The sequence below is a fragment of the Euleptes europaea genome, chromosome 3 (assembly GCF_029931775.1).
Source record: "Euleptes europaea isolate rEulEur1 chromosome 3, rEulEur1.hap1, whole genome shotgun sequence".
Lineage (NCBI taxonomy): Eukaryota > Metazoa > Chordata > Lepidosauria > Squamata > Sphaerodactylidae > Euleptes > Euleptes europaea.
In genome coordinates, this window is record NC_079314.1 from 17,374,988 (window position 1) to 17,517,989 (window position 143,002).

Sequence of the window (143,002 nt, forward strand, 5' to 3'; positions counted from 1 at the left end):
GTTGTAATAGCAGGAGATCTCCAGCTAGTACCTGGAAGTTGGAAACCCTACTCTGGAGTGTCTTTGAAGTTAGGGCGAGGACTGGTTGCAGATTCTGGGAATGACTGTAGACGTAGTTAGAGTTGGGAAACTGCAAGAATATTTTTTAAGTGGCACCGTGAATCGGGCTGGCCGTGATCGGTTGCGCGTGCTGTGAACTCGAACAGGCCTCTTCAATCCAACAGGCCTATTCTTATATTCTTATGAATGGGGCACTGTTTTCTCTGGGCGAGTTTTGTTTGCAGTAGGGTTGTCAACCTCCAGGTAATCGCAGAAGGTCTGCTATTGCAACTGATCTCCAGCCGATAGAGATCAGTTCACTTGGAGAAAACGGCCGCTTTGACAATTGGACTCTATGGCATTGAAGTCCCTCCTCTCCCCAAACCCTGCCCTCCTCAGGCTCCGCCCCAAAAACCTCCCGCCAATGGCGAAGAGGGACCTGGCAATCCTAGTCTGCAGGCATTAAAAATTGCTGTGTGGCTCATGAAACGCGCCGCTTTTTCTTCCGCTGGGGCACTCCGAAATAATAGCCTCTTGGTCGTGTAAAGATAAAGAAACCAGAACTTTCAGTCTTGGGTTTCCCTGTGGGGACGAAGGGGGCTTTCCAGTCTGCACTGTGGTCTGCCAGGACTATGAAGGATGCCTTTGGCAAAACTTGTGGGATTTTCTCATAATTTTCCCTCTTCGTCCTAGCATTTTACCATTCACACATCAGGAAGATATGTGCAAGTGCCACATTCTGGCCATTTCCTGTGTGCGAGTTTTCAGATCTCTCATAGGGAAGTTTAATATCTGTTCCTTGTTAGTGCAGCCTGTTTTTCCCCAAATGATGCTCCCTGAACCTTATACACACACAGTGTGCTGGGGGGGGGGGGCTGTACCCCTTCGGGTCAGGCCCCAGGATCCGGAAAAGCAGCATGGTTTGTTGGAGAAATTGGATTGGGCTTCCATGATGCCTCTCCAAAGACCTGCTTGAGACAGCTCTAGGGTTGCCAAGTCCCTCTTCGCCATTGGCGGGAGGTTTTGGGGGCAGAGCCTGAGGAGGGTGGGGTTTAGCGAGGGGAGGGACTTCAGTGCCATAGAGTCCAATTGCCAAAGCGGCCATTTTCTCCAGGTGAACTGATCTCTATCGGATGGAGATCAGTTGTAATAGCAGGAGACCTCCTGCTACTACCTGGAGGTTAACAGTACAGGATAATATATATATACACAAAGTGCAAATTTTATGAGCTACTGAGATGAAACAAGGACCATATACATAACACATACAAAGCACAAATATATACAATATATACAATCCGCATAAAGCAGAAATGATTCCAAAGGTCTCAACAGAGTACCAGGTAAGTATTACTATTGTAATCTTTGTGTATAAAGTCCATATAAAGCCACAATCATCAATGGATACGGCCGTTTCAGATCCACAGCAGTGGAAATCTTTCTTCATTCCTTCCTAAAATTAATATTATACAATCAGTATATAAATATATAAAGATTATGACTATTAAAATATAATTGGATTTAATACAATATACTCACAAGAAAGTGCTGTTATACATTCATAATTCCTTCCCACGCAGGGTAAGTACAATTTGTTTCAATCAGACGTCAGCAAAGTACATCACATAGTGCAGCAAGTAAAGTCAGGTTTATACACAAAGATTACAATACTAATACTTACCTGGTACTCTGCTGAGACCTTTGGAATCATTTCTGCTTTATGTGGATTGTATATATTGTATATATTTGTGCTTTGTATGTGTTATGTATATGGTCCTTGTTTCATCTCAGTAGCTCATAAAATTTGCACTTTGTATATATATATTATCCTGTACTGTTTTCCTAACCTCGTGGTATTAGTACAGAGGTGCCTTTTTTCTCCCCACTACCTGGAGGTTAGCAATCAAAAATCAACACCTCTGCACCATTACCTAAGGTTAGAAAATTAGTACAGAAAGAGGCTGATAACAATATGTAATGACAAAAGTATATTGAATGTAACAATGTGCTACCGAGCCAATTGCATATATACAACAAAATATTTCCCAGTTCTGGGTGTATAACAATATGCTAACAAGCCAATTGTATATGTACAACAAAGTATTTCTCAGTCCTGGTACAGTAACAATCAATCCGAGGTCGAGGTCTTCAAGTGAAGAAGGGTAGAAAGGGATACGATCGTTTCAATTCTTCCTCAGTCCCGTTTATATATTGATTTCAAAATGTGCTCATTTCAATATAAGCTTCTGTAGCTTCAAAATTCACATAGACTTTTAAGCATCACCCTTTTAGGGACAAAATAGCAACCATGTGTATTTTTTAGCTTATCTATTCCAACATCAGGATATCCATTGAAACAAGGTTGCACAGACAAATTTACAGTTTCCACGTTCCCTAAAAACAACCACCGCCATAAGAATTACTGATATTTGATGCTGTTTTTTTTTTTTACAACCTCGAGTCGAATACCTTTAGAAGATATCCATAAAACAGCCCTGTGGCTAAAAGACGCCATTAAAAAGGTGGAAGCCTTCCGTTAAAAACCCAGGGAAAGCAAAATGTTTCCTAAAGGACAGCAGGAACGGCATTCTGCAAGCAAGTGTTATATTGGTTGTAAGCCGCCTCAAGCCCAGCCTTGGTCTGGAAGGGGCAGGTAATAAATAAATAAGGTGCCACCACGGAGAAAGCCCTGTCTCTGTTCGCCAACACCTCACACCTGCACGTGGAAGCACAGGAAGCATGGTTTGGGAAGAGGGTCTTAGTTGGTGGCAGGGCCGGTATCAACATACCCGGACGTGGGGCAGCTGCCAGGGCCCAAGGCTTCTGGTGGGGCCCACCCCATATGCTTCCCCTTCCACCTCTGTGCCCATGCTCCCAACTGCCCAGAATCGAGGAAGCATTCCCTGTGGCAATGGCAGCAGCCAAAATGATCATGGGGCTGGAGCAACTGCCTTATGAGGAGCGGTTAAAACGGTTAGGGCTGTGTAGCTTGGAAAGACGGTGGTTAAGGGGAGACATGATAGAGGTCTATAACATTATGCATGGTGTGGAGAGAGTGGACAGGGAGAAGCTATTCTCCCTCGTAATACTAAAACGCGGGGTCATCTGCTGAAGCTGGAGGGTGAGAAATTCAAAACAGATAAAAGGAAGTATTTCTTCACACAATGCATGGTTACATTGTGGAACTCCCTGCCCCATGATGTGGTGATGGCTGCCAACTTGGAAGGCTTTAAGAGGGGAGTGGACATGTTCATGGGAGAGGGGGTATTCATGGCTACTAGTAAAAATGGATACTAGTCCTGATGCATACCTATTCTCTCCAGGATCAGAGGAGCATGCCCATTATATTAGGTGCCATGGAACACAGGCGGGACAGTGCTGCTGCAGCCATCCTGTTTGTGGGCTTCCTAGAGGCCCCTGGTTGCCCACTGTGTGAACAGACTGCTGGACCTGATGGACCTTGGTCTGATCCAGCATGGCCTTTTTTATGTATCCACTGGCTAGTGCGGTCTGGAAAGTGTATGTAGGCAAATGAGCATGAATGTTGGGAGGGCTTGCAAGTAGGAGAAGGATGCATGGGCAGATGGGAGGCATGCAGGTGTGGAGGTGGAAAGGCAGGTATGAGCGGGACCTGGTAGTGGACAGATGGGGGGCCCCTGGGCACTGTATGCCCAAGGCCCCCAAAACCTCGAACCAGCACTGATTGGTGGTCTGGATAGTACAGGGGGAGGTGGTGCTTCAAGCCCCCCTAGCCTTTTAGGGCCTTAAAGGGAAGCACCAGCCCTTTTTAATCGTGCCTGGTGGAAATAAACGGGCCGACCGTTCAGCACAGGGGTGACATGATCCGCGTAGCCAGTCCCTGACGCCATCGCGGCCGCCGTTTTAGACCAGGTGACGTTTCCGGGCTTGCTGCTGCATCACTTCCTCCAGACCGCCTGCCATGCCTTCCACTGTGGAAGCCGCAGAGCCGCCTAAAGCGCCCCGCCAATCATCCAGAGCTCCTGGGCACCCTGAGCTGGCAGTGCGCTGGAAAGGCCTGAGCAGAAAAGAAAAGCCCACAGCTTCTGGGTTTTGGACACCGCCTGCTCTGGAAAAGCATCTCATGTGGGCTGGAAAGGAAAGCCGCAGCTGACAGGTGGAAAGCCGGAGAGAGGGCAAAGAGTGACTCACCTCCGCCGGGTGGTTTCTGGCGAGGGGCCAGATTCCGAGTTGTGGTGTGCAAACCTTGGCACAGGATTAAGGGCTTGCGAATAGCTTCCTAGGTTCGGCCCCAGAATGTATTAAATGCGTCCATGGGGTTGCCAGCTCCGGGTTGAGAAATACCTGGAGATTTTGGGGGGCGGAGACTGAGGAGGAGGAGGAGGAGGGCGGGGTTTAGAGAGGGACTGCCATGAGGCATAATGCCATTGAGTTTGCCTTCCAGTGGCCGTTTTCTCCAGTTGAACTGATCTCTGTCGCCTGGTGATCAGTTGTGATCGCGGGAGATCTCCAGCTACTACCTGGAGGTTTGGTAGTCAAACAGAAATAACTAGTGCCCCAAAGAAGACTGTGAAATTAAAAAAAATGAGCACTGATGGCATTTAAAAACTGTTAAGCCTATTTCAGAATAATGCAACCTTTATCTAGATCCTTGACGCTTGTAAATTACAGTGTGTAGCCAGCTAGCAAGGGAGCGCCTTGCCGCTGTGCAATTGTTAACAAGTATCACAAGTTACAATTTTTTCACAATAAAGTGGCTTTTCAATAGTTGTGGTACACAACACAACAGAAATGTCCATAGATGCCACCGGCTGGTGATCAGTTGTGATTGTGGGAGATCTCCAGCTACCACCTGGAGGTTGGCAACCCTATGCATCTGTCTCTCCATAACGAGATATTACAATCTCCCATCTGCCGCTTCACACTGTTTTCTAATCATTCCTCCTCCTGCTTCACAGGCGTAGGATAATATATAGCAAGGAGAATAGAATTGGAGGGATGTGTGTTCTGTATTTGCAAAGTCCAGAAATTAGTGCTGGGGACATGACATGTTGAGGGCTTTGGCTTTCATTTGAAAGTGATTCCCAAGCATCTAGTCCTCAAGGCTGCCAAGATGGGCTTGGCCGCAGGGAGGTGAAACTTCTGCAACCACAATGGGTTGGAGCTAGGATTGCCAACCTCCAGGTAGTAGCTGGATAGCTCCTGCTATTACAACTGATTTCCAGCCGATAGAGATCAGGTCCCCTGGAGAAAATGGCCATTTGGCAATTGGACTCTATGACATTGAAATCCTCCAGAATTCTTCAGTAGGGTCCACATTAGGATTGCCAGGTCCCTCTTCGCCACTGGTAGGAGGTTTTTGGGGCAGAGCCTGAGGAGGGCATGGTTTGGGGAGGGACTTCAATGCCATAGAGTCCAACTGCCAAAGCTGCCCTTTTCTCCAGGTAAACGGATCTCTATTGGCTGGAGGTCAGTTGTCATAGCAAGAGATCTCCAGCTAGAACCTGGAGGTTGGCAGCCCTAGTCCACATCCACCCTGATGAAGAGTTGTAGAGGACCTTGGTAGGTCCAAATAAAAGCAGACTTTGGGTCTTGAACGGAACTTGTATAACCTCCCAGCTAGACTTCTGCAAGAAAAGCGTTCCTGTTGGTGAGAAGACATTGGCTGTCCCATCCTAAGCAGAGTTACACCCTTCGAAGTTCAGTGCCTTTAATGGCCTAAAAAAGGTGCAACTCTGACTAGGATTGCAGTAGAAAAGAGCAGGGGTCCAGCAGCACCTTAAAGACTAACAACATTTCTGGCAGGGTGTGAGCTTTCGTGAGTCACAGCTGACTTCTTCAGAGACCTTAGGATGGCAGTTAGTCTCTCCTTTCCCGAAAGTTACTAGCCTCCAGATGGGGCCTGGAGATCTCTTGGAATTACAGCTCCAGACAACAGGGATCAGTTCCCCCTGAGGAAAATGGCCGCTTTGGAGGATGGACTCTATGGCATTCTATTTCAATATATCTTGATGACTGGGCACTGTGAAAGGGATACTTCTATAGGAGCCTAAGATCATAAAGGCAAGATCTGGATGAAATATACATAAGCAAATTTTAGACTTTACAATTGACAAATGTCAGCTTGCTCAGTCTAAGGATTGCAATTTTCTTTTACATTCATGTGCTTTCGAAATGGCACAGAATTGTCCTATTCGGACCACTGAAGAAGGCTTCGCAGCCAAGACGCGTTTGGTCTGAGCTGTGATAGTGTTTGGGTATATGGTTATACTCTTGTGGTTTTTTTTTTTTTTAATTTGGCGTGTTCAGCACCGATACATAGAGGCTAGAACAGCGCTACATACAAGTGGTTTATATTTATACTAATTTTGTGTTTGTATTAAATTTACTGTATATTATTCGCAAAATCACCTGTATCAATATTAGCCCATGATTTCATGTTGATCCCTTACCTTTTGGGTACCTTACTCTAGGACATTCTACCCTGCTAAAGGTCCCTTCTTTGCCCAAACCCTGTCCTTTCCAGATTCTACCCCCCCAATATCTTCCCCTGAGCTGTTACCTTTCCATGGGCGGGGAGCTTGCGCTGGGGTTCCTTCCGGACAGGCAAACTCCTGTTCCGTGGGGGTAAATGTGCTATGGCGACTATCTCAGTTCTTTTTGCTGTTATTGTTTATTTATATCCCGCCTTTCTCCCCAATGGGGGCCCGAAGCTCCTTACATCATTCTCCTCTCCTCCATTTTATCCTCACAACAACCCTGTGAGGTAGGTTAGGTGGAGAGTATGTGGACTGGCCCAAGGTGACCCAGCGAGCTTCCATAGCAGAGAGGGGATTTGAACCTGGGTTTCCCAAAGGATCGGGTCCAGCTGCTCCTGGGCTCTTCTCCCCTTGACGTTTCCCTGCCTCCCCCTGCCATCCTGAGCACCCCGTTTACAAGTCTCTCTCTGTGTGTGTCTCTCCAAGCAGGTTGCAAAGTACAACGTACAAGTCTGGCTCCTCAGACAGTGCGGAAGCTCCTGGAAAAAAAACGGCAACAGCAGACCACGCTGGGCCACGGCACCGCCCCCCTGGTAAGCGCTCCCCAGACAGGGGTCATGACTGACCGCGCTCCAGCCCCTTTCCTTGATGCTTGCTACTTAGGGTTACCATGCAAGCAGTAAATATCCAGCACGATGGTCTATACCTAATTAACACTTTTCCTGCATTTCACTACAAAGAAAATTAAATCTCCCAATGTTTCATACAAAAACACTACTGGTTCAACTAGGACTTATAATTAATCAATGAAGTACTAACAAGCCATAAGAAAATACAATGTTTCTTTTTGCAGATATACTGAAATAATGCAAAATTATTAGTCCATTAATAGGAAGCCGGTCAGTTCAAAGGTGTCGGTAATGATATAGCTCATTGATCTTCATAGTAGCCAAGTGTCTATAGTGATTCATCAGTTCCCAAGGCTGCAGAAGACTACAGAAGAAATGAGATCTCAGGATGTCTCCTGGTTTCACTTTTCAGAAAAAGCTTCCTCAGTCTCACCGAATAATTGCTCACAAATCTTGTCTTTCAAAAAATGTTTACATAATTTCCGCATTATGCGTTGGGAGATTTAATTTTCTTTGTAGTGGGTTTCAGGAAAAGTGTTAATTAGGCTTACACCATCGTGCTGGATATTTACTACTTGCATGGGGATGCTGGTTATCAGCATAGGTTGTTTTATGTTTTGTATAGCTGCTACTTAGGGTTGCCAGGTTGGCTGGAGATCTCCTGGGATTAGAACTGATCTCCAGGCAACAAAGACTAGATCCCTGGAGAAAATGGCTCCTTTGGAAGGTGGACTCTGTGGCATTATAGCCCATGGAAATCCCTCCCCAAACCCCGCCCTCCTGAGGCTCCACCCCCAAAATCTCCAGGTATTTCCCAACATGGGAGAAGAAGAGTTGGTTTTTATATGCCGACTTTCTCTACCTTTTAAAAGGAGAATCAGACTGGCTTACAATCTCCTTCCCCTCCCCACCTTGTGACATAGGTGGGGCTGAGAGTGTGTGACTAGCCCAAGGTCACCCAGCTGGCCTCATGTGCAGGAGTGGCAAATCAAACCTGGTTGTCCAGATTAGAGTCCACCACGCTTAACCACTACACCATACTGGAAGGTGGACTTTATGGCATTAAACCCCATTGAAGGCCCGCCCTTCGCCAAACCTGGTCCTCCTCAGGTTCCACCCTCAAAATCTCCAGGTATTTCCCAACCTGGAGCTGGCAACCCTTCCTGTGTGCACAGGAAGCTGGATATCTGGATGGCCTGAACTTCTAAGCCCTACAGAAGTAGGATGTAGAAGTAGGGTGTAGAACCACTACACCATGCTGGCTCCCCTGGGGCTGGCAACCCTATTTCTGCTGAAGCCGATCAAGAGAGCCTCGGTCCACTCAGGGTGGCCAAAGCCCTCAGCCTCCGATTTAGTTAGATCGGCAGTTCCCAAACTGTGCAGGTGATTTCCGTACAGTGAAGATATCCCAGCGTTTTCTCTTTGCTGCTATGGCTGCTGACTCAGCATGGTCCCAGTAGGGTTTCCACACAGCTGATTCCCCTGTATTTTCCTGGCCTGCAGAAGCCGAGGAAGGGGTACGCTTTGGGTTTTCCTGCAATAATCGGTCACGGACAAATCACGTTAGTGCTATTATGCTGTAGTGATTTTGTCAGCGACCAGTGGTGTAGGGGGTGGCTGTCGTGGTGGGGCTAGCCAAGGAAAATGGCAGAGATGTGGGCCGTGCCATGAAAGGGCCGCGCTGTCCCAGCCCCACAGCCGCTCCCTTGGCTTTCCTGCAAATCTTTCTCGACGGGCCATTGTCAAGAATATTTAGGAAGGCTTGCAGACAACCCAGGGAAAATTTATTTACTTAATTTGTTGTAAATATATTGTGCCTTTCTCCCCAGTGGGGACAGGAAATGGCTCACTTACAACAGTGTCCTCTCTGTTTTACCCTCACAACAACCCTGTGAGGTAGGTTTGGCGGAGAGTGTGTGACTGGCCCAAGGTCGCCCAGCAAGCTTCACAGAAAAGCCGGGCGGTGCACAACCTCCATGATGATCTGTGGATGAGGAAGGGGAAAAACCTCACCCCACTGATTTGATTTGATTTATTGGATTTATAGGCCGCCCTTTCCTGGCCAAGCTAGGCTCAGGGCGGCTAACAACCTTTGAAAGCAACACTGGCCCAAATAACAGAATGACCACAGGGTTTTCTGTTGTGCCACTGGGGAGAAAATGCTAATTAGAAGGTTCCTACTATGCGCCTAGAGTATGTGCCGACAATGGAGGGCATCTGTTGTGACTCTGCATGAATCACTGAGTCGAAGAGGTGATTCCGCTGTCTTTCTGCACTAGGTGCGGTGGCGGGTTCGTTCATACTGCAGAGAGATTGCAGTATGACCTGTTCTCGGCATCAGGCTGCCCTGCCGTGCCTCTGCCTGAGTTGCTGCTCTGGCCTTCCCTCCTTCCATTCAGGGGGTGCTAGCAACTCATGTAGAAACATGGAGAAAGGGGGAGTAGGCTTTCATATTCTGAAAGTGAACTTTCGACAGGTACCGTTAGAGCAGATACGATTGTGTTCCCATAGCTCCCATTCATTTCTGTGGGGCTCGCGCAGGAGAGGTGACCGTCGGCCTCTTGCCCCATGTGTTGGGGGGCACAGTTTGAATCTTCCGTTTCAGGCACTGAAACAGCTTGGGTTGGTTCTGCTCCTAGTAAGTTCAGGCGATCCTGACGTCTCTCTTTCACCTTGGCATAAGTGTTTATGTGGTCAATAGGAGCAGAGAAGCCCGTTGCGGGGTGGGGGGGGGGGGAGAGGCTTTTAGTCCTATTGAGAAGCTCTGTGACTGCCACCTGCTCATGAGGAGGTGGGGCCAAGGGTGGTTTTGAACCTCTCAAAATATAGGTGAAAGAGGAAACGCGAGTGATTCACACTTCCTGGACTCCACGTTTCTTCGAAACCTCTGAAATGGAACGTCTGCTGGGAGCCTTCGTACCTCTCGCTGTGAAGGCAGCAGAGCAAAATGTTCCACTCTACCAAAAGAGAGAGGCACAACTTGTTCCTGTCTCTCTTCTTCTCTCTCCCTGCCCTGCTTACATCATGGAGTTCAAGGAGGCACACGCGGGTTTCCCAAGAGGCCTGCTTAGCTTTGGCAAGGATCTGGCTTTATTTCAGGGCTTTCCGACTGCTCTAAATTCCTTTACTGCGATCAGAGGGTTTTCCCAGGATAACAACTCTGAGATAACCTCTGCAGCCCCAGCTCGTGGGCTGCAGTTCTGATTTCTAGCCTTTGCTGAGTTTCCCCGCAGACTAGGGGAAAGGTCTGTTGTCTAGAGATTCCCCACCCCGTGATGCTCTGATCTGTAGAGAGGGGTCCTAGTTTTGCATGCAGAAGGTCCCACCCAATCCCTGACTTCTCCAGAAAAGGATCTCTGGTGGCCCCTACTCTCCCCCTCCCAACAAAAAAAGCTACTGCCAGCCAGAGAAGACAAGACTGGAGGAGATATGTCGTTAAGAGTATCAGACTTCCATTGGGGGGACCTGGGTTCAAATCCTTACTAGGTGATGAAACTGATTTGGATTTCCTTTGGCCAGTCACTGTAAACCCAACCTACCTCACAGGGTTGTTGTGAAGCTAAACCATGGACGGGAGAACTGGCTGTACTGCCCTAAACTCTATACCATTGTATTACTACCTAGCACTGTAACTATGTTTCAGACTAGGTAGTTTCCGTGCCACTTAATGTTTAAAAGCTCATGCATTATTTCAGTTCTGTTTGAAAAGGTCTGTTTTGTTTTCTGATTTCTGTAGTCCAAACCCGATAGTATTGCTCGCTGGATGTCCCATCCTGTGGATTGTATTTGATTTACACTATAGAATCTGCTTTAGCAAGAAAAGCGGAGTATAAATAAACACAATAAAAAAGAAAAAATTTATGGAGGAAGGGTGGTATAAAAGTATATTATGTGGATTGTCTGACTCTACATAAAGAAGCATCATTTTGGTCATTTATGCATGGGTACTTTCACTCACATTCACTCCCAGTCTGTCTCGGTTGTTCCTTGGAGTTATGCTTGCGTTTTCCGTCCATTAGAGATGACCTTGGTGCCAGCCCTCACAAATCCTGGGACTTCCCGTTCCTCTATTAACCTGATTCTTCCATCTCCCCTGAGCTCAGCATGGGTGAAATCCCCATGCATAAGGCAAAGCGCGGGACATGCAAGCTTGGTTTCTCTCACAGCCAATTACAAAGCAGTGTGTAATGAGGCAGGGTTTCAAATGCTTCCTGTTTCCTTGGAGCTGTTTCTGAGCAGAAGAAAGGCTTTTTGAAACCAAGGCTTGGATTTCTGTCTTCCCCCCCCCCCTTTCAGATTGCTTTGTTTTTTGTTCTTACAATGCTTTTTAATGCAGCAGTTGGGTTTGGGGGAGGATTTTCTCTCACAGTAAGCTCTACAAAGTAAGCCAATTACAAAGGAGCATTTAAAGGGACGGGGACTTGATTTGAGTTTGGAAACTGCTGGTGCAGAGCAGGAAAGTGTGGGTCTAGCGAGCAACGAACCTCATGCATAAAAGACCAAATATGTATATTCTGCATTCTCATGAACTGGGAAGCCGGATACCAGTGAATTAGGGTCAGAGAAGGCTCCTGCCAGGGACATTAGGGGCATCCAGCCAGACATCTTGTGTTGACTAGACTCATTACCGAATCTTTCTCTTCCTTTCCAGGTCCCGCCAGTGGCTTCAGAAGCCAGCCAGCCAGGTGAGTGAATGTTTTCGTTCGTTCCCACTGGCGCCAGAGACCCCACAAGCTCTCCCGTGATTTATCCCATGATTTTTTCAAACTCTTTCAAGGGAGGAGGAATCTCAGTCAAAATCTCCCCAGATGTACCCAGAGCGACATTCCCTCATGCCTTCTACTTAGGGATAAGTTTAGGAAAAGATATGTACGGGGTTACATGGCTGTTCAACTGATTTAAAATGCAAAAAAAAAAAAGGCACTTTATTGCCATGATTTACTTCCAGCATGGGAAATCAGCACCATGGTTAGCATGTGGATTCATGTCCCAGTGAAGATGCATTTGAGCTGATAGAGAGGATCTCAAGCCCATATCTTTCCTTCTACTGTTATCCTTTTTACTCCCACAGTCCTGATTTCCTGACAGCAGCATGGTATAGTGGTTAAGACCAGTGGAAAACCAGGTTTGATTCCCTGCTCCTCCACGTGAGCGGCAGACTCTGATCTGGTGAACTGGGTGGGTTTCCCCACTCCTTCACATGAAGTCTGCTGGGTGACCTTGGGCTAGCCGCAGTTCTGTCAGAACTCTGTCAGCCCCAACTACTTCACAAGGTCATGTTGTGGGGAGAGGAAGGGAAGGCGATTGCAAGCCGGTTTGAGACTCCTTAAAGGTAGAGACAAGCGGGGTATAAAAACGAACTCTTCTTCTTGGTCGGAGGGAATGGACACACATTTTCCACTTTTCATTAGCTGCCAGCCTGCGCTTGGGTAGCTTGACAGATCTGCCGGGCACTGCTGGCAAGATGACAGAAAATGTTGGAGTCATTCTCATGTGATTTGGAGGTCTCCTCTATTGCTTCTTGTATTGCTGATGAAACCCAGGCATGCACATGCCTAACCTAACCTTCTGCTACAATTCTGTTCCCACTGGTGCCTCTTCCCTTTAAAAAAGAAGCAAGTTTCTAGTCCTTATTATTGTAAAGGTACACTGGAAAGTGTGTGAGCAATAACTGCTGAGCTCTCAGAAGCCAGAGAGGTGGCTGAATCAACATTGCAGTCATAAGGAGATTTATATCCTTTTAAACCCGTTGAATTCAATAGACATGGGTGTAACTTCACTTGGTGGAAAGTTGCCATCAAGTCGCTGTCAACTTATGACAACCCTGAAGGCTTTTCAAGGCAAGAGAGGAACAGAAATGGTTTGCCGTTGCTTGCCTCTCCATAGCAACCCTGGACTTCTTTGGTGGTCTCCCATCCAACTGTTAACCAGGGCTGATCCTTCTTAGCTTCCAAGATCTGATGAGATTGGGCTAGCCTGAGCCCCACAGGTCAGGGCAACTCCACTTAAGAGGCTTAAGTGGATTTAGAAGGGTGTAACTCCACTTCCGATTGCATTGCCCGATTTCCTGTGGTCGGGAATTGGACTTCAGTGTACCAATTATGTAAAGATGTACAAATGGTAGGATACATTATGCAGAACAGGTATAGGTGCTTCAATAATGATCTTATTTAGAAAATTTGAAAGCCGCCTTTCCAGACTTTTTTGAGGCCGCTCACAACTGAACCAAAAAGCAAACACCAAGCTTGAGAGCCAGTGTGGAGTAGTGGCTGAGAGAGCGGTGGTTTGGAGCGGTGGACTCTGATCTGGAGAACCGGGTTTGATTCCCCCTCTCCTCCACGTGAGCGGCGGAGGCTAATCTGGTGAACTGGATTAGTTTCCCCGCTCCTACACATGAAGCCAGCTGGGTGACCTTGGGCAAGTTACAGCTCTGTTAGAGCTCTCTCAGCCTCACCTACCTCACAGGGTGTCGGTTGTGGGGAGGGGAAGGGGAGGTGAATGTGACCGGCCCAAGGTCACTCAGCAGGCTTCATGTGGAGGAGCAGGGAATCACACCTGGTTCTCCAGATTAGACCAACAAAAGAAAAGAGGGCCGCAGCAAACCAAACGAAGACAAAAAAACCAGCAGTTGGTGCAAGGGGGAAATATTTAATAATTAAACGTTCCCGTACCGCAGCTCTTAACCACTACACCACCAAGTCAATAGAAACAGATCATGCCCGTAAACACAAACGAATAAAACAAGCCAGCTCAATAAAATAAATAATTAACACCAAAGTCAATAAAAAATGCCAATAAAAAAGCAGCTAATAAAAGCAAGCCAGGACATCAAAGCGCATAAAGAAATAGATTGGCGTTAATTGGCAGAGACAATTTGACTTGTAGTCATCAGCATTTTTTTTCCTTTTGTCTTTCGCGTTCGGATTCCCTTGGCACACGATTTCCAATTGATAATAAGGGCACACCCAAATCGGTAACAAAGTCCTAGCTGTGTCCACCTTGCAATCCCGTGCCTCTCTGTGGCAGGAGGCCAACCTAACACTGTAAGACCTGCTTCTATGCCCTGTCTTCTCTTTACCCAGCTGAGCCCCCGTTCTTGGAGTCCCCTGGAGCAACGGAAGGGCGGGGACCCACACCCGGAACGACCGCGGCCCCAGAGTACCCCATCGCTGCCTTTCCAGCCTGGCAGCCAGATGCCACGGGCCAAACCTTCTTCCCGGACTGTCACTACCACTGCCTGGATGCCAAGAATTACCACCTCCAGCCGGCGGGGGCAGCGTATGGCATGATGAACCCCTTCCCCTCCATGGAAACTGGCGTTTACGGGGGCTCAGGGCCTGGAGGGGCCGAGGAAGCGTATGGTTCTAAAATGACACCGGTATTGGATTATGAGGTGAGAACAACTCAGGCAAGAGTGTCAGGTCATTTATACATGGGAGTTTGACCTGAGGTTCGTTGCTCGCTGGACCGCACTTTGCTGTTGGGAGTCTGTGCACCAGCAGTCTCCAAGCTCAAATCATGTCCCCACCCTTTAAATACTGCTTTGTAATTGGCTTACTTCATAGAACGTACTGTGAGAGAAAATCCCCTCCCCAAAAAACCCAGTTGCAGCTTAAAAAAGCATTTTAAGAATTAAAAAAACCCCGGAGCAATCTGAAATGGGGGGGAGAAATCCAAGCCCCAGTTTTAAAAAGCCTTTCTTCTGCTCAGAAGGAGCTCCGGGGAAGCAGGATTTGAATCTCCGCCTCTTTACACACTGCTTTGTAATTGGCTGTGAGAGAAGCCAAGCTTGCATGTGCCGTGCTTTGCCTTATGCATGGAGATTTCAGCCGGGCTGAGCTCAGGGGAGAGGGAAGAATCAGGTTCAGAGCGAGACAGGAAGTCCTGGGATTTGCGAGGGCTGGCAACAAGGTCATCTCTAATGGATGGAAAACTCGTGCATAACTCCAAGGAACAACCGAGACATACTGGGGGCAAAGTGAGTGAATACTCATGCATAAACGACCTCAGAGGGTTTTGTGTAGTGAATGATGAAGGCTCCAGCGGCAGAGAGGGTTGCCAGCTTCAGGATGGGACATTTATGGAGATTTGGGGGTGCAGCTAGGGGAGAACAAGGTTTGGGGAGGGGAAGAACCTCAATGGCATATATTGCCATAGAGCCCACTCTCCAGAGCATGCATTTTCTTCAGGGGAGTTGATCTCTGTCGTCTGGAGATTAACTGTAATTCTCTGAGATTTCCAGGTGCAGTCTGGAGGTTGGCAACCCTAGTCAGTAGGGTTGCCAGGTTTGGGTTGGAAATATACCTGGAGATTTGGGGGGTGTAGCATGAGGAGGGCTGGATTTGGAGAGGGGAGGGGCTTCCATGCCATTGAGTCCAAGTTCCAAAGCGACCCTTTTCTCCAGTGGAGCTGACCTCTGTCATCTGGAGATCAGTTGTAATAGCAGGAGACCTCCAGCCCCCACCTGGAGGCTGGCAACCCTGAGAGGGACTGATCTCTGGGAGGGGGGCTGTATGGCGGGGAGAGCCTGGCAGTGTTGCAACGTCTCTGTGCTTTCTGTGTCCCAGAAGTCAATCGCTGAACCCCAAGGCTCCAACCTCTACCCGCTTCCTGGGGACACCTGGATAGAGCCAGGAGGACAGAATACCTCTTGCTCCCTTCCCTCTGAGAATTATCCAGCCACTTTGGTGGAGATTGATCCAGGGGAGCTGGCCCAGGCTCGGGCGAAGATCCGGAATATGGAGCTAGCACAGCTGCTGCAGCAGGACGAAGACGGGGACATGTGAGTGTCGGCGCAGGTTGCTGATGGCCCAAAAAACTGTTTGAAATCCTAGCCTAACTATGACTAGCCCAAGGTCATCTAGCAAACTTTTGTAAAGTTTGCTAGGTCACCTAGCATACTCTTGTAAAATGCTAGTGCATCCGCCATGTCACTTCTATGAGGAGGAAGGGGTAGAAGAACAGTTGGTTTTTAAATGCCAACTTTCTCTACCACTTAAGGAAAAATCAAACCAGCTTACAATCTCCTTCCCTTCTTCTCCCCACAACACTCACCCTGTGAGGTAGGTGAGGCTGAGAGAGCTCTAAGAGAACTGGGACTAGCCCAAGGTCACCCAGCAGGCTTCATGTGGAGGAGTGGGGAAACCAACCCGGTTCACCAGATTAGAGTCCGCCGCTCATGTGGAGGAGTGGGGAATCGAACCCGGTTCTTCGGATTAGAATCCACGCCTCCTAACTACTACAGCACGCTGGGTCATTCCAGAGATGAGAAACTACCACTGAGAAAGCCCTTTCTCCAGCAGTCACCCATCAAGCTGGGACTACAGTTGCCGACTCCAGCTCGGAAAATTCCTGGCGATTTGGAAGAGGCTTGTGGAAAGGGCAGTTTAGGGAGGGAGCTCAGTAGGAATGTGATGCTGCGGAGTCCACCCTCCCAAGCTGCCATTTCCTCCAGAGGAGCTGGCCTTGGTAGTCTGGAGATCAATTGTAATTCCCGGAGATCTGCAGACCTCAGCTGAAGGTCAGAAACCCTACGCTCGAGTGTCTTAGTGGGCTTCTAATGGTTCTGTGTCTTCCACAGGCTCCTCCATCTGTTTGTGGCCCAAGGCCTCCGCCCGCTGGCTTACGCCGCAGCTGAGCTGCTCCGAGACTGCGGGCAGCTGGATGCCAAAGAGCACCGGGGGAAGGTGAGGCCGCTTTCTCTGTGCGCGGAGTCCAATGAGAGAGCTGTCTCCAAAGCAGAGCATTTCTAACGGTTCCTAGAAAAATGTATCTCTGCCCACTGGACCTGTGTCAATGCCAGAGTTTGCTATATGGTCATTAACTAATGGAACGTAGAACTGGGAAGGATGCCTGTCCAGCCAACAAGAATGTTGAGACTGCCACCAGTATTTTGAACAGAAACATTGTTCTTCGATGTGTGCATCTCTGCCACCACCTTCGCGCCCTGCTACCATCCCCAGCTTAGCAGGCTTTTGATGCGCTGCCCAAGTTGAAACTTGCTTGGCCAAAGACCCTGATGGGCTCAGTTGCACATGATGGTCTCTTGCAAATTTTGCTGCCAGGATTGTTTTGTCAAGAAGGAGGGTGGCATGTGGGGGAGACTTCAACCCCCTTTCCTCCTCTGCACTTTGTTCCCAATAAAAAGCCCTCCTCCGGGACTGCTTTTATCTCTAGCGCACCTCTCTAGGTTTACGTTTGCTGCGGCTCAGTGAAAGAGCATCGGCTTTGCAGGCTGGAGGTCCCAGGTTCAATCCCCAGCATCTCCAGTTAAAAGGAGCAGGTAGAAAGGGATGCGAAAGACCTCTGCTTGACACCCTAGAGAGGGGCTGCCAGTTTTAGTAGACAGTGCTGATCTTGATGGACCAGTGGTCTGACCTGGTTAAAAGGCAGGTTCTTGTACTTAAAAGAGTCCTAGATCTGTTCATGTGGTGGGTTTCAATTATGAGTGGAAAGCTACTGGCTGGACATTAGGGGGAAATGTTTACAGTAAGACTTGTTCCAACAGTGAAATCGGCAGCCTAGGGAGGTGGTGAGCTCCCCCTCACTGGCAGTCTTCAAGCAGCATCTGGACAAACACTTGTCAGGGATGTTCTAGGCTGATCCTGCATTGAGCAGGTGGTAGCACTAGATGGCCTGTTTGGCCCCTTCCAACTCAGATTCTTTTTTTTCTTTTTCTTTTTTTTTAATATATTTTTATTGCATTGGAGGTCATTTTACATCTCCATACCTTTATAATTACAATTTACACTTTCCTTCTTCCAATACAAATTTCCCCCTTCCCCCCCTTTCCCTCCCCCCACGGACCAATCCATAATATCATATTTTCAGCCATGAGCATAGCCTTTTTAGTTTTGCTAAAGTCTCTTCGTTGGCTTCTCCTCTCTTCACCCAATTAATGTATGGGTTCCACTTAGTCTTCAATTCCATTTCTTCTTCCAACTCTGATTCTATGCCCTACGATCATCCCAATGAAAGACTAGCCCTGGACTGTCTTCCCCTCCCTCCCCCGATGTAACTCTTTTCTGTCTCTCCTGTGCCCAGACTCCACTGCTCGTGGCGGCTGCAGCAAATCAGCCAGGAATTGTGAAAGACTTGATCACGCTGGGAGCTGACGTCAACGCGGTGGACCAGAAGGGCCAGACCGTGTTGCACTTCGGCGCCACCTATGGGCTGCCCAGTGTCATTGCTGTAAGCGTCGGTGGGGGAGATGGCAGATTCAGAGGGTAGATTCATGGCATTCCACTGAGCCCCCTCCCCAGACTCGTCCCTCCCCATGCATCGCCCCCCAAATCTTCAGGCGGTTCCCAAGCTGGAGTTGGCAACCCTAGCCCTGCTCTCCACCTTTTATCAGCTGGCATATAGAAATCTTCAGCATTTCCCGTCCCGTTATCCTCACGCTGGGGAGACTCATCCTTTGCTGAAGCCCTGCGTGGCGGAGCTGCGGCTACACTTTACTGCGGCCACTCGTGTGGTCGAAGCGGCAGATCGGCTTTTGAATGGGAGAGGGTCTTGCCAGCCCTAGCTAAGTGATCAGCCGCAGCCAGAGCATTCAAAACACTTGGCAGCTGCATGCCCACTTCTTCCCTGTGCTGGACTGCAGAGGATTTTAGCCAAAAGAGATGACTTCCTTACTCCAGCCAGGATTAAACCTCGAGAAGAACACGCAATGACAGTGTGGGACTTGCAAAGACATTGCAGTTTGCCCTGAGTCTATAAAACAGGGTGGGAAAGAAATAAAATGTTAATCCATGTGTCTATTAAAAGAGAAAGGACCTATATGCTTTGGATCCTAGCTGCTGGTCTGAATTTGGGGATTTATTGGTTGTCATTACCCTGCTATTGGCGGGTAACCTCTCACGGACACTTCACCATCCCCGCCAGTGCTCAATTGAGTGGCAGGAGAAAAATGGGAGGAAAGGATGTCATCAACGCATCAGTGTCACTTCTGGCTGAAACCCAAAAATGACATTAGCAGCAATCTAGGAATCATCTCTGTGGTTTTTCCCATAGATTGGGCAAAATCTTAGAGTGTCAGCAGCAGTGCTTCCAGGTTCCAGCCAAAAGTGACATTGATGCGTCACCAGCACCTGCAACCCCCGGAAGGCCTTTGGAGGGCAGGGCATGGGGGGGGAGAGTCTTCCAGGGGTTGCAGGTATGCACCAGCAACCCTAGGAGTTACAGTACAATCCCGCCATCTTCAATAGACTTAGGCCGTGCAATCCTAAGCACAGTCACAGCCTTCTGTCTCCTTGCCAAATGTACACATCAAATCAATCCTTTCTTGCCGGTTTCTTTTCCAGGCCGTTATGATGGCCGGTGTGTCTGTCAACGTGGAGGCCAGAAATTTCGAAGGTAAGACGACTGAGCTGCAGCAAATTCCCCAAAACCTGCAACTAGAGCCAGGCGAGGGGAGGCTGTGCCGCCGCCATGGTGCCTGGCTCTGAATTGCCCCGCTGCCCTTTCCCCAACAGGTCTGACCCCCTTGCACTGTGCCGTCCTCTCTCACAACACGGCCTTCCAGGCACAGGGCATGGAGCCGTTGCCTCAGCACCGCCTGCCGGATCTACTGCTCTGCCTCCAGCTCCTCCTGCAACTCGGGGCTGACTATAAGAGCCAGGTAAGGAGGAGGAGGCAGGTTGGATTGAGGGTCTCCCTTTCCTGCTGCCGAGGCCCAGGGCAGTTGGCCGGCCAGCCTGGCTGCTTGACCTCTGAGAGCCAGCGTGGTGTAGTGGTTAAGAGCAGGGGGTTGGAGCAGTGGACTCTGATCTGGAGAACCGGGTTTGATTCCCCACTCCTCCACATGAGCAGGGGAGGCTAATCTGGCGAACTGGATTTGTTTCCCCAATCCTGTCTTGACTGCCTATTACAGCATTGTGCAGGGGGTTGGACTAGATGGCCTCTAAGGACCCTTCCAACTTTTAACTCTTTTATGATTCTATAACACACTTCAGACATTGTTTCAGATTTCCCAGCTTGGGTAGCTAAAGACTGTTAAAAGAACTGAGTGTTTTTTCACTCTGCTGGAATGCACATGCATGAATACAGCAAATGTTTATTTAGTTGCCCAATAAATTGGAGGTACCTTTTCAGTATATCAAGAATCAATGGATTGGCTTAATAGATCAACTGGTGCACAGATTAAACGGGCCGCTCTCATTTTGAGTTCTGTGCCTTTGCATTCAATTGCGAAATACGATGCTTGAAAACTAGTTCTATAAGGATCCTTTTATCTCTCTCCAGCGTGGTGTAGTGGTTAAGAGCGGTGGTTTGGAGCTGTGGACTCTAATCTGGAGAACTGGGTTTGATTCCCCACGCCTCCACATGAGCGGCGGATGCTAATCTGGTGAACCCGGTTGGTTTCCCCACTCCTACACGTGAAGCCAACTGGGTGACCTTTAGCTAGTCACAGTTATCTTAGAGCTCTCTCAGCCTCGCCTACCTCACAGGGTGTCTGTTGTGGGGAAGGGAAGGTATTGTAAGCCAGTTTGATTCTTCCTTAAGAGGTAGAGAAAGTCGGTATATAAAAACCAACTTCTTCTCCTTCCTTGTAGGACCTGAAGAGCAGCAAGACTGTCCTGCATTTGGCTGTCCAGGCTGCAAACCTGCCTCTCGTCCAGTTCCTTCTCCAGCTGCCCGATCCCCAGAACTTCGTCAATATGAAGGTCAGCTGCTCAGACTTCCTGCTCTGGGGATGGAAGGGAGGGTTCACCGTCCTCCCCCACTCTATGGTGTTGGTAGCCAGGGGAGCTGAAGCAGTGCATTTAGGGTTCACCTTCCAAGAGATGGAAGGAGGGGTCACCTTCCGAGGAACGGAAGGAGAGCATAAGAAAAGCCCTGCTGGATCAGAGCAAGGCCCATCAAGTCCAGCAGTCTGTCCACACAGTGGCCCAACCAGGTGCCTCTAGGAAGCCCCCAAACAAGACGACTGTAGCAGCACCATCCTGCCTGTGTTCCACAGCACCTAAGATAATAGGCATGCTCCTCTGATCCCGGAGAGAAGGAAGTTTGCCCTTCCAAGGGATGGAAGGAGGGTTCATCGTCCTTCTCCCTCTATGGTGTTTGTAGCCGGTGAGCCGAAGCGGTGCATTTACAATTGCCAACTCCAGCTTGGGAAATTCCTGGAGATTTGGGAGCGGTGTTTGAGGAGGGGGGAAGGAGCTTAGCAGGCATGTGATGCCACACAGGAACCACCCTCCTCCAGTCTAGTTGTCATTCCACGGGTGCCCACCTTGAGGTTGGTAACCCCGAAGGTAGTTGAAGTACTTCATGCTTGGGCTGCGTGCTGTTTTTGTGTCACCGTGGCTTCCCAGTTGTGCTTACCCTAGCGGTATCGCACGGTTATGTGTAAAAACTGAGAGCAAGAGAGGCTTACCACATAGGAAAGTTTCTGCTGGCGGTGTCAGTGATGACACAGGTACTATCCAATAGGTGCCTGTCAGTGTCTAAAACATTTTTACAAACATTTGGCAAGAGCATTGATGGCCGCAGCATGAGGGAGGATGCAGTGCCCATTCCTTTCCACTGGTGCACCCCCCCACATGCCCTTCCCCAGTGGTGCCCCCTGGGAACACAGGTGGTGCAAAAATGAAACAGATGGGGAAGGGCACAGGACAGGTGGTAGGGGAGGTGCCTGTGTAGGGATCGGAGGCAGGGGGCCCCACCAGAAACCTTGGGCTCCAGCCACTGCCCCACCGCACCCGTACACTGACGCCAGTCTCCTTCTCTGTCCCCACCAGGCCCATGGGAACACGGCCCTGCATATGGCCGCCGGGCTCCACAAGCACCCCTTGCAGAAGCAGATTGTGCTTCTGTTGCTGCATCACTGGGCCGATCCCACGGCCCGGAACCTGGAGAACGAGCAACCCGTCCACCTGCTGGCTTCAGGGCCGGCCGCCGAGGAGGTGAGCAGGATTGCATGCCAGGGTCGGTAACATCAGAGGGTGGGTCAGGCAGGTGCCACGGAGACTGACTTTATCTCCTCTTCTCCAGCTGCGCCAGCTGCTCCGGAGCCGCCGCCCGGGCGCTGCCGGGCTGACTCCTCTCCTGTCTGGTCCGTGATGGGCCCCGCTCCACGACTGGAAGGACTGCCAACGGTTTCTCAGCTGCTTCAAGAGGGACTGAAAGGATGTGGGTGTTGTGTTGTTTTGAGTTTGCATGTTTTTCACAGCAGCAGCGTCTTACCTGTTTCTATTTAACTAACTTATTGGGTAGGGGGTTTACACCTGGCTTTTTTTGACTGATACTGGCAAAACAATTGCCCTATCAATGGTACCCCTGTTGGTGCACAATTCTCTCCCCCTTTGGGGACATCTTGCTGCATCAGATGGGGTTGACGGGAAGAGATCTGTCTTGTTCCTTGCCTTTTGCCACCCCTTTGCTGGTGGCAGCAACCGTGAGCATGTCTGCTCAGATGTAAATCCCACTTTATTCCATGGGGCTTACTCCCCGGAAAGGATTCTTCAGATCGTAACTGGCATTAGCTGGGGAACAAGTACAATCTCCTGTGACCCGCAAAGAAATTTCTCTGTATGAGAGTACAAATTTCTTCCTTCAGCATTCTGGCTGCCAACCTGCCGCCAGTTGCCCCAGGTACAAAGAAAGTCAGGTCCTTCCCTGCCCGTCCATAGCACTTTTATCATTTCTATGAAATGAGTTCTCTCCCTTCCCTGATCCACAGCCATTTATCATTTCTATGAAATGAGTTTTATCTGAACCATATTGGTTTATTAAAAATGTGGTCATATAACATGGGGCTGGGCTGCCTCGTAAATGGCACCCTGACCTAGCCAAAAGAATTCGGCCCACCCCATTTCAGTGGCTGGTCCAGAACTTAAGAGAATGCTTTTTTAAAAAAAAAGAAGTGCACAGAAAAGAAAAATTCCAGCAACTGTAGTTTCTCTGATCTGTGGTACAGGAACTACAAAAATAACTGCTGGCAAAAATTCTTTCTCTTTAACTCTTAAGGCATACCACAGACTGAAAAAATGGTTTCAAAGTCATCCCCTTTTCCTAGGGAATCCTGGAAATTGTAGTTTTGTGACAGGGGTCACTAGGGTCTCTAGCAAGAAAGCCCTTAGGACTCTGTCAAATGACAGTTCCCAGGATTCTTTGGGAAGAGACCATCAAAGTGGTATAAGCATGATAGGTTTATAATGTAGATATGCCCGTAGAAGGTACAAACCCCTCTTGGGATACATGAACCTGCTGATGCCACCATCATGTTATGCTCCGAAGAGCCTGAGGCAGATATTATTTCAGCGTTACCCTCTGGTGCTTAGAACTGTTCCTGAGGCCCTGGGCAAAGCAGGGCTTTCAGCAGTCTTAAGCTGCAGGGATAAACACTGCGTGTTTTTAAAAAATAGGCTCCGGCCTGCATGACACCTTCTCACAGCATCTGTGCCCAGAAACCTGTAGCCAGGTCCCTGGTTTTATTCAGAGCCCCGGAAGGCTCTCTACGGCTCAATGCCAAGGAAGGCAGTCCGTTTCTGCAACGGCACTGCCTTCCTTCCACTGGAGGCGGCTGTATCCCCACAAAGTGGGAAACCAAATCCCCCTCTGTTTCCTTTCCCCCGCAAAAAAAAAAAAAATACGCGGTCTCTCCTTTCGCAGAACAGCGTTTTCCCGTCCGCCAAATGTCCTTGCTGTAATGTCCTGTAAAGAGTTGACGGGCGTGGCTCTCCTTGCGTCCCGCCTCAGGTGGCCAGACTCGAGACCAACCTCTGAGCTTCTCAGAGGCTGTTACTGCACAGGGACGATTCCGCGTTGTACACGCCCTGCCATGACAGTCACAGCAGCTATGGACTATCCACATGGGGTTCTTCTCCAATTTTCTCTCCCCACCCACTCAGGCCGAGCATCCTCCCCGCCCCCCTGGCTTAAAAAAATGGTAGCAGGTACAGGTTGAGTATCCCTTATCCGGACATCCAATCTCTGGATTGACCCGAAAACCGGACCTTTTGAGCTGGCTTGCAGGTAGATCCGCATGGATCTGGCTCACATCCTCGCCACCCGGCCTCTCCGAAGTCTGGCGAGATAGTTACACCTTTGCTTTCTGATGGTTCAATGTACACAACATTATTAAAATATGTTTAAAATTGCATTCAGGATATGTGTAACTAAAACAACAGTGGAATCAGCTACCCAGGGAGGTGGTGAGCTCCCCCTCACTGGCAGTCTTTAAGCAGAGGCTGGACAAGGACTTGCCAGGGATGCTCCAGGCTGATCCTGCATTGGGCAGGGGGTTGGACTAGATGGCCTGTAGGGCCCCTTCCAACTCTATGATTCTATGAAACACAAATGAATTTGGGTCCCATCCCCAAGATATCTCATTATGTATATGCAAAAATACCAAAAATATTCCAAAATACGGAAAAGATCCAAAATACGAACCACTTCTGGTCCTAAGCAGATAAGGGATACACAACCTGTATATTGCTATAGTGTTATACCTACTACCAATTTATTTAGCTGTCAAAAAAGTCCTGCCTGAAAGAATGGTAGGCACAAGGAGGAAAATGTAGGTGGAGAGGGTTGGAAATCACCTTCCAGTCCACATGTGGGCTAACCCATTTTGACTCTGATGTTTCTGGAAATATCTGCTGAAAGCAGTTTCCAGAAATGTCTGAGTCGAGGGACACTGCAAAAGGAAGACTTCCTGTGGATGCTCCCCAAAAAACCCCACTGTGGTTCAAAAGCTGGGGCAGAACAATTCCTCCATAGTGGGAGCAGCTGCGAAGCAGGGGGAGAATCTTGGTCAATGCTGCTTCTCCTGTCACATATGCTATAGACGCCGCTGCAGCTGCAGTTCTCCCCACCCAGATAAGGAGGAGTTGAAGCAATTGTCTCTGTTCAAAGCTTTCCCACTCTCCCATGCGCCTGACTATGTTCGGTGAGCTGAATACTCTCCAGGCCTATGCTAAAGAAAGGATCGAATCGAGCGGGGGAGAGGAGATGGGAAAAGCTGGTGACAAAACCCACATGTTATTGTAACAGAGATGAGCTCATTTGCAGCAATAAAAAAAAAACGTTGTTATCTTCCAGCTGGCTCTGTGTCGTCGCTGTTCTCCTCCCCGCACAACTTGCGCGCCGGCCACGGTCCATCGCCCCCCTCCCACACCGCCTCCTGCCCACTTAGTCCAACCTCCCTGGACAAGACCAGAGAGAGTCTAGAGAAAAGAGCTGGAAGGACCAAGATATGTGATCAGGAGCTGTTTATTTTACAAATGTAGAAATCCCTCTCCCCGCCTCCCCCCGCAGGGCTGAACAGTCCTGTTGCTCTTTGATATGAGGAACCCCCCGCCCTGCATGCACACACAGCTCTCCTTCCCCCCCTCCTCTGCAGCATTCGGAGCCCCCATGGGGTGGAAAAGGTGTTTTTAAAGGTTCATGTCCCTACGATAACATTTGACTACAAATAAGTGGGTTCTAGATCAAATCGAGCCTGAACTCACCCTAGAAGCTAAAATGACCAAACTGAGGCTATCGTACTTTGGTCACATTATGAAAGGGGTCGAGTCACTGGGAAAGAGAATAACGCTAGGAAAAGTGGAAGGCAGCAGGAAAAGAGGAAAACCCAACATGAGATGGATTGACTCTGTAAAGGAAGCCACGGCCCTCAGTTTGCAAGACCTGAGCAAGGCTGTTAACGATAGGATGTTTTGGAAGTGTCTAGACGGGCACTTAACACACGCACAGGAAAAGGGGTCAAGCACCCTGCTACAACATTTCACTACGAGGGGTCGAGCACCGTGTCCTGACGCGTGTCCAACGTAAAGTGTCTTTTGGCCCTCAGACCAGTTCCCCTAGATGCTCAAAAGGCAACGCCCTGTCCCTGCTGAGTGGTGGAGAATCGGCGACGGAGTCGTAAATTGGCATGATCTCCTCGTAGCCCGCCAGTGATCTTCTGCTCTGCTGATAGGGTCCCTAGGCACAAGGGTCAGTGTGAATATATGAACACACCCAAGGTTCCTTATACCAAATCAGACCCTTCGTCCATCAAAGTCTGTTCTGGTTACTCGGACTGGCAGCTACTCTCCAGGGTCTCAGGTAGAAGAAGAGTTGGTTTTTCTATGCCAATTTTCTCTTCCTTTTTGTAAGAAGAATCAAACCAGCTTACAATCTCCTTCCCTTCCTCTCCCCGCTACAGACACCTTGAGAGGTAGGGGGGGGCTGAGAGAGTTCAGAGAGAGCTGTGACTGGCCCAAGGTTACCCAGCAGGCTTCTTGTGTCGGAGTGGGGAAACCAACCCAGTTCTCCAGATTAGGGCCCACCACTCTTAACCACTATACCATGCTGGCTCTCACATCACCTACTGCCAGATCTTTTAACCGGAGATGCCAGGGATTGAACCTGGGACCTTCTGCATGCCAAGCAGATGCTGTGCCACTGAGCCACAGCCACTTCCACCCTTCCCCATGCTATTGTCATAGCACCAAGAACCAGGGCCATTAAGAAAACCTGCACATTCCAGAATATAGTCACACCGGACCACAAAAGGATGGCAAGAGGGCAGTTTATGAAGCGCCAGTCCAGCCATGGCTTGTTGCCATGACAGCAACTAAAACCCTTTGCACATTCGCCTGACTGATACCCCCAGCTGAGGTCAAACAAACTTCATGTTCTGGAGTCAGCTGGTGGGCCACTTCCTCAAAAGGAGACCACTGGACCAGTTAATCCTCGGTCTAATCCATTAAGGCAGTTTCTACTTTGGGCAACACAGCAGCTGTGCTCCAGCCTGGGCCAAAATCTGCAATATCTGACTTGTTTGTTTTCATTTTAAGGAGTCACAGGAACACATGAAGCTGCCTTGTACTGAATCAGACCCCCGGTCCATCAAAGTCAGTATTGCCTACTCAGACCGGCAGCTGCTCTCCAGGGTCTCAGGCAAAGGTCTTTCCCATCACCTACTTGCCTAGTCCCTTGAACTGGAGATGCCGGGGATTGAACCTGGGACCTTCTGCATGCCAAGCAGATGCTCTACCACTGAGCCTGGAAGAGGGGAAATGGGAGCCCACAGCAATGGGAAGGAGGCGGTCTCCCTGCCCTGCTCAGAAGAGGGAAACAGATTCGTATCCGTTCTCCTTGTCTCTCACCCATCCTTTCCCTAAATTCTCACCTCATACTCAGAGATCCACGGTGCATCTTCCGGGTACCAGGCATGGTAAAGCGGTCCCTTTCCCTTGTATTTTGGGGATGCCATCACTTCTTCATACTCATGGGGCTCTGGGGAGCTGAGCCACGGGGGTAATCCGGAGGGCTCTGCCAAGACAAAGTAACCCCCTCTTTCAGGATTTAGAGCATGGGGATTTGGGAGCAGGTAATGTGGACCTAAGTTATGGGGATGTAGCTTAGGGGTTGGACTGGGGAGGTGATGGGGGGGGGGGGAAGTAGCCAGGTCTCACCCACCCATAATGCTGGCATCAGTCTCGCTCTCGGCATGGCGGCCCAGCCGGGACCAGGGCTGTGCCGTGGCTGCAGAGCCGGTTGTTGTCTCGACAGAGCTACCCTGGCAAGAGAAGCACATAACCATGTCTGGAGCAACAAGGAAAAATGGTAATGCCTGTATACATATAGTGTTGCATAGTGGCTAGTGTTGGATGAGGAGTGGGCAGACTCCGATTCAAGTCCACACTCAGCAGTTCAGTTCGCTGGGTGATCATGGGCCAGTGTCTCTCGGCCTAGCCTACTTCACAAGGTTGTTATGATGGTAAAACGGACAAGGGAGAACCAGCCAGGTCCACAGCCGTTTATTTATTCATTTATTTACTTCACATATACCCTGCCTCTCTCCCCCAGTGGAAACCCAAAGCACCTTTCAACATCATTCTTCGCTGGTTTATCTTCACAACAACCCTGTGAGGTAGGTTAGGCCGAGAGTGAGCGATTGGCCCAAATGTCACCCAGTGAGCTTCCTTGGCAGAGTGGACATTTGAACCTGGCTCTCCCAGATCCTAGTCTGAATTGAAACCACTATACCCCACTGGAGGAAGAGTGGAGGAGGAGGAGGAGGAGAAGAGTTGGTTTCTATATGCCGACTTTCTCTACCACTTAAGGGAGAATCAAACCAGCTTACAATTACCTTCCCTTCCCCACAAAAGACACCCTGCGAGGTAGGTGGGGCTGAGAGAGCTCTAAGAGAGCTGTGACTAGCCCAAGGTCACCCAGCTGGCTTTGTGTGTCGGAGTGGGGAAACAAATCCAGTTCACCAGATTAGCGTCCACCACTCATGTGGAGGAGTGGGGAATCAAACCCGGTTCTCCAGTTCAGAGTCCACCACTCCAAACCACCGCTCTTAACCACTACACCACTCTGGCTCTCTCTCTCTCACACACACACACACCCTTACAGTAAGCCTGTGGGACATTTACCCTTTGGATGAGTAACTTTCTAGGGAGGGGGGATTTTTTTTTTAGTTCCCTCTGCGACCTCTTTCAGCAGCTGCAAGTGTTCCCAAAGGGTCCACTGTAATTTTAAAGAAAGAGCAAGTCTCCAGCACTCATGAGTCTAGCAAATGAGCTTGAACGGGGAACATGGGATTCCTTGCCGATAAAAAAAAGAAGCCATCTGGGTAAGGCTTCTCGATCAGTGCTCGGCACCATCGTTCCCCAACGGCTTAACTATTTCTCAAGAGACCCACATTCCTTTCTACTATACAAGTCCCGGGGGAGGAGGAAGAGGAAAGTATATTCGAAAGCTGCATTTATGTGAGGCACAATATGCTAATTTTCCTTGTTGGCATAATTTATCTCTCTTGCAGAATGCTGGATTTACTGGTGCCGAATTCTGCAGTCCTTGCAAATGGGCTGTTTTCTGGGATTCACTGAAGATTTACTCTTTTTTTCACGGGATATAAACTTTATGTCGAGCGTGAGTTACAGATGAGAAAGAACAGATGCATATGTTTAATTGTAAACTCTTTGGCGGAGGAGGAAATCTCAGAAAGGAATCAAGGAGTTGGTCCTTTCCAGCATAGCTGGGGGTGGGGGTGGTGTAGTGGTTAAGAGCGGTGGTTTGGAGCGGTGGACTCTGATCAGGAGAACCAGGTTTGATTCCCCACTCCTCCACATGGCGGAGGCTAATCTGGTGAATCGGGTTGGTTTCCCCCTCTCCTACACATGAAACCAGCTGGGTGACCTTGGGCTAGTCCCAGCTCTGTTAGAGCTCTCTCAGCCCCACCTACCTCACAGGGTGTCTGTTGTGGGGAGAGAGGAAGGGAAGGTGATTATAAGCTGGTTTGATTCTCCCTTAAGAAAGTCGGCTTATAAAAACCAACTACTCCTCCTCCTTATTTTTGGACACTGTTTTATCCTTGATGTTATGGTTGCCACCAACTTTCATATCTGCCCCTTTCTCATGTCCTTTTAATAGCTGAGCAGAAGACATTCACAAGTGAGAATGTTACTCCTCCACATCCAAAAAGCTTCGCTGGTTTCTGCCCATCAACTTAACTGCTAAATGCACAAAAGCTGGTCCGCCCTCATTTTTGGGGGTGACCTTTTGGTAACACACCTTAAGGCTGTACCCACAATTCTGCTTACCTTGATAGAGGTGTTGGTCTCCGAGCTGGGCTCCTCCAACTGTGCTGGCTTTGCACCGAATTTCAGCCATTTGTTTTCCGCATAGTTGTTCTCACTTCGCACCTTTGACCTGAAACAGCCACGTTATTGTAGGGGAGTGTTTACCAACCCGTGAGTCGCAAAGCCTCAGGAATTGGGTCGCAGGTAGGGTTGCCTGCTCTGGGCTGGGAAATACCTGGAGATTTTGGGGGCGGAGCCTGAGGAGGGTGGGGTTTGGGGACAGACTTCAATGCCATAGAGTTCAATTGCCAAAGTGGCCATTTTCTCCAGGTGAACTAGGTCAGTTATATTAGTGGGAGATCTCCAGCTAGTACCTGGAGGTTGGCAACCCTACAAAGAGCCCAAATCACCTCAGAAGTGGGTGCAAATGGCGCATTGTCTGCTTTTTACAAGAAGCATTGGAGAGAGTGGGATAAACACAGGGTGGCCTGGAGATCTCCCAGGATTGCAAGTGATCTCCAGACCCACCTGGAGAAAATGGCTGCTCCCCTTCCCCAACCCCACCCTCTCCAGGCTCCACCCCTCAAATCTCCAGGTATTTAGAATAGAATAGAATAGAATAGAATAGAATAGAATAGAATAGAAAGGGACCACCAGGTTCATCTAGTCCAACCCCCTGCACAATGCAGGAAATTCACAACTACCTCCCCCCTCACACTTCCAGTAACCCCTACTCCATGCCCCAAAGATGGGGGGGACCCTCCAGGATCCTTGGCCAATCTGGCCTGGAAGAAAATTGCTTCCTGACCCCAAATTGCTTCCTGACCACATCATTATTTCCCAACCAAGAGTTGGCAACACTAGATAAACGCAGCATTATTCAAGACCCTGGTGGGCCCTTCCAACTCTATGATTTTCTGATTCCATGAATAGCTATTGAAAGCTGATGCTATTGAAAGTAAGATACAAAGCTATTAGTTACTTTGCCCCACATTTTAGTTTACTTCCATCCATGAAAAGGCTTAAAAAATCTTAAGAAGGACAAGACGACTCAGGCATTAGGTGTGAATCTACAGGAGGAAAGGAAGAGTATGGAAGTGGTGGGAGGGTTTTAAATGGGAGTGGGGTGGGGTTGCCAACCCTGGGTTGGGAAATTCCTGGATATTTGGGGTGTAGTTTGGGAAGGGATCTCAGCAGGGATGTGATGCCTCCAAATAAAGTTGCCAACCTCCAGGCGGTGACTGAAGAGCTCCTGGGATTACAATTTCTCTCCAGGCAACAGAGATCCAGTTCGCCTGGAGAAAATGGCCGCTTTGGAAGGTGGACTCCATGGCATTATAAGCCATTAACGTCCATCCCCTCCCCCAAACCCACTTTTCTCAGCCTCAAGTATTTCTCAATCCGGAGCTCACAACCCTACCTCCAAAGCTGTCATTTTCTCCAGAACTCATCTCTGCAGCCTGGAGATCTGCTGTGATTCTGTGAGATCTCCAGGCCCCACCTGGAAGCTGGCAACCCAAGGAGAAAAAGGGAGCTGGCAATTCTGGCTAGAAGCAAAGCCAGGGGGAAGCTGGAGTTGTCTCATGGCCTTCAGGGCCCAGCGGTGCTCTGACTTCTTATTACTGCCTCTCATAATCTCAAAGCCACAGAGACACTCCCTCGTGATTTGAACTCGCTTCTCCACAGCGAATGGCACCTCCTTTCAGAAAAGCCGCCTTGCACTTTAGGTCACAGCAACAATAGCTGAAGACCCCAATTAGCTCCTTACAAAAAGTTTCGCCAGAAGCCTGGCAGTAGTTGAAGGAATGGGAGCTTTTGGAAGAAGCAAAATTGGCTAGTCCCTCTCTAGGGAGTCCCTCCCTCCTACTTGGTTAATACTCACCCGGCTCCTACTTTGGTCCCATCTCCTGCAAAGAAAACAAGACTGAAACAGAAGGACTTATGCAATCAAATGGCAAAAAGCCAACAGGGGGTAACATTAACAGTGCGCTAAATTAGCGTTGCCAGTCTCCAGGTTAGGGTTGCCAACCTCCAGGTACTAGCTGGAGATCTCCCACTATTGCAACTGATCTCCAGCCAATATATATCAGTTCAGCTGGAGAAAATGGCCGCTTGGGCAATTGGACTCTATGGCATTGAAGTCCCTCCCTTCTCCCAAACCCACCCTCCTCAGGCTCCGCCCCAAAAACCTCCCGCCGGTGGCGAAGAGGAACATGGCAACCCCACTCCAGGTGGTGGCTGGAGATGATCTGGAATTACAACTGGTCTCCAGATTACGCAGCTCAGTTCCCCTGGAGAAAATGGCTGCTTTGGAGGGTGGATACAATGGCATTATACCGAGGGTTGTCAACCTCCAGGTACTAGCTGGAGATCCCTTGCTATTACAACTGATTTTCAACTGATGGAGATCACTTCCCCTGAAGAAAATGGCTGCTTTGGCAATTGGACTCTATGGCATGGAAGCCCCTCCCTTCCCCAATCCCCGCCCTCCCCAGACTCTGCCCCAAAAATCTCCAGGTATTTCCCAACCTGGAGGTGGCAACCCTAATTATACCCCTCTGAGGTCTCTCCCCTCCACCAACCCCACCCTCCCCAGAAGAAGACGAGGAAGAGTTGGTTTTTATGCCCCGCTTTTCTCTGCCGAAAGGAATCTCACAGCAGCTTACAATAGCCTTCTCTTTCTCTCCCCACGATAGGCACTTTGTGAGGTAGGTGGGGCTGAGAGTGTTCTCAGAGAGCTGTGACTGGCCCAAGGTCACCCAGCAGGCTTCATGTGCAGGAGTGGGGAAACCAACCCGGTTCACCAGATTAGAGTCTGCCACTCATGTGGAGGAGCAGGGAACCAAACCCGGTTTTCCAGATTAGAGTCCACCACTCTTCACCACTACACCAGGCTCCAGACACAGCTCCCTGATGGCCGGTGGACCAGCCGACGCCAGTTAGGGGTCTACACAGGGGCTTACCTTTCAGGGCTTGAGCCTGCCGCTTATAGAGAAGGTAGCCCAGGAAGGACAGACTGCCAATGATGAGGAATCCTCCCAGGGCACCGAGAAGCTCAGTAAGGAAAAGGGGTAACACAGGGCTCTCTGGAAAGACAAAAGTTTAAAAAATTAGAATCAGGACCATAACTTCCCCATACACTGTTCTCTTCATTCCATTGTTCAGATGAAAAACCCAGGAGTCTGTACCTCCGTCCCATCTAGAACCCCCTTCCCCACTGCATAAAATGCAGATTTTATCAATGGGTTCTGTACAAGAATTCCATTTGCACAGGAAGAAAGGGAAGGGAATATCCCAGCTGCCATTTATCTCATTTACTTAAAAAAAAAAAAAGGACTGGGGCCTACTGGCCTTAAGGTAGCCAACCTCCAGGTATAGGGTTGGAGCTACTAGCTGGAAATCTCTTGCTGTTACAACCGATCTCCAGCCGACAGAGATCTTGACGTTGTTATTTCCTTGCTTTGTAACCCTTGTTGCTTAGCTTTATTTGGATATTAATTTCTTTGTAATATAGTTACAGCCTTGGCTGTTTTGCTGCCTGCTATCCATTGCCTATTGCCTCATTCAATTTTGCCTACTACTGTTTTATTTGCATCACCTGGAGAAAATGGCTGCTTTGCCCATTGGATTCTAAGGCATTGAAGTCCCTTCCTTCCCCAACCCTGCCCTCAAGCTCCGCCCCAAAAACCTCCCGCCAGTGGCAAAGAGGAACCTGGCAACCCTATCCAGGTAGGGCCTGGAGATCTCCCAGAATTACAACCGATTTCCAGACCGCAAAGACTCGTTCCTTTGGAGGAAATGACTGCTTTGTAGGGTAAACTACGGCATTATACCTTGCTGAGGTCCCTCCCCTCCCCAAATTGTCTCCTCCTCGGGCTCCACCCCCAAATGTCCGGGGATTTCCCAACCCAAAGTTGCAACCCGAACTGAGCTGCAAGCATAACAGAAAGTCATGTGACATCACAGCTGCATGACAGAAAGAGTAGGGTGGGGAGTAGGGTTGGCCATTGGCAAATGTAGGGTTGGCCAATGGCCATTGGCCATTGGCAAAAAAGGAGGACTGGGGACAGGAGGACACTATTGCACAACAATGCTATGTCCCTTCCTGGGAAACCCAGAAGTGGAATCACACCACTCTAGGTATCTCCAGAAACTCTATGATAATGTCTTTTTGCTGATGTGGATTTCCCCCCCCCCTCCCATCATCAGAGCACCGGCAGCCAATGTGGCTTGTGGCAGCCAATGTGGCATCTCTAGGCCAGGGAAGAGATGGCAAAGGAGAGTTTTTGTAGGGAGCGGGGACCTGTGCTAAAAAGGAATCTTTTCTATTGCCAAGTGATCTTGCCTCACTGTCCTGCAGGTGAGCAAGGAGTCAGGAGGAACGGAAGCCTCTCTCTCTCTTGCTTCCAAAAAAAGGAGTGGGGAATATGGCAGCAGCAGGGGCTCACAATCCAGCAGGTGGGGCTGCATGACCCACCAGAGGAACCCGACCCAAGGCACTGAAGACCACTGCAGTATAGCCATCGATCCTGCTATCCAGGGGAAAGGGCTATTTTCCTGGGTAGAAAATGCATTTCGAGTCCTCCGAAGCCGTAATATCTCTGCAGCGGAAGCACAACCTTGAGGGCAGACATATAGATTGCGCACATCAAATGGGGAACGAGGCACATTTATTCTGTAATAAACTAATTGTGCCAAAAGGCATTTAATTACAAGCCCCAGTCAAGGCTGTTTGTACTCTGCACCAAAAGAAACAAATAATGGGATCCAAGAGCTGCATCAAACGGTGTGCGCAGCAAAAAAAAAAAGCAGACCTGAAGAAAATATGCGCATTAAGTGCCTTTACGGATACTTATTTCCTGTCAGCCTGCTTCTGCTAAACACATGTAACATTCTCTCCAACTTCTGACCTCTGCAGTCTTGCTCTGTTTTTTTACACACACTGTCCGTTTGCATCAAACTTCTCTTAATACTCATATGGACCAGAAACGTGTGCGTTTTTTTAATGGGGGAAAAAATGGAGATGGGGAATCTTGGAATGTTCAGTTCTGCAAAGAATACCAGTGTTTCTGTTAGAAGGGGAAGGGGAAGAAGAAGAGGAAGAAGAGGAGGAGGAAGAAGAAGAAAAGGAGGAGGAGGAAGAAGAGTTGGTTTTTATATGCCAGCTTTCTCTACCTTTAAGGAAGAATCAAACCGACTTACAATCACCTTCCCTCCCCACAACAGTCATCCTGTGAGGTAGGTGGGCCTGAGAGAGTGTGACTTGCCCATGGTCACCCAGCTGGCTTCGTGTGGAGGAGTGGGGAAACAAATCCAGTTTTCCAGATTAGCCTCCGCCGCTCATGTGGAGGAGTGGGGGATCAAACTCGGTTCTCCAGATCAGAGTCCACTGCTCCACACCACCGCTCTTAACCATGCTGTTAGAACAATTAGAAGCTGCTAAAGACTTCCAGAGCTGTTTACAATCAAGGGGTAACACAGGGGAAGAGGGGATAGAGGGAATAGAGACCGACAGTTAAGATGATGAACGTCACTGTACCTGATTCGGGTACAGGTGGAGTTTGGGCCTCTCTCTCGATTGGCTCCTCCGTTATCCCTGGAAGGGAAGTCATCGAATAAAGACTGGATGCGAACCAAATGCTGACAGCATCAGACAAAGATTACGGCAGAAGACTGCCTTGTTCACTAAAGCCACCCTATACACTGGATCAAAATGCTAAACATCCCAGGAAACACAGAGATGGGCTGATTTCTGTTGCCTAAACTGTCTAGAGTCTTTTACCAGTATATTCCTTGAGACCATGTGATGACCCCAATTCACCTGAATCATTCAGGAGAAGAACTCTGCAGACTCTGCAACTGGCCAGAAGTCCAGGAGCCAAAGTCTGGTGAAGGAAACCTGGCCAAAGTCTGGTGAAGGAAGGTCAACTTACCTGGGCTGAGTCAACTCAGCCCAACTGGCAGTTGCAACAGACAAGTCAGGACACACTGGGGTTGCCAGCCTCCAGGTGGGACCTGGAGATCTCGTGGAATTACAACTGCTCTCCAGATAGGGTTGCCAACCTCCAGGTGGTGGCTGGAGATCTTCTAGAATTACAAATGATCTCCAGGCTACAGAGATCAGTTGCCCTGGAGAAAATGGCTGCTTTGGAAGGTGGACTCTATGGTATTATGCCTCATTGAAGTCCCTCCCGTCCCCAAACCCCGCCCTCCTCTGGCCCCACCTCCCAAATCTCCAGGTATTTCCCAACCCAGAGCTGGCAACTGTATCTCCAGACTGCAGTAGCATTGCCAACCTCCAGGTATTACCTGGAGATCTCATGCTATTGCAACTGATCTCCAGCTGGAGGGGCCTGGCAACCCTAGAGTGCAGAGATCACTTCCTCTGGAGAAAATGGATGTTTTGGAGGGTGGACTCAGTGGCATTATAGCCCTCTGAGGTCACTCCCCTCCCTATGCCCAGCTCTCCTTAGGCTCCACCTCCAGATCTCCAACCCAGGCACACACCCAGAACAGGCAGGGTGGGGCTCCAGACTAGGGTTGCCAACCTCCAGGTACTAGCTGGAGATCTCCCGCTATTACAACTGATCTCCAGGCGATACATTAGTTCCCCTGGAGAAAATGGCCGCTTTGGCAATTGGACTCTATGGCACTGAAGTCCCTCCCCTCCCCAAACACCACCCTCCTCAGTCTCCACACCAATAATCTCCAGGTATTTCCTAAGCCAGAGCTGTGGCAACCCTGCCACAGACTCAGTAATAGAGTAAGGCAACCAGGTGGAGCCAGTGACATCATCAAGCCCTACCTGGGAAGGGGAGCAACCCAGGAGGCCAGCTGCAGCTGAGACAGGGCTTCAGGACACTTCTGGTTGGGTGAAGGAGAACAACCCATGGGAGGAGACCCCACACACAAACTGGAGGCCAAGAGAGACCTGGCAACTTTAGCCATGCTAGGGTTGCCAACCGCCAGGGGGTGGCTGGAGATCTCTTACTATTATAACTGATCTCCAGGCAACAGAGATCAGTTCCCCTGGAGATAATGGCTGCTTTGGCAATTGGACTCTATGACATTGAAATCCCTCCCCTCTCCAAGCTCCGCCCTCCTCAGGCTCAACTCCCAAAATCTCCAGGTATTTCCCAACCTGGAGCTGCAACCCTAAGCGTGGCCTATTTAAGAAGGATCTGCAGCAGCCCAGGGAGAATGAAGTATCCCTGTTCAGTCAGTGTGGAGGAGCAAAGGGTACATAAAGGTAGAGGAACAAGATGGTGCGACCCTAGGGTTGCCAGCCTCCAGGTACTAGCTGGAGATCTCCGCTATTACAACTGACCTCCAGCCAATAGAGATCAGTCCCCCTGGAGAAAATGGCCTCCCCTCCCCAAACCCTGCCCTCCTCAGGCTCCACCCTAAAAACCTCCTGCCGGTGGTGAAGGGGGACCTGGCAATCCTATGCCACCCCCTCCCCTCTCTAGTCTGAGGCTTTACGGGTCCTCCATTGCACGGAAGGTCACAGCAGAGCAAGGGCAACACGTCCTTGACCTGGAGGAGCATCACAGCCAAGTTGCATGCCCTTTCCCTTCTTCTTCTTGGAAGACCATCATTGCCCCGGAAGACTAGTCTAGTCACAGGCATTGGCCAGAAACAGAGTAGTCTCAGGGAGCTTGGGTCCCCCACCTTCCACTAGAAAGAACAGTGAAGGCCAGTGTATTAGCTACAGTACCTGGTTCATGTATGGGTGGAGTTTGGGACATTATGTCCGTTGACTTCTTCTCTGGCTCTGGAAGGAAATGCATTGAATAAGGACTGGGTGGTAATCAAGTTCTAGCATCATCAGACAAAGGACAATGCAGAAGATGGTTTTGCTTACCAAAGCCACATTATACATGGAGACAACATCCCAATTTTCCCAGGAAAGACAATAGAAAGCACAGAGATCTCTTCCAACTTCTGTCGCTTGACTTATCTACAAACTTTTAACAATGTATTCCTTAAAATATGGTTGTCAGTCCCCGGCCAGGGGCTGGTGATCTCCTGGGTTGACAATTGAGCTGTAGGTGACAGATATCAGTTCACCTGGAGAAAATGGTGACTTCGGACAGGGGACTGTATGGCATTATACCTCATTGAAGTCCCCCCTCCCCAAACCCCACCCTCTTCAGGCTCCACACCCCAAATTGTCAATTGTTTTTCAACCTGAAACTGGCCTCCCTACTTGAAACGGTGCAGTGACCCAGTTCATCTGCAAACAAAGTCTAAGCCATTCCAGAGGACGATGCTTCAGCTTCTGCAACTGGCCAGAAGTCCAAGGGCCATGGAAGCTTGTACATCTCTCCTTGGTCCTTTATGCATGAGAAGTTTACCTTGGGGTTGACACTCCCTTGACCCACACTTTTCTGATCTGAATTCTCAAAATCCTATGCATGGTGGTTGTTTGTCCCGAAGGAAGTAAAGAAAATGTGGAATGGATTTTCCATTAAGGTCATTGGCCCAGATAGACTACTCTGGCACTGGATTGACAGCCCCCAGAGTACATCATCATTCCACTCTGAGGCTGTCATCCCAGTCCCAAAGCACGGATTCTGTTCCTCAGGGACCATTATTCCTCTCTGGTGGCTGTCAATCCAGTGTCAGAGTAGTCTATATGGGCCAAATGACCTTAATGGAAAATCCATTCCACATTTTCTTTGCAACTGTTTTTGTGTTGTAATGTATTTTGTGTTGTAATGTATAAAGTGGAGCCCATGTAAGTGCAGCTAAGTTGGTTCTTGATTATGCAAACGCTTGCTTCCTCCCTACCCCATGGCTCAGCTGGAGGAGGAGGGGAAAACCTGGGATGCCTTATGCACACAAATAGCTACAATTTGAACCAAGTGGATCTCAGATCAGACATTGGTCATTTATCTATGGGTACTCTCACTCACGTTCATCCCCGGTCTGTCTCGTTTGTTCCTTGGAGTTATGCATGAATTTTCCATCCTTTAGAGGTGACCTCGCTGCCAGCTGTCACAAATCCCGGGACTTCCCATTCCTCTATTAACCCGATTCTTCCATCTCTCCTGAGCTCAGCCTGGGTGAAATCCCCATGCATAAGGCAAAGTACGGGACAAGGAAGCTTGGGGGAGGGATGTTTCTCTCACAGAAAGCACTTCAGCAAATTACAAAGCAGCATGTCAAGGGGCAGGGATTCAAATGCTTCCTACTTCCTGGGAGTTCTTTCTGAGCAGAAGAAAGGATTTTAGAAATAAGGCTTGGGTTTTCTGTTTAAACTGTGCTGTGAAAGACCCCTTATTTGTTTTTCTTTCTTAAAATATTTATATCCCACCTTTTCTCATGGCTCAAGGCGGTCTACAAATCATTTGAGGATCACAAATCACTCGATTGAAAGGCAAGGTATAAACCTTTAAAGTTAAAATCATACTTAGCATAACAGTTAAGGAATTAAAATCACACTTTGTATACCTGATTCTCTGTGAAGAAGAGGAGTTGGTTTTTATACCCCGCTTTCCTCTACCTTTAAGGAATCTCAAAGCGGCTTACAATCACCTTCCCTTCCCCTCCCCACAACAGACACCTTGTGAGGTAGGTGGGGCTGAGAGAGTTCAGAGAGAACTGTGACTAGCCCAAAGTCACCCAGCAGGCTTCCTGTGAGATGCTCCTTACCTGTAGTGGTAACAATAAGCCCCATACCACCATCAGTAAAGTCACTTGCGCCAAGAGCATTGCGGGCGCTGACAGAGACGTTGTAGGGAGTGTTTGGGTGCAGTCCTGTCAGAGTGAACATGGGTGACTGCGGTGGGAAGACATCAACCTCCAGAAAGCTGGGGGTACCTGGCTGATGATACCTGGAGGAACACAAATGGGAAGGTGGAATTATTGGGAAGGAACATTCAAGGTCTGGTCCCTCACTTGCACAGATCTAATTAGCCAGGGGGAAAGTGTATGCTAAAAATCAAGAAGTCTCCAATTCAAATCTCTCCTAAGTTGTGAACCCACTATGGTCTTTAGGCAAGCTCCTTCCAATTTCTGTCCTGGTCTCAGTTCTCCATCTGCAATATGGGGATAATTACCGTATACTGACCTACCTGACAGGGTTTATGTAAGGGTTATAATTAGATGGGCACAGAGCTCTTTCAGCTCTTCATAGCACTGAACAGAAGTATATTTAGCATTACTGGTTGTCTCCAACTGATTTAGGGTTGCCAGGCGGCAAAACCAGAGTTTCTGGAGATTCCTAGAGCTACCCTCTATCACTTCCAAGTTGTCTCCAGAAGTGATGTAACAGTGCATGCAACACTGCTGGGGTTTGGAGCAGGGATGGAAATCCCCTGTCCTGACCAGGAGACTGGCGAGCCTAAACTGATTTTTCAAACTCTCCTGAAATACTTTTATCCATCCCAGATCCTGAGCATTTTTCATACTATAGATATGTTATCTTTTGGCTTCCTATCTTGGAGCAATGAGATCTCTAGCAAGGAATTCCCAGTGCTCCCACCAAACCAGTTTCCTCTAGCTCCATGGTCATGTCAGTTAATGGCCCAAGACCAGTTGACATTTGTACCATGGAGATTTATCTAATGACTCCCACCTCAGATGAAAGCTTTGCTTAAGTCCCCCATCAAAGCCAGGAGTCCACTCCAAAGCCAGCCAGTTGTGGCCAACAGCGACAACCTTTAGCCCTGTCGGGGGGTCAGGGCGGCCTGTGGAGGAAGAGAGGAATTGAATGTCAGTCGTATAACTAAATGGAATGGCGACTCTTCACCCCTCCAGTTCCGTGTCAGCTTATCCCTCAGCCCAGGTCCCGCGGGCGACTTACCGATGCTAAGCAGCTGGATGTCGAGCTTATCGGCGCCCATCACATTGCTGGCCGTGCAGGTGAAGAAGCCATAATCATGAGCTGAGCTCACATTGGCGATGGTTAAAATGCCGGTGTGCAAGGATGCTTTGTGTTCCGTGAGAACTGTGTACCTGGGCAAGAGTCACAAAAGAGGAAGTCAGAAAAAGATTTTGCTGGACAGACAGAATCCTGAAGGTTCTTTTTTTCCAGAATCTCATTTCAAGGTCCTCAGGTGTGTGGGTGGGTGTGTCCTGCCTTCTCGTAGAAAACTGCACGGTTCAAGAGATGAAGGTAGAAGAATGATTCACGGTCAGATTCAAAAGTCTACTTTTGGAGATGGATAGGAGAGAGCCAACTCGGGCCTACAAAGATGGCCACTTGATAGGGTTGCCAACCTCCAGGTACTAGCTGGAGATCTCCCGGTATTACAACTGATCTCCATCTGATAGCGATCACTTCCCCTGGAGAAAATGGCTGCTTTGGCAATTGGACTCTATGGCACTGAAGTCCCTCCCCTCCCCAAACCCCGCCCTCCTCAGGCTCCGCCCCAAAAAACCTCCTGCCGGTGGTGAAGACGGAAGTGGCACACCTACCTCTTGAGCCCCCTCACATTTTTATCCCCCACTGCTTCTAAGAAGGTCAGAGGTAAAAAGGGTTCCTTCACCCCTTTTTATCTTCACAGTGACCCCGTAATATACTTTATTACTTTTATTATAGTTATGGTCTTTGACCAGTAAAATGGATATTCACATATATAAAACATTCAAGTGTAGAAGAATACAATTTTCGATAGGGCAACACCAGAAGACTAATTAATGATAAAGTAAGACCGTTTTATCACTTGTATAATTCCACTTGTATAATGGAGTCTTTGAATAAATCTAAAAAAGCTAAAATAAAAATAAAATACAGTAAAAATATGTATATAAAATTTGAGATTTGAATTCATTTCACATGTTTTCCATTGTACTTGCGGCAAACTTTATATACAAAAGCACAAAACTTAGCAACATTACTTGTGGCCTATCCCATAATATAATTTACAGTGCAATCCTGAAGGGGGAATAGTTACGGCGGGCTCGGGGACAGCACATCCACACCGCCTCCTGAGCATCTTGGAGGCCCGGCGCAGAAGGGGGAAATGCATTTCCCCCTAAAATACCATCTAACAGCCCTATTGAGTTACACAAGGCTGCGCCTCCCTTTGTGCAGGCGCAAGTTCGCTCCTGCAAAAGGGGGCATTCCCGGGGCAAGAGGGCTTAGGAAGCTGACTAAAAGTCAGCCCCACCCCCAGGAATGCCCCCTTTGGCACTGGAGCAACCCCTTGTGCCGGAGAAATGCTCCCGGTGAGGCCCTGCTGCTCTCTGCACTGGTGTAACTAGCCCTGTGCTGGAATAAGTGCCAGTTTAGCTGGTGCAGGTGGTCACACCAGCTCCTAAAGGCATTTTGCCCCCCATCTTGAGGATTGCTGTGCCCAGCTGTGAGAGAGCGACTGGCACAAAGTCACCCATTGAACTTGATGGCTAAGCAGGCATTTGAATCCCAGAAGTGCAGCATTGGAGAACTGGCAGGCAGTGAAGGGATAAACACGCCCACCCAATCATTCTCCCTTATGAATACTAACAAAGCATTAGAAGGGAAACACAGGATCGGCAACCCCATCCTCAAAACGTATTACTCTGCCACAAAAAGCCCAAGAAGCAGCAAGCAGGACAAAAGGGTACTTTAAGGGTTAAAAGTGCCATCCACTCTAATTAAACATTACAAATTAAAAGCACATTATGAATGTGCAATTTAGTGTTCAAGCTTCTTTTCTGGTTGATACATCCTTCATCCAATTTATAGGTGACAGCTGACATTTAGTTATAATAAATGAGATGCATTCATTAGATGCATCTAAACCTAATTCTCATCTCACACCCCCATTCTGCCTTGCAAACGTGGTGATGTGAATTATATATAAGTCTCTCTGTCTCAGCCACAGTTGACCAAGGTTCAGATACGTGCTGAACTAGAGACCAAAAACTTATGGGCTTGGACCATAACCCAGAGTTTTTTGGAGGCTGCTGAGAAGAATTGAAGGGAGGTGTTTTTAGAGATGGGTCTTATTTAAGTTTTATGGTTTTATTGAACACATGAAGCTGCCTTATACTGAATCAGACCCTTGGTCCATCAAAGTCAGTCTTGTCTATTCAGACTGGCAGTGGCTCTCCAAGGTCTCAGGCAGAGTTCTTTCACATCACCTACTTGCCTTGTCCCTTTAACTGGAGATGCCAGGGATTGAACCTGGGACCTTCTGCATGCCAAGCAGATGCTCTACCACTGAGCCACAGCCCCTTCCCTTTTGTTCAATATCTCGGTCTAAAGAAAGAGAGAGGGACCATAACCCAAATGAAATCTGAAAAAAATATAATAGCTGGACCCTCAATTTTTTTTTGCTTTGGTTTCCCTAAAATAAAACCAAAATTTGACATTTCAAACCATATCAAAAATTAAGTGGATGCACTTCTCCTGCAGTTGTCAACTGGGAGGGAGCTGGGGCAGATGGGTGAAGCATCCCAGGGGCTCAGACTCTCTGCTCACATATATCTTGAGATGAGGACTTTCACCTGGGGTTCTGAAGATCGAGGGCAACCCCTTTCTTTGCCCAACTGAATTCCACCGGGGGAACACCTTGGGCGTGGCACAGGAGAGTGGCGGTGCTTATCCCATCTGCCGTAGCCCCCACTTTTCTCATTCCAGGGCTCTTCGTGATCTCTGGTGGAACTGGGAGAAGTGAAATAGGAAGGTTAAAACAGATCGAAAGAGTCAGCACCGTCAGAACTTCTAAGGCTTTCTTGCCAGCATAACTAGGAAGCAGACTAACCAACGAGCGTGGCAAATTTTCGGGAGAGCTGCCGGAAATTCAGCTCCACGTTCAGAAATGATGAAATGATGAAACCATGGCAGGATTCTCAGATTTCAACAGAGAGATGAGGTACAGCCTGACCTTAACCTGGGGTCCCATGTCTAAGCTTCTAACGTGACTGAAAGATGCTTTGCACAGAGTTAGGAGAGTTCCCCAGAGAAAAGAGCTTCACAGTTGCACAGCAGTTGCACAGCAGAAGCTGCAGCCTTTTGTAGGGTTCTTGTAGGTTATCCGAGCTGTGTAACAGTGGTCTTCAGTGTTACTCCTCTGAAGATGCCTACCACAGCTGCTGGCAAAACGTCAGGAAAGAAAATACCAAGACCACGGTTACACAGCCCGGATAACCTACAAGAACCAATGAACTCTGACCGTGAAAGCCTTCGACAACCTTTTGTAGGGGTTTTTCAGCTAACGTGACGGGAGCCCCATCCAAGGACATCAAGAAATACCCCTGCCAGATGGTGGGTGATCATGGAGGTGGGCTTTAGAATGCATCTGTTGGTTGAGGATCTATCAAGCGGTACTCGAGCAAGGCACTTACATTGCACAACCAATAGGGCACTGCTCCGCGCTGCTGGGGAAATGCCGTTGTCTACCTGGCATTCGTAGAGTCCGGCGTGAGATCGCTTTGCCTCCTGGACACGCAGCCGCCCCACCAGCCCTTCGGACAGCAGCTCAATGCCCATCTCTTCCAGGCTACGGTCCAACTCGCCCTGTGCAAGGTGCAGAGATTGGAAGAGGTCAGAACCCGTAAAAGCAGGGAGTGGTTAGTGTCAGGTTGAGGTTGGAGGAGACCCAAGTTCAGAAACCCTCTCTGCTATCACCCCACTCTGGTGATGGCTGCCAACTTGGAAGGCTTTAAGAGGAGAGTAGACACGTTCATGGAGGAGAGGGCTATCCATGGCTACTAGTAAAAATGAAGAAGAGTTGGTTTTTATATGCCGACTATCTCTACCACTTAAGGAAGAATCAAACCGGCTTACAATCACCTTCCCTTCCCCTCCCCACAACAGACACCCTGTGAGGTAGGTGGGGCTGAGAGAGCTCTACAAGAACTGTGACTAGCCCAAGGTCACCCAGCTGGCTTCGTGTCTAGGAGTGGGGAAACCAATCCAGTTCACCAGATTAGCCTCCATCACTCATGTGGAGGAGTGGGGAATCAAACCCGGTTCTCCAGATCAGAGTCCACCACTCCAAACCTCCGCTCTTAACCATTACACCATGCTGGTTCTCGTGGATACTAGTCATGATGAATACTAGTCATGATGCACACCTATGCTCTCCAGGATCAGAGGAGCATGCCTATTGTGCTGTGGAACACAGGCAGGACAATGCTGCTGCAGTCGTCTTGTTTGTGGGCTTCCTAGAGGCACTTGATTGGCCACTGTGGGAACAGACTGCTGGACTTGATGGGCCTTGGTTTGATTCAGCATGGCTTTTTTTATGTTTTTATGTTCTTAGGAACCTCCTGGGTGACCTTGGGCCAGTCAATGTCTCAGTAGAACCTACTTAATAGTGTTTTTCGTGAGGATACAATAGAGAACTGGAGAATCATGTACATCACTGTGAGCTCCTTGAAGAAAGGGTGGGAGTAAAATATAATAACAATAAACAAATAAAGATCAAAGGCAGAGCTTCACATAGTTGGAAGTGAAGGACTTTGCGCTGTCTCTTAGTCTCAGACTTCAGAGCGGGACCATAGAGAGTCAGAGAGATAGATAGGTCAGGACCCTGAACATCCTTCCTTTCTACTGCTCTGATGCTATCCCTTTGATGTGTAGATTGCTCCTCTCAGGGAATCTTCCTTCCTTCCAGCTGACACCTTCTCTCCCCACTCTTCTCCATCTTGGCACCATGAGGGCAGAAGGTTCGGCGGCTGCCTTAGTTTCTTCTCCTTTACGGTTCATAGTTTTGAAATGATAAGCCCGGTTATCGGAAGAAATAATAACAAACAAAAATAAAATGCTGAATATGAGAGCGAATACCCGCAATATCAAACAAAAGAGGTCCAGATCAAAGCATGATATGATGAAGAGACAAGAGCGGCACACAGTTACTTCTGATTACTCTGTAGGGTTGCCGGGTGGCTTGGAATAGTGGGCAATTGCCCACCAATCCATTGGCCGGCTCACAGCACGGATCACACCCACGCTGCCATGAGCAACTTCATCCCGTCACTTCCAGTTTACTTCCAGAAGCGCCGCAGCATGATGGGATAATTTACCACTCAAATGGGGGTTTGAGTGGTAAATCGTCCCATTGCACTATGACAATTCCAGAAGTAAACTGGAAGTGATGGATTGCTTTGCTCGCGGCTGCACACGTGCGATCCCCGCCCCAAAAATCTCTCACCGGAGGAGAGGGGGGACCTAGCAACCCTGTTACTCCGCCATCTTAACCCGAAGTCCATCCTAGCTAGTTAAACTGGATTAGAATCCTGTCTCTTCTCTATCCTGTCTAGAATGGAGTACCTTACAATAAAGGACTCATATTAGTTTTGCAAAGATAAAAAGGCTCTGTGTGTAACTTTGTATCTTAGGAGCACACACAAGCCAGATAGACTCTGCTGTGTTATGTGCTTGAGCACCCTGCTAACCTAAAATTCCTTCACACAGGGCCCACAAATAGGGTTGCCAGCCTCCAGGTACTGAAATCAAAACACGAGCTACTGCCTAATTTAGGGATTAGCTATGAAGAAGAACCAGAACTTATGACAAAAACTGAAACAAATTCAGAAAGTGAACAACATTGGTGTATTCCACATCAAGTGTGTAAACAACTATTACTACAACAAGTGTATAAACAATTTGTTAACTAATACATTGAAATAATTCTAATAGAACATAGTAAAGTCCACAGATGCCAAGAGTAAAGTAAATAGGTTTCCAGTAGTTGGTCCTATTTCGCGCCAGCTTTTTCAATTCCGGCAGTGAAAAAGCTGGAGCGAAATAGGACCAACTACCGGAAACCTATTTACTTTACTCTTGGCATCCGTGGACTTTACTATGTTCTATTAAAATTATTTCAATTTATTAGTTAACAAGTTGTTTATACACTTGTAGTAATAAGTTGTTTACACACTTGATGTGGAATACACCAATGTTGTTCACTTTCTGAATACGTTTCAGTTTTTGTCATAAGTGCTGGTTCTTCTTTATAGCCTCCAGGTACTAGCTGGAGATCTCCCGCTATTACAACTGATCTCCAGCCAATAGAGATCAGTTCCCCTGGAGAAAATGGCTGCTTCGGCCATTGGACTCCATGGCCTTGAAGACCCTCCCCTATCCCTGCCCTTCTCAGGCTCCGCCCCCAAAATATCCCACCAGTGGCAAAGAGGGACCTGGCAACCCTGCTCGCAAATCTTGGAGAGGGAAGCAGGGCAGCACTTTTCCCTCCAGCCACTAGAGGCCAGCAAAGAACACATGTTAGGCCACCATTGACAAGGTGGCATGGAAGTCCAGGAGATGAACAGCCAAGGGAATGCTGTAGGAATGCTGAAGGAAGCACTCATAGTCCAACTCCAAAAGGACCCAGACATTGCTAAGGAATGAACCAGGGATCTTATGTTCACCAGATGCTTGAAGCGGTATCGGCCCACTACCTCACTTCAGAGGTCAAGATGAGAATGGATTGATGAACAGTGTATTTCACATGTCCTACTTCCCTGAGCCAAAGGACATATCAGGGGTAGGGTTGCCAGGTCCCCCTTCACTACTAGTGGGAGGTTTTTGGGGCGGAGCCTGAGGAGGGCGAGGTTTGGGGAGAGGAGGGACTGCAATGCCATAGAGTCCAATTGCTAAAGCTGCCATTTTCTCCAGGGGAACTGATCTCTATCGGCTGGAGATCAGTTGTAATAGCAGGAGATCTCCAGCTACCACCTGGAAGTTGGCAACCCTAATTAGGGGGGAGATGTTTATTTTATTTTACTGTTTTAAATAGTTATATTCTGCCTTATCTCCTTAGACCCAAGGTGTTAAAGTGACAACAAGGAAGGGCTGTGGCTCAGTGGAAGAGCCTCTGCTTTACACTCAGAAGGTCCCAGTTCGATCCCCGGCATCTCTAGCTAAAAGGAACAGGTGGTACATGATGTGAAAAGACCTGAGACGCTGGAGAGCCACTGCCACTCTGAGTGGATAATACTGACCCTGAAGGACCCATGGTCCAATTCAGTATAAAGCAGCTTCATGTGTTCATGCATTCAAGTTGCAAATACATAAAACAATATGACAATCCATCAACAAGATTAAAAACAACAAGCCGGGTAAAAAACACAGCCATATCAACTAACCAGTTTCCCTTCCACCACACACCCTCTGACATAAGAACATAAGAAAGGCCATGCTGGATCAGACCAAGGTCCATCAAGGCCAGCAGTCTGTTCACACAGTGGCCAGCCAGGTACCTCTAGGAAGCCACAAACAAGACAACTGCAGCAGCATTGTCCTGCCTGTGTTCCACAGCACCTAATATAACAGGCATGCTCCTCTGATCCTGGAGAGAATAGGTATGCATCATGACTACCTATTCTCTCCAGGATCAGAGGAGCATGCCTGTTACATTAGGTGCATTGGAACATAAAAGCATTTTGCACGCCTTCCTGGGTGAAGAAAGTGAAGGCACCCTCTGTGCGCACTCTGGAAAGCCATTCCAAAGGGCCGATCCTATTATAGAAAAAGCCCATGACTTGACTATTGAGAGACAGACTATCTTAAGAGAGTGCACGACAGGCTCTGCTTCCTGAACAGAGATTTTGGAGAGGGGAAAATGAGGAACTGAGGCAAATAGTGGTACAAGGCAGGAAGTCCTAGAAAGTCTAGACAAACTGCAAACTAACAAGTCACAGGGACCAGACGGTATTCATCCTAGAGTTCTTCAGGAACTCAAATGGGAAATTGCTGAACTTCTAACAAAGACATGTAATATGTCCCTTCGATCAGCCTCTGTACCAGAGGACTGGAGAATGGCCAATGTGACACCCATTTATAAAAAAGGTTCCAGGGGGGACCCTGAAAATTACAGGCCAGTTAGCTTAACGTCTGTTCAGGGTAAATTAGTGGAAAGCATTATTAAAGATAGAATTGTCAAGCATATAGAAGGGCAAGGTCTGCTGGGCAAAACCCAACATGGCTTCTGTAAGGGTAGGTCCTGTCTCACTAACCTATTAGAGATTTTTGAAAGTGTCAATAAGCATGTGGACAGGAATGAGCCTGTGGATATTGTGTATTTGGATTTCCAAAAAGCTTTTGACAAACTCCCCCACCAAAGACTGCTAAGCAAACTTCATAGTCACGGGATAAGAGGACAAGTCCTCTTATGGACTGAGAACTGGCTGAAAAATAGGAAGCAGAGAGTAGGAATCAATGGTCAGTTCTCCCAATGGCGGGATGTGAGCAGTGGGGTGCCTCAGGGATCTGTGTTGGGACCAGTGCTTTTCAACCTGTTCATCAATGACCTGGAGTTGGGGTTAAACACTAAAGTAGCCAAGTTTGTAGATGATACCAAATTATTTAGGGTGGTTAAAACAAAATCGGACTGTGAAGAGCTCCAGAAGGATATCTGCATACTGGAAGAATGGGCATTAAAATGGCAAATGAGATTCAATGTGAGTAAGTGTAAAGTGATGCATATTGGGACAAAAATCCCAACTTCACATATACACTGATGGGATCTGTGCTGGCAGCGACAGGCCAAGAAAGGGATCTTGGGGTGATAGTGGATAGCTCAATGAAGATGTCAACCCAGTGTGCGGCTGCAGTAAAAAAGGCAAATTCCATGCTGGCCATAATTAGACGAGGAATAGAGAATAAAACTGCTGATATCATACTGCCCTTGTACAAATCTATGGTGAGACCACACTTGGAATTCTATGTACAGTTCTGGTCACCACACCTAAAAAAAGATATTACAGAGCTTGAGAAGGTGCAGAAAAGAGCAACCAAAATGATTAGGGGACTAGAGCAATTGTCCTATGGGGAGCGGTTAAGACGTTTAGGGCTGTTTAGCTTGGAAAGAAGGCGGCTGAGGGGAGACATGATAGAGGTCTATAAAATTATGCATGGTTTGGAGAGAGTGGACAGGGAGAAGTTTTTCTCCCTCTCCCATAATACTAGAACACGGGGTCATCTGCTAAAGCTGGAGGGGGAGAGATTCAAAACAGATAAAAGGAAGTATTTTTTCACACACCGCATAGTTAAATTGTGGAACTCCCTGCCCCAGGATGTAGTGATGGCTGCCAGCTTGGAGGGCTTTAAGAGGGGAGTGGACATATTCATGGAGGAGAGGGGTATTCATGGCTGTTAGTTAGAATGGATACTAGTCATGCTGCATACCTATTCTCTCTAGTATCAGAGGAGCATGCCTATTATTTTGGGTGCGGTGGAACACAGGCAGGATGGTGCTGCTGCACTCGTCTTGTTAGTGGCTTCCTAGAGGCACCTGGTTGGCCACTGTGTGAACAGACTGCTGGACTTGATGGGCCTTGGTCTGATCCAGCAGGGCCTTTCTTATGTTCTTATGTTCCTTAGGAAGAAATTCCTGGCCTCTTGAAGCTTTTTCTTGTTTCACCCATTCATTTTCAACTCTGCATTTGCGGTCTTTCACTGGCTGTCCCTCAAATGCTTTCTCTTCAGCCAAACCCAAGCAGATGGGATATGTCCAGTGCCTAGTAGCCACCAAGAATCGTCTAGCCTGGTACCCTTTAAAGGGGTGTCTCTAGCACAATCTGAGTTCAATCCCGATGGAAGTCGGTTTCAGGTAGCCAACTCAAGGTTGACTCAGCCTTCCATCCTTCCGAGGTCGGTAAAATGAGCATCCAGCTTGATGGGGATAAAGTGTAGAAGACTGGGGAAGCCAATGGCAGAACACCTTGTAAACACAGCCTAGTAAACGTTGTGATATTTGCCGCCAGGGTCAGTAATGGCCCTGTGCTGGCACAAGGGACTACCTTTACCTACCTTTACCTCTAGCACTTAGTAATACAACCGCTTTGAGGAAAGGTTCTCTCTTCCCTTTGCGCTGCTACCTCTCATCAGCTGAACAGGGAAAAGGTTGAGGGTTTTTATGTAAAGGAAAAGGTGCAGGAAGATAATTGTTGAGACAGAGATATTGCAGAGCTTGAGAAGGTGCAGAAAAGAGCAACCAAAATGATCAGGGGGCTAGAGCGACTGCCCTATGAGGAGCCGTTCAAATGCTTAGGGCTGTTTAGCCTGGAAAGAAGGCAGTTAAGGGGAGACATGATAGAGGTCTATAAAATTATGCGTGGTATGGAGAGAGTCAACAGGGAGAAGCTTTTCTCCCTCTCATAATACTAGAAGGCAGGGTCATCTGCTGAAGCTGGAGGGTGAGAGATTCAAAACAGATAAAAGGAAGTATTTCTTCACACGGCACATAGTTAAATTGTGGAACTCCCTGCCCCAGGATGTGGTGATGGCTGCCAACTTGGAAGGCGTTAAGAGGGGAATGGACATGTTCATGGAGGAGAGGACTACCCATGGCTACTAATCAAAACAGATACTGGTTGGCCACTGTGTGAATAGACTGCTGGACTTGATGGACCGTGGTCTGATCCAGCATGGCCTTTCTTATGTCCTTATGTACTTTTTTTTTGTCCTGCTTCAGAGCTTCCAGTATACAAACACATACACACACAAACACAGCCTTTTTAAAGTTTGGCTCAGAGTCTTACCAGCCATCTCCACTTGAACATGCCCACAGGGGCAGGGTTGGCATCAGCTTGACACACAATCTCAGCTGTGCCCCCCAGGTCCACAGTGGTCGGGTCTCCGATGCCGCGGATGGTTGGTGCATCTATTTGGGAGAGAAGGTTTGCATCACACCAGCACAGTGCTAGGAATGTTATGGGGAAGGGGAAGACCCGAATTCGACATCAGCCCCGACAGCACAGAGGATTTTTAATATAGACCAGCCTAGAGGGATTAAGGATTGTAGCATTGCGAAAAACCTAAGGCAGAATATGTTATGCTGTAGTAGGCTAGGGTTGAGAAGGATAGGTCAAGTCTGAAGAGGAGAAGACTGAGAGGTGATATGGTAACCATCTTCAAGTACTTGAAGGGCTGTCATAGAGAGGAGGGTGCCGAGTTGTTTTCTCTTGCACCAGAAGGTCGGACCAGAACCAATGGGTTGAAATTAAATCAAAAGAGTTTCTGTCTAGACCAGGGGTCCTCAAACTACGGCCCGAGGGCCGGATCCGGCCCCCGGAGGGCTTTTGTCCGGCCCGGGGACCGAGAAAGCCAGTCCCCCCTTGCCCCCCTCCCCAGAGCTTTTCTGGGCTTCCTGGCCGCATGCGCCCAGCCGGAAGCCTCCCTCCCGCCCCAGTTGCCCCCTTCCCTGCTCCCTCTCCAGCCCAAAACCCCCTTTCCTGGTGGGAGGAAGAGGGCGAAGGGGGCGACTGGGCGGCGTGAAGCGGCAAGACGCCTTGTGCGCCGCCCAGTCGCCCTCTTCCTCCCACCCTCCCCGGCCCAAAACCCCCTTTCCTGGGCACATGAGGCATCTTGCTGCCTCGCGCGTGCCCAGTCGCCCCCTCCCCCCTCTCCCTCCCAGCCTCCCCAACCCAAAACCCCCTTTCCTGGGCGCATGAGGCATCTTGCTGCCTCGGCGGCGCCCAGTCGCCCCCTTCCCCCTCTCCCTCCCAGCCTCCCGTGGCCCTGGCGTTCCTGTTTTGGCCGCAGTCGAGCAGCGTTCTCACGGCTCGGGGCTCTCTCTCCTCCCGGGGATATCCTTGTGGCCTGGAGGTAATTGTAGGGGCCCCTTGGGGGGGTGGGCATATCTCCAGGGAGAAGAAGAAAAAGACTTGTGGCCATTCATGCACAGGAGGTTTTGCCTTGGATTTGCCGCTCTCCAGATGCACATTTTCCCCATCCGAATTCTCAGAACTCAAAAGTAAGCTCCCCCCACCCCCGGGCAGAGTTTGGAGAATTCGGATGGGGAAAATGTTCATCTGGAGAGCAGCAAATCCAAGGCAAAACCTCCAGTGCATAAATGGCCTTGGTTTTTACATGCCGACTTTCTGTACCACTAAAGGGAGACTCAAATTGCCTTACAATCCCCTTCCCATACTTTCCCACAACAGACGCCCTGTGAGGCAGGTGGGGCTGAGAGAGCTCTAACAGAGCTGTAACTTGCCCAAGGTCAGCCAGCTGGCTTCGCGTGTAGAGGTGGGGAAACCAACCAGGTTCACCAGATTAGCCTCCGCTTCTCACGTGGAGGAGTGGGGAATCAAACCCAGTTCTCCAGATCAGAGTCCCCGCTCCAAAACGCCACTCTAAACCACTACAGGGGGAAGGTCCGGGCTTGCGAGGAGGATGCTTTTCCGGAGAGCCCCCTCGGCCGCCACCTCCTCCCCCGCACACGTGGGGAATTTGTTCATATTTTTTTCAAACTATAGTCCGGCCCCCAACAGTGTTTGAGGGACAGTGAACCGGCCCCCTGTTTAAAAAGTTTGAGGACCCCTGGTCTAGACATTAGGAAAAAGTTTCTAACAGAGCGGTTTCCTCAGCGGGACAGGCTTCCTCGGGAGGTGGTGAGCTCTCCTCCCCTGGAGGTTTTTAAGCAGAAGCTTAATGGCCATCTGTCAGCAATGCTGATTCTATGACCTTAGCCAGATTGTGAGAGGGAGGGCATCTTGGCCATCATCTGGGCATGGAGTAGGGGTCACTGGGGGAAGGGAGATAGTTGTGAATTTCCTGCATTGTGCAGGGAGTTGGACTAGATGGCCCTGGTGGTCCCTTCCAACTCTATGATTCTATGACTCTAAGCCTCTCACTTCTCTGGCCCATATAGACAAAAGAGTTGGACTCACACTGGACATCCAACAAGATGGTCGTCTCGCTGTACCCTTCGGCGTTCTCACAGCGGACAGAGTACTGGCCAGAGTCTGCACGTATGACATTCGAGATCTCCAGAGATCCACCGTCCCGCAAGTGGTATCGTGGGGAACCCTCTAGAGCAGACAGAGAAAACATGATTGAACATGGGGTTCGTGACAGCAGGCATCACAGCCGACGAGTCCTCAGAACAGGCCATCAGTGGATCTGGGAGACAGGCTATGGTCATTTATGCATGGGTCCTTTCACTCACATTCACCCCTGATCTATCTTGGTTGTTCCTTGGAGTTATGCATGAGTTTTCCCTCAATTAGAGATGACCTCATGGCCAGCCCTCACAAATCCTGGGTCTTCCCATTCCACTGTTAACCCAATTCTTCCACCTCCCCTAAGCTCAGCCTCTGTGAAATCCCCTTGCATAAGGCAAAGTATGGGTCACATAAGCTTGGTTTCTCTCTCAGCCAATTACAAAGCAGTGGGTAAAGAGGAAGGGATTCAAATACTTCTTGCTTCCTGAGAGTTCTTTCTGGGCAGAGGAATGGACTTTCAAAACGAGGCTTGGGTCCACCACCACCACCGCAATTTCCTTTTAGGGTGCTCAGTTTTGTTTTTGTCTTTTGGCTGGGCACTTGGATTTTCGCAGGGGGTGGGACTTCTCTCTCTAAGAAAGAACTACAGCCAATCACAAAGTGGCCTTTCAAGGGGCAGGCTTCTTGTTTTGAGCTTGGAGACTGCTGGTGCATAGCTTTGTGAGAAGAAAGTAGGGGTCCAGCGAGCAACAAACCTCAGTTAAAACTCCCATGCATAAATGACCTAGGTCCCCAGGTGGCATAACTATCCCAAAGCCTTTGTGTGGGTTGGTTTGCACACCAATGGACAAAAGTGAAATATTTCTTCCCCCTCAACTCCAGGACTCTCCCTGTGTCAAATTTCAGACTGGAAGCTCATGGGGGCAGGGACCTCTCTTTTAGTGGTTACTCAGTCAATGGCCAAGGACCGTGCTAGCGCTATTACATGAAGTTGCCTTATACTGAGTCAGACCCTTGGTACATCAAAGTCAGTATTGTCTACTCAGCCTGGCAGTGGCTCTCCAGGGTCTCAGGCTGAGGTCTTTCACATCAACTACTTGCCTGGTCCCTTGAACTGGAGATGCCGGGGATTGAACCTGGAACCTTCTGCATGCCAAGCAGATGCTCTACCACTGAGCCACGGGCCCTCCCCTCATCCTAAGAAATGGAATCCTCATGCACATTCTATCCAGCTCATGAGCTCTCTTGCAAGCCTAACCCGGGCCCTGTCATAAGAACCTTGCTTAGGGTTGCCAGTTCCCTCTTCGCCACTGGTGGGAGGTTTTTGGGGTGGAGCCTGAGGGTGGGGTTTGGGGAGGGGAGGGACTTCAGTGCCTTGGAGTCCAATGGCCAAAGCGGCCATTTTCTCCAGGTGAACCGATCTTTATCGGCTGGAGATCAGTTGTAGTAGCAGGAGATCTCCAGCTAGTTCCTGGAGGTTGGCAACCCTAACCTTGCTCCATTTAAGCACTTTGTCCCAGCAGCCTCGTGGGACCCACCTGTCAGAAGTACCTCTCCAAGGAAGCTCCAGCGGTAGGCGACCTCGGGAGGGCTGGCAGAGACCAGCAGAGGCAGCCGGATGACTTCGTACTCTGCAACTTGCACTGCATGGGGCTGCTCGATGGAGAACTCTGGAGGAACTGTGACAACAAGTGGACAGAAGTCTCCTTACATCTGGCCCCTCACTTAAGAAAAGCACCACTGGAGAAGCACAGAAGTCCATCTAGTCCGCCGTGCTGTTCCCCATTCTGTGCAACCAGGTGGCCCCAGAAAGAACACATGCAGAGAGCACAAAGGCCCAAGCCTCCCCCTTCTACACGACACCAGAGTGCTGCAGTGGTTAAGAGCGGTGGTTTGGAGTGGTGGACTCTGATCTGGAGATCCGGGTTCGATTCCCCCACTCCTCCACATGATCGGTGGACGCTAATCTGGTGAACTGGGTTGGTTTCCCCGCTCCTACACGTGAAGCCAGCTGGGTGGCCTTGGGCTAGTTACAGCTCTCTCAGCCCAGCTTACAATCACCTTCCTCTCCCCACAACAGACACCCTGTGAGGTAGGTGGAGGGGAAGGTGATTGTAAGCCAGTTTGATTCTTCCTTAAGTGGTAGAGAAAGTCAGCATATAAAAATCAACTCTTCTTCTTTCTACACTCGGCAACTAGCATTCAGAGGTGTGTGTGTGTGTGTGTGTGTGTGTGTGTGTGTGTGTGTGTGTGTGTATAAAGTGCCTTCAAGTCACAGCCGACTTATGGCGACCCCTTTTGGGGTTTTCATGGCAAGAGACTTAACAGTGCCTTCCTCTGCACATAATTCACAGTGGGTAGCCGTGTTAGTCTGTTTGCAGTAGTCAAAAAGGGCAAGAGTCCAGTAGCACCTTAAAGACTAACAAAAATATTTTCTGGTAGGGTATGAGCTTTCGTGAGCCACAGCTCACTTCCTCTGCACAGCAACCCTGGTATTCCTTGATGGTCTCCCATCCAAATACTAACCAGGGCCGACCCTGCTTAGCTTCTGAGATCTGACGAGATCAGGCTAGCCTGGGCCATCTAGGTCAGGGCATTCAGAGGTTTACTACATCTAAAACCTAGAGGTTCCCTTGAGTCATCATGGCTACTAGCCACTGATGGACGTCTCCTCCATGAATTTTTCTAGTCCCCTTTTAAGCCCTCTACAGTAGTGGCCATAACTACATCCAGTGGTAGTGAGTTCCATCAGTAGGGTTGCCAGCTCCAGGTTGGGAAATACCTGGAGATTTTTGGGGCGGAGCCTGAGAAGGGCGGGGTTTGAGGAGGGGAGGGACTTCAATGCCATAGAGTCCAAAGGCCAAAGTGGCCAATTTCTCCAGGGGAACTAATCTCTATCAGCTGGAGTTCAGTTATAATAGCAGGAGATCTCCAGCTAGTACCTGTGTTGTGACGCAATTATCCGTAGAGTCCAATGAAGACGATGGGGAGGAGCTTGGTATAAAAGAACACAGCTCTTTATTTGGCCGAGCAGAGAACTGGGGTGGACAGACCCAATAAACAAAGTGGGAAGCTGCCACACCAAACAAAGGAGAGATCGAACTTTTATACTTAATACAAAAGAGGTGGATACATTGCCATACAAGGAGGTAGATCATATATCACATTAGAGAATACAGTGATTGTACTACCATATGAGGACAATAAGCAGAGTCAGCACAGTGCCTAGCGGCTTGCGCAGACGTATCTAGATAGCCCTTTGCGCTTGCGCAGAAGAGCAAGAAATACCATTCAGATGAGAGATTCCCCCTGTATACCGGAGCAGGGATCCCCCTGTCCTTGATCAGAGGGGCCCAGCAGGGGTGTACGTGTTGGCGGTGCCCTTGCCTGCTGATGTACCAGTGTTAGCTCTAGGCACAACACCTGGAGGTTGGCAACCCTATCCATCAGTTACATCTGCACTACATGAACAAAGTTATTTCTTTCCACTCTAAGAAACCCAAGAGTACTTCAAAGAGCTGTGACAGCAATTAGGGAGCACCTTTCCATTAACTCTCCTTTTTTTAATATCTTCCTGGAGAACAAGCTTGACTAAAGTTCTGAAGCAATAATTAACCAGTGTCTGTCCATCCAATTAACCAGCTGGCCTGTTGTCGGCGGAGATCATTCAAGTGCCCGATGCCCAAGACTGCAACCCCTTTCACTGACAGATAGCCTCAGTACTTACATAGGATATTGAGCTGGTAAAAGGCATTTACACCTTCCGAGAGAACAGAGCTGTACGCATGGCATTCCACCCTCTTCCCGTGATCTGCGGAGGAAGCCACCAGCGTCACTTGGCCTGAAGTGGAGAAGCCTCCATACTCTGCCTTCTTCTGCCCAAGGTCAATTGCGTCCAACCTGGGAGACATACTTATTATTAGCATTTGCATTATTAGCATTTCCACAGCATTTGTTCAAGCACTTCACCATTCATGTGTGTGCTGTTATCCTTACAATAACCCTATGAGGTAGGCCAATGCAGCGGCGGCGGAGGAGGAGGAGGAGGATGGTTTTTATACCCCGATTTTCTCTACCTTTAAGAAGGCTCAAGCCAGCTTACAAATGCCTTCCCTTCCTCTCCCCACAACAGATGTGGAGCTGAGAGAGTTCGGAGAGAACTGTGACTAAGGTCACCCAGCTGGCTCCATGTGGAGGAGTGGGGAAACCAACCAGGTTCACTAGATTAGAGTCCGCCGCTCTTGTGGTGGAGTGGGGGCTCAAACCCGGTTCTCCAGATAAGAGTCCACCGTTCTTAACCACTACACCATGAAGGTGGAGGGGGGAGGCTGAAAAAGACAGAGTCACTTGCCTCTCCTCCATAAGTTTATCTAATTCAATCTTAAAGCCATCTATACTAGTGACCATCACGACATCCAGTGGTAGTGAGTTCCACAAGTTAAATAGGTGGTTTGCAAATGGATCACTTTCTTATCTCCACTTCAGGTTTCCCTGAAAGTTCCTGGCAAAGCTAAATGTGTGAAACTTGCTCGTTTGCCACTCAGTCTTGTATAGGGTTGCCAACTTCCAGGTGGTATTCAAACAAGTAATCTCAACTGTGTAGTTATAGTTGTAATCAAAGTTACAGTTGTAGGCTTATTATAAAAATGTAAACCACTGACAAAACATATAGTGATTAATATATTTACAATGATAATTATTCAGTATGCGACATATATTGTAGACACATTATTGTTTGCATAATGTTAACATAGAAGTATCATGGTTATATGCTTCACCATGTACATAACATCTCATCCAAATATATATATACAGCTGTAAAATGGCACAAAATAATGTTCTTGTTAATTTTATGTTGATTTTCTTTTGAAGTAAAGTATCTTCCTTCGTGATATTGTATTGGATCAGGATCCTTTTTTTCTCTATCTTTGCTATGTCTCTCTGAACTAATTCATGGAAAGTAGAAAGTAAATGATTTGTAGAAATTAAATGATTTTGAACTGGAGGCACAAAAGTCGATTTTATTCTAAGACCACTTGGGTTTGGCACTTTGTTTTTAAAGAAATCTCTAAGTTTGAGTTGCCTTACTAATTTAAATAAATCTATGTTTGCATTGCTGTATACTTGGGAGTAGGCACAAACCCCAAGCCCAGGTTAAGCACTTTTAATTCTTGTTCTGTCAGGGTGTGGTCTGCTAAATTTATAACTAAGTTTTCCGCCCTCTGCAGGGATGTCTGGAATAGTATCCCCCTCTGTAATTGCGGGGACATAAAAAATAATCCCTACTGGAGGCTCGACTAGATATACTTGAGGATTCAGATCCTCCTTCTCCAGGAGAAAATATGTCCTGGTCATCTCCCTTAAATATACGTTTGTTACCTCTTGTGTTTAACCATGGGTACACTGTTTTATTAGTATAATCGGCCGTATCTCTGTCTAGTTTTTTTTATTTAATACGATCTAATCTGTTCCATAAATTCATTAAGGTCATTATTCAGTTGTATAATTTTTTGTTCAAATGACTTTTTGTCTAGTATCTTAGCCAGTTCTTCCTTTTCTTGTTCAACCTCCTTTCTGATTTTTTCTGCTTCATCTGCCGCCTTTTCTATGAGTAATATCATAAGATCATTTGAACATTTGTTTAAAATTTCTACCCATCTTTCTTTAAATTTCTCATCTTGTCTAAATAAGGTAGGTGCCTTCTGTATCCTAAGTCCCCTCAGGATCATTTCTTCTTTAACATAATCTGTTAATGATGTGGCATGTAAATCACACCTTATGGCCTTCCTGCTTTAAAAATCAATCAACTCAAGAGTATCTTTCTTTTTATCTGGTTTTTTCCTCAAAGAATTCCTGTTATCAATAATCCTATCTCTGTCTTCATTTGAATAAGCAAATTTTTCCATATATTGTTTAGCATATTACACAATAGTAGTATTCAAACAAGTAATCTCAACTATGTAGTTATAGTTGTAATCAAAGTTACAGTTGTAGGCTTATTATAAAAATGTAAACCACTGACAAAACATATAGTGATTAATATATTTACAATGATAATTATTCAGTATGAGACATATATTGTAGACACATTATTGTTTGCACAATGTTAACATAGAAGTATCATGGTTATATGCTTCACCATGTACATAACATCTCATCCCAAAAAAAAAAATTTATACAGCTGTAAAATGGCACAAAATAATGTTCTTGTTAATTTTATGTCGCATAGATTCATTTAAATTAGTAAAGCAACTCAAACTTAGAGATTTCTTTAAAAACAAAGTGCCAAACCCAAGTGGTCTTAGAATAAAATCGACTTTTGTGCCTCCAGTTCAAAATATTTAATTTCTACTTTCCACTAATTAGTTCAGAGAGACATAGCAAAGATAGAGAAAAAAAGGATCCCGATCCAATACAATATCACGAAGGAAGATACTTTACTTCAAAAGAAAATCAACATAAAATTAACAAGAACATTATTTTGTGCCATTTTACAGCTGTATAAAAAAAAAATTTTGGGATGAGATGTTATGTATATGGTGAAGCATATAACCATGATACTTCTATGTTAACATTATGCAAACAATAATGTATCTACAATATATGTCTTATATGTCTTATACTGAATAATTATCATTGTAAATATATTAATCACTATATGTTTTGTCAGTGGTTTACATTTTTATAATAAGCCTACAACTGTAACTTTGATTACAACCTCCAGGTGGTGGCTGGAGATCTCCCGCTATTACAACTGATCTCCAGCCGATATAGATTAGTTCCTCTGGAGAAAATGGCCACTTTGGCAATTGGACTCTATGGCATTGAAGTCCCTCCCCTCTCCAAATCCCACCCTCCTCAGGCTCCACTCCCCAAAATCTCCAGGTATTTCCCAACTCAGAGCTGGCAACCCTAGTCCTGTAGCTGGTGCACTACAAGCCCTCTAGTACAAAATTGGACCTAGGAACAGACCTCAAGCCCACTCCCAGACCATCAGAATAATGCAAGGAAGGAGGGAAAGGATGCTGCCCCCCTCTGGCACCCATATTCTTGGGCGGTTCCTCAACAAGGCAGGCAAAAGTCTATGATGAAGGACTGAGAACCACAAAAGAAACTGCGGAAGATGGCGTTCAGGGTGGGGTGTGGGTGGGGAGCTTCCACAGCTTACTTCTTTCCATCTTTGAGCCAAGTAAGTTTGGCAGGAGGGTTGCTGCTTCCTGACCGACAGGTAAGCTTCAGCGTCTGGTTGCGTCTGACTTCTTTGCTTGTCGTAGTAATCGTTACCTGCAGGGGCGGGACTAGAAAGAAAAGGGCAGTAAGAAAGCCAACTCGGATCCACATTTTGGCTGTGCTGCCGGCACTCTTGGGGCAGAGCTATCTGTTCAGAAAAGGAAACATGGCACAGTCCTTTGGGGAACGATGGGGGTTGGTAGAAAACACTGTCAAGTCACAGCCTACTTACGGAGACCCCCATAGGGATGGACAGAGGTGGCTTGCTATCACCTGCCTCTGTGTACATGGTTTCATTAGTGGCCTCCCATCCAAGTACTAACCCTGCTTAGCTTCTGAGGACTTCAAGAGAAGAGTGCCACTTGCTTAATTATTTAACTGATCAATAATTAGGGTTGCCAACTTCCACGTGGCTGGAGATCTATTACAACTGATCTCCAGGTGATAAAAATCAGTTCCCCTGGAGAACATGGCTGCTTTAGCATTTGGACTCTATGGCATTGAAGTCCCTCCCCTCTCCAAACCCTGCCCTCCTCAGATCGTACCCTCAAAATCGCCAGGTATTTCCCAACCCGGAGCTGGCAACCCTATCAATAACTGGAAACCAGTTTTAAATGCTAAGGCTTGTTTATTGTATATCGTGGTTTTACTGTGTTATATTTAGGGTTGCCAGCTCTGGGTTGGGAAATACCTGGCGATTTTGGGAGTGGAGCTTGAGGAGGGCAGGGTTTGGGGAGGGGAGCGACTATATAGTCCAATGGCCAAAGCAGCCCTTTTCTCCAGGGGAACTGATCTCTATCGGCTGGAGATCAGTTGCAATAGCAGGGGATCGCCAGCTAGTACCCGGAGGTTGGCAACCCTAGTTACATTGACTCATTTTAATTATGTGAGCTGCCCTGAACCCGGCCTCGGCAGGGAAGAGGGCAGGATACAAATCGAAATAAATAAATATCATTGGTGCGCTGAGGCTTACACTGGACACGCAGGCGAGTGTAGGCAGTGAGCGGAGGCTGGGTCCTGGAGGGACTGGAGGCGTTGCAGCGGTAGGTAGCCATGTTATCGCTGGGGACAGTGGTCAGGAGCAACTCCTTGGACACGATATTTCCGGACGGCCCCGTTGGTGCCGCTATTCCATCCCTCACCACCTTGGTATCCTAGGAAAGCAATCCAGAAGGCAGAGAAGTGGCAACACGTTTCAAAAATGGTCTTGGAACTAGGAAATCAGCCAAGGCGCGGCGGGGTTCTGATTACATCGCAAGATTTCTTCGCCGCTCAGGTACATTTTCATGTAGATGCGAGCTCCTATCTGGTTCATCTGCAGATGGCAAAAGCTTTCTCTTGTCTCTTTGACAGCTAATTAAATCAGTTACAGAAATACCATGTTTATTGCCTTTTCATAGAGATTGAGTTAAGTTTGGCCTTCTAATCCTGCTCGAAAAAAGATAATGAGCACATCTCAGATGTATTTTTAGATGCACCTGTTTGGTGAGCTCATCGATAGTTAACAACCAATCACTTACCTAGATGATGATCACATGTTGAAGTTAGAAAACATTACCGTAAGATAAGATTGCTATTTTTCAATATAAATGGATTGATGTGATAAGCAAATTGGATTTCTTTAGACTGATCTCTCAGAAGAGATTAGGCGCGATTTCCGTTTTTGTGTGTGATTTGGGCTTGTAGAAAAATTCCTAAAAGCAGTTTAAGACAATAATCTGAAATCTGGTTTGCTTAAAATTTCCCTTATTCAGATATGGTTGAGAAATGTTAGGAGATTTGGTATTCGGGGCACTTCTTCTTGCTGTAGCTGTAGAGATAATTTTCACATGCTTGTATTTTCTAACGCCTCGTCTAATAAACAGAATTATTTCTTCTTGCAATAAAAGATAGCAACTCTCCGAAGGTTTTATGCCTGGTTTGCTGGTAATAGTTCAAAGAACAGAACTCACAATTAATTCATTTGTACTATCAAAAAAAATTAAAGGTTTGCAAACAACTTTTAATCTGAGATATCTGGGGTGAACAGTTAAAGAACAATTCTTGGAAAGCTAATTAATCCAAATTCTCTATTTGGATGCGAAAATGTATCATCTCGTTACAGAGGGGTGGTTAGAGAGATGAAAGGGTTCCCCCCTTATCTATAACTACAAACAGGGATACTCGAACCGTCTCCTGTTCAGCTCACATTCAGTCACAAAAAGGGAGCCAGGTTTTCAACAGACTGTTCATGCATCTATCCACCCATTCGTGGCTGTTGGCCGGTTGCTTCAACTATTCCTTAGAGAAGGTTCGGTGGCCCCACTAGCACATCATCTGCTCATAGGGTTGCCAATCTCCAGGTACTAGCTGGAGATCTCCTGCTATTACAACTGATCTCCAGCCGATAGAGATCAGTTTATAGGGTTGCCAGGTCCCTCTTCGCCACCCGTGGGAGGTTTTGGGGGCGGAGCCTGAGGAGGGTGGGGTTTGAGGTGAGGAGGGACTTCAATGCCATAGAGTCCAATTGCCAAAGACGTCATTTTCTCCAGGTGAACTGATCTCTATCGGCTGGAGATCAGTTGTAATAGCAGGAGATCTCCAGCTAGTACCTGGAGGTTAGAGAAACCGGACACCTCTGTGTACAATATGGGACTGTCTATAAGAAATTGACACAGATCGGCAAAAATACCACTCACCATCTATATTATATATATATCACAGTACAATTCGTACAAGTGACTAGCCAAGGTAATGCTCTGCACTTAACAAACAATAAATTCAATGCTCTCAATGTAACATCAGAGAGTCCATGTAGTGGTCCATGGCAACCCTATCAGTTCACCATAGAGTCCAATTGCCAAAGTGGCCATTTTCTCCAGAAGTCCCTCCCCTGTCCAAACCCCGCCCTCCTCAGGCTCCGCCCCAAAAATCTCCAGGTATTTCCCAACCCAGAGCTGGCAACTCTATCTGCTCAGCATGCGTCTCCAGTTTAGGATCAGGTAGGAGGTGGTGTGAAAGACCTCTCCCAGGGACCTTGGTGAGCCGCTGCTAGTCTGAGAAGACAACACCAATCTCGATGGACCAAGGGTCTGACTCAATGTATGTGTGTTCATGGGTTCTTAAGAACACAGTGCAGCACAATCTCACACAGCCCCATGAGGTTCTACTTACCTCCCATCCTTGCCACACCACTACTCTGTTCAGTGGGCAGGGTGATGTTTAAACAGACAGTTAAATCAGTCACAAATCATATAAATCAGTCATCAGTTCCTTGGGAAAACTTAGCATCCACCTCATTGTATTATTGCTATTCTTAGAGCAGCTGCCTGGCAGATATTGACTTCAGGTAGTTCCTTTTCCCCCATGCAGACAAATTCCCAGCAGCAGTCTCTTGCTGAAAACAAGCACCTGAGGTTCAGGTTTGCTCACAGGATCAGACCATCTGAAGGTCAAAGCACACATGATTTTGGGGATATGTGATCAGATTCCCCAGCACGTAATTCAAGTGGAGGGGGATATGGATTGATGCCATGCCATTGCGGAAGGAAAGCGTACTGTTCCCACTGCTTTGTGCTTCCTGATCGAACTCGGAAGGGATTCTAAAGGAAGGGGAGAGGCTCAGATACCTTGAACCAGTCGAGGCGGGGCAAAGGATTTCCACCACTGGCAAAACAAGTTAGCTTGACTTGGGTGCCGGCTCGAAACTGTATTTCGGGTGGAGGCACGTCAATCCAGATCTTCTGGGGTGGATCTGCAGAAAAAAATGAACAATAAGGAAAGGAAGGAAGGGGGGGAGATTAGTGGTGGAGGGGCAGGGTTACCAACCTCCAGGTGGTGGTCTCCCGCTATTACAACTGATCACCAGCCGATAGAGATCAGTTCACTTGGAGAAAACAGCCGCTTGGCAATTGGACTCTATGGCATTGAAGTCCCTCCCCTCCCCAAACCCGGCCCCTCTCAGGCTCTGCCCCCAAAATCTCCAGGTATTTCCCAACCCGGAGCTGGCAACCCTATGGAGGGGGTGGAAATCAAAGAACACAACACCATTCATGAGTTCCTAATCTCTCATTCTCAGCCCGTGAAGAAGAAGAAGAGTTGGTTTGTACACCCTGCTTTTCTCCACCACTTAAGGAAGAATCAAACTGGCTTACAATTGCCTTGCCTTCCCCTCCCCACAACAGACACATTGTGAGGTAGGTGGGCCTGAGAGAGCTCTAAGAGAACTATGACTAGCCCCAGGTCACCTAGATGGCTGCATGTGGAGGAATGAGGAAACCAACCCAGTTCTCCAGATTAGAGTCCACCGCTCATGTGGAGGAGTGGGGAATCAAACCCCTGTTCTACAGATTGGAATCCACTGCTCTTAACCGCTACACCACGCTGGCTGTCCATAGGGCAGAGGGACCCAGCAGGACCCTTGGTGTATCAAGGTCACTCTTGTCAATTCTGACTGGCAGCGGCTTTCCAGGCTCTTCTACAAAGGTCCGTCACATCACCTACCATCTTAACCATTTAACTGGAGATGCCGGGGATTGAACCTAGGACCTTCTGCATACCAAGCAGATGCTCTACCGCTGAACCACAGCCCCTTCACTTGTAAAGAAGGCATGAATCTGCCTTCTATTGAGTCACAGCATTAGCCTATCAAGGTCTGTCTTGTCTACTTTGACTGGCAGCAGCTGTCCAGGGTTTCTTGCAGAGGTCTTTCAAATCCCCTACTACTTGCTCTCTTGTTAAGTGGAGATGCTGGGGATTGAACCTGGGACCTTCAGCATGCAAAGCAGATACTGTACCACTAAGCCACAGCCCTGTTCCATGCTCACATAGTACTTTGAGGGTCACACTAGCCTTCTTGGCATACAGGATGGCTTCATTGAAGGCCTCACAGGTCAGCGGCAGGTCATTGTCTTCTCGGAGTGCCTTGTGTGTCAGGTTAGAGACTGTGATCATTCCTCCATGAGTTCCCTGCAGGAGGTAAACAATCCTCATCTGGTGGTTTAAGCGGCCTGCTTTCTCAAAGGCCTCAACTCCAAAATCTTAAGTAGGCCCAGCTTGTATTGCATTCTGGTACCTCACCTGGATAGCCCAGGTTAGCCCAATCTCCTCAGATGGCGGAAGCTAAGCAAGGTCGGCCCTGGCTGGTATTTGGATGGGAGACCACCGAGGAATACCAGGGTTGTGATGCCAAGGCAGGCAATGGCAAACCACCTCTAAATGTCTCTGGTCTTGAAAACCTCACCAGGGGTTGCCATAAGTCAGATGTGCTTTGACGGCACTTTCTACCACCTCCACCACCTGATATGGAATACTTATGATGTTATACTTAAAACACCTACCAAGAAACATAAGACAAGTCCCCCTGCCCCAGAAACATCTTCTGAGCAAGCTTCACTGTGGTGAAGAAGAAGAAGCGAAGAGTTGGATTCTTAACAGACACCTTGTGAGGTAGGTGGGGCTGAGAGAGTTCGGAGAGAACGGTGACTAGCCCAAGGTCACCTAGCAGGCTTCATGTGTAGGAGTAGGGAAACAAGCCCGGTTCTCCAGATTAGAGTCCATCACTCATGTGGAGGGGTGGGGAATCAAACTCGGTTCTCCAGATTAAAGTCCACCACTCTTACCCCTACACCACACTGTCTCTCCTAGGAACTCTCCAATGAAAGTCTCAGTTAAAGACACAATCTCATTGATTAACCAGATTTTTCCAGAAGATATAACAGCCTTATTTCACCATTGTTTGACAACAAGTTATTTCCTATGGGATCAAGAATTTTATGAACAGATTGATGGAGTAGCTATGGGAAGTCCACTCAGTCCAGTAATAGCAAACTTTTACATGGAATATTTTGAAAAGACAGCATTAGAATCAGCACCTTACAAACCTACAGTCTGGTTCAGGTTCGTAGATGATACATTTACCATTTGGAGCCATGGTGAAGAAAAATTAATGGACTTTCTAAACCATCTTAATAATATCCATCCAAACATTCAGTTTACCATGGAAAAGGAAATTGAGGGTAAACTCCCATTTCTTGATACCCTTGTCATCCGTAAATCAAACCTTCAGTTAGGTCACAAGGTCTACCGGAAACCAACTCACACAGATCGCTACTTACACAAAAACTCCAACCACCACCCCCGACAGAAAAGAGGAATAATCAAAACATTAATGGACCGTGCAAGACGGATCTGTGAACCACAGTTTCTCAAGGAAGAAACTAACCATCTAAATCACGCACTGCTAGCAAACGGCTACTCCAAGAATGAAATCAGAAGGGCCATTGAACCAAACAAAAATCAGAAAACTCAAGAAAAACAGTCTCCCATAGGAAAGGTATTCTTGCCATTTATTAAAGGAGTCACTGATAGGATGGAGAAACTTTTGAAAAAACATAACCTACAAACAGTGTTTAAACCCACCAAGAAAATACAACAAATGCTACGATCAGCAAAAGACAAAAGAGACCCCCTCACCTCTGCAGGAGTATATCGTATACCTTGCAGCTGTGGAGAAGTTTACATCGGGACCACAAAACGCAGCATACAAACAAGGATAAAAGAACATGAAAGATACTGCAGACTTGGCCAACCTGAGAAATCAGCAGTGGCTGAACATGGACTGACACAAACAGGACACAGGGTCTTATTCCAAGACACTGAAAGACTGGACAATTCTACCAACTATTTTGTCAGAATGCACAGAGAAGCCATTGAAATTCACAAACATCAGCACAACTTTAACAGAAAAGAGGAGAGTTTAAGAATGAATAAGGCTTGGCTTCCTGCCCTGAAACACCTCCAGACAAAGACAACATTCAACAATAGCCATACAGATTAGTTTTGGATTACACACATTAACAGATCACTTCAGGATACAATGGTTCCATATTAACATACCATACCCTCATTAGCACATTATCTTGATACTTACAGGACAATACTTTTGCAGGACAATACTCAGCTCAAACCCAACCCCTTTCTGACTATATATTACTCTTTCTACACCCTTGACACTGAGAGACACTGTCCTTCAGTGTTACTACTCTGAAGATGCCTGCCACAGTTGCTGGCGAAACGTCAGGAAAGAAAATTCCAAGACCACGGTTACACAGCCCGGATAACCTACAAGAACCAATGAACTCTGACCGTGAAAGCCTTCGACAATATAAAGTCTCAGAACTTCAGTCTACTGTACTTCCATATACCCCAGACATAATACAAGATAACACATTAAATCAGGCTTGTGCGGTTTGTAATCACCAAACAGAACAAAGCTCACAAGCTTGGAAACCATCCTGCAAGACAGCAAAAACAGATTCGATCCTTGGTTAGCTGCCATACATGGCTGATGGGTTACAGGTTGTGCACGCTGGCTCTGAATGACAGCTTGTAAGGCTTGCGCAGGAGAACTTTCCGGTGGATTGCATCCTATAGGTCAGATGCTTGGAGCGGTGCCCCAGGTCCACCTTCTGAGATGATTGATATCTCCCCTTGCCTCGTGGTCGGGCTAGCATCTGGTCCCGCCTACCTCTGAGATGCTGACTTCGGTGGCGTTGAGTTCCCTCCAGCCCAGCCACCAGCGCAACTGCACAGGGGGGTTGCTTGAGGAGGTGGAGCAACTCACAGAGATGTCCTTGTTTTCTGGTGTGCTGCTTGAGCCAATGATTTTCACCTCTTCAGGGAAAACTACCAGGGGGAATGACAGAGAAAGAGACAGAGGGAAGGAAACAGTCACTAAGTGTTTGAGGCTCATCCCCATAACAGAGCTAGACATCCAATGTTTGTTTTCGGGAATGTACCATGTGCCTCTCTAGTAAGGTTGCCAGCAGGTCCCTCCCTGGTCATCTGTCAGGGATGCGGGGGTAGGGTTGCCAGATCCAGGTTGGGAAACTCATAGAAATTTGGGAGTGGAGCCTGGGGAAGACAAGGACCACAGTAGGGTACAATGCCCTAGAGCCCACCCTCCAACGTACCCATTTTCTCCACGGGAATTGATCTCTGTAGTCTGGAGATGAGCTGTAATTCTGGGGGATCCCCAGGTTGGGGGCTGGAGGTGGGCATCCCTGTTCTCTAGGGTTCTTCTGCTCCCTCCTTCCTCAACACCAGCTCTCAGGTGGTGGGGTCTGGTGATGTCACTGAAAAGCAGGCCTAACAGGCAAATTTCACACACCAGTGGGAATTGTCCCACATGGTATATCTGAGTGTGTGGAGAGATAGACAGCTCTTCTCACACAAGAAGAAAGGAAATTAACTGAATGAAACATAAAACCTAGCACAGCTAGGATGTGGTGATGGCTGCCAACTTGGAAGGCTTTAAGAGGGGAGTGGACATGTTCGTGGAAGAGAGGGCCATCCATGGCTACTAGTCATGATGCATACCTAGTCTCTCCAGGATCAGAGGAGCATGCCTATTATATTAGGTCCTGTGAAGCACAGGAAGGACAATGCTGCTGCAGTCACCTTGTTTGTGAGGCTTCCTAGAGGCACCTGGTTGGCCACTGTGTGAACAGATGGCTGGACTGGATGGACCTTGGTCTGATCCAGCATGACCTTTCTTATGTTCTTAGAGCTGTTAGTGCCATATTCCGGCCTCTTGATTTAGTGCCTCTGCTGTTAGAGTTGCCATGTCCGTCCTTCCCACCCCCGGCCACCAGCAAGGGATGCAGAGGGGGGTAGGTTTGCCACATCCAGGTTGCAAAACTCCTGGAGATTTGGGGGTGGAGCCTGGGGAGGACAGGGACCTCAGTGGGGTACAATGCCATGGAATCCACCCTCCAAAGCATTCATTTTCTCCATCTCTGTAGTCTGGAGATGAGGTGTAATTCCGTGGGATCCCTAGGTCCCACCTGGAGGCTGGCATCACTATTTTGCATTATTTCCCACAAACAAACATGTGCAGAAGACTTATTGGGACCTAACTGCAGGTTACCCTGTTTACAGGTCCTGGCAAAATAGACACGCTGTATGGATTCCTGCTGAGACTTAATTGAGAATCTGAGAAATGTGTGGGGAATCTTATGTAGAACAGGACTCTAGCATATGGAAAGGGGGGGTGTAAATCCCCATCGCCGCCATTTTCCAAACCTGACCAGTCCCAGCGAGCCTCTGTTTGTGCAGCTTACATGTACAGAGGAGCTACACATAAGTTTCCTTAATGGGTCAAATAACAGCTCTCCAGGGCCATTTCAGGTCAGTAAAACTTCACGGGGAGACTGGAGGGAAGGCTTAAGCTCCCTCCCTCTACTAGGGTTTCCAGGTCCCTCTTCGCCACCGACAGGAAGTTTTTAGGGCGGAGCCTGAGGAGGGCGTAGTTTGGGGAGGGGCTTCAATGCCATAGCGTCCAATTGCCAAAGCGGCCATTTTCTCCAGGTTAACTGATCTCTATCGGCTAGAGATCAGTTGTAATAGCAGGAGATCTCCTGCTACTACCTGGAGGTTTTAGCAAAAAAAGCAGAAACTATGGCTAAACAGTATCTACAAAATATACATCAACTAACTACATGCTGGAAACAGTACTGAATTGCTAAACAATAACTATATATCAATACAACCAATACATAAGACACTTACAATACACAACACTATATGAAATACACAATGTACCCCCTATGTTTAGCCATAGTTGCTGCTTTTTTGCTAAATACTCCGTTTCAGCGCAAGTTTTGTATTTTTTCACTACCCGGAGGTTAGCAACCCTACTCTCCAAGCACTGTGGTCTTGATCCAAATGAGGCCTCCATGTGCCTGAGTATGAAGTTTCAAAAGTCGCTGGGAGTTCCAAGCTCCCGTTCCTCATGGCTTCTGTTCGCCAGCACGGTCTTTTTGGGTAGTCAAAGGGGCTCCCTCCTCTCTTTTTCACCAGCTGAAAAGCTAGTTGGCTCCAGCCCCATATACATTTTTTTCCCTTCATGGTCTTACATCGTTCTGTTCCAGCAAAAGTACTGAATTCTGGCTAGCCAGTTAACAACCCTCACTGTAAATGGGAATGGGTGCATGCAAAAGGAAACTGGAAGAAATGGGAATAGGAAACTGAGAGTAGGATTGCCAACCTCCAGGTGGTTAGGAAAAAAACAGCACTCAAGCTCAATGTGTGATAACAATCTTGCAATAAGATGTAAAATTCTAATACAGTATAAACAATACCTATGGTGTTCTCTATATACATACACAGGACAATTATTATAAGGCTATATCAATGCCACTGAGGAAAAGGAGACCGAGGTATAAAGATCCCAAAACAAGTTGGTGAATATAAGTTCCAAAAAGGACGCTGAGGCAAAAGTGGCCACGTGAATGAGGATCCGGGGCGGCATCCTTAAAGTGCGCACGAAGGCTGCAACACTCTTGCCTCTCGCCAAGAGGCAAGGTCGGGAGACTGGGAGGTCCCGGCGAGGCCGTGGGAAGCCACGCGCTGAAGATAGAAGGGAACGTTCTATCCGGAAACATTTTTGCCAATTGGCTTCATCAGCCCAGATTTCTAATAAACAATAACAATCGTCTGTTGCAAATCCGTACAGAATAAAATGGTACAAAAATACTAATTAAACAATCTTATACATACCCTAAATGTAGCTTTCAATAGACCCAAAACCAGGTTCATGCGGCAGGATTCATGAAGAATTCTCCAGCCACTTGCTTGGAACATACATAAACTATTTAACATTTCAAAAAAGCAAGCAATGAGTTGCAGGTGAAACAGCTGCGAGCTGGCACGTTCCCTCTTAAAGGGACAATAACAGACTATTGTTATTGTTTATTAGAAATCTGGGCTGATGAAGCTGATTGGCGAAAACGTTTCCGGATAGAACGTTCCCTTCTATCTTCAGCACGTGGCTTCCCACGGCCTCGCCGGCCTCGCCGGGACCTCCGGTCTCCCGACCTCGCCTCTTGGCGAGAGGCAAAGAGTGTTGCAGCCTTCGGGCGCACTTTAAGGACGCCGCCCCGGATCCTCATCCATGCGGCCGCTTTTGCCTCGGCGTCCTTTTTGGAACTTATATTCACCAACTTGTTTTGGGATCTTTATATCTCGGTCTCCTTTTCCTCAGTGGCATTGATATAGCCTTATAATAATTGTACTGTGTATGTATATAGAGAACACCATAGGTATTGTTTATACTGTATTAGAATTTTACAACTTATTACAAGATTGTTATCACACATTGAGGTTGAGTGCTGTTTTTTTCCTAACTACTTGTATCTCAGCACTTTTGGTTTGTTTTTTGGTTTTAACCTCCAGGTGGTGGCTGGAGATCTGCTATTACAACTGATCTCCAGGTGATAGAAATCAGTTCCCCTGGAGAAAATGGCCGCTTTGGGAATGGGACTGCATGGCACTGAAGTCCCGACCTTCTCTAAACCCCATCCTCTTCAGGCTCCGCCTACAAAATCTCCAGGTATTTCCCAACCCGGAGCTGGCAACCCTACCTGAGAGTGGAGCCTTGGACATGCGCGTGGTGAGAATCTGGGCAATAAGATCCACAAAGACACAGGTTTGGCCGGAAATGTTCAGTACTCACAGACCACTTGCAGAGTGAAGCTGGCCTGCAGTGGGAGGGATAATACTTGGTTCAAGGCCTGGCAGGTCACTGTAGCATTGTTGTCTTCTGCTGTCAGGCTGAGAGTCAGGAAACTCCGGGACAATTGGCCAGTATCATCCGTCTCCCAGTTGGTGGAAATGACTTCCCCGTTCTGCAAGACACAAGGCTGCTTAAGGAATAATAGCCAGTTGGTGGCTCTTCTTCGGGAGGGCTGATATTGGCCAAACAGGAAAGACAGTACTAGGTTTCTTCCAGCCATTATGGTCATCCCCATGTGGTGTTAGAAGTGGGATATGAACAGCTGTTCAGCTGTGCCACGGTCTGTAAAGTGACTACGCACAGAGTCTCCATGCCACTACCAGAAGACACCAGAAACATCCAGTTTCATACAGCTGCCTTCAAACAGCTTCCACGCAGTGGAGTCTTATGGCGTATGTAAGGCCAGCCTTTCCCTTCTCTGAGATCACTGAATGTTCATGAAAATTCTAGCTGCTGAAGGGGAAGTGCCAATCAGGTGATGTGTGGAAGGAAGTGAAATGGAAGGGAAACAGCTTATGGAGGGCGGCTGTCTCCTGTTGGCAGAGAGAGGTGGAAGACTAGGGAACTAACAGAGAAGAAGACCCAGGAGCCATGAAAGCACGAGGAAATAGTGCAAGATGGTTGAAAATCAGAGATGGCAAGTGGGAATTTGAAGACAAGCTGATTGGAGAAAGGAAAGGGTTGAGTGACAGACAAGAAGCAGGTTAGACTGAGAGGGTGAAGAAGGAGCAAGGAGAGAAGGCGGCTGGGCTGAAGTTTCACACAAGGTCAAGAGACTACAACAGCTGTGTGTGTTGTGGGTGTAACAGGCAGGACGAAGAAGAAGAAGAGGAAGAGGAAGAAGAAGAGTTGGTTTTTATATGCCAACTTTCTCTACCACCCAAGGAAGACAGACCGGCTTACCATCACCTTCCCTTCCCCTCCCCACAACAGACACCCTGTGAGGTAGGTGGGGCTGAGAGAGCTCGAAGAGAACTGTGACTAGCCAAGGTCTCCCAGCTGGCTTCATGTGCAGGAGTGGGGAAACGAACCCGGTTCACCAGATTAGACTCCACCACTCATGTGGAGGAGTGGGGGAATCAAACCCAGTTCTCCAGATTAGAGTCCACCACTCCAAACCACCACTCTTAACCAAGCCCCAACTGGGCAAAGAAGCCACATGACCTATGGGAGTTTCATACACTGATCTGAAACAGCCTGTCAAACCTATGGCTGTTAGTTTCTGGATGGCTGCCAAGAAGATGATGAGTACCAAGTGGTGCGCACCAAGAAGCTCTGGTGTCCACTGCACAGGATACAACGGCGAGCTTCAAGGTGGTGCCCGTGTACACCACAGCACCCACTTATTTGCTTTTGGGTACCCACTACCTCCTTCCCCGAAACATCTCTTCCTTGCACCAAAGAACGAATTCTGGCTTTCCTACACTTCATTGGAAAAGGAGGGGCTTCAAAAACCCCAGGGGGACACAGTGGCTTTTATGCATGGCCGTTTTCCTCACGGTCACCCCTCCAATGACTTCCGGTCTTTGTTGTGATTATGCATGCCATCTCCGACCATCAGAGGTCACCTCGCTCTCCCCCTGCGTTTCCCTGCGTTTTGCCCATGTTTTCAAATTTGAGATAAAACAGGTCCCTGAAAACGTGGGCAAAACGCGGGAGGGGGGGAGAGCGAGGCGACCTCTGACAGTCAGAGACTGCATGCATAATCCAAACAAAGACCCAACATCATCAGAGGGGTGACCACGAGGGAAACAGGCATGAATAAAAGACCGATTTCTTCAGAGTGACACCTGCCCAGAAACAGCTACCTCCACCAATAGGAGGGTGCTTGCCTTGGAATCTCCCATGAGATTGGCTCCATGGCAGCCATTTTGTGGTGGCACCCACTACCCGTTCTCAAAATCCAAACTCCAAAGCCCCATTCTCAGGCCTCCATTCACAAGACGATCCATTCTGAGGAACTTGTGGCAATAATTGTATTGAAACAGTTGTTCGTGTTTTGTTTTATTGTCGTTTTTACACAGAATTCGGTAACGAACTATTAAGTCCTCTGCTGGTAAGTAGACTGAATGTGTCTGACGCTTTTGATGCTTCTTTTTTTACTGAACAATCGCTCGCCCCAAATATCGGAGAAGGTGGCCCAGTTTTTAAAAATTGCTATAAAAGTCCGACAATCAGTTAATTAGATGGCGGTAAAATTCACAGCACTGCACGATATAACTGTCTTAACCATTTTGTAAAGGCTATATTCCAATATCTCTACTCCTCTATGCAATTTTTTGTATAGTGATTTTATGCCAATGAATGGATGAATGGATGAATGGATGAATGAATGAATGAATGAATGAAATGAACGAACTAACGAACTGCAGGCTTTTTTTCAACAAGAGAGTCCCGGCTGTTTTACTTCTCTGTCCCTAGCAGCTTCTGGTGCAGCTTGAAATCTATTTGGCACCCAGCACCCATGGAATCAGTTTAAGTCTGCATTTTGAGAAAGCTACAGATGGCAGACTTTGGCCTCTTCCCTCATGCCCTGAAACATCTTTGTCTGCTCTTTTCCGCCTGTTTACTTCTGGAAACATCCAGCCTGATGAAAAAGAGTTCTGAGGAGACTTAAAAGCTTGCGTTCACTGTACTGATATTTTGGGTGGTTCTTTACTAAAAGGGGGGGGAGTTGCATTCCTGTTGTGCTTCTTGAACATTTTGCTAACGGACCAACAACCTACAGTTTTGGCCAAGCCCAACTAGTATCCCCAGCTTCTGCCCCTCACCTTCAGCCACTGCAGGGTGGCCAGAGGATTCCCACCCAGAGAAACGCAGGTCAGCTTGAGCTTGTCCTTGGCTTTGACAACGGTGCCCTCATAGCCCAAGATGACAGGTGCATCAGGTGGGACTGGCAACGGAAACAAGAACAAAAAAGATTATTTATTAATTATTTTGTTTAGACCCTGCCTTTCTCCCCAATGGAGACCTAAAGCAGCTTACATGGTTCCCCAGTACTCTATTTTATCCTCACAACAGCCCTATCAGGTAGGTTAGGTCAAGAATGAGTAGGGTTGCCAGCTCCAGGTTAGGAAATACCTGGAGATTTTGGGTGTGGAGCATCAGGAAGGCAGGGTTTGGTGAGAGGAGGGAGTATAGGGTTTCCAGGTCCCTCTTTGCCACCGGTGGGAGGTTTTTGGAGCGGAGCCTCAGGAGGGTGGGGTTTGGGGAGGGGAGTGACTTCAATGCCATAGAGCCCTATTGCCAAAGCGGCCATTTTCTCCAGGTGAACTGATCTCTATTGGCTGGAGATCAGTTGTAATAGCAGGAGATCGCCAACTAGTACCTGGAGGTTGGCAACCCTAAGGGAGTATAATGCCACAAAGTTCATCTTCCAAAGCGGCCATTTTCTCCAGGTGAACGGATCTCTGTCGCCTGGAGATCAGTTGAAGCAGGAGATCTCCAGCCACCCACTGGAGGTTGGCAACCCCAAGAATGAGTGATCAAGGTCACCAAGCAAACTTCCATGCCAGAATGGGGTTTACAACCTGGGTCTCCTAGATCAGGGGTGGGGAACCTTTTTCCTGCCAAGGGCAATTTGCACATTTATAACATCTTTTGGGGGCCATACCAGGTGAAGATCTCCCGGTGGGGGGAGAGAGGCTAGGGTTGCCAGGTCTCCAGCCACCACCTGGAGGTTGGCAACCCCAGGGGAGGCCACACAGAGAAGGCCTGCAGGGCGCCCCAGCTCCCCCCTCCAAGGCGGGAGGGCAGCAAGCGGTGGGCCCCAGCAAACAAGGCACCAGAGTCCATAACCCCCCCCCCCCCGAAGCCCGATCGGCTCCTGCATGCATGCTCTGCCGCCAGGAGCCGCCGGCCTCTTCCCCCCCCCCCGCTGCTCAACAGTCGACAGGCGGCGAGAGGGGCTTACAATGTGCCGCAGCGTTCCTGCATGCCGCGGCTGTAGAGGGCAGCCTTGGGGGAAGCATCCCTTCCCCTCCCCCCTCGCCGACCAACAACCAACAGTCGGTGAGAGGAGGTCCAAAGTGCGCTACAGCGCCCCTGTAAGCTGTGGCCCCAGGAACACCCTCAGGGAGGGCCGTCCTGTGCCCCGACTCCGCGACAGGGTTCCCGGAGCTCCCGAGGGCCACAAAAAAATGTCCTCGGGGGCCGCATACGGCCTCTGGGCCTGAGGTTCCCCATCCCTGTCCTAGATCATAGCAGGACACTATAACCACTAAACCACACTGAAACAAAAACAGGTTTCACTGCTCCCAAAAGCTGTCACACCGTGTCAAGATGACTTGGTCTGTATTTGTTTGGGGCAGGCCTACATGACGCTTTGTTATGGATAATAAATAATTTTATTTATTACTTATTTAGATCCATTGTTTCCCATGGCACTCAAGGTGGTATTCATAGGGTTTCCAAGCAGTGTCCCAATGAGGAACTGACTGATCGGACCATCATGCTTGCTTAGCTTCAACAAGCCTTCCACATAGGGTTGCCAACCTCCAGGTAATAGCTGGTGATCTCCCGCTATTACAACTGACCAATAGAGATCAATTCCCCTGGAGAAAATGGCCACTTTGACAATTGGACTCTATGGCATTGAAGTCCCTCCCCTCCCCAAACCCTGCCCTCTTCAGGCTCCACCCCAAAAACCTCCCGCCAATGGCGAAGAGGGACCTGGCAACCCTACTCCCACATCCCAGGTGTTCAGACAATACAGGTCTTCAGACAACTACACAACAGTAGCACAGCGGTGGTAGAAAATGCCTTCAAGTCCCAAGTTATGGCAACTCCATAGGGTTTCCAAGGCACAAGAGGAACAGAGGTGGTTTGTCATTGCCCACCTACATGTGACAATCCTAGACTTCCTTCTTGGTCTCCCATCCAAGTACTCACCAGGGTCGGCCCTGGTGAGTACTTGGATGGGAGACCAAGAAGGAAGTCTAGGATTGTCACATGTAGGTGGGCAATGACAAACCACCTCTGTTCCTCTTGTGCCTTGTGAGATCTGACAAGGCTGTGCTGCTGAGGGCAGTCCAGGTTAAGACAATGGTTCCCTAAAGGTAAAGGTAAGGTCCCCTGTGCAAGCACCAGGTCATTCCTGACCCATGGGGTGACGTCACATCCCGACGTTTCCAAGGCAGACTTTGTTTGCGGGGTGATTTGCCAGTGCTTTCCCCAGTCACCTTCCCTTTACCCCCAGCAAGCTGGGTACTCATTTCACCGACCTCGGAAGGATAGAAGGCTGAGTCTACCTTGAGATGGCTACCTGAAACCGACTTCCGTCAGGATCGAACTCAGGTCATGAGCAGAGCTTTTCCCTACCTGCACATTATCTTCAGAAGCAAAACACCCCACTTCCCTTTTACATGGCTCACATGCTGAGGCAAAGAAAAGGCCATGGCTATTCTACATTCCTTTTGTGGAGGGAGGAGGCTCCTGGTATTGTGGGAAGCCAGCCTATAAATCTCCTGAATAAATAAGTCAAAACTGGTCTTCCTGCTTCATTATTAGTCTCAAAGGTAGACAATACATTTTTTCCCTCCTTTCAAATGCTAACAAGAAAGCGAGAAGGCTGGTTTCAAACTGCATTACTCTGAAGTCCAAAAACACCCACGTAGTTTCTGTCTTACTGTTACTTTTGTGCTTCTGAGCTTTTTTAAAAAAAAAATGGATCTAGCTTATTTTTTTCTCTCCCGGGATGGGTGACATGCGTGACACACACCAGGTGGAAATACCTGCGCTTATAACCATTCACAAGCCGACCCTGCGGAGTGGATTTAGGCTGAGAGGGTCTCGCTTTGGAAGGTTGCCAGATCGCAACCCAGAGCTCTGTACCAGACATTTAACATCCCAAAATGCAGCGAGAAATAGCTGCTACCTCTCCCACACATTCCCCCTTCACATCGTCTGCCTCTTCTCCCTACCTTTGGTTAACAAGCAGAGATTCTAATGGCCCCTACCTTCTCTCTCTTTCTCTCTTTTTCTAAAGAGCCTGCAACCCTATTCATTTGCTTGCGCCTTCCCCAGATCATCTTGTTAGTGTTCTCTCTCTCCCTCTCTTGTTCCAGAGCAGTCTCTGTTTCTTTTTTTCTTTCCCCCTCTTTAATTACAGCTGCCCTGGATAATATCCTCAGTCCTCCTCCTCCACCTCTCGCCCTCCTTTTTCTTCTCCACATCCCACTTCCTTTTTGTGTTTGCTTTTTTTTTATTAGGCTGTAATAAAAGTTTCCTGAGTGTGCTCAGTAACTGGTATTATTAGGTTTCCTTGTCAAGGTCTGGCGAGGCATTCGGAATTACTCACATAGGACATTCATGGCGAAACCGGCAACCGCTGGGATGAAAGAGGCGGCGTTAGAAGCTCGGCATATCAGCCATTTCCTATTGTCTGAACTCTGGGGGGTGATCCTGGAAAGAAAAGCAAAGAAGAGAGAAATCTGGAGCAGGCTGGCATCACAGGGCCAGTCCTAGACGATGGGATATTCTGGTTGGGTCCCTTACTGTGCAATCCAGAGCTGGCATCATCTGTTGGCAGTTATTTATACAAGGATATTTTTTTTTTAATCCTCTCATTCTTCCAAGGAACTTTGAGTGACATACAAGGGTCTCTCTTCCCCATTTAATCCTTACAACAACCCCATGATTAGGGTTGCCAGGTCCCTCTTTGCTATCGGCGGGAGGTTTGGGGAGTGGAGCCTGAGGAGGGCGGGGTTTGGGGAGGGACTTCAAGGCCATAGAGTCCAATTGCCAAAGCGGCCATTTTCTCCAGGTGAACTGTTCTCTATCAGCCGGAGATCAGCTGTAATAGCGGGAGATCTCCAGCTACTACCTGGAGGTTGGCAACCCTACCTGTGAGGTAGGTGATGCTGAGGGATAGTGACTGGCCTAAGACACCCAACAGAGTTCCCACTACAATGGGCAACTTCCCACTCCCAGCCCCTGCTGCTGCTCAATGGAGCAACAAGAGCAATGTGGGGGGGGGAGGTGGCTGGCATCATGTGATACTACAATGTCACTTCCAGGAACATCATGTAACAGCATTGCACAACACTCTAGGAATTTCCAAAATCTCTGTAGCTGTATAGGACACCTTTTTTTTTTTTTACCTCAGCATAGCCTGGGTGCTGAAGAGTTTGTCTTCAGATCCTGGCTGGGTGCTAGATTCAGCATCTAGTATATTGTCATCACCTGAAGAGAAAGAAGAAAATTGATGAGGGGTGTGCAGACTTCTTGCAAACTCTCCTGACAGCGGCCCTCAAAATCTGCCCCGCCAGGGGATTGACCTGAAACAAAGCAATTCAGCTGGGCTTAGTCCCGAGTGGTTTCAAGTCATTTTTTGTGCCCAAGGCAGAAATCCAAATGGTGCTTCCTTCTCGCCGAAGAACATGGAGCACAACCTACGGTGGTCTTCCATGTGTGTGTGTTAAGTGCCGTCAAGTCGCTTCCGACTCAGGGTGGCCCTATGAATCAACGTCCTCCAAAAGGTCCCATCTTTGACAGCCTTGCTCAGGTCTTGCAAATTGAGGGCCGTGGCTTCCTTTATAGAGTCAATCCATCTCTTGTTGGGTCTTCCATAGCTCACTCAAAACAGATGGAGTTATTCCATTTTTTCTCTCTCATAATACGCCTGTGAGGTAAATGAGGCTGAAAGACAGTGACTGGCTACAGCCCAGCACTGGAGCCATTATACCGTACAGCTCCTGTTTGTTTCAATTACACAGGGCAAAACCAAGAAACTTCCCAAAGGATTGTGCCCAAAACTGTTCCACGCTTGCCCCCTCCACCAGCATCCCAAAAATGTCCCCTGAAAAACTTTCCCTGAGGGACAGGGACTGCACGAGGGGCGAATCGGAGAAGGAGACTGGTCAAAATTGCTCCCCACATCTGTTAGCAGAAAGTTACCACAAGATCCAAGGGGATCTGCATAAAGTAAAGCAACTCTCTGTTTGTAGTTTCTATAAAAATCTATGGGGAAGTTGCCTGTTTACTGTGAATGGGCCTATAAAATGGCTGTCCCTGAGGTGATTCTTGACTGGACGAGACAAGGCCTTTGACAAAAGAATGTTAATGCGCTTTATGGCTGTGGCTGTTTCCTGAATGGATAATTCAAGGGTTCTGTGTGAAAGGACTACTCGGGTAATATATTTGTTAAAAAACAACAACCCAAAACCGAGACAAACACCTTCCGTCCCTAATACTTTCTCATCCCAAGGAAATAAAAACCTGGGAGCATCAACTCTGGGCATTGTCACCCCTCAGGGAAGGGGTGTCTTTATCCAAAATCCCACTCCGGCAAGGAACAGGGTTATGGCAGCCCTCTCACCCTTGCTGAAGGCAATTTCTGCAGCAGGCCGGGCATCGTTCACCTGACAGTTGACTGTGTACTCCACGCCAGCCACCCAAGTCACTGTGCTGTTGGCCTGGTACTCTGTAAGGAGCGGTGTCTTAGGGGGCACTGTGAGGGGAAAAAGCAAAGCGGACAACGGAAATCTGAGATTGCTTTTCCAGTTCCAGCACCAAAGCGTTTCCTCAAGTCATGGCTAAGCCAATGCAACCTTTAGTCAATTAATTGGGTAACTGGATCAATGGGGGGAAAAATCCATCCATTGACTAAAAAGGTACCCTTCATTGACTGGGCAATAGTTCTTCAAATCAACTATAATAAAGATGGTGATGGCAGGCACCATCGGGAGAGGCATTTCTCCCGCGCTTCACAACATCATGCAGAGAACGTCTCTTTCTTTATCCCCCTCCCAAAATTAAGAGGCTTCTATATTGCCTTTCTTCATACACACACCCCAAAAAAAGTCTGAGGGTGGTGGGCGATGAGACATACCCCTGCATCATGTACAAAAGTATTTGCATTTGTTCAAAAACCATTTTTTCAACATAAGCACATTTCGGTGGATTTTGTTGAACTGATTCCCCAATTAAAACTCATACAAAGAATCAATGAAGGTTGCAAACCTATGCCTGTTTACAAGGAGGACATTTCTTGAATATAGAGGGACTTAACTTTAGAAAAAAAATGTGCACGGGTTTGAGTACATGGTTACAAACTGGACTAGTATGTATTCTAGACTAGACAGAATAGAATAGAATAGAATAGAATAGAATAGAATAGACTAGAATAGAATAGAATAGAATAGAATAGAAACCCATGAGGATATTGGTACCCACCCCATCCCCCCTTTGCTTCCACTTTTCCTCTCTCCCTCTGTCTACTTTCTCCCAGGACCCGCTCAGCTTCGCTCCACACACAACTACCCTCCTCTTTTTCCTTGCGGTGGGTGCCATTTTTTGGAATTGCTATGGCAACCATTTTAGTTGGTTACCATCTTGTGCAAACCCGGGAGTTTCCACCGGGTTTACAGAAGTGTAAATTGTAGCCAGGGCTGCACCTGTTGAGTAGATTCTTGATCGGTACAGAGATCACCATTAGGTAAAACAACTAGACTAGATGAATAGAATAGAATAGAATAGAATAGAATAGAATAGAATAGAATAGAATAGAATAGAATAGAATAGAATAGAATGTTGTTAAGGTACATGAAACAGAGTAATAAAAGCACAAAGGTAGGCCCTTGCCCCTAAAAGGTAAAGGTCCCCTGACCCATGGGGTGACATCGCATCACGACGTTTCCTAGGCAGACTTTGTTTTACGGGGTGGTTTGCCAGTGCCTTCCCCAGTCATCTTCCCTTTACCCCCAACAAGCTGGGTACTCATTTTACTGACCTTGGAAGGATGAGTCAACCTTGAGCCGGCTACCTGAAACCAACTTCGTCGTGAGCAGAGCTTTTAACTGCAGTGCTGCAGCTTACCACTCTGCACCACGGGGCTCCTTGCCCTTAGGACATTCCAATAAAACTGTTGGCAGCGGAGGAAAGGGGGAGTCCAGGGTAACTGGTGAGGACCGTATCCAACCACAGTTGCATATGTTTGGTTTTACTTCAGGGCAGGGAGAGGGGAAACTGGGTTTATACCAAAGGCTAAGCGAACAACAAAAGGGGAAACAACGTAACCCTAAAAAACAACAGAATTAAGTACCCAAAGGCCAAGAAAAAAATAAATATTTAAGGCCAAAAGTTATACAATCTAAAAGTTATGTCTGTACAAAATATGTATGTATTTATTACAGGCTAAAATCTAATAAGACGTATAACACATAACAAGGCCCTGCAAAAGCCGACCAAAGCAACATGCTCATGTAACACAATTACACATAAAATCAAACAATTTGACTCTGACCATACGCATATATAGCCTTCCTCAGAGGTCTAAACAATCACCACTCCAGACTACAAAATATATACCTAATGTTCTAAAATTCTTTATGACTATATGTGCATCGTCATATAACTTTGAGATTGTATAACTTTTGAACTTGGACGTTTATTTACACCAAAGGCTTCATGGGAAAGGCGAGTTTTGAGGAGGGATTTGGAGGGAAGAGACAGGTGGAAAGATAAAGACAGCCCAGCCAGGGCGGTGGAGACCGAGGCTGTTTCTGAACTGGTCCTGAAAGAGGAGGTACTAATTCAATTAAGAGCGTAATGGAGCACGGGGCTTGGGTCCTTTGTGGTCCTTACCGAGCACGCTGAGTGACACGCTGTGCGAGACGACGGCGCCGCTTCTCTCAGAGGGTCCCACCTGACACTCGTACAAGGCATCATCTTCCAGCCGGCTTCTTGTTACCTGCAGATTATACTCGCCTGGAAAACCCGCAGACAAGGGCAAGCCTCAGCGACGTGTGCTTGCTGCTTGTGTCACACGCAGCCCTGCTAACCTGCCTCCCAGCCTGCCTGCTCTGGGAACCCTCCATGATCCTGGGTTTACGGCTTGGGTTCTGAATCTGGTTTCTTCGGCAACCCAAGAATCTCATTTTTTATTCAACTTAAAAGACCAAAAATAAGTTTCCAGCCTTCATCATTGCTGAGCAATGCTTGAAATCATCCTGCTCCGTCTCTCCGCTCCTCTCTGCCAATTACTTTGACTAATTCCTTCCTGACAGTACACAGCAATCGGCTTTTCACCCATGCGTGTTCTCAAGCAGTCTGATGAAGTTCCCTCCTATCCTTGCCGTGTGGGTACTTTGCTTGGAAGGCAGTTGTTTAAATAGACAGTTAAAACAGTCACAAATTTTATACATCAGACTTAAATAAATGCAGGGATTTAACACAATCGTCCCTTGTCTAAATCATCCTCAGTGATGATAATAATCTTCGGTGATGTTAATGGCTTCCAATCTCTTTGGATGGCCAGCATTTTTGCACTCATACTGTTTTGCAAAAAACCGACACAAACCCACCCGCAACTGTTTGAGTCATTCCGAGCCAAACTGAACAGACCTGGCAATCCGCTCACGTGATTCCCACAGTCGAACCACAGTTAGTTGAACTCACAGTTAATTGAACTGTCAAATGCATTTGCCGTTAAATTTCCCGGTGGGCCAAGGGAACGCTCTGTCAAGTGAGACCCGGGCACTGTGGGACCTAAAGAAATTCTGCAGGGCCTGCAAGACTGAGATGTTTTGCCAGGCCTATGGTTGAGGACAGTGATGGTTTCCATCTTGCTGGCCTCCCTCCCCTCCCCTTTTATTATTTGTAGGGTTTCCAGGTCCCTCTTTGCTATCGGTGGGAGGTTTTGGGGGCGGAGCCTGAGGAGGGCGGGGTTTCGGGAGGGGAGGGACTTCAATGCCATAGAGTCCAATTGCCAAAGCGGCCATTTTCTCCAGGGAAACTGATCTCTGTCGCCTGGAGGTCAGTTGAAATAGCGGGAGATCTCCAGCTAGTACCTGGAGGTTGGCAACCCTAGCTCCTTGGCCCAGACCCTTCATCAGCCATGGCAGTGGGTGTCAGCTCACCAGCTGTCTCCGGCTGCCCTGCTTCCAGTTTGGGGGATGATGCAGGGGCTGAGCTACTGTCCAGTGTCAGCCCCACTGACCGGAGTGGCCCTGCGGTGCTGACTTGTAGAACAGCAGGGGGTGCACTCAGCTTCAGGAAGCAGAAGAAGAGCTGGTATTTATACCCTGCTTTTCTGTACCTTAAGGAGTCTCAAAGCGGCTTACAATCACCTTCCCTTCCTCTCCCCATAACAGGCACCTTGTGAGGTAGGTGGGGCTGAGAGAGTTGGGAGAGAACTGTGACGAGCCCAAGGTCGCCCAGCAGGCTTCATGTGGAGGAGTGGGGAGTTGAACCTGGTTCTCCAGATTAGAGTTCACAGCTCTTAACCACTACACCTTGCTGGCTCTCAGGCAGTTGCTCCTGGGCTGTAGTCACTTCCCAATGTGCTCCTGAGTGTGGCAAAGTAGAGCTAGGCACAGGCTAGGGTTGCCAGCTCTCAGTTGGGAAATACCTGGAGATTTGGGGAGGTTTGGGGTTTGGGGAGGGGAGGGACTTCAATGAGGTATAATTCCATAGAGTCCACCCTCCAAAGCAGCCATTTTCTCCAGGTGAACTGTTCTCTTTCACCTGGAGATCAGTTGCAATCCCAGGAGATCTCTAGCCACCACCTCGAAGTTGGCAACCCTAACACAGGCTGACTTCCCACCGGGGGACCTCTCACCTTTGCTAGGGTCTCCCACCATGCTGTAGCGGGGGAACCCGGGGATGTTGCGGTTGGGGCCGAGCAGAAGCCCGGCCTTCGCCCACTGCACGATGCTGGACGTGTTCTCCGCTTTGCACTTGAGCAGAGCCGTTTCCCCTTCATAGACGACGAGGCTCTCTGGCTGCGCAAGGACGGCCTGTTGAAGATTCTCTGCATGGCAACCGGGGAGACAAGAAGCATTTGTTTTTTTATATATATATGATTTTTTTTAATTTTATAACATAACTCAACAAAGAACAAATCAAACAATTACAATAATAAAAAGAAAAATAACAAAAAATACAAAAGAGTATCAATTATATAATCTACTTAATATGATCTACATTACAAGATTATAGATTTCAAAATACCCTTTTGACCCTCCACCCACCATAAAAAGTGACCCATCATCAGACTTCCGGAGAAGTGTTAAACAGTTTAAATATTATTCTATTAACAATAATATATATATAAAAAAGTAAAACTAATTTCTATAATTCACTAACTAAATTAGTAATATCCATTTTTGCCAGTTTATCCCAATATGTGATGGCCTTAATCCATGTTTTTTTTAATTCTTCCATACCTTTTCCGTGTAGGAATTCTGTTAATTTGGCCATCCTCATATACATCCACAGTTTCTCTCTCCAGTCCCTAATTGAAGGTTTGTTTACTTGCTTCCAAATTTTTGCTATTACAATTCTTGCAGCAGCAAAACTATATTGACATATAATCCTATCATTTCTATCAATTTTTTCTTGAGGAATCCCCAATAAACAAAATGCAGGATTTCTTTTTACTCTCGTATTAATCAAATTATTAATTTCTCTTATAACTTTTTTCCAAAAACGTTTAATTTTTTTACATATCCACCATGCATGCATAAAAGTTCCTCTTTCCTTTCCACATTTCCAACATAAGCCCTTATCTTCTTTTTTTCATTTTACTTATCATCACGGGAGTTATATACCATCTGTAAAACATTTTATACAAATTCTCTCTAATTTCATTAGTTATTGTAAATTTAAATTCTTTTTTCCATAAATTTTCCCGTATTTCCAAATCAATATTATATCCTAATTCCTTCGTCCATTTCACCATTACTGGTTTAATTCTTTCTTGTTCTAGAAGCATTTGTGATGCTCAGTAGCTGTATTTGCTCAAGAACTGGCTATTTCCTGCATGCTGATGACACTTCAGGATTTCTGGTTCTGTATTACCAGGAAAACCAGACTGCCAAAAGGAGGAAAAACCCATCCCAAGAACATCAGTGATCAAACTGAACCTTCTACATTCAGATCAAACCGGATGAGAAACTGGAAATAGCGTGCATCATTCTCCTCCGCTTTATCCTCACAACAACCCTGTGAGGTAGGGTTGCCAAGTCCCTCTTTGCCACCGACGGGAGGTTTTGGGGGCGGAGCCTGAAGAGGGCAGGGTTTGGAGCAGGGAGGGACTTCAAGTCCATAGATTCCAGTTGCCAAAGCGGCCGTTTTTTCCAGGGGAACTGATCTCTGTCGCCTGGAGCCCAGTTGTAATAGCGGGATCTCCAGCTACCACCTGGAGGTTGGCAGCCCTACTGAGAGGTAGGGTGGGCAGAGAGAGTGACAAGCAGAAGGTCATCAGGTGAACTTTGTGGCAGAGGTGGGGGGGGCAAGTGAAACCAGCTCCTCTCTATCTCTAGTCCAAGCTCTACCCCGCACTGACCCACTCTGACCTGACTCAAATAAGGGCTGTGAAGGGTCCGTTCTTCCTTCGTCCCACTGTTTTCCTGACCTCAAACAGCTCACCCGGCCTGCTATTTTCCCCACTGGTGGTTCAAAAATATGCGTAGAGTTTGGTAGGATGCTCTGGGGGGGCCCTGAAAGATTGAAGAGCCCGCTGCCTTATCTATGCATACACTCTTCTCCCAATGGAGACCCAAAGCAGTTTGTGATGGCTCACCTGTTGTCCCGCCGGCTGGTCCGTGTCTGTCTCCTTATTCCCGACGCTTATGGTTTATGGTTCGTCCCCTGCTTTGTTCGCCCCTGTCACCAACCTGTCTCTCAGCTGCTTCTTGCTTTGCTGTCTCTTTTAACCTTTTCCTTGCAAGATCTGCCCCACCCACCAATTAAAGTCTGTTACCTTCTTTCCCTTCCCCAGGTGTTGTATCGTCACACCTTTCTTAGTACCTCTTTCTGGTTGCCTTCCGGCTGTCTTCTTATGAACCCCCTGCGTTCCTCCCTTCTGTTCTATCTGTTCTTTCCCCTTCTCAAGAGGTACCTCTTGCCTGTCTAGTTGAACCCCTTCTCTCTCTCCATCTGGTCTCTCCTGCCGTATTTCCACTCCTTCCCCCTCCCCTGAATGGCCTCCCAGGGCAGCTCCAACAAACAAGGGTGACTTGCCCCCTCCTGTCAGAGTGTCGGGATCAGCACACAGCTTATAACTCTGTTCTCCCCTCCTCCATTTTATCCTTACAACTACAACCCTGTGAGGTAGGTTAGGGCAGGGGTCGGCAAACTCATTAGTCAAAAGAGCCAAATATCAACAGTACAACGATTGAGATTTCCTTTGAGAGCCAAAAATTTTAAACTTAAACTATATAGGTAGGTACACTGTTTATTAACCTAATAAACTTTAATTAAAGTTTTAAGTCTTAATTAAACTATAGGTACACTGAATAAAACTTGATATCATACTTAATAGTGATCTTATTGATAAAAATTAAATTGTAAGTCCCTGCCATTTCCCCCTCCCCGCCTGGAGTCCTCGTCTGGAGGCCTGGTCTACCGCCATAAAAGCTTATTGGTAGACCTGGCCTCCGGCTGAGTCCCATTGGGAGGCCAGGTCTACCCATTGGCTTTCTTGGCAGTAGACCTGGCCTCCGGAGGCCCATAGAAGCCAATTGGTAGACCTGGCCTCTGAAGGGGGACTTCTTCCCCTCCTCGAAGTCCAGGTCTACCGCCAAGAAAGCCAGTGGGTAGACATGGCCTCCCAATGGGACTCAGCCGGAGGCCAGGTCTACCAAAGGAAGCCCGCCCTGCCCAACAGCTGATAGGCAGGCGGGCAGGGGGGGCAGGAACCGCTGAGCTGCCCACCCAGCAATTGCGCGGCTAGAGGGGAGGGGAGGCTTTAGCCTCCCAACCATTGAAGGCAAGGGAAAGGGGGACCTGGCCATTCTCCATGGCGGGGGGGGGAGAGAGAGAGCGCGCCCGCTCGCCTGCTCTATCACGCTCGCTCGCTCGCTCTCTCAGGCACGCCGGCTCCGCAGCCCAGCTGCTGGCACGAGCGGGAGCGAGAGCAGGGGCTCCGAACCAAGTTCGGAGAGCCGCACTCAACGGGCCAAAGAGCCGCATGCAGCTCAGGAGCCGCAGTTTGCAGACCCCTGGGTTAGGGTGAGAGACACTGACTGGCCCAAGATGACCCAATGAGTTTCTTTGGCCATTTGTGCACGGCTGTTTCCTCGCAGTCACCCCGCCGACTACTTCTGAGCTTCGTTTTGATTATGCTTGCATTTCCCAACTGTCAGAGGTCGTCTTGCTCTCCCCATTCATTTCGGTACATTTCCCCTGCGTTTTCTGGATGCTGGCTAAACACAAATCCTGAAAACGTGGTCAAAACTCGTGGAAACACGCGGGGAGAGTGAGGCGACCTCTGATGGTCGGGAAATGCAGGCATAATCAAAAGGAAGCCCTGAAGGAGTCGGCGGGGTGACCGCGAGGAAACAGCCATGCATAAACGGCCTTTGTCAGAGTGGGGATTCGAACCAGGGTCTCCCCAATCCTTCTAACCGCCACACCACACTGGCTGTCTAGGGAGGTAAGAAAAAGCCTTACGTTTGACAGTCCTGTTCTCTAAGCAGATCAGATGAGTCTTCAAAAAAAAAATCCCACTTGGGTGTGAAAACAGGTTGGGGGCAGAAGCTGTGCAACCTTTGACATGGCCAAATTAACCATTACACGGTACAAAATACTCCCTTTCAGAGCTTCCACCCCTAAAGGGATTCATTTGGGGAAGTTATGAACCGTTGAAGCAGAAGGCGTGCACGCCCGTCGGTTCCGGTAGACTGCTTTCTCGGAGGAGCTGCCCTTCGGCTGAACGTTCTCACCTTCTTCTGTCAGGCCCAGGAAAAGGCAGATGAGCATTACTCCAAGGCCCCAGGGGACCATCCCTGCTCCCTGATGCTTCAGAGGTAAGACTCAGAGTCTTGGGATGCTGGAAACCTAGAAGTAATCAGAAGATTGTGAGTTATAAATAGCACCAGAGACACTCTTTCCTCTGCGGTCCAGTGGATAACCTTGGAACGGGAGGCTAGAGTTACCAACAGCCACATGGAAACTGGAGTTCTCCCAGAATTACAACTGATTTCCAGACTGCAGGGGTCAATTCTTCTGGGCGAAGTGGCGGTTTCTGAAGGCAGACTCTATGGTATATAGGGTTGCCAACCTCCAGGTACTAGCTGGAGATCTCCTGCTATTACAACTGATCTCCAGCCGATAGAGATCAGCTCACCTGGAGAAAATGGCCAATGGACTCTCTGGCATTGAAGACCCTCCCCTCCCCAAACCCCTTCCTCCTCAGGCTCCACCCCAAAAGGGGAGGGACTTCAATGCCACTGGCCATTTTCTCCAGGTGAGCTGATCTCTATCGGCTGGAGATCAGTTGTAATAGCAGGAGATCTCCAGCTAGTACCTGGAGGATGGCATCCCTAAGCTGAAGCCTTAAACCAGTGGTTCTCAAAGTGTGATCTGGGACCCAAGAATGGACCATGATTCCCTTCTGGATGGTTTTAAAACTGGTGGCAGGGAAGAACACCGTGCATTATGAGAAGACGCCCCCTGGGAGACTCAATGGCAAATGTGGGTTTGTCTTTGCATAACATGAAAGCCATGAAAATATAGCTTGTTGCCCGAACGGTGCCATAGATTTATAAATAGCAAGCATGAAATGCGGCCATGTTAACTGACATGCTGTTCTTGTATTTTATGGTGGGTAGGCAAACAGTAGTGAGGAGTCGTTTTGCAAGGAGGTCCCCAAAGCTGAACTTAGTTCAGAAGTAGGTTCCCCCTTCCAAAAGGCTGTGAATCCCTGCTTTACTCAGAAGACTAGAACAAAGAATTGTATTGATTGATTTACTTACTTTGTTTTTTACACTGCCTTTCTACCCAGTGGGAACCCAAAGCAGCTGACATCGTTCTCCCCTCCCTCCATTCTGTCCTCACAACAACCCTCTGAAGTAGGTTAGGCTGAGAGTGGGTGAGCTGGGTAGGGTTGCCAACCTCCAGGTAGTAGCTGGAGATCTCCCGCTATTACAACTGATCTCCAGTAGATAGAGATCAGTTCCCCTGGAGAAAATGGCCGCTTTGGCAATTGGACTCTATGGCATTGAAGTCCCTCCCCTCCCCAAATCCTGCCCTCCTCGGGCTCCACCCCAAAAACCTCCCGCCGGTGGCGAAGAGGGACCTGGCAACCCAAGTGATGGGCCTAGCAGGTTTCCATGGGGGAATTCGAACCTGGGTCTTCCTGATCTTTGTCTAACTGTCCCCCTACTACACCACGCTGGCTTCCGTATGCACCCCACCTAGACACTAATAAACCAACCAATGCCCCTGCAGAATGCACCCCACGCTCTTCCCATGATCTTACCTTGTTCACCACAAGGGATGTTCGGGTGGCGTCTTCGCATCGCCTCTCCCAAAGCAGGACTGCCGAGTCAGTGAGATGGCTGAGATTCCAGCTCTGGTCCCTCCTCCACATACCCCGCTGGCAGAATCTCACACTTCTCATCCCTCATCCCACGATTAAACAGCACATTGAAAGAGACCCACACCACCCACTGCGGGGGGGGGGGAGGTTCCAAGTCAGTAAGGCCACCCCTCCAAAAAGAATCCATTTCCAAAATGCTGTTTTTCACTTGGTTTTGGTTTATACCTCCTCCCTCACCTCCTCTAAGAGGCAAAGATCATTGTTATCCAGAGCTGTTTGAAATTCATTTAGAGAGATTATTCCCCTGAGAGGTGTTTTGGCAGAGGTATTCCCATGGTAGATAGTCCTCCAGTTGCCCAGAACTGCAATCCGTCACTCCATAGTTTCAATCCAAGAGAGTCAAATGCACCTAAACACACACATTTTGATGTGCTTATGGTGCAATCTGGGAGGGAAGGCAGCACAGTATAGCCTGATCTCATGAGATCTTGGAAGCTAAGCAGGGTCTGTACTTGGATGGGAGACCACCAAGGAAGGCTGTGCAGAGAAAGTTAATGGCAAACCACCTCTGCTTCTCATCTGCCTTGAAAGCCCCTTGCTGGGGTTGCCAGAAGTCGGCTGTGTCTTGATGGCACTTTACACACACACACACATGGTGCAATCCTAAGTAGCTCTATTTGGAATCCTACTCAGGTGTACTCAACGGGGCTTACTCCAGGAAAGTGTTCTTAGGATTGCATTGCTAAAGAGGGCCGCCGAGTCACAACCAACTCATTAAGGTTGGCAGGTCCCTCTTCGCCACCAGCAGGAGGTTTTTGGGGCAGAGCCTGAAAATGGGGTTTGGGGAGGGGAGGGCCTTCAATGCCATAGAGTCCAATTGCTAAAGAGGCCATTTCCTCCAGGGAAACTGATCTCTATCAGCTGGAGATCAGTTGTAATAGCAGGACATCTCCAGCCACCACCTGGAGGTTGGCAACCCTACAACTCATGAAGACCCCATTAATTTCCACCTCATGGGGTTTCCAAAGGAAGAGATGAGCAGAGGTGGTTTGCCATTGCCTTCCTCTGCATAGCAGCTCCCTTCTTCCTTGCTGGTCTCCTAGCCAAGTGCTGACCCTGCTTAGCTTCTGAGATTTGACCAGATCAGGTTAGTCTGGGCTCTTAGAGCTGCTGCATTGCACAGCTAAGCAGTTTTAATTCAGTGTGAGATTGTGGCTCGTGCATTTAGGGATGGCAGAATCCTAGAAACACAGGTCACTGAAGAGATTCCATAACCACTGAAGGATAAAACAGTTCTGAAGCAACGTGAGAGAGAAGAGTTTCCTTTCCTGTGCAACTTTTTGTGTGTGTGTGTCTTGCTATTTCCTCTGGTCACACACGTAGTGCAGGTTTTTGAAGCAACACAACGACCTGCAAGACCTGTTTGCCAAAGGCAAAAATAGGGTCAAAAGCTGACTTTCAGATCACCTTCGGTTCTCTGCACAATATATATATACTCTTAGTCTCCGATCTAACTGTGTACGTTTTTCCCTAAGTGGGCATCTACCAAAAATATAAAAGCACATTAGAGGGGGTAATCTTTTTGGGGGGGGGGGGGGGAGGAGACATGCAACACAATCAGTTATTGCCCCTTGGCTGCTTTGGAGCTGTGTGTTGTCTCTGTCCTCCCGATGAAGGGAAGTAACACCCTCCCACTTGCTAATATGATCCGGCTATTATGTGATTCCATTAGGGAATAACATAGGAATACAAAGTCCGGGAGAGTAGCCGTGTCAATCTGTTGTAACACAAAAAAGAGGGAGCCTTGCGTCACCTTATAGACTCGCAGGTTTATCGCTGCATGCTTTAAGGTGTCATTCCCCCCCCCCAATAAAAATGGGGGGAGTGCATTAATACATATATGATAAAGCCCCTCCCAAAGGCAGGCGAGCTCCTGCCAGCAGGGGGCAGCAGCACCACACATGCTAAGCTACCGGGAGGCATGTCAGCTGTTTTGAGGTCTTTAGAGGCCATCCAAGTTCAAAAAAGTAGGGCAGAGAAGAACCCTTCTCAAAGATCAAATCTTCAAGGTCTCCACACAAGGTTACAGGCTTGTTTCGCATCCATCTTTCAAGAGCATTGCTCCCAAATAAATGATCAAAAGCAAGAGACCTCCGGCCTGGAGAGTATTCCCCCCCCCCCACTTTCCTTGGCAGGCCTTTGGCGATGTTTGCCCTCATGTCCTTGGGTTGGGTTTTCTGCAGAAGGCACATCCCGAGAGCCCACCCAATCCGCTCTGCGCTACCCCAAGGTGTCCCCCTTCGCCACCGACGTGTGTGATCTGCATTGCAGATCTCACACACCCAGCTGCGATCGCATTTGCAATCGGAGCTGATTGTGGAAGCGGCGGCCACAACGCCCAGTCCTCTTGTGCCGCATGTTTCCTCCATAGAGTAGCACACCAGCAAGAGCCAGTAAGTAAAAGACACCGCCTTTGAATTGGTACCTCTTGGGATCCTCTTTCAATGCCTGACTGGAGGCCCATCTGTAGGGCATTTTAGAAGATAATCTCTCCAGCACATCGAATACCAGTGCGCATCTTTTAGCGGCGCAAGTACCAGTTGCCCGGCCACCTGTATGGCAGAGTAAATTACCAACTTTCTCTACCACTTAAGGAAGAATCAAACCAGCTTTCAATCACTTTTGCTTCACCTTTCCGCAACAGAGACCCTGTGAGGTAGGTGGGGCTGAGAGAGCTGTGACTAGCCCAAGGTCACCCAGCTGGCTTCATGTGTAGGAGTGGGGAAACAAATCCAGTTCACTAGGTTAGCCTCCGCCGCTCATGTGGAGGAGTGGGGAATCAAACGAGGTTCTCCAGATCAGAGTCCACCGCTCCAAACCACCGCTCTTAACCACTACACCACGCTGGCAAGAAAACCACTACATCACACAGGCATTATGCACTGTGTGAACTTTTCTTTCTTTGTTTTGTTTTGCCCCTTCCAAATTTGCTACCGGTCACTGGGCATCTCTCTTGAATTATAATATTTTATTTTAGGAAGCGCAACCTCCGGGTGCGGGTGGGCGGACAGAACCTCTTTTTGAAAAGGAGTAGCCTTGGTTGTGGTTGGGAAAGAAGCTTCCTCTGGAAAAATCCTGGGTGTTGTGTGTGTGTATGTGTGTGTGTGGCTTGGTTTTTGTTTTCTTCAGATTGAAGCAATGAAACAGAACTAATACCACAGCAGGTGTTTCTTTATGGGATTAATTGATTGTTATTAATTTCTGCGCCACTTTGTGGTGCGCAAAGCTCTCATGTGTCAACGGTTCTCTGGACAACCCTCGAGGCTGAAACACAGCGCCATTGACTCAAGACCACACAAAGAGGTGCGAGTATGCACAATGCGCTGTCTCCGCACACAGGATTTGGGGCTGAGCATCTCTGGTGTAAAACTGTGCCGTTCCTCTCGCTGGCCAAGCAGACACATTCTCAGAAAGCCCTGGTCTGTTTATTGGTTGGTCGGTTTTATTAAAACGTTTATCCCATACCTTTTCCTTGCAGCTGAAGGCCGCTTACAGCTCCAAAAATGGAAAACATACAAAACAGAAGAACCCCCTTCCCAAGGAAGCAGCTTCAACCCCAGTAAAGGCCCTCGCACACAAAAACAGCCTTACAGCATCTCTTAAACGTTTTGAAAGATGGCACCATCCTGACCTCCTTAAGGGGCCCATTCCACAAAGAGGGTGCCACTACAGAGAAGGAAAGGGCCCCAGTAGATGAAGGAAATGGAGTTTTTCTTAAGAATGATCCTGAGTCTGATTAAGGACTAAACACATCACCTACCTGCCTAGTCCCTTTAACTGGAGATGCCGGGGATTGAACCTGGGACCTTCTGCATGCCAAGCAGATGCTCTACCACTGAGCCACGGCCCCTCCCCTTTCTATCTATCCAACTCTCACACTTGCTGCCCCCTGCGGATCTTCCTTTCTTTAATCAATCTTTGTGCACTAGACATGGTATTTCCAACAGTAGATGCCAGACCACCAACTAGATGGTGGCGACTAGACTGGGCTTGCCAACCTCCAGGCGGGGCCTGGAGATCTCCTGGAATTACAACTGGTCTCCAGATGCCAGCAACCGGTTCCCTCGGAGAAAATGGCTGCCTTGGAGGGTGGGCTCCACGGCAGTTGATGCCTGCTGAGGTCCCTCCCTTCCTCGCATCCTGCCCTCCCCAGGCTCCACCCCCAAATTCTCCAGGCATTTCCCAACCCTACAGCCAGAGGACAACAGTCGGCACACAGGGTCATATGGGGAGAGATGGCCTTTTAAATGTGTGGGTCCTAGGCCATGAATAGGGTTGCCAGGTCCCTCTTTGCCACCGGCGAGAGGTTTGGGGGCAGAGCCTGATGGGGGCAGGGTTTGGGAAGGGGGGGGGACTTCAATGCCATAGAGTCCAGTTGCCAAAGTGGCCATTTTCTAGAGGTGAACTGATTTCTATCAGGGGGAGATCAGTTGTAACCGCAGGAGATCTCCAGCTAGTTCCTAGACGTTAGGAAAAACAGCATCGGAGACCAAGTGTACAAAAGTAGCACAATTCTTATTTTGCTACTTTTGTACACTTGGAATTTTGTAGTAGTAGAATTTTGCTATTTTTGTACACTTGGTCTCCGATGCTGTTTTTCCTAACCATATTGGTATAAGCACGGAGGTGCCTGTAGCTTCGGATAGTTCCTAGAGGTTGGCAACCCTAGCCATGAAGCAAATTCTGCCAAATGTTCTAGAAGGGATTGTCATAGGCAATGCCCAGTTGACAGAAGCAGCTTTCAGTTTAGAGGCCTTTTTGATGCTCAGCTTTACTTCCACTGTTTATTCATGTCCTACATTTGATGGATGGCTTACGGATTTGATGAGGTGGTGTGTTTTACAGACAGCTCAGGGGAAAGGCGTTCCAGCAGGCCACGTTCTGTCCTCCCAACGTCTCCTGCCACGGGGACACATCCTCCTCTCGAGCGCAACTGAGCCTTTGGAAAGCCGCACAGAAACGTTGCGCTCTGCCAAGCGCTACCCGGAAGAGGGTAGCAACAGGCCGCCGGCCGCCGGTGCCCCCTCTCGCTATGCGCAGGCGTGCGTGCAGGGATGAACATAATGGGGCGACATATGCCCTTGCAGGCAGCCGAGGGTCTAATCTGCCAGCGGAGAAGGTTTTTAAGCCTTGCTGGTTTAAACCTCCGGACCGTGTGAAAATCCCACCTCGGTCGCAGATGGGAAAGGGGGGACCGCAGGAGGAAAAGGCGCTCCGCACTGGTGGCAGGGGCACATACCCTCGGCAAAGGTGGTGCCACCACCCGGCTCCACACCAGTGGTGGGGGCACGCACCCTCTGCAAAGGTGGCTACCGCCACCCGACTCAGAGACCGGGTGTGCTTTTCGGCCAGAGCCAAAGCTGAGGGCTTTTACAGATGCTTCCAAACCACGTCCGCAAAACGTCAAGCTGCCCGGAAAGAGAAGCATATGTCATTTCCAAGATCAGTCAAGTGAAGGAAAGTCTCTGCCTAGTCACTTCTTCCAATGGGAGTGAATCTTTTTGGTGCATTTTGCACATCACGCGCATACACACGCAGCATGCACCAAAAGCTCCTCCTGCCTGGAGTTGCCAGTCTGCAGGTGGGGACTGGAGAACTCCCAGCATTACAACAGATTTACAGACTACGCTAGGGTTGCCAACCCCCAGGAACTAGCTGGAGATCTCCTGCTATTGCAACTGATCTCCAGCCAATAGAGATCAGTTCACCTGGAGAAAATGGCCACTTTGAAAATTGAGACTCTATGGCATTGAAGTCCCTCCCCTCCCCAAACCCCGCCTTCCTCAGGCTCAGCCGTAAAAACCTCCCCCCCCCCCCCAGTGGCTAAGAGGGACCTAACAACTTTAGACTACACAGATCAGTTTCCCTGGGGAAAATGGCTGCTTTGGAGGGGGGATTCTATGGCATTACACCCCACTGAGGGCTCTCCCCTCCCCAAATCCTGCACTCCCACCCCCAAAATCTGCAGGAATTTACCAACCAAGAGTTGGTGACCCTACTGCTGTCCTGGTACCAAGCTCTGAACTAAGTTCACCGACTGCTTCTTGCCCACCATTAGATCGGCTCTTCCGCCCCCCATCTTTCCCCCCATTGCTAACAATACCATGTTGATCCAACATCCCCCCTCCCCATACCCATTCCCCCCCCGTTCTCTCTTTCTAATTAACTGTAGGGCTATTTGGCAATTAAAGCGCTCCTGTTAATGAGATAACAGGATTAGCTGGGGGAACACCGTCCACCCACCCCCTTGGCAAAGACCGAACTAACAGCAAACACCTGCCAAAATTAGGCAGAAGAAGGGGGGCAGATACGGGTCAACACCACTGCTGGCTCCAGCCCCAATCTTGGGTGGGATCGTGGCCAAGTTGGGGGTGGAGAAAGGAGATTAGGTCTGAGCAAATGTTACGGCACCCCGTAGACAATTCCCTGTCAGCAGTGGAATAGACAACTAACATCTTTCTCTTGGGACCGCAATTAGAAGCTGAGCAGGAAGACACGGGGCAACTTGGATGCAGCCTTAGCAAGGTTGAAGAAGAAGAAGAAGAAGAGTTGGTTTTTATATGCCGATTTTCTCTACTACTTAAGGAAGAATCAAACCAGCTTACAATCACCTTCCCTTCCCCTCCCCACAACAGACACCCTGTGAGGAACGTGGGGCTGAGAGAGTTCTAAGAGAACTGTGACTAGCCCAAGGTCACCCAGCTGACTTCATGTGGAGGAGTGGGGAAACCAACTGAGTTCACCAGATTAGCCTCTGCCGCTCATGTGGAGGAGTGGGGAATCGAACCTGGTTCTCAAGATCAGAGTCCACCGCTCCAAACCACCGCTCTTAACCAATACACCATGCTGGCTCTCATACTGAAAGTATACTGCAGTAACGGTGCGTGCCCTCTGCTTTCTCTCAGCAGCAAGAGGGTTTGGGAATGATGCAACAAGATCTGTTTTTAGGGTTGCCAAGGTCCAGGTGGAAGCTGGAGATCTCCCTGAATTGCAACTGATCTCCAGATGACAGAGATCAGTTCCCCTGGGGAAAATGGCTGCTTTGAAGGGTGGACTATATGATAACAGACCCCGCTGAGGTCCCTCCCTTCCCCAAACTCCACCCTCCCCAGATTATACTCCCAAATTTCCAGGAATTTCACAACCTGGAATTGGCAAGAAGTAGTGTCCATAACAGAACTCCCCACCGAAAGTATGCCCAAAAAAATCACTGTTTTGGGTTGTTACTTCAGGTTCCCAGAATGGATATTAGGAATCCAGAATTCTTAGGTCTTTTATGCATGGCAGTTTCACTCGCCATCACCCCTCCAATGACTTCGGGTCTTGATTATGCATCAGCAGTGTATAATGCCATACAGTCCACCCTTCAAAGCAGCCAAAAATAGACTGGAGCTCAGTAGTAAATCCAAATCTCCAGGTAGGGTTGCCAGGTCCCTCTTCGCCATCGGTGGGAGGTTTGGGGGCGGAGGCTGAGGAGGGCGGGGTTTGGGGAGGGGAGGGACTTCAATGCCATAGAGTCCAATTGCCAAAGCGGCCATTTTCTCCAGGGGAACTGATCTCTATCGCCTGGAGATCAGTTGTAATAGCAGGAGATCTCCAGCTGGTACCTAGAGGTTGGCAACCCTACCTCCAGGCCGCACCTGAGGGTTGGTACCTGTATAATTGCAGGCTCCCTTCAAAACTATCCACACAGGCAGATATCATATAGTGCTTTTCTCTTTCCAGAGCCAGAAGTGGTTAAGAGCAGCAGGACTCGAACCTGGAGAACCGGATTCAATTCCCCACTCCTTCACATGCAGCCTGCTGAGTGACCTTGGGCCAGTCACAGTTCTCTTAGAACTTCTCTCAGCCCTGCCTACCTCACAAGGTGCCGGGGGAGAGGGAAGGTGATTGTAAGCCACTTTGATACTCCTTTCGGTAGAGAAAAGCGGAGTATAAAAACCAACTCTTCTTTTTCTACAATTGCAGGCTCCAAAATATTGTCGAAGGCTTTCACAGTCAGAGTTCATTGGTTCTCGTAGGTTATCCGGGCTGTGTAACTGTGGTCTTGGTATTTTCTTTCCTGACGTTTCGCCAGCAGCTGTGGCCGGCATCTTCAGAGGAGTAACACTGAAGGACAGTGTCTCTCTGTCCTTCAATGTTACTCCTCTGAAGATGCCTGCCACAGCTGCTGGCGAAACGTCAGGAAAGAAAATACCAAGACCACGGTTACACAGCCCGGATAACCTACGAGAAGCAGGCTCCAAAGTTATCCACACGGGCAGACATCATATAGTGCCTTTCTCTTTCCGCAGAGGACCTAGCGCACCACGTCTACAAAAGACAGGAGACTCCACATAAGGTTGCCAGGTAGGGTTGCCAGGTCCCTCTTCACCACCGGTGGGAGGTTTTGGGGTGGAGCCTGAGGAGAGTGCCGTTTGGGGAGGGGAGGGACTTTACTGCCATTGAGTCCATTTGCCAAAGCGGCCCTTTTCTCCAAGCGAACTGATCTCCGTTGGCTGGAGACCAGTTGTAATAGCAGGAGATCTCCAGCTAGTACCTGGAGGTTGACAGCCCCAGGTTCAGACTATGGGCTGAACTCCAACACAGAAAAATGATAAATGAACTCTAACACCCGAAAAATGATAAATGCTTTATTGAAAAGAAAAGAAAAAAAAAAGTTTGCGCAAACGGGAGGGACGGGGCCTGACCTACGGGGCAACAGAACGCTCTCTCCAAAATACCACTCGTATCAACTGTTTTTATCATGGGATGTAATAGGGAATAAACAAGCCCCTCCTAATTAGCATGTAGGATTGCAACATGGTTACAGAATTCTGATAACAAACATCTGGGCAGCCGCCTTTCCCTTGTTCTGAGCCAAACCATGGAATGTTCTTTCTGCTGGCCAGATCCTTGACATTCGATATCCTTAACTATCCTTGAGAGGAAAGCTTACCCCAGGGGTGTCAAACTCATTTGTTACAAGGGCCGGATATGACATAAATGTCACTTGGGCGGGCTGGGCCATGCCTTGCTAGCCCAGATCAAGACTTGACGGGGGGGGGGGGGGGTGGCGGCTGCCTCCGCTGGCTCGCGGGCTGGATAAAAGCTCTCAAGGGGCCGGATCCGGCCTGCGGGCCTTATGTTTGACACCTCTGGCTTACCCCATTAGCAAACACGTATAGAAGTTAGCAATGCTTGCAGTTTGTCTGCATACGGTTCAAACAAAGCCCATAATATTGAAGCTAGAATCCTGGTTCATTTGAAAGGGCTTCTGGGGAACAAGTAAGTCCTCAGCCTGAGCTCAATTTCACAATTCCTCTTCACTTCCACCTAGGGTTGCCGGGTCCCTCTTCACCACCGGCGGGAGGTTTTTGGGGCAGAGCCTGAGGAGGGGGGGTTTGGGGAGGGGAGGGACTTCAATGCTATAGAGTCCAATGGCCAAAGCAGCCATTTTTTCCAGGTGAACTGATCTATATTGGCTGAAGATCGGTTGTAATAGCAGGAGATCTCCAGCTACTACCTGGAGGTTGGCAGCCCTACTTCCACCTGAGATGATTCTCCTTGTCATTGTCATTGTTGTTGCCAATTCAGAAGCATTAGCAGTGGCCACAGAGAATACATAAAGACAGTTTTGCATCCTTCATATCTCCATGGCGGTCATTCCCCTCTGTTATGAGAAGGCTTTTCCCAAGGTTTCCCGCCTACAAAGGACAGGAGACTCCACATAAGGTTGCCAGGTCCCTCTTCACCACTGGTGGGAGGTTTTTGGGGTGGAGCCTGAGGAGAGTGGGGTTTGGGGAGGGGACTTCACTGCCATAGAGTCCAACTGCCAAAGCGGCCATTTTCTCCAGGTGAACTGATCTCTATCGGCTGGAGATCAGTTGTAATAGCAGATCTCCAGCTAGTACCTGGAGGTTGGCAACCCTATTGCCAGCACCCCCCCCCACCGTTCACTGGCAGGGGGTTGGGGGGGTAGGGATTTCCAGATCCAGGTTGGGAAACTCCTGGAGATTTGGGGAGGGAGCCTGGGGAGGACAGGGACCTCTGTGGAGTCCTATGTCATAGAGTCCATCCTCCAAAGCATCCATTTTTTTCCAGGGGAACTGATCTCTGTAGTCTGGAGATATTTTCTAATTCCGAGGGATCCCCAGGTCCTACCTGGAGGTGGGCATCGCCACATGAGAAGGTATTCTTTCCACGCAGGCTTGAATCCTGGTTTTTTTTCCCATTTCTGCTGCTCACAGACTAAGTGCTTTGCATGCCAATGCACTTGGCACAGGTTCTGTGCCAATCCGTGTCCTGACCACTGGTGACTCGAATAAACTGTTGAGATCGAAGTGGATGACATGGATCAAGTCTGCGCTTATAGCCCAATGCAATCCCACCGCACAGAAACACATGTCCTGTCTGGTATCTCTTTCCTAGAGGTATCTTTTCTCCAGCTACCAGTTTGGTGTTGCAGCCACTGGAAGAAGCTGCTAACAGAAGAACTCCCTTTCTCCACCGTACAACACATCACAGGCGGTATCCAGACAGCGAGAATTCTCCATTTCTCTACATCACCACAAATGCAGAGGCATTTGCACTGGCAATGGAGCAACCACACAGGAATATTGTGCACACTTTCCTCCAGCAGCCATTTCCCCCTACAACTTCCATTGCAAAATTATAAGGCAATGAGTAGCCTGCATGTTTTTCCTTATAACTCCACAAGGAAAAGAGCGAGCAACTCTCTTTTTTAAATTAAAGCTGAGAGTTAGTGTATTGCTACAGTAGATTGTTATTATATTATTGAGCTATAAAGATTTGTCAGTTGCTGATTTCCCCCCCCCCCTAAACCTCAGGAAAAGCCTTCTCATAACAGAGGGGAATGACCGCCATGGAGATATGAAGGATGCAAAACTGTCTTTATGTATTCTCTGTGGCCACTGCTAATGCCTCTGAATTGGCAACAACAATGACAGTGACAAGGAGAATCATCTCAGGTGGAAGTAGGGCTGCCAACCTTGCTATTACAACTGATCTCCAGCCAATATAGATGAGTTCGCCTGGAGAAAATGGCCGCTTTGGCCATTGGACTCTATGGCATGGAAGTCCCTTCCCTCCCCAAACCCCGCCCTCCTCAGGCTCCACCCCCAAAACCTCCCGCCGGTGGTGAAACCCAGCAACCCTATCTGAACCTGTTTGGGTTGGGGTTTGGATTCCCCCGACAGAAGCAGTCACTGTCCTATTTTCCCATCGAAACTAAAATTACGCCGACAATACTTCAAAAACATTCTCACGAAAGGCCAAAGGGAGGGTGAGACACAGTGCGTCTCCTTGCGCCTCAAGCTCGAGATAAAATATGTCCCAGAGGTGATCTCAAAATTGCAACAGGAATCTAGCTGGTCCTCCCACACTCTCTCCGGGGGAGACTTTTCACAAAATACCGCTTGCAAGCAGCAAAGCTCTTCCTCCTCCATCACCATCCAAAGGAGGCCCCGGCTGGACTGCGTCTCTGATGAAAGAGCCCGGTTTGTCTAATGGACAATAAAGTGAGTTGCCTTTATCCTCCGTCAACTCCAGGGGATTAGCGTTCCCTGAACATCTGCATTAAACACTTCCTGAATCCAGGGCATAAACACTCAGTGAATGACTACAGCAGTCTGAGACCCTAGAGAGCCACTGCTAACCATGACCGGAAAAGGATTTGATTCAATATAAGGCAGCTTCGTGTGTTCTTCTTGAGGAGAAGGGCCATGGCTCAGTGGTAGTGCATCTGCCTTGCATGCAGAAGGTCCCAGATTCAATCCCGGCATCCCCAGATGAAAGGTAGTAGGGGAAAGCTAATAGGAAAAAAGTAGATTCCCCTGAAACGTGGTGTTGGAGGAGAGTGTTATAGATACTGTGGACTGCCAAAAAACAACAACAAATCAGTGGGTTCTAGCTCAAATCAAGCCTGAACTGACCCTAGAAGCTAAAATGACTAAACTGAGGCTGTCATACTTTGGTCACGTTATGAGAAGACAAAAGTCACTGGAAAAGACAACCATGCTAGGAAAAGTTGAAGGCAGCAGGAAAAGAGGAAGACCCAACAAGAGACTGACTGACTCTATGAAGGAAGCCATGGCCCTCCATTTGCAAGACCTGAGCAAGGCTGTTAAAGATAGGATGTTTTGGAGGACACTGATTCATAGGGTCTCCATGAGACGGAAGCGACTTGATGGCCCTTAACACACAAACACACACACAAACCATAATTTGAGTAATCACATGACACCAATTTATGATGTCCCCAACCCCAAAAAGCTCCTATCATCCAGTGAGTTTCATGACTGAGTAGGGATAATACTCAGATCTCACAGATATTAGTTTGACACGATAACTAATGGAAGATGCATCCTGATACCAGAATAAGCAGCGGTTCTTACTTGTAAGGCCCTAAAATGACTTGGGGATGGGGACCTTGGTTGACTACATTCTCCCATACTGTCCAGCCCACCAGTCAAGAAAGAGCTTCTTCCCAAGCCCTATTCTCTCTGTGCCTCCTCCTGCAGGGGTAAGGCACAGGGCAGACAGAGTCAGGGCTTTTTCAGTGGTGGCACCTCACCATGGGAATGCCCTCCCCCTTGAGGCGTTTTGGAGGACATTGATTCAGAGGGTCACCATGAGTCAGAAGCGACTTGATGGCACTTAACACACACAGTAGGAGAGGTAAAAGTCCTCGAGACCCTGGAGAGTCACTGAGTATCAGGATAGTCACTACTGACTAACCTTGACAGACCAATGGTCTGGTTCAGTATAAGGCAGCTTCATGTGTGGTTGTGCATCTCCCTCCCTCTTTCCAGTTTGGCAATCCTTCTTCCAGATTTGGTCCAGCTGCAGCCAGAAGGAGAAGCATTCCACCCTAACAAAGGGGGAGGGAGTCGGCCTCACTGCAAAAACTAGCAGGAATTTGTGTGTGTGTGTGTGTGTCACTTTTTAAAGACTAAGCATTTTAGTCCAGCTTTATTCTCTGGGTATGTTGAAAACTCAGAGCCCGAAACTGTGAGGTTCAATGGGCTCCCCGACGAACAGTGTAGGAGGTGACGCGGGGTTCGGCAAAAAGAGGGGGGGTCAGCAAAAAAAATCACCCTCCTCTCCTCTGCAAAAGGAAATGCCATGCCATCAGCAGAACCGCGGCTATGCCAACAGAATGGCAATTTGGGATCCTAGCGTGAATTTGCAGTCGCTGGCGTGTGCATTGCCGAAAAACAAAAGTCACATAATAATTATGATTAAGGCGAACCAACCTGACACAAAAGAGTATGCAAGCTTTTGGAGTTCTCGAACCCTTCAACGGGCTGGATGTTACAAATAAAAGTGAGGGGAGGATACATTTTTTAGGCCAGTGGTTCCCAAACATTTCAGGCCACCGCCCCCCCCCTTGGTTCTACAAACTCAACCCCAGCACCTCCTACACTACCCTATCCTATAAAAAGCATGATTCAAAATAGGGGTTTGCATGATGCACTAAAGAAGATAAGAACAATCACGTTTCAAAACAGCAACCATCAATTGCACATCTATTCAAAATCAAATTAAAACTTTTTAGTTGAAATGTATTCAACAAAACTGATTAACTTGATTCAGTGGTACCAGGTCTTCAAACTCTGGGGGAAAAATTCTGATAGTTTACACCAAATTTGCCAGGATGGTGCAATAGCTTGATCTATTGTAAATTAGTGAACAACACAGTTGAGCGCCCACCCCCGCGCTGCCCCCTTGCCCCTTAGTGCCCCCCTAGGTAATCCCATCGCTCCCCAGGGGGTGGTACTGCCCGCTTTGGGAATCACTGTTCTAGGCCATAGTGTTCAGGCTTCTCTGTCTGTATCCCACAGGATGTCTATAAGATGGTTAGCTGAGGGTGTGGCTTGCTGGTCTCAAACTGTGCCCCTGGCATGTTGAGAAAAAGAAACAAGAAATGGAAGCATCCTATCAAAAATACAAAAAGCAGCAGTCGGTCGAATATCTCTCTGACACCAGAATCCCTTGCTGTATTCATGCATGTGCATTCCAGCAGAGTGAAAAAAACACAGTTCTTTTAACAATCTTTAGCTACCCAAGCTGGGGAGTCTGAAACAATGTCTGAAGTGTGTTCTAGAATCATAAAAGAGTTAAGAGTTGGAAGGACCTTAGAGGCCATCTAGTCCAACCCCCTGCGCAATGCAGTAATAGGCAGTTAAGACAGGATTGGGGAAACAAATCCAGTTCACCAGAGTAGCCTCTGCTGCTCATGTGTAGGAGTGGGGAATCAAACCCGGTTCTCCAGATCAGAGCCCACCGCTCCAAACCACCGCTCTTAACCACTCTACCACGCTGGCTCTCAGAACCCTGTAAGGTAGGTGAGGTGCCAGGTCCCTCCTGGCCAGCAGCGGGGGATACGGGGTAGGGTTGCCAGGTGCAGGTAACAGTAGCTTAATTCCATCTGCTCGCCTAGTTAAACCTTTTTACACTTAGAGGCGCCTAAGTAGTTTTAGGATTGGTTTTAGAATTTTTGGGCTATTTTAAAATGCTGTTTTAAATGATTTTATTGATTAAATGGGTTATTATTCCCCTGTAAGCCGCTCTGAGCCCGGTCTCAGCCGGGGAGAGCAGGGTATTAAATTGAAACAATAAATAAATAAATAAATAAACTCCTGGGGATTTGGGGGTGGAGCCTGGGGAGGACAGGGGCCTCAGTGGGGTGCAACTGCCATACTGTCCATCCATCAAAGGGTCCATTTTCTCCAGGGGAACTGATCTCTGTAGTCTGGAGATGATTTGTAATTCTAGGGGATCCCCAGGTCCCACCTGGAGGCTGGCATCCCTAGCAGAGACAGAGAGGCTGACTGTCCCAAGGTCACCCAAGTGAGTTTCATGAGCAGAGCAGGGATTTGAACCTGGGTCACCCTGGTCCTAGATCCACCCTCTAACGACTAAGCCACATTGGCCGTCTCTCTTGTTCGCTCGAATTTTCTGGCCATCTTATTGGTCGTGCTCCATGCAGTGCGATTACGGTCAGGAGTCCCTCCAAAGCCCCCGATCCTTTCGCTTCATACCAGAATAACTTTTCATCTCGCCTGGATAACACCACCGTAAATTCCAAGGAGGTAGCTATGACAGTCCGCTACAGCAGGGGGGGGGGGGGGAACGACTCTCATGGCACCTGAAAGATGAGCAGATTTATGACGGCATCATCATAAATTAATAAATCCATGAAAGCTTACACCATCATAAATCTGAAGAAGGCCACAAGACGCTTTTTTTGTAACGCTGTCGTGGTGATGGTGAAATATTTAAGAAGGAGAAAAGAATCACAACAAATGTTCTTAAATCCGTCGGTGGGTCTGATCTTCTGTTGTTCCTGTTTTGCAATCCTGTTTTTTTGATGACTCCCCCTCCTCCAGCGGCTGCCACACACAAACACGTTGAAATCGGAAAAGACAGCCCTGTCCTGCAAGTTTGCAGATAATGTTATCTAATGTTATTTGCAGTCCAGCAGCAAAGGACTGTCTAGTCCTTAAACCCAGCCAGGATTTCTTTTGGGCTCTCAGGGGAGGTCCCCCAACGTGATGCCCATGGGTCCCATGGCACCCGCCCCCACACCTTTCCAGGCACCAACGGAGGGCTTTTAGAAAGTGGGCAGGGCCTAGGTGGGGCTTTTCCCAGTCAGGCTGCTGACTGGCTGTGCAGATTCAACGGCATCCTGTTAAACAGTGTGTCTGCCAGAAACGTTGAAGAGTTACTATCAGAGGTATATAGCCTCCAACCCTGACAAACTGCGGTTGGCTCCAACTCCTGCGGCGGCCATTTAATTGTTCTGCCCACTGCCCTTTGGCAGAAGTCCCAAGGTGCCCACAGGCTCACAAAGTTTAGGGATCCCGGCGTAGAGTGCAGGGAAATGATGCAGCAGCCCTGTTGAAGCTAAGCCGATCTGGGCCAGGTCAGTACCTGGCTGGGAGACCCAACGTCTCCCTATGGATACCGCCTTGGTGCACGAAAGGAGGGATCCAATCCTAAGAGCAGTCGCAAAATCTGTTTCCAGCTCCAGTATGTGCAAAATACTAAAGAGCGAGCCAGTGTGGTGTAGTGGTTGGAGTGTCAGACCAGGATGTGGGAGCGGTGTCAGACCAGTGGTTAAGAGCGGTGGTTTGAAGCAATGGATTCTAATCTGGAGAACCGGGTTCATTCCCCACTCCCTCCACATGAGAGGCGGAGGCTAATCTGGTGAACTGGATTTGTTTCCCCACTCCGCCACGTGAAGCCAGCTGGGTGACCTTGGGCTAGTCACAGCTCTCTTAGAGCCTTCTCAGCCCCACCTACCTCACAGGGTGTCTGTTGTGGGGAGGGGAAGGGAAGGTGATTGTAAGCCGGTTTGATTCTTCCTTAAGTGGTAGAGAAAGTCGGCATATAAAAACCAACTCTTCTTCTTCTTCATATCGCCTGGAGATCAGCTGTAATAGCAGGAGATCTCCAGCCACCACCTGGAGATTGGCAACCTTATCCACCCCTAAAATTTCCAAGTATTTCCCAACCATTTCCTCCAAGTGGACTGATCTCTATCGGATGGAGATCTGTTGTAATAGCAGGAGATCTCCAGCTAGTACCTGGAGGTTTGGCAACCCTAAATTGAGCCCTCCTCTGTCACCTGCAGACTTCCGAGCGACACCACACTCCACGTCAGTCCACCCAGGTTCCCTCGGCCCTCCCTTTTGTTGGAGACTGGCAGCCACCACCTGGAGATTAGTAAACAAAAAACAGCAGTAAAAAAGAGAAAACAATATAATAATGCAATATTACTATATTTTTATGCTAAATCTAGGCAACAATTGAACAATTGAAGGCAACTGACAGTTTTTTTTATTTTTGTTTACTAACCTACTATACAGCAGGCTAACATATTTACCTCCACCTGGAGATTGGCAACCTTATCCACCCTTAAAATTTCCAAGTATTTCCCAACCCGGACCTGGTATCCCTACTTATTGGCTTCTGAAATCTGATGAGATCCGGGCTTACCCTGGGTCGTCCAGATCAGGGCTGTTCCAACCCTAGACCCCTATAATCAAGCCCTCCTCTGTCACCTGCAGACTTCGGAGCGACACCGCACTCCATGTCAGTCCACCTGGGTGTCCAAGTATTTCCCAGCCCTACTGCTCGGCTTCTGAAATCTGATGAGATCCGGGCTTACCCTGGGCAGTCCAGATCAGGGCCGGGCCAACCAGGTCCGGGCTAACCCTAGACCCCTATAATCGGGCCCTCCTCTGTCACCTGCAGACTTCGGAGCGACGCAGCACTCCGCGTCAGTCCCCGTCCCCCCCAGTTCCCTGTGCCCTCCGAAAGCGGACACCTGCCTTTGCCGCTTCCACCCCTGCAAAACAAGTCCTGTCTTTCATCTCATCTCCCCCCACCACCACCACCACCCTTCTTTTTTGATGCTGGAGACTGGCAGCCGCAAAATCCATCACAGGCCATTATTTTTTTATATATTTTTTTATTTTTATAACATAAACACATAAAACAAAACAAACAAACGCAATAATAAAAAGAAAATGCAAAAGAATGTCAATTATATAATCTACTTAATATGATCAAAATCACAAAAACTCATAACATCCTTTTGACCCACCGCCCACCCAAAAAGTGACCCATCCCCAGGCTTCCGGAGAAGCGTCTAGACAGTTTGAAAATTACATTATTAAGAGTAAAGTTAAAAAAAAAAAAAAGGTTAAACTGATTTCTACAACTCATGAACTAATATAGCAACATCCATTTTTTGACCGTTTATCCCAATATGTGACGGCCTTCATCCATGGTTTTTTTTTTAAAAAAAAATCTTCCATATCTTTTCCATTCTGTTAAGTTGGCCATCCGCATATAAATCCCTAATTTCTCATCACAGGCCGTTAGACAAATGAAGGGAAAGGCCCTGCGGCCGGTGACAAGGCAGCAAGGCGGGCAGGTGGGGGGCAGGTTTGCATCCCCTAAAAGGGAGGGGATGGAGAGGGGAAGGAGAGGGGATGGGGGGAGGAGAGCGCGGCTGGGATCGCCCTTCCCCTCCCCTCCCCGCCGACCAACATGTCAGGAGGGAGTAAACACGGCAGAAACAGATGGTGCTTTTGTGACCTTGGCCAGGGATAATGGAGGGGCTGCTGGGATGGGGAGGGAGGGTGTCAGGCAGGATTAATAGACTATGCAGGAATGTCCGAACCACACTTTTAATGAACTCCGATAAAGATTTAATGAAGCAAAACGCCCGGGGACAATGCGGGTCCCCGACCCCGCTGGGGGGTGCGGGAAGGGGGGGGGAGAGAGAGAAATCTCCATGGTGAAAGAGAGACCCCCCCAACCAGCCTCAGCGGAGAAGCACAAAGGCGGTGGGGAGGGCCCCACACTTGGTTATAGATTAAACCAACTGCCAGGCTTTGGAGGGAGGGGGCCCGGGGGGGGGTCAGGGAGCCAAAGATCGGGTGGGTCTAGACCACTGGTTCCCAACCAGGGGTCCGTGGATCCCCCGGGGTCCGCGAGAACTAAATTAAGGTCTGCGAAACAAAGTTATAAACCCATAATAAATTAATATTTTCAATTAAAGGTTCTCTATTATAAAAATATATTCAAATATTATTCTAAGTTTAATGTTTAACCAACCGTTATGATTAATTTTCAAATTCTCAGAATTTTTATTTTGAACCTTGGGGTCCCTGCACAGAACCAAAAGGTCCTAGTGGTCCCTGGTCAAAAAAAGGTTGGGAACCACTGGTCTAGACAAACAGATAGGTATGAATGGGCGTTGGTTTGATTCATCGGTGTCCCACCTTGCTTCCCCAGCGGGGACCTCAAGCGGCTTGCATCTTTCTCCACTCCTCCGTTTGATCCTCACAACAACCCTGTGAGCTAGGCCAGGCCCAGACAGTGTCACCCAGCAAGAGACCTTGGCACAAGTGAGGATTGAAACGCGGGTCTCGCAGATACTAGTCTGACACTCTTAACCACTACACTACAATGGTAGATAGATAAGGTTTGACAGGTCCCTCTTTGCCATTGGTGGGAGGTTTTTGGGGCGGAGCCTGAGGAGGGCAGGGTTTGGGGAGGGGAGGGACTTCAATGCCATAGAGTCCAATCGCCAAAGCGGCCGTTTTCTACAGGCGAACTGATCTCTATCGGCTGGAAGTCAGTTGTAATAGCAGGAGATCTCCAGCTAGTACCTGGAGGTTGGCGACAGACAGACAGACAGACAGACAGACAGACAGACAGACAGACAGACAGACAGACAGACAGATAGATAGATAGATAGATAGATAGATAGATAGATAGATAGATAGATAGAGGAAGTTTCTTAAAATTGTAAATATCTGTGCTTTCTTTAAATAGGTATGTTCCTTATCGCAAACCTCTCATTACTTTAAATGCATGTAATAAAAACTCAGCAGCCCATTCAACTCACTGAAGCGCTAATGGTTTGTAACGAGGCCAGTATTTACTCCAATGAGCTAGAATTTAGAATTTTTTTACCTGGGCTTTTTTTTAAAACAAAGGAAAAGGAACATACTGCTGTATGATTCAACGGGTATTCGGTTTCTGATTCTCTAAGGAGACCTCGTATCTTGCCATCTTGCAGATGAAAATCCCGTCACCAGAAGATGACAGATTGCGTGCAACTTGCAAACCGGCATGCTCCGAGACCGAGTCGCCTTGGAATGATGAACAATATTGTCTTAAAACCAAAGCCTCGCCGTGCCTTTCCGTAGGGACAGCCAGCAGAACAGAAAACAAAATCTCTCAAAATAACTTATTTTGCTGGATCCTATGAGAAAGGTATTTCCTGGCTTTTGGATTGTGCTTTTTGTGGTTGACCAACATGGCTACCTGCAACCAATACTGGCAAACTTTGTATCAGAGAGAGAGAGAGAAGGGTTGCCAACCTCCAGGTACTAGCTGGAGATCTCCTGCTATTACAACTGATCTCCAGCCAATAGAGATCAATTCACCTGGAGAAAATAGCCGCTTTGGTCATTGGACTCTATGGCATTGAAGTCCCTCCCCTCCCCAAACCCCGCCCTCCTGAGGCTCCACCCCAAAAACCTCCCACCGGTGGCGAAGAGGGACCTGGTAACCCTAAAATGATAGATAGATAGATAGATAGATAGATAGATAGATAGATAGATAGATAGATAGATAGATAGATAGATAGATAGATAGATAGATAGGTGTGTGTGTGTGTGTGTGTGTGTGTGTGTGAAGTCGCTTCCAACTTATGGTGACCCTATGAATCAAAGTCCTCCAAAACGTCCTATCGTTATAGTTCTGGACAGACGGATAGATAGACACGTAGGTAGGTAGGCAGGTAGGCAGGCAGGCAGACAGACAGACAGACAAGGGAGGGAGAGATAGAGAGAAGGGTGAGGGAGGAAAGGAGGGAGGAATAGATAGATAGATAGATAGATAGATAGATAGATAGATAGATAGATAGATAGATAGATAGATAGATAGATAGATAGATAGATAGGCAGGCCAGTCTTTGATCTCATGTAGATGGGCCCAGATTTTTGTCACTGTTTAGATCTCTCCCTGCTAGTCCCAGTATTTCTGTGGCTTCACCACCGGGCAGGCAGATGTCCTGCTTGCTCATAGCGAGAGCTGGGGACAGTTTGCTTCTCTCACCTTCCACACTGTCTCAGTGAGGCATTTGCAGATACTCCCACCGAGCTTCAGCAGCAGCGGCCCTGCCACAAAACATTAGGGAGTATCAATCCAACGGGTGTTAATGAGGTACTAAAACGGCATTTTGCCAATGGGGCGGCAATCTGCTCATTTTGCCATTGTTTCCCCCCTCCCTGGGAGAAGACGGGGACCCTGAGCCATCAGACGGAATGTCTTCTGGCATTAAGCTAGGGCGGTATTTATTATTCAAGTGGAAACAGGGTGGGTTGTTTTTTTTTCTTGGTTCTGTCCTTCCAACTGAATGCTAAAAGTAGTAATCTGCATGAGCAATTGTGAGAAAGGGAAGCAGTTCATTCTGATCATGTAGAATTTGATGCTAGCCACATAGTTCCAGAGACATACCAGTAGCAGACAATGCTTCTGCTAATTGGAACGCTTTAAGAAGGGAGTGGACATGTTCATGGAGGAGAGGAAAATTCATGGCTACTAGTAAAAATGGCTACTAGTCATGATGCATACCTGTTCTCTCCAGGATCAGAGGAGCATGCCCATTATATTAGGTGCTGTGGAACACAGGTAGGACAATGCTGCTGCAGTCTTCTTGTTTGTGGGCTTCCTAGAGGCACCTGGTTGGCCACTGTGTGAACTGACTGCTGGACTTGATGGGCTTTGGTCTGATCCAACATGGCCTTTCTTACGTTCTTATGTAATTTGTGCGTATCCATGGCTCAGATTCTGCCATGCTACAGCTTGGAACTGCAATCCTCTAAAACATACTCCTGGGAGTAAGCCCTACTGAATAGGAGTTTGAGTAGAGACCCTCACTGTGATTCTCCTATGAGCAGATCCTTCTCTTCCCCTCCCCGCCTTCCTAGTGCCAAGCATCGTGGATCAAGGAATTCATTAAACAGAGCTTTTTCCTGTAGGATCATTCTTTTTTAAAAGGTTGCTTCTGAAGAGTGACTTACATTGCCTCTTGGCCTCAGTTTTCCATGTGGAAAATGGGAATTATCTTATCTAGCTCACAAGGTGATTTGTAAGGTCAGACACAATAGGGAAAAGCTGCAACTGATGTACATCTAGATCCCTGAGAAAGGAAGGTTTATAAAACCTAAAGCACATTATGTGTATTTAAAATTGCACATTTTACCAAATATGGATCTTCCTATTCATTTCTGGCCATCTTGGTTTAGTATATTTTATCCCTTCATTCCCCCTAGGTGCTCAGGGGATGTTGTACATGGCTCTCCCATCCGCTATTTTATCCTCCCAACAGCCCTGTGAGGCTGGTTATGCTGAAAGATTAAGACTGGTCCAAAGTCACCCAATAAGAACAACGATTGACTGGAGATTTGATTTTGGCTCCCCCAAATCCTAGTCTGACACTCTAGCCACTATGCAACGTTGGGTTTGGGTAGGCTTTGCTAGAACCATGAAGATTATTTTTGATTTTTCACGGCTGGCAAGTTGCAATCACCGTGCCGGTCACAAACTGAAAAAGCCTATCCTAGAATTATTTGCATCGTCACAGTTCATCAAGTGAGTGATTGATCTGCTCTGATGTCACAATGGCCCTGTATAGGGAAAGAAAGTAAAAGAAAATCACAACGTCTCTGGCTGTCATTGGTTTACCTGTTCTGACATCACAGCAGGGGAAGAACAAGAAGAAGAGTTGATTTTTATATGCCAACTTTCTCTACCACTTAAGGAAGAATCAAACCTGCTTACAATCACCTTCCCTTCCCCTTTCTTCCCCACAACAGACACCCTGTGAGGTAGGTGGGGCTGAGAGAGCGCTAAGAGAGCTGTGACTAGCCCACGGTCACCCAGCTGGCTTCATGTAGAGGAGTGGGGATACCAAACCCAGTTCACCAGATTAGAGTCCACTGCTCCAAACCACCACTCTTAACCATTACACCACGCTGGCTCTCTAAGGGAGTTTCAAGCCAGGCAACTGTGTGCAGTGGGGAACTGGGATGCCTTTTCCTTGGAAATGTTTGAGAAAAATTAATCTGACCATTTCCCTAGGCTGTTTGATCTGCAGGCAAATTGCTATTGAATGTGTTTTTCATAATGTTTAACCTCAGTCAGGGTTGCACAACTTATTTATTTACTTTATTTATACCCCACCTTTCTCCCCAATGAGGTCCCCAAAGCAGCTTACATGGATTCTCCTCCCCTCTGTTTCATCCTCACAACAACCCTGTGAGGTAGGTTAGTCTCAGAGTGTGTGACTGGCCCAAGGTCACTCAGCAGGCTTCCATGGCAGAGTGGGGCTTCGAACCTGTGTCTCCCAGCTCCTAGTCCAACACTGTTAACCGCTACACCACGCACAAATGCAACCACCAGGTATGCATCGTGGCACATCCGGTACTGAGTGCTGTTACAACTGCCCTGTTGTCGACAATCCCAGGCCGGCAGCAAAACAGAGGGTGGGTTCATCGGCTCCTTCAGGGACTACGCACAGAGAGGTTGTGAAGACCTGACCTAAACCTACATTCCAAGGTAGTGGGGCTCAGACATTTCCGCCCCTACCCCAAATCAAAATGCCCTCCCCACTTCTAACATGTTTTCATGCAGTCATACCTGTCCACTAGGCAGGCCCAGGATGCCACAGCCGAGGGGGCTGCCCAGAGAGTTAGAGGGCCACAAGCAGCCCCAGCAGTCCAGGGTGCAGGGCAAAAGGTTGCTAATCTCCAGGTGGCACCTAGAGATCGCCCGCTATTACAGTTGATCTCCAGACTACCAGGATCAGTTCCCCTGGCGAAAATGGCTGCTTTGGAAGAAGAAGAAGAAGAAGAAGAAGAAGAAGAAGAAGAAGAAGAAGAAGAAGAAGAAGAAGAAGAGGAAGAAGAAGAAGAAGAAGAAGAAGAAGAAGAGTTGGTTTTTATACCCCGCTTTTCTCTACAAAAAGGAGTCTCAAAGCAGCTTACAATCACCTTCCCTTCCCCCCCCCCCAGCCACACATACTCACAACAGGCATCTTGCAAGGTAGGCGGGACTGAGAGAGTTCTTAGAGAACTGTGACTAGCCCAATGTCACTCAGCAGGCTGCATGTGGGAAATCTAATCTGGCTCTCCAGATTAGAGTCCACCGCTCTTGACCACTACACCACACTGGCTCTCAAGTAGGGTTACCAATCTCCAGGTAGTAGCTGGAGATCTCCTGCTGTTACAACTGATCTCCAGCCGATAGCGATCAGTTCGACTGGAGAAAATGGCCACTTTGGCGATTGGACTCTATGGCATTGAAGTCCCTCCCCCTCCAAACCCCACCCTCCTCAGTCTCCGCCTCCAAAACCTCCTGCTGGTTGCCAAGAGGGACCTGGCAACCCTACTCTCAACTCTGTGGCATAATACCCTGCTGAGGTCCCTCTTCTCCCCAACCCATGACCTCCGCAGGCTCTCCCCGCCACACACACACAAATCTCCAGGTATTTCCTAACCTAGAGCTGGCAACTCTGCAAAAGGGGGGACCAAAACAGTGTTCCTTCTACTGTGCCTTTTTGTGCAATGGGATTTACTCCCAGGTAAGCATGCTTTGGAGGGTAGCCCTTGGAATCAGCCTCTTAGTGTTTCATTTCTTTACGTTTGTGTGTGTGTGTGTGTGTGTTGAATGGGGGAAGGGCACCAACATCATCACTTGCCCCAAGAAGCCTTGGTCCTAGGGTTGCCAGGTCCCTCTTTGCCACCAGCGGGATGTTTTTGGGGGCGGAGCCTGAGAAGGGCAGGGTTTGAAGAGGGGAAAGAGTTCAATGCCACAGAGTCCAATTGCCAAAGCATCCATTTTCTACAACTGAACTGATCTCTATTTGCTGGAGATCAGTTGTAATAACAGGAGATCTCCAGCTAGTACCTGGAGGTTGGCAACCCTAATTATCGATCAGTTAAATAATTAAGCAAGTGGCCCTCTTCCCTACTTGGAACACCACTGTATGAAGGTGGAAGGCAGGAAAACGGTGGCCCCTCTGGAATCTGCTGTTTGAAGCAACCGCTTCCCCTTGCTTCATGGTAAGCTACCTAGGCCTGCTAAGCAGGTAGAAGCCATCCCCAAGGTATAAGCCTTTAAAAATAAATAGAGCATGAGCATCTATAAACCAGCCAGGTTGTAGCATGCTCAGATGTGGGGGGGAGCCCACAAAAAAGAGGGCAGGATTCCTACACCTTTAATTCCTCTGTGCACATTTCTCCAAAAGCTAAGCAAAAGAGACACACTTCAGCTGCCGAAAATTCCTTCCGGCTGCGATTTTATTAAAAAAAACCCGTAAAGAGCATTTGGACAAACAGCTCTCTGAAGGAATGAGGATAAAAGCAAAATCAAACCCTGTCCGTCGCACGTCTGATCCTCACTTTCCCCAGCCTCACATCTTTCATTTAATATACGCTAACCTCAATCCAATAATAATGTATGATTACACATAATCTATACCTTGACAACCATTACGGCTGCCGGCTGACCAGTCTTTTGTTAGGCTAAATGCCCAGAAGGCTGAAGTTTTATCAATGAGAACTAATGGTTAGGAGATTGTCTCCTGACAGGTGTAGCATCTGTGATTTACCCATCACCAAAAGGTGAAAAACCTCCCCTTTCCCCAACTGAAGGGAGGAGGGTAGGTGGGTATGTGAAGAAACAGAGTTTGCGGGGATATACAGAGAGAACAGCAAAGAAAAATTACTATAAACGGGCTGCAACGTAAAGTATCTTGGTGAAGAAAACTGTCTCTTTCACTCTCTCTGTTTCTCTGTGAGATGTGGAGGGTAGCAGATCTATAGGGTTGCCAACCTCCAGGAATTAGCTGGAGATCTCCTGCTATTACAACTGATCTCCAGTCAACAGAGATCAGTTCACCTGGAGAAAATGGCTCCAATGGCAATTGGACTCTATGGCATTGAAGTCCTTCCCCTCCCCAAACCCCACCCTCCTCAGGCTCTGGCAAAGAGGGACCTGGAAACCTTACAGATCTACAGCTTTTCAGAGTATCTCTTGTTTCTACTGGTGTTCTGTGTGTACATTTTGCACCCCAAGCAAAAATGACAAAGATGCCCCAAGTCTCCAATGCTGTCTCATCCACAGGTATCCAAATTCAAGAAATGTCACCTCTGGAACTCCTTGCCACTGGAAGAAAGTCAAGAATGCATAACAAGTCTGCAACTTTCCATAAGCCCTAAGATCGACCGTGTTATTTATTTATTTTAAAGATTTATATCCTGCAGTCTCTGGAATCTGCCAGAGGTGGCTATGCACCCATTCTCCAAATATATGATCAGAAAACACCATTCTGTCATATAAATGTCCTTTTTTTGTGGCCTCCCAAACTGAATTTCAGTTTGTTGTATCCATAATCAATACGAGCCATAATTTATAAATCCAATCCTGTCTCTTTTAGTGGTCTGGTCGATTTTCATTGCTGACCTATGAGCATCCATGCTGCAAATGGTTTTTGTTTAAAAAGTAGAGTAGCTAGCGGTGTCCTCTTCATTAACGTATACCCAGCAACGTGGTGAGTGGCTGGAATTCCAGCGAAGAAGAAGAAGAAGAAGAAGAAGAAGAAGAAGAAGAAGAAGAAGAAGAAGAAGAAGAAGAAGAAGAAAGGAGGAGAGTTGGTTTTTATATGCCGACTTTCTCTACTAATTAAGGAAGAATCAAACCAGCTTACAATCGCCTTCCCTTCCCCTCCCCACAACAGACACCCTGTGAGGTAGGTGGGGCTGAGAGAGCTCTGAGAAAGCTGTGACCAGCCCAAGGTCAACCAGCTGGCTTCGTGTGAAGGAGTGGGGAAACCAACCCAGTTCACCAGATTAGCCTCCGCCGCTCATCTTGAGGAGTAGGGAATCAAACCCGGTTCTCCAGATCAGAGTCCACCGCTCCAAACCACCGCTCTTAACCACACCACCATGCTGGCTTGAACCAAAGGGGTAGCAGGCCTCTCTTCCTTTGCACTTAGCCACCTTTCAAAAGGCCCTGACCAGGATGACCCAGATTGGTCCAATTTTGTCAGATCTTGGAAGCCAAGCAAGGTTGGCTCTGGTTAGTATTTGGATGGGAGACTACAAAGGAATACCAGGGCGAGGCAATGGCAAACCACCTCTGTTTGTCTCTTTCCTTGAAAACAATGCAGGATCGCTATGAGATGGCTGTGACCTGATGGCATTTTGTACCACCGCCTTTCAAAGGAGATACCATGATAGCAAAAGTGTTTCTCTGGCTAGGGTTGCCAACCTCCAGGCACTAGCTGGAGACCCGCTATTACAACTGATCTCCGGCCAATAGAGATCAGTTCACCTGGAGAAATGGCAGCTTTAGCAATTGGACTCTATGGCATTGAAGTCCCTGTCCTTCCCCAAACCCTCCTCAGGCTCCGCCCCAAAAACTCCAGGTACCAACCCAGAGCTGGCAACCCTATCTCTGGGCCTTGTGATGGTCAGGAAAGCAGCGCTGTGCAGCCACTCACAAACAAGGTAGGGATTTCTATATACTCTGAGGAGTCCCCAGGTATTCAGGAAAATATGACTTCATAAATTAACTATAAGGGGGGAAATGCAAAAAATGCTGAGATTAGGTCAGAAAGCGCTCCAGGAGACATGAAATCTGAGAGCAGTGTATTTATTTCTTTGCTTCATTTATACCTTGCCTTTCTCCCAAATGGGGACCCAAAGCAGTTTAAACCATTCTCCTTCCTTCTTTTTTACCCTCACAACAACCCTTGGAGTAGGGTGGCCAACCACCAGGTACTAGCCAGAGATCTCCTGCTATTACAACTGATCTCCAGCCGATAGAGATCAGTTCCCCTGGAGAAAACGGCCGCTTTAGCCATTGGACTCCATGGCACTGAAGTCCCTCCCCTCCCCAAACCCCGCCCTCCTCAGGCTCCGCCCCCCAAAAAACCCCTAGTTCCAAAACACAGTAAGAATTGCAACCTGGGTCTCTCAAATCATGGGTCAACACTCTAAAAACTACGCCACACTAGAGGGGTGGGGAGGGGTGTGCGGAGAAAATGAACCTGCTCCACCTCCTAAGTGTTTATAAAATCCTGCAAAGGGAAGATTTCTAAGTTGGTCCCCTTCTGTGATTCCCTGCAGGGCCCGCCCCCCTCAATTCCTATAAAGAAGAGAAAAGTTTATTCTCTCCTCCCGACCCTGCAAAATAGATTAGGATGAAGAAGAGAAGGAGGAGACCATTCACATTCATGTAAACATTCCTACTAACAACACTCCGATAAACAACAGGAATCCTCCCCTCTTGTCATCATGACAACTCTGCCAGACTGACTGGGTGAAGATAAGCTTTGTGGCTCAGGAGGGATTTGAATTCAGACCTCCCCGGTTGCCGTCTGCCACCCTAACACCTACCCACGCACTAGGGTTGCCAACCTCCAGGCGGTGGCAGAAGATCTCCTGCTATTACAACTGATCTCCAGCAGATAGAGATCAGTTTGCCTGGAGAAAATGGCCTCTATGGCAATCGGACTCTATGGCATTGAAGTCCCTCCCCTCTCAAACCCCGCCCTCCTTAGGCTCCTCCCAAAAACCTCCCGCCGATGGCGAAGAGGGACCTGGCAGCCCTACCACGCACCCCGGCTCTCCCTTTGCTTAATCCAGTGCTTGTTTCTTGGATTGGTGGGGTTGCCAACCTCCAGGTACTAGCTGGAGATCTCCTGCTATTACAACTGATCTCCAACCGATAGAGATCAGTTCCCCTGGAGAAAATGGCCACTTTGGCCATTGGACTCTATGGCACTAAAGTCCCTCCCCTCCCCGCCCCAAACCCCGCCCTCCTCAGGCTCTGCCCCGAAAACCTCCCACCAATGGCGAAGAGGGACCTGGCAACCCCATGGATTGTCTTTAGTGGGCAGAGAATATGGGAGTGTTCCCCTTCTCCTTTCTTTCTGATAGCCTTTTTAATGTTTCAAATAAGCCTCCCTTCCGTTTTCTCGCCTCGGGGCTAAACCTACCCAGTTCCATCAGCCTTTGCTCTTGAAATTTATCTCCTAGATTTTTTAACCTTCTTCATTTGCTTGTCTTCTCTGAGGGCATTGTAACGGTAGCTCCCACAGCAGCTGATATAGCGCTGTGATGTAAAACTGGAAGGAGAGGCTTACGCTACAGTCCCATTTCTGGACTGCGCAGCCCGCCCCAATCCTGCCGGAGTGCGTCAAATGGAGTTGTGCAGGGAAGCATTTTTATAAAAGGAATAATGTCGTTTCTAATATCTATGCAAATTTTATACATTTTTTATTGTATTGATTGGACTTTTTTTTTACTGTATTGCTAGTTGTTGTTGTTTAATTGTAATCCGCCTGGAGGCTCTGGAAGAAGGGCAGGCTATAAACGACGTAAAGAAATGAATGAATGATAGCCACAGTGGCGATCAACATGGGGGCTGTCACAGAATCAAATGGTAAAGTCATTCTTAGACTGTACCACTTCAGGCTCTGGTTGGCAGGGCTACATGTTTGAATGAAAGAGGGGCTGGGGGAGTCCGGGAACTAGGGTTGCCAGGTCCCTTTTAGCCACCGGCGGGAGGTTTTGGGGGCGGAGCCTGAGGAGGGTGGGGTTTGGGGAAGGGACTTCAATGCCACGGAGTCCAATTGCCAAAGCGGCCATTTTTCTCCAGGTGAACTGATCTCTATCGGCTGGAGATCAGTTGTAATAGCAGGCGATCTCCAGCTAGTACCTGGAGGTTAGGAACAAAATAAAGTACCAAACAACGACTAGAATGCAAACACAGATTTAGTGCAAATTTCGTGCAAGTAAGACATCAGTACCTGGAGGTTGGCAATCCTACCGGGGACCCTCCCTGCCCATTAGGGTTGCCAACTCTGGGTTGGGAAATTCCTGGAGATTACGAGATGGAGCCTGGGTAAGGTTCCCAATTTCCACGTGGTGGCTGGAGATCTCCCGCTATTACAACTGTCCAAGCAACAGAGTTCTTTGGTTCTTGTAGGCTATCCGGGCTGTGTAACCGTGGTCTTGGAATTTTCTTTCCTGACGTTTCGCCAGCAACTGTGGCAGGCATCTTCAGAGGATTAACACTGAAGGACAGTGTCTCTGTTCACCTGGAGAAAATGGCCTGCTTTGGAGGGTGGATGCAATGGTATTATACCTCATTGTAGTCCCTCCCCTCCCCAAACCCTCCCCTGTTTAGGCTCCGCCCCAAAATCTCCAGGTATTTCCCATCCCTAAGCTTGGGGAGGGCAGGATTTGGGGAGCGGAGGGAGCTCAGCAGGGATGTGATGCCATAGAGTCTGCCCTCCAGAGTTGCCATTTTCTCCAGGGTCACTGATCCCCTATAGTCTGGAGATCAGTTGTGATTCTGGGAGATCTCCAGGTCCCACCTGGAAGTTGGCAAGCCTATGTGCCCACAGAAAACTATCATGCCAGTGAAAGGGGTTCAGTTTAGCCTTCTCCCTGAGGGCTTAGCCAGATATGATATACCTCTTCCACTGTTTTCAAATCAGAGCTATGGTGAATCAGGACCATGGCACAGGAAGAGGGAAGTTCTCAGACATACACACGCACCTGAGCTTAGAGCTGCCAACTCCAGTCTGGGAAATTCCTGGAGATTTGGGGGGTGGAGCCTGAGGGGGGTATAAGCCATACAGTCCACTGTCCAAAGCAACCGTTTTCTCCAGGGAACAGATCTCTGTTTGTTTGGAGATCAGTTGTGATTCCAGAAAATCTCCAGGCTCCACGTGGAGGTTGGTGACCATACCTGAGTTCTATATATCCCACCCCCAGGGTGGAATATACACACCCACATGGTATCTTTACACAAGTGGCACAAAAGGAAGCGTTTCAATCTTCGCGGAGCACTACACCTATCCAACTTCAGCAGGTGTGGGTTTTAAAAAAGGCAAGACAACTAGGGTTGCCAGCGCCGGATTGGTAAACACCTGGAGATTTGGGGGGCGGAGCCTGAGGAGGGCGGGGTTTGGAGAGGGGACTTCAATGCCATAGAGTCCAATTGCCAAAGCGGCCATTTCCTCCAGGCGAACTGATCTCCATTGTCGGCTGGAGTCTGGAGATCAGTGGTAATAGCGGGAGATCTCCAGCTAGTACCTGGCGGTTGGCAACCCTATCTATGTGTGTGTGTGTGTGTGTGTGCCTGTGTGTCTGTGCAAAAGCAGGATTCTTTTCGGGAAGGGGGGGACATGTAAACATGCAACCACCTCAGCCTGAAGTGGCAAAATGCAGGAAAAGCTTCAGCGCTGAATGCACAAAACCAGCCTGCCGCTCAAAAAACCTCGCTGTCTAGCGGGCCTTCAGAGCCAGGCCTCTTCGGTCCTCCCGCTCCCCGCCCAGACAGAGCCCGGAGTATTACCAAGCAGCAGGGGCAGGGCCACTGGCCTGCATCCCTGGAAACGCCACTGGAGCGAGGGATGAGTTAACTTCCTCGTGGTGGGAGCCCAAGCAAGCGTGTGAGAGACTGCAGTTCTTGGCCGGCCGGTCCCCAATCTATTACCAGTCATTTCTTTGTGGATTTTTGTTTTGCTTGAAAACCTGGTTAATATTGCTGGCTTAGGTTTTAAATTCCTTTTGCATCTTCTACGATACCACGTTCCCTGCGTTTTAAATTTGGTTTATGTCTTTTGTGATACCAGGTCACCTGCCCTTAGCCCTTTTGCATTTTGTCTTCATCAGCGGGACTGAATCACATGCAGGGGACATGCCATAGGGTAGCCAACCTCCAGGTGGGGCCTGGAGATCTCCCGTAATTACAACCGGCCTCCAGATGACAAAGATTTGCTCCCCTGGAGATAGGGTTGCCAACCTCCACGTGGTGGGGGGAAATTAGACACCACTGTACAAATATCAAGAGATTTGGAAATCAGTACAGGAGCGAAACACTACTTAAACAAAGTGCAAAAGAATTTATAAATAGCTTCGTGCATATACATTCAATATGAGACAATATATACAATAGGACCTACAAAAAGTCATTCATAAACATTCATATTTTCAATTGTCCCAAATCAGAGTACAAATTCTTCTTTTGCAGACTAATATCATGTAGTAAAATGGATGCCACTAGTAGTGGAGGATACGGCCTTTTCAAATTCTTGGCTATTTAACCATTCTTCTTCAGTCCTTCAGAAGGCATCTTGCATTATTTCTAAATATTTTTAATTTCCAAATTGTAGGTTATATTATATATCCCAACACGGGTAAAATTCTAATGCCGGTCCCACGAAGGGTAGAGAAGCTCCAATGTCATAGGGTAGCCAACCTCCAGGTGGGGCCTGGATCTCCCGTAATTACAACCAGCCTCCAGATGACAAAGATTTGTTCCCCTGGAGGTAGGGTTGCCAACCTCCACGTGGTGGCAGGAGATCTCCTGCTATTACGACTGATCTCCAACCCATAGAGATCAGTTCCCCTGGAGAAAATGGCCGCTTTGACAATTGGACTCTATGGCATTGAAGTCCCTTCCCCCTCCAAAGCCCGCCCTCCTCAGCCTCCGCCCCCAAAACCTCCCGCCGGTGGCAAAGAGGGATGTGGCAACCCTACCTGGAGAAAATGGCTGCTTTGGAGGAACGATTGTATGGCCCTGCACCGTGCTAAGGTCCCTCTCTTCCCCAAACCCTGCCCTCCCCAAGCTCCACCCCAAATATCCAGGGATTTCCCAGTCCTGTACAATGCACTAGACCTATGCAGAAATATATAGTTCCATCAATGAGGATTCAAACGCTGAAATCCGCCATATCAGCTCCGGTGAGATGCGAGTAGGCAAAGTCTCTGAGGCACCAAAGCAAGCCAAACAGGCTCCGGTGTGATATGACACCCAGAGAAACCAAATCAGCTCCGGTGGAAAGCGAACCCTAGGCCTGCCTCAATGTAATCATCAGGGGATAATTATAAAAAAAATTAAAAAGAAAAAAAATAATCATCAGGGCATGTATTGAAACATAGAAGGATCATAAGAGCCAGCGTGGTGTAGTGGTTAAGAGTGGTGGTTCGGAGCGGTGGACTCTGATCTGGAGAACCGGGTTTGATTCCCCACTCCTCCACATGAGCGGCGGAGGCTAATCTGGTGAACCGGGTTGGTTTCCCCACTCCTACACGTGAAACCAGCTGGGCGACCTTGGGCTAGTCACAGTTCTCTTAGAGCTCTCTCAGCTCCACCTACCTCACAGGGTGTCTGTTGTGGGGAGGGGAAGGTGATTGTAAGCCGGTTTGATTCTCCCTTGAAGTGGTACAGAAAGTTGGCATATAAAAAACCAACACTTCTTCTTCTTCTTCTTCTTCTTCTTCTTCTTCTTCATAATCCAGTCCACTACCAGTCCTTAAACTGAGCACTTTTAAATTCTTTATGGGGCTGTGTGATCATCTCTCTCTGGCACTTTAGAAAGTTAGACTAGTTTTACCACGTTGCCTTTACAAAGTCTGTCATGTGGTTCAAGCCATGCAGGAGGAGTCTCTGTTTCCCACATCCATTCTGTAATCTTAAAGAATGACATATTGCCCGGCTCTCATGCATGTAGATAATAATAATAAACTCTCCCTGCAAAGGCGGGCCCACCCTCTGCCCATTTTTGCCCCCCCTCCCCAAGTATCCTTGGCAAAGATGGCTGCTTCCGCTATAGACGAAGAGAAACCCCATCTGGAGCCGTCCCCTTCAAATGCCATCCCCGACAGAGAGGACAGCTCTCTGCCACGCTGTCCCCGTATGGGAAGCAGATGGGTGACCGGCCATGTAGGCCGTCCATCATCCAGGCTGTCACTGCTGTATAGGAGCGCTCGACGGGGAGGGGGAGATCAACGGACCACAGGCCAAAAAGGACGACGGGGGAAGCGACGCGCATTGGAGCAGGGCAATGGGGCGCTGGGATGCAGAGATACGCAAGAAGTTGCTCCCCCTCAGAGTCTGGCCCACAATTTTTCTACCTGTTGGAGTCCATAAACAAGTTGGGGGGGGGTCTTCCGCAGGGGGCTTGCCTGAGTTGACCCAACCTTGTGAGCGGCTCGCTGTGTTGATGGACTGCACCTCGACAGGTCCTGCTTTAACCCACTTTTTAACCATTGCAAATCTCGGGTTGCAAGGCAGAAACACAAAAGCACAATGCAAACTAAAGTTGCCAACCTCCAGGTGGGGCCTGGAGAGCTCTGGGAATTGCAGTTGATCTCCAGACAGCAGAGATTGGTTCCCTTGGAGAAAATGGCTGCTTTGGAAGGTAGACTCTTCTATGGCATTGTACCCCCCAAGGTCCCTCTCTTCCCTAAACCCAGCCCTCCAAAAGCTCCATCTCCAAATCTCCAGGAATTTCCCAACCCACAGTCTGTATCCCTAACACAAACCAGCTGTTCACACAACAATAATCAAGTGTGTGTGTGTGTGTATTAAGTGCGGTCAAGTCACTTCCAATTTATGATGACCCTATGAATTAATGACCTCCAAAATGTCCTATCGTTAACAACGTTGCTCAGGTATTGCAAACTGAGGGCTGTGGCCAGCTTGATGTAGTGGTTAAGAGCAGTGGTTTGGAGCGGTGGACTCTGATCTGGAGATCCAGGTTTGATTCCCCACACCTCCACATGAGCGGCAGAGGCTAATCTGGTGAACTGGATTTGTATCCCCACTCCTAGCTGGGTGACCTTGGGCTAGTCACACTCTCTCAGCCTCACCTACCTCACAGAGTGGGGAGGGGAAGGGAAGGTGACTGTAAGCCGGTTTGATTCTCCCTTAAGTGACAGCGAAAGTCGACATATAAAAACGAACTCTCCTTCTTTGAACAGCTTTGGACTTAACTTTTGCATCCATCCACGTCTACAACTGTACATCCTTCCGGCTTTAGTCTAGTTGCGTCATTAAGAACAGCACTACTCGTAGTTGTCTTCAGCTGTTCCGCAGTAGCTGACTGAGTGCCATCCGACCTGGGGGTTCTGTCTTCCAGAACAATATCTTTTTTTACTTGTTTATTTTGGATTGTTTCATCGTGGGGTTTTCAAGATAAGAAATTATCAGAAGTGGTTTATCATTGCCTTCTGCTGCTCAGTGCTAACAAGTGTTGGAAGAAGAAGAAGAAGAAGAAGAAGAAGAAGAAGAAGAAGAAGAAGAAGAAGAAGAAGAAGAAGAAGAAGAAGAAGACGAAGAAGAGGAGGAGGAGGAGGAGGAGGAGGAGGAGGAGGAGGAGGAGGAGGAGGAGGAGGAGGAGGAGGAGGAGGAGTTGGTTTTTATATGCTGACTTTCTCTACTACTTAAGGAAGAATCAAACCAGCTTACAATCACCTTCCCTTCCCCTCCCCACCCTGTGAGGTAGGTGGGGCTGAGAGAGTGTGACTAGCCCAAGGTCACCCACCTGGCTTCATGTGGAGGAGTGGGGAATCAAACCCGGTTCTCCAGATCAGAGTCCACCGCTCCAAGCCATGCCTCTTAACCACTACACCATGCTGGCTCTCTGAAGAATAATCAAATGAAGGCGTTAGATACAGATGACCAGGTTACCATACCCACAGTGCTGCCTTTAGACCAGCAAGTACAGTATGGGGCTACTGTCCAGGGTCTCAGCAGAGAACACTTGTTCCCAACACCTGGTACCTGAGATGCTTTACCTGAGGATTGAACGTGGGACTTCCTGCACGAAGAGCAGATCCTCGACCAGAGAGCCCCAGTGTAATTCCCCAGCCTCCCCCCTTTTCCCCGCCTCTTGATGTGAGACCCAGCATAGTAGTGGTTAGAATGTTGTAATAGGATCTAGGAGACCCAGGTTCGAATCCCCACTGCCAAGGGAGCTTGCTGGCCCAAGGTCCAGTCATACACGTTCAGCCCAACCTATCTCACAGGGTTGTTTTTGAGGATAAAATGGAGGAGAGACGACTAATGTCAACTGCTGTGGGTCCCCACTGAGGTGGAAGGTGGAGCATAAATGTAGTAAATACAAAAATAATGTAACTTTAAGAAAAATCCACCTTGGGGGTAGTCACTTAGGGTTGCCAAACTCCAGATACTGAATAAATAAGGCGCGTGCTGTTATTGAGTTGAGCAAAAAACGAGTAATATAACAAGCACACAAGCCACAATAATTGTAGGTGAAATCTAAATCTATTCAAAATAGCAATGCAAGTGCAGAATATGTAGCGTCAAAAACATGTAATCAAGCATATAAGGCATGTACAAAAAAGATACAAAATTTCTCCACGTATCTAAGAACCTATATAAACTAAAAATGGAGTCTATAATCATAGTCACTCAATCTCAGCCCAAATCATCTCACATGGTTGTCGTTGTTAGGATAAGATGGAAGAGGGAAAAACAATAGTGTAAGTTCCTTCAGGTGTAGGGTTACCAACTCTGGGTTAGGAAATACCTGGAAATTTTGGAGAGAGAGTCTGGGGAAGCAGAGTTTGGGGAGGGGAGCAATCTCATTGATCTATAATGCCAGAGTCCACCCTCCAAAGCAGCCATTTTCTCCAGGAGAACAGATCTCTCTTGCCTGGAGATCAGATGTAATTCTGGGAAACCTCCAAGCGCCACCTGGAGGCTGGCAACCCTATTCGGGTGGGTGTCACCATTGGGGAGAAAAGTGGGGTATAAATCTCTACATAAATAGTGCAGTGGGCTGGACTAGATGACCCTGGAGGTCCCTTCCAACTATATGTGTCTACGATTCCAGGAAATAAACCTCCAAATAAAAACACAAGCCTTGCCATTTTAAATCCTTCTGGAAAGTTCCTCCATGTAAATAACTAAAGGGTTCCCCCCACCCCCACTCTCGAGCCTTTTCCAAAGGAGCTCATTTTTAGGACCCTTACCACTGGAACGGATCATGCAGCTGGCTAAGCTGTCTCGGGATTTGGGCTCCTGGCTTTCCTCTGTTAACTGAGCTCGCACGAGGCACTGAATGGAAAAAATCTCCTTTCCCAAGAGGCAGGCAAGTTATTATTGTCTGGAAAATTGAGCTTTAATTAGCAATTCGTTAGCATGCTGTTTATTTTCCCTCCGCTGATGCTCCTGTCTTTCTCCCCCCCACCCATCCTGAGCTGCGGTCCCAGCCAGAACCTGAACTCCATTCATGGCACCGCGATTACCTCCCTCTGGAGATAATTACTGAATCGGTTCTACCGGATCCTTTCCATGAGCTCACCTGGCAATCCCACTGGACCTTCCGCAGGGTACAAACAAAGGCAGGTGGACAGTGAGAAGCTGTAACGAAATGCATTTCAGTGTCCTTCAGAGTTCTTCTGGGCTTCTTTGAAAGCGTAGCAGGCTGTGTATTTCAGTGGGCGCGCCTACATTTCATCCCTCCTCCAGAGAAAGTTTCTTGAATCCCACTGAAGCAAATAGGACAAGCGACTCACGTGAACACAGGAAGCTGCCTTATACTGAATCAGACCCTGGGCCCATCCAAGTCAGTATTGTCCACTCAGACCGGCAGTGGCTCTCCAGGGTCTCAGGCTTGAGGTCTTTCACATAACCTACTTGCCTAATCCCTTCAACTGGAAATGCTGGGGATTGAACCTGGGACCTTCTGCATGCCAAGCAGATGCTCTACCGCTGAGCAACAGCCCTTTAAACTGACTCATGGCCGATTTAAAATCAATTTGTATCACTTTCACTGAATCAGTACCACCCAGTACCATACTCACATTTACCCTTGAATGCTTAAAGGAAGGCGCATAAGTGTTCCACCCACTCACAGAGGGCTGCCAACATCCAGGCAGAGCCTGGAGATCACCTGGACTTACAACTAGGGTTGCCAGCACTGGGTTGGGAAAAACCTGGAGGTTTTTTGGGCGGAGCCTGAGGAGGGTGGGGTTTGGGGAGGGGAGGGACTTCAATGCCATAGAGTCCAATGGCCAAAGCGGCCATTTTCTCCAGGGGAACTGTTGGGGAATACGCTATTCAGGATTATTCCGTTACTGCTGCTTATGGCATGCAGGTTGGGGAACTCCTGAATGTTGGGCGTGGATCCTGGGGAGGACAGGGACCTCAGTTGGGTGCAATGCCATAGAGTCCACCCTCCAAAGCATCCATTTTCTCCAGGGGAGCTAATCTCTGTAGTCTGGAGATGAGCTGTAATTCCGGGGAATCCCCAGGTCCCACCTGGAGGCTGGCATCCCTAGCGCCTGGATATCTCCCAGAATTAAAAGGGATTCCAGGCAACAGAGCTCAATTCCCCTGGAGAAGATTGCTGCTTTGAAAGGTGAAGTCTATGGCATTTTACCCTGCTCACCTCCCTCTCCTCCCCAAGCTCCACCCTCCCCAGACTCCACCCCCTAAATCTCCAGGAGTTTCCCAACCCAAAAGTAGCAACCATAGTTATGGTTGCCAACCTCCAGGTGCTAGCTGGAGATCTCCTGCTATTACAACTGATCTCCAGCCAATAGAGATCAGTTCACCTGGAGAAAATGGCCACTTTGGCATTGAAGTCCCTCCCCTACCCAAATCCCACCTTCCTCAGGCTCCGCCCTAAAAACCTCCCGGTGGTGGCGAAAAGGGACCTGGCAACCCTAACCATAGTCCAAGGCATTTTCATCAAAAGAACAGGTTTATACTTTATTGCACTGTTTATTTTATGTCATATCTTGTTTGCACTGCACTGTTTTCTCATGTGTGAAATCCAGTTGTTACATTGTTGACGGTTTGTCTTATACTGGTTTGCTTTATTGTGCTGTTTTTCTAATTTTATAATCTCTGTGAAAACAGCGCTAAGTATAAGTAAGGAGGCTTTCCGTGCAACTTGGGAGCGGCGCTAATAGCATAATAGGAGCCAGCGCTGATGCGGAGAGAACTCCAGGCCTGGAGGTTGGCAACCTTAGACAGTGTACACTTGCTTTGTCTTTATACTGAGGAAGTCTCATGGTATATTCAAGCATGTACAGCATGCTCCTGGTCCCCAGTTTCAACTGTGAAGTGCATGCATGTTGGCTCTTTGTCACAAACAGGTGTATGTGCACTTACTGTAACATGTCAGGGAACTCTAGGGTTGCCAGGTCCCTCCGCCACTGGTGGGAGGTTTTGTGGGGGGAGCCTGAGCAGGGCAGGGTTTGGGAGGACAGGGACCTCAATGCCACAGAGTCCAATCGCCAAAGCGGCCATTTTCTCCAGGTGAACTGATCTCTATCGGCTGGAGATCAGTTGTAATAGCGGGAGATCTCCAGGTAGTGCCTGGAGATTGGCAAGCTAATGGGAGGTGGCACTTGAGACAGAAAGATCACTTACCCTTGGATTAAACCATGACTTTCAGGCAGACACATGAGGCTGGTACATCTCTATGAATCAAGCTAGCATGGCTGGGACACAAGACGCCGTAACTATGTGCTCAATTCAACCCAATGTGGTGTAGTGGTTACGAGCGCCGGACTCTAATCTAGAGAATCAGGTTTGATTCCCCACTCCTCCAAATAAGGTTGTCAGCTCTGGGTTGGGAATTACCTGGAGACTTTGAGGGGGGGAGCCTGAGGAGGGAGGGGTTTGAGGAGGGGAGGGACTTCAATGCCATAGAGTCCAGTTGCCAAAGTGGCCATTTTTTCTTAGGGGAACTGATCTCTATCAACTGGAGATTAGTTGTAATAGCGGGATCTCCAGCCACCACCTGGAAGTTGCAAACTGGAGAAAAATGCACAAGTACCAAAATTCAAAGCTGAGAAAATAAATAGTACTAGGCTCTATAATGCAAACAAACGTCTATTAATGAACAAAAAGTGCAATAAGTGTGAATACAAACAATTACAAACGGTTACAAACGGAACAACAACACATACAATACAGCTCCAAAAGGCTGCTCGGTACTGTACAAAAATGTCGCGGACTTATAACAATCAGTCAATATTGACTCGAACTACTTTAAGAATTATCGCCAAGGTAAACAAGAGACGAGAACGCGGCCCGGATAAACTTCGCGTTTTCGCTGCTGCAATAGCAGCTTCTTCAAGACGAACGGCTGAAGTACTATTTATTTTCTAGTGCTATTTATTTTCTCACCACCTGGAAGTTGGCAACCCTACCTCCACACGAGCGGTGGACTTTAATCTGGTGAACCGGGTTGGTTTCCCCACTCCTACACATGAGGCCTGCTGGGTGACCTGGGGCTAGTCGCAGTTCTCTGAACTCTCTTCCTCTCACAGGAGAGGAAGGGGAGGCGAAGGGAAGGCGATTGTAAGCCGGTCTGAGACTCCTTAAAAGGGAGAGAAAGTCGGCATGTAAAAACCAGCTCCTCTTCTTCCCCACCTGTCCCACCTGAGAAACAACGCAGCTGCTGGGCGAATAAACTGTTTTATATCCTTCATGGGAAATAGACTTGATGCGGATGGAAATGCCCGTTAACTGGGCCTGGATTAGTAGAAAAGAGCAAGAGCACCTTAAAGACTAACAAAAATATTTTCTGGCAGGGTATGAGCTTTCGTGAGCCACAGCTCACTTCTTCAGATTGATGGGCCTGGATTGTTTCTCTGCACACCACAGCCTCTTTTCAGCGGCAGGGAAAGGGGAGTGGGCTCTGAAATGGAAATTCAAATTTCCCATCCCATTCAGTTCTTCGCCTCCCTGCTGCGACTATCAGTAAAAGGGGCAGTCGCTGCCAACTGCCAACAAGAGTGGGGTGGGGTATTAGCGAAGACCACAACAGTTGGAGAGAGGTGACCTACCATTGGCAACCTAAGGACAGGCTGAGCCACGGTCCCCGGCGGCCCCCGAGCGGGACTCTCGCCCGGTTCCCATCCTTTGCCCACTCCCACCTGTCTCGGATTCGCCCCCCTCGCCCGCCGGATCGCCCCGCTCGCCCCTTCTGCATTGCTTCAGATGAGGAGGGGGGGGACCCATCAATTGGCAAAGACATCAGGAAAAGCTGTTGGGATTCCCAGGCCCAGCGAGAGTCGGGCACCGGCCTCGTCGCCCCTGGTAACGGGGCCTGCTGCGACCCTATTGAGAGCATGGCAGAAGGGGCGGTTGAGGGGGGGAAGGAAGAGAAGACAAAACCCGACAGGGGGATGCCTGAAAAGGCCAAACTCCTCCCTGCTCTCTCCAACTTTGTTTGAAGGCATCTATTGGAAACCGTCTGAAGCGGAGGAGGAGGAGGAGGCGGCGGCAGGGAGCAGAGCCACCGCCGGCCAGCCCTGGCAACATGTGGCTGTTCTCCCACCAGATCCCAGGCCCGGCGCTCCGCAACCCAGCTGCCATCAAACAGCTTCTACTCGCCCCACAGTGCTGGAATTGGGGTCGAGTGAATAGGGACGGGGAGGGGGATGAGCGGGTGGGAGCCCCAGCCCTATAGACAGAGAGCGTATATTGGGGAAAGGATGGCGCTTGGGAACCTGAGCACCTGGGGGCCATTCTGGCTGAATGATACCAGGCCGAAAGCAAAGCGTCCCACGGCCCGTATTGAACGCAGACAGGCTGTCTTCTGGTACCTGCCCCTGGTAAAACACTGTCCCATGAATATAAGAACATAAGAAAGGCCCTGCTGGATCAGACCAAGATCCATCAAGTTCAGCAGTCTGTTCACACAGCGGCCAACCAGCTGCCTCTAGGAAGCCCACAAACAAGACAACTGCAGCAGCAGGAGCATGCCTAATATAATAGGCATGCTCCTCTGATCCTGGAGATGCTGGGGACACCTGTTTCAAATACGTACATGAGAGATACCTAGGTTTGCCAACCTCCAGGTACTAGCTAGAGATCTGCCACTATTACAACTGATCTGCCAACAGAGATCAGTTCACCTGGAGAAAAATGGCAATTGGACAGTGTGGCATTGAAGACCCTCCCTTCTCCAAACCCTGCCCTCCTCGGGCTGCGCCCCAAAAACCTCCCGCAAGTAGCAGAGACGGACCTGGCAACCCTAGAGATCCCTGACATGATGCCCAGGGGGCCTGTGGCACCCCACAATGGGTTTCCAAGCTCCCTTTTTCTTCTTCAGCAAAGGGTCTCTTCCCCAAAGCAACGGGTTGCGCTGAGCTTTCCTCCACTTCATTACAGCAGGAGGTAGGATTGCCAGCCACCAGGTGTGGCCTGGAGATCTCATGAGAATCATAGAATGATAGAGTTGGAAGGGACCACCAGGGTCATCTAGTCCAACCCCCTGCACAATGCAGGAAATTCGCAACTACCTCCTCCCCTCATACCCCCAATGACCCCCTACTCCATGCCCAGAAGATGGCCAAAAAAAATTCTTCCAGGATCCCTGGCCAATCTGGCCTGGAGGAAAATTAAGGTTGGGGCCTGGAGATCCTGACTACAGAGATCAGTTCCTCTGGAGAAAATCGCTTCTTCGGAGGGTGGACTCTGTGGCATTATACTCACCTAAGGCCCTTCCGCTCCCCAAACCCCACCCTCCCCAGGTTCTAGCCTCAAATCTCAAGGAAGTTCCCCCACGCCAGAGCTGGCAATCCTACAACTACCCCTGAGTCTCCAGGAATTTTCCACGCTGTAGCTGGCAACCCTATGAGCATTAGGAGAGCCCCACTGGATCAGAGCAGTGGTCTATCTAGTCCAGCATCCTGTCTCACACAGTGGCCAACCAGTTACTGTGGAGGGCCAATAACAGGGCACAGAGGCTGCTGCCTTCCCCTGATATTGCCTCTTGGCACTGGTATTCAGGGGTTTACTGCCTCCATTATGCTTTGGCCCCGGAAAGTTTAACATCGCTTTCGATTTTATTGTGCTTTTACTGTTATTTTATTTATCACTGCCTGGGCAGTTGTTTTTGTTTATTGTAATAGCCTTTGGCCATATGCAATAAAATTTTATGTACCCACCTGCTGCCTCTAAATGTGGAGGTTCCTTTAGTCACCATGGCTAGTAGCAACTGATAGACCTATTGTCCATGAATCTGTCTAATCTAGGGTTGCCAGCCTCCAGGTGGGGCCTGGAGATCTCCCAGAATTGCAACTAATCTCCAGAGTACAAAGATCAATATAGCTGGAAAAAATAGCAGCTTTGGAGGGTGGACTCTATGATGTCATAGCCCTGCTGAGCTCCCCCCACCCTCCCCAAACTCCCTAGGCTTTGTCCCCTATCTCCAGGAATTCTCCAAGTCGGAGTTGACAACCCTAGGGAAGTGTCTCAGAAAAAATCCAGGATGCATCCATTGAAGAAGCTTGGCTTGCAACCACTCCACATTTTGTGATCAGCCTGTGGTAGCCATTTTTGTGGCAGCATCCCTATCAAAATTCACAAAGCTCAACAAGGTTGAGGACCCCCCTCCATGAAGAAGAAGAAGAAGAAGAAGAAGAAGAAGAAGAAGAAGAAGAAGAAGAAGAAGAAGAAGAGTTGGTTTTTATATGCCGACTTTCTCTACCACTTAAGGAAGAATCAAACCGGCTTACAATCTCCTTCCCAGTTCAGAGAGAACTGTGACTAGCCCAAGGTCATCCAGCAGGCTTCATGTGTAGGAGTTGGGAAACCAACCCGGTTCACCAGATTAGAGTCCGCCGCTCATGCAGAGGAGTGGGGAATCAAACCCGGTTCTCCAGATTACAGTCTACAGCTCCAAACCATGACACCCTACTGGCTCTCTAGCCATATGTAGACATATGTACTAAAATCATTTGTGTGTCAGTCCTCAATTCCAAGGTTCTAGACACTAAAACTCAGTTTCAAGCCACTGGATTGATGCACAAACATCTAAGTGTACACATGGAAACAGAATATAAGAACATAAGAAAAGCCATGTTGGATCAGGCCAACGTCCATCAAGTCCAGCAGTCTGTTCACATAGGGGCCAACTTCTAGGAAGCCCACAAACAAGACGACTGCAGCAGCCATGGATAGCCCTCTCCTCCATGAACATGTCCACTCCCCTCTTAAAGCCTTCCAATACAAGTGTCTCTCTCCCTTTCTCTGTCTCATGCACACGTACACAAAACAGCTCTCTACACAGTAAACGCTGCTGAATGCATTTGAGTTCCCATTTTAAGTAGTAGTAGTAGAATTTATTTGTATGTGGCCATAGGCCTTCACAAAACATCATCCACAGAGTAGCACAATGTCCCATTATAAGTATATTCACATCCCTCGTAAAATTTGATATTCACTTACACATTTATTTATCTTTAACTCAATATTTTCCTAGCAGAATAAGTACTTTTCCTCTCCGTTTCCTTACAACAACCCTATGGACTGGGCTGGGCTTAACCCAGTTCACCAGATGACTCATTCAGGGCAAAATAAGGATTTGAATTTACTAGTCTGACCCTTTTAAAAGTACAATCCTAAGAAGAGTTTATACCTTTCTCACCCCCGTTGACTTCAATGGGTTTAGAAGGGCATAACTAGGGTTGCCAGCTCCGGGTTGGGAAATACCTGGAGATTTTGGGGGCGGAGCCTAAGGAGGGCAGGGTTTGGAAAGGGGAGGGACTTCAATGCCGTAGAGTCCAATTGCCAAAGCGGCCATTTTCTCCAGGTGAACTGGTCTCTGTAATAGCGGGAGCTCTCCAGCCACCACCTGGAGGTTGGCAACCTTAGGCATAGCTCTGTTTAGGATTGCATCATCAACGCTGTTGACCCTTTTCCTAGCATTCTTCATTTTTTAGAAAAGAAGGAATTGTTTACAATCTGTTTACAAACTCAGCATGCTTCAGACGCCAGCATAATTCAGCTATAAATTAATGTATAGCAGGCAGGTAAAATTGAGGAGGAGGGTGGTAGTGTTACTTTGGTGTGACGGCATTTAAAGATACACAGATGTCCCTGCTTTCTCCTGTACATCTATTAGAGGGCACATCCCAGCTGCCAGAAGCAAGGGATCCTCATTTATAGGAATGCCCTTGCAGACAGAATATGATTACTTGGAAGAAGGGCTAGAGCAATTAATTGGATTCATACAGCACCCGATATCTCCACTGTGCAATTCAGGCACTTCGCTAGAGACCTAAAGCCTCTTTCGGCGAGTTCTGTACGTCAGCATCCTGACACAGCAAATTCTATTCTGCATTCTATTGCCAGTTCACTAGAATCCTTGTAAATAAAATGTGTTTTTTTTAAGCAAAGGCACATAGCACTGTATTGTTAGGGGGTTTCTTTATTGCCTACCAGGGATGGACTTAGGGTTGCCAGATCCCTCTTCACCATCAGCGGGAGGTTTTTGGGGCAAAGCCTGAAGAGGGTGGGATTTAGGGAGGGGAGGGACTTCAATGCCATACAGTCCAATTGCCAAAGCGGACATTTTCTCCAGGTGAACTGATCTCTATCGGCTGGAGATCAGTTGTAATAGCAGTTCTCCAGCTACTACCTGGAGGCTGGCAACCCTAGATGGACTGTCTTCTATCTTACATGGTCTCCTTAGCTATTACCCAAAAGGAGGAGGAGATGGGATGTAAGGGGATCCCATTCTGCCATCTTTAATGACCTCCCAAATCCGCCCTCTGAGGCAGCTGCCTCAATTTATTATAAAACTGCCTGTAGTGATCTCGGTTGTGGTGGTTAATCTGCAGAGGGACCAGCTGCCCTTTTGCCAACCTCCAGGTACTAGCTGGAGATCTCCCGCTATTACAACTGATCTCCAGCCGATAGAGATCAGTTCACCTGGAGAAAATGGTCACTTTGGCAATTGGACTCTATGGCACTGAAGTCCCTCCCCTCCCCAAACCCAGCCCTGCTCAGACTCTGCCCCAAAAACCTCCCGCTGGTGGTGAAGAGGGACCTGGCAACCCTACCTTTTGGTCACTTACATGAACACACAGAAAGCTGCCTTAAACTGAATCAAACCCTTGGACCATCAGAGTCAATATTGTCTACTCTAACTGACAGCAGTTGTCCAGGGTCTCAGGCTGAGGTCTTTCATATCCCCTACTAACACCTCATCCTGCTCACTGTACAAGCCAGCATTCGAATTTGGGGCCTTCTGCATTCCAAGCAGATGCTCTACCGCTGAGCCATGGCCCTTGCCCTTGAAGATGCTTCATGCTCGCATAGGGTTGCCAGTCCATCTTGGGATATTCCTGGAGATTTGGGGGGGCGGTGCCTGGAGAGGGCGGAGTTTGGGGGAGGAGCTCAACAGGAGTCAGATGCTATAGATTCTGCCTTCCAAAGCTGTCATCTCCAGGGCAACTACAAACCTTTACACAAAAACCCACTTAACAATGTTATACAGTACAGCACCAAGCACAATATCACATTCCCATATTCAGGTGTAGTACTGGGAAAGTGTTCATTGTAAGGAATCCGACTAAAGAGTCAATTGTGGCAGTGTCCTTTTCTTCACATTCCCATAGCTAGAAGATCTCTTTCATGCCATGAATCCTCAAAGATAGGCGACACGCATCCGGTAATTAATTCCCGTTTCCAACTCGTCTTCTTCAGCCGCCTATTTTGCCAGTACACACAAACTGGCCAAGGTCTTCTCGTATTAGAATGATTGTTAAGGACCGGAGTCGTTCCGTTTCCATTCCGGCCGTTTCCCACAGTGAGATAAGGGCAATGGTGTCCAAATAAGTTTAACACATTGCCTTAGCGCAGGGGTGGGGAACATCAGGCCGGGGGGACGTATAAGGCCCGCGAAATCATTCGATGTGGCCCTTCGTGGGTCCTAGCAGATCTCTAGCTCAGAAGGATCTAAGACAGGTGATCTGCCTCCTCCCGCGGACGGGAATAGCCTTTATTCAAGGTGGATGTGAGTTTGTTTTGCCGAGAAAAGGGGCCTTCTTTCCCCCTTGGAGAAGAGTCATTAACTATGGAGCTGCTAGGACCGCCCTAGAAACTGTGTTAACCCTTCCCCACCAGGGGCTGGGGCGGAAGTGGCGACAATGGAGGGGTTAAAGGGGGCAGGGCCAGAATGTGCAGCCCGCGAATGATGTTATAAATATCCAAATAGCCCTTGGCAGAAAAAAGGTTCCCTACCCCTGCCTTAGCGTAAGGAATCGTCTGACAAGGATGCTCCCACTGGGAATTTGGCAACCCTAGATAGGCCCCATCTTGGTGCCCACATGGGCTGCATTTCGGACCACTGGCCTCGAGCATCGAGCTAAACCCTAGAATTCCATCTTCCAGGCACCAAATATGATCCCTCTGCCTACAGTACAATCCTTTCCTCTCCCTACCTCATCCAGACACCAATTCCCCCCCGCCCTTCTTTAATCCCCAAATCTTCAGAATATTCTTTTCAAATCCTCTTGGGCCGGATTTTCAGCAGTTGCTTCTCTCAGTGTCTCGGAGCTTCCCTTCCCCCCGCCAGCAGCCCAGAATCCTACTTACACACCGAGACACACACACACACACGCACACCAGCGCATAGGCGCACACCTCTATTTGTAATCACAGTATCGGCGGCTCTCGCGTGCGCCTCCTCCCCCAACCGCTTCTGTGGGTTGTCTGTGTGTCAACGCTGCTCCATCGGAGGCTGATAAGCCCACACATATGGGGGATTTAGGAGGGAAAGATGCCGGTGGAGCATAATATTTGTGTGTGTGTGTGTGTGTGTGTGTGCGTGTGTGTGTGCGTGTGGTGCAGAGCCTGCGGCCGATCTTCCTGGCCTGCTTAAATCTCCGCATCTCAAAAAAAAAAAGAAAATCTAAACCAGCCGAAATCACTTTAAATCTCCCCTCCCTCCCTTTGATCAGCAATCTGCTTCCCATTTGCGGAGCTTTACTCCAGGGACTAACCTGTGACACTGTTTAATTCTCAAAGCGCTGGGCTAAGTGCCGTGGAAAGCGGGGTCTCCAGACCAGCGCTCGAAAGCTCTCAGATCTGGGCAAGAAGGGTGCGGAAAGGGGAACGGGTGGGAAGGCAGACACCTTCTGAGGGACGTGTGTCTCAGGGGTCAGAGAAGAAGAAGAAAGAAGAAAGAAGAAGAAGAAGAAGAAGAAGAAGAAGAAGAAGAAGAAGAAGAAGAAGAAGAAGAAGAAGAAGAAGAAGAAGAGTTGGTTTTTATATGCCAACTTTCTCTACCACTTAAGGAAGAATCAAACCAGCTTACAATCTCCTTCCCTTCCCCTCCCCACAACAGACACCCTGTGAGGTAAGCGAGGCTGAGAAAGCTCTAAGAGAGCTGTGACTAGCCCCAGGTCACCCAGCTGGCTTCACGTGGAGGGGTGGGGAAACCAACCCGGTTCACCAGATTAGCGTCTGCCGCTCAATGTGGAGGAGTGCGGAATCAAACCCAGTTCTCCAGATTAGAGGCCACTGCTCCAGACCACCGCTCTTAACCACGACACCACGCTGGCTCTAGCACCATGCACTCCTGATATGTAGACTCCCAGGATGCTCAAGTGCAACATCTGAAAAATGTAACCTCTCCCAGCCTAATCTACCTCAGAGGAAGGGAGAATCATCAACACCACAACCTTGACCTCTTTCAAGGGCGAGACACGAAGAAATGGGATGGATAATCTGGGTTTCATTTTAGTGTTTGGAGAGAAGGGCGAGAAGGAGGCATTTCTGTAACTCCGGAAGGGCAGCGAAGGCCGCTTGGCGAGGAAGGAAATCTCTTAAAGGTCAGCGCTCTGGGTGCCCTTTTCTGCACAGAACCGCCGCATTTTAAAAGGGTCAAGGAAACGTAAAGTCAGAGGACGTTAGGGACCGGGACGCAGGGGGGAAAGCGGACGGCCGAAGTGCTCCCATCCTACCCCAGCTGCCTGTTGCGCACGCTTCCAAGAGATAATTGGGAACAGATGCTAGCGGGGAAGGCGTGTGCTAAGGGGGAGGAAAGGGGGGGGTGTTTGCAACCCAACGGCATCTCGATTCTGTGCTTCAGAAGGGCATCCCACCCGGGAACTGGGAAGGAGGTCAGCGGCGGGGCAGGCTCGGTTTTGTGCCTGAGAACGGGCTAAAATATTGGAAACACATGGAGGGCATGGGGGTGGCTGAAGCCACCGTGAGGCCTCTGCTGGGTAGAAGGACCCACATCCTTAGGGTTGCCAACCTCCGGGTACTAGCTGGAGATCTCCTGCTATTGCAGATGATCTCCAGCAGATAGAGATCATCAATTCACTTGGAGAAAATGGCCGCTTTGGCAATTGGACTGTATGGCATTGAGGTCCCTCCCCTCCCCAAACCCTGCCCTCCTCAGGCCCACCCCAAAAACCTCCTGCCGGTGGCAAAGAGGGACCTGGCAACCCTAGTTTCAGAGGAAGAGGGGTGATCCCAAGGTTCATAAGCCAGTTTACCATGCCAGCTACGGGATTCTCCTTTACCTGAAAATTCCCCTTAATTGAAAATTTACTCAGGTTGCCCTCCAACCTTATACACACTCCTGTACAAAGACAAAATGGTGACATTTTTGGGACAATGGGTGCTTTACCAGTCTTGGGACCACAACAGATGTCCAACTGTGCTGTCCTTGGAGTCAGCCATGTTGTGTACTTGAAGAAGAAGAGTTGGTTTTTATATGCCGACTTTCTCTACCACTTAAGGAAGAATCAAACTGGATTACTGTCTCCTTGCCATCCCCTCCCATCCCCAAAACAGACACTCTGTGAGGTAGGTGATCAGATAGAGATCAGTTCCCCTGGAGAAAATGGCCACTTTGGCGATTGGACTCTATGGCATTGAAGTCCCTCCCCACATACCCCACCCTCCTCAGGCTCTGCCCCAAAAACCTCCCGCCGATGGCAAAGAGGGACTTGGCAACTCTACCTCCAGAGCAGCCATTTTCTCCAGGGGAACTGATCTCTGTAGTCTGGAGATCAGTTGTAATCCCGGGAGATCTCCAGGCCACCCCGTGTTTATCCCACACTCCAAGACTTCTTGTAAAAAGCAGACAATGTGCCATTTGCACCCACTTCTGAGTCACTGTGGGCTCATTGTAGGGTTGCCAGCCTCCAGGTACTAGCTGGAGATCTATGGCATTGAAGTCCCTCCCCTCCCCAAACCCCGTCCTCCTCCAGCTCCGCCCCAAAAACCTCCCGCCGATGGCAAAGAAGGACCTGGCAACCCCAGGCATTCTGCAATGCCCACCGGTAGCTCAGTATTTTCTCCAAAACCAGCATCGCTCCCCCACCCTTTGTGAACGGGGCCACTTACCCCAGTAAGCCGCAAGGCTGGCGGAGAGAAAGGGGAAGCTGCGCTCATCATCACAACCTCATTGATCCGATCCTGGTTACAGGTCAGGCGAACCTGACCCGGCACTGAGATGAAATCAATCCGACACTGCCGATCGCGCCTTCCACCTCCCAGAGGTCGGCCCTGCGGCTTACCAGGAGAGTGGTGCGGAGAGCAGGAACGCAGGGCTAAGTGGGGCCAATCCGAGCCGTCGCATAACCAGGACCATCTTAACATGTGGACACACTGGGCAGTTACCTGGGGGCACCATGAGCATAGGGGCCTGTGTAGCGTAGTGGTTAAGAGCGGTGGTTTGGAGCAGTGGACTCTGATCCGGAGAACAGGGTTTGATTCTCCACTCCTTCACATGCGCGGCGGACGCTAATCGGGTGAACTGGATTTGTTTCCTCACTCCTTCACATGAAGCTAGCTTGGTGACCTTGGGCTAGTCACAGTTCTCTCCGAACTCTCTCAGACCCACCTACCTCGCAGGGTGTCTGTTGTGGGGAGAGGAAAAGAAGGCGATTGTAAGCTGATTCTTTCTTAAGCGGTTGAGAAAGTCGGCATATAAAAACCAACTCTTCTTCTAATCCGTATATGTTGTGACTTGCATATTTAGCATGTGTTTTACTAAAGATAATGAACAATATTCCTATTAATTTGGGTTTGGATTAAGGATAAATACTGAAGTGTAATGTAAGAAAGCACGTGTTCATTATGGAAGCACCAATAAATATATCTTTAATTTTATCAACCTTTTACATTTATTCCTGTGAGTGGTTGTGTAGGTAAGGGCCCCAGTGTACTGCTTTGCCCGGGGGTCTATAATGCTGTTAAGACAGCCCTGCCCATAACCACTGTGCCCTAATTTTGACAGAGTGATATTCTGGGCTCAGAAATTGCAAAGCAGGTGGCTCAATTCATCCTAGCCCCACTCATTTCCAGAGAGGTTTTCAGATATTGTGAAATATTATGCCTTTTTGGCCCACGTCATTCACAAAACCGCAACACTGAAAAGCCCCAAAGGGGTCCCGAACCTTTTTGAGCCCGTGGGCACCTTTGAATTTAGACAAAGGGTGGTGGGTGCAATTCCAAAATTGTTTTCAGGAGGTGGAGCCCAACCACAAAATATCAGGGAGCAAAATGCAGCATAGCTGAGCCAGCATGGTGTAGTGGTTAAGAGCAGTGGTTTGGAGCAATGGACTCTGACCTGGAGAACCGGGTTTGATTCCCCGCTCCTCCACATAAGCGGCAGAGGCTAATCTGGTGAACTGGGTTGGTTTCCCCACTCCTACACGTGAAGCCAGCTGGGCGACCATGGGCTAGTCACACTCTCTCAGCCCCACCTACCTCACAGGGTGTCTGTTGTGGGGAGGGGAAGGGAAGGTGATTGTAAGCCGGTTTGATTCTGCCTTAAGTGGTACAGAAAGTCAGCATATAAAAACCAACTCTTCGTCGTTTTGTTCCGATGATAAAATGGAGGGAGTGATGTAAAGCCACCTTGGGTCCCCCCTTGGGGAGTAAAGCAGGGTATAAATCTCTAAATAAATAAATAAATTTTCATCACAAAACTATTGGGTCAAAAGCTTTAAAATAAATTGGCCACTCTCAGATGGACACAAAGACTGTGGGGGATTTCACATATATGACATTGCAAGCGCTGGGGAAAACACCCAGCAAAATCTGTGCATGTGTGTGAACAGTGTGGATGCAGAATAAAAAGCTCTTTTCAGAATGCACATTCTAGTCAATATCGAATTGATATTCAAATTACACGGTATCCTTCAGCTGAGATACACCTTGAGGTCAATGGGTTTAGAGGTTTTGCTTTGGATGGCACTGTGTGGTGCCAGTGTGGTGTAGTGGTTAAGAGCAGTGGTTTGGAGCAGCGGACTCTGATCTGGAGAACTGGGTTCGATTCCCCACTCCTCCACCTGAGCAGCCGAGGCTAATCTGGTGAACAGGGTTGGTTTCCGCACTCCTCCACATGAAGCCAGATGGGATACCTTGGGCTAGTTAGAGCTCTTTCAGCCCCACGTACCTCACAGGGTGTCTGTGAGAGAGGGGAAGGGAAGGTGATTGTAAGCCGGTTTGATTCTTCCTTAAGTGGTAGAGAAAGTTGGCATATAAAAACCAACTCTTCTTCTTCTGCTGCTAGAGTCCCAGGCCGTGAGAAAGGCTGTTTGAGTGCTTGGCATACATTCACACTTCCAGCTTCCATCCTGTCCCCTTTCTCTGAAATCTCTGTCCCTACAGAAAGTATATCACTAGAGTTGCCAGCCTCCAGGTACTAGCTGGAGATCTCCTGCTATTGCAACTGATCTCCAGCCAACAGAGATCAATTCACCTGGAGAAAATGGCCAATTGGACTCTACGGCATTGAAGACCCTTCCCTCCCCAAACCCAGTCCTCTTCAGGCTCTGCCCCAAAAACCTCCCACCAATGGCAAAGAGGGACCTGGTAACCCTATATGTCACAGGGCCCAGTCCCAGAATCTACATTTGGTTCTGCATCAGGTCCCAACTCTAGATTATACTGTAGGGGAATTGTACCCGTCTATACAGCTGAGGGCCCAAATAGGAAACACAACAGGGGGATCCTCTTAGAAAATTAGATTGTAATGTATCGATACATGGGGAAATCAAAAGTGTCCCCCCCACCCCAGATGACTAGGTGGGTGAATTCTGAAATCACTTCTGTTCTTGTAAGACTTATATAGACAGTTAAAGGTCCTGGCATTTTACAAAAATCCTGACGACATATAGCATGTGACAGTTTGGCAAAAATCATCATTTCTGGGTCTGTGAAATCAATCTTTTTCACTGTTTAAACAAAAAAGCTTTTATTTGCCCATTTCATGTTTGCTTCAAGCTTGGGGTATCAAACTACCCTCTGACCCGTTAATTATTAATACTTGCTTTCAATGTGCAAGCATTTTGGAAGGTACAGCTAATATCTGACTTTTAGAGAAAGACAGAGAGAAACTGATTTCTTTCAACTTATACTCATTTTCTTGAATTCCTTCATTTCCCCAACAATACAAAAAGGATATCTCTGAGCATGGACAGAGTGTCTTTTGCTCA

General features: G+C 48.4%; 2 protein-coding genes across 2 annotated transcripts; one reads left to right on the forward strand and one right to left on the reverse strand.

Annotated features, from left to right (window-relative positions):
* Positions 1-9,551: 9,551 nt before the first annotated feature.
* Positions 9,552-22,186, forward strand: NFKBID (NFKB inhibitor delta). Its single transcript, XM_056846407.1, has 11 exons — positions 9,552-9,602; positions 11,778-11,811; positions 14,209-14,519; positions 15,694-15,908; positions 16,707-16,812; positions 18,170-18,316; positions 19,429-19,480; positions 19,600-19,745; positions 20,680-20,790; positions 21,865-22,029; positions 22,118-22,186. The coding sequence occupies exons 1-11, from the start codon at positions 9,552-9,554 to the stop codon at positions 22,184-22,186; spliced, it is 1,407 nt and encodes a 468-aa protein (XP_056702385.1).
* Positions 22,187-25,915: 3,729 nt separating this feature from the next.
* Positions 25,916-88,765, reverse strand: NPHS1 (NPHS1 adhesion molecule, nephrin). Its single transcript, XM_056846408.1, has 28 exons — positions 88,705-88,765; positions 84,597-84,788; positions 82,622-82,744; positions 80,355-80,486; positions 79,138-79,219; positions 78,336-78,439; positions 74,809-74,930; positions 71,978-72,149; positions 67,991-68,148; positions 65,289-65,430; positions 64,092-64,216; positions 61,457-61,637; positions 60,422-60,551; positions 56,981-57,153; positions 54,792-54,932; positions 53,200-53,340; positions 51,067-51,188; positions 43,924-44,095; positions 43,084-43,240; positions 40,454-40,605; positions 40,226-40,337; positions 39,301-39,482; positions 32,607-32,729; positions 31,526-31,550; positions 29,665-29,773; positions 27,533-27,632; positions 27,243-27,385; positions 25,916-26,050 (listed from the first exon to the last, which is right to left on the reverse strand). Exons 1-28 carry the CDS (start codon positions 88,763-88,765, stop codon positions 25,916-25,918), a joined length of 3,711 nt encoding a protein of 1,236 aa, XP_056702386.1.
* Between the last annotated feature and the right edge of the window lie 54,237 nt (positions 88,766-143,002).

What these genes read in the sequence shown, in the direction of transcription:
- NFKBID (XM_056846407.1), top strand. Translation starts at nt 9,552, where the DNA reads ATGGAGAAAGGGGGAGTAGGCTTTCATATTCTGAAAGTGAACTTTCGA. An exon ending in CAGGACGAAGACGGGGACAT is followed by an intron (nt 15,909 to 16,706) that starts GTGAGTGTCGGC and finishes TGTCTTCCACAG; the next exon opens with GCTCCTCCATCTGTTTGTGG. An exon ending in GGCTGCCCAGTGTCATTGCT is followed by an intron (nt 18,317 to 19,428) that starts GTAAGCGTCGGT and finishes TTTCTTTTCCAG; the next exon opens with GCCGTTATGATGGCCGGTGT.
- NPHS1 (XM_056846408.1), bottom strand. Translation starts at nt 88,765, where the DNA reads ATGGTCCCCTGGGGCCTTGGAGTAATGCTCATCTGCCTTTTCCTGGGC. An exon ending in AGCACCCAGGCTATGCTGAG is followed by an intron (nt 78,440 to 79,137) that starts GTAAAAAAAAAA and finishes TTTTCTTTCCAG; the next exon opens with GATCACCCCCCAGAGTTCAG. An exon ending in TGGAGAGGTACTTCTGACAG is followed by an intron (nt 53,341 to 54,791) that starts GTGGGTCCCACG and finishes TGTCTGCTCTAG; the next exon opens with AGGGTTCCCCACGATACCAC.